The 137,061-nt window shown below is 40.4% G+C and overlaps 4 protein-coding genes across 4 annotated transcripts; 1 reads left to right on the plus strand and 3 right to left on the minus strand.

Moving 5' to 3' along the window:
• Positions 1 to 63,013: 63,013 nt before the first annotated feature.
• Positions 63,014 to 66,306, plus strand: LOC125377511. Its single transcript, XM_048391132.1, has 3 exons — positions 63,014 to 63,254; positions 63,497 to 63,896; positions 64,243 to 66,306. The coding sequence occupies exons 1-3, from the start codon at positions 63,101 to 63,103 to the stop codon at positions 64,652 to 64,654; spliced, it is 966 nt and encodes a 321-aa protein (XP_048247089.1). The 5' UTR covers positions 63,014 to 63,100; the 3' UTR covers positions 64,655 to 66,306.
• Positions 66,307 to 74,914: 8,608 nt separating this feature from the next.
• On the minus strand, positions 74,915 to 89,642 carry LOC124118576 (arylacetamide deacetylase-like). The gene is made up of 7 exons (XM_046480761.2): positions 89,541 to 89,642; positions 83,765 to 83,920; positions 80,734 to 80,841; positions 79,880 to 79,997; positions 79,306 to 79,369; positions 78,288 to 78,409; positions 74,915 to 76,522 (listed from the first exon to the last, which is right to left on the minus strand). The coding sequence occupies exons 2-7, from the start codon at positions 83,912 to 83,914 to the stop codon at positions 75,858 to 75,860; spliced, it is 1,227 nt and encodes a 408-aa protein (XP_046336717.2). The 5' UTR covers positions 83,915 to 83,920; positions 89,541 to 89,642; the 3' UTR covers positions 74,915 to 75,857.
• A 4,247-nt stretch (positions 89,643 to 93,889) lies between these two features.
• LOC124118564 lies at positions 93,890 to 95,531 on the minus strand. The gene is made up of 3 exons (XM_046480744.2): positions 95,372 to 95,531; positions 94,723 to 95,122; positions 93,890 to 94,423 (listed from the first exon to the last, which is right to left on the minus strand). Exons 1-3 carry the CDS (start codon positions 95,460 to 95,462, stop codon positions 94,012 to 94,014), a joined length of 903 nt encoding a protein of 300 aa, XP_046336700.2. The 5' UTR covers positions 95,463 to 95,531; the 3' UTR covers positions 93,890 to 94,011.
• A 13,168-nt stretch (positions 95,532 to 108,699) lies between these two features.
• LOC124118567 (myosin essential light chain, striated adductor muscle-like) lies at positions 108,700 to 120,617 on the minus strand. Its single transcript, XM_046480747.2, has 6 exons — positions 120,479 to 120,617; positions 119,630 to 119,657; positions 113,983 to 114,129; positions 112,725 to 112,892; positions 111,065 to 111,151; positions 108,700 to 109,261 (listed from the first exon to the last, which is right to left on the minus strand). Exons 1-6 carry the CDS (start codon positions 120,479 to 120,481, stop codon positions 109,212 to 109,214), a joined length of 483 nt encoding a protein of 160 aa, XP_046336703.1. The 5' UTR covers positions 120,482 to 120,617; the 3' UTR covers positions 108,700 to 109,211.
• Between the last annotated feature and the right edge of the window lie 16,444 nt (positions 120,618 to 137,061).

The raw sequence follows: 137,061 nt of genomic DNA on the forward strand, positions 1-137,061 counted from the left end.
TTATGATGTGCCATGTGCCGTAAGTGTCATGTATCCTGTGATCTGTGTCATAGAATTTTTTTTAGGCGATATTTGATGATATTAAGTGTTAATGTGTGATGTGCCCTGCAATAATATATACAAACATCTTTAATAATACAAATTTAGATGTTTCTTATTTAATGATATCATCAATCTAAAAGGGCGGGTTGATAAAGCCATACCAAGGATATCCGTCTGTCCGTCCTTCAAATGACTATTTTTTTTGTGAGTGCAGTGGAAAGGTTGATTTTGATATGTATATTTTATGAAACGATATGATTTTGTACATGTTTTGAACTTAGAATGTGTTTTTTAATTCAAAATTGTGCGACCTTTAACTTGAGAACTACTACATGGATTCTTTCCATATTTGAGGAATACTGTCTATACAAATAGGAGGGGTGCATAGCAAAGGTTGATTTTCATATGTGTATTTTATGAAACAATATGATTTTTTACTTGTTTTGAACTTAAAATGTGTTTTTTAATTCAATACTGTGCGACCTTTAATTTGAGATATTAATTGGAGAGATGTAGTGCAAAATTTTGATATGTTTATTATATGAAACAATATGAAATTGTATACATGTTTTGAACATAGAATGTTATTTTTAATTCTATGTTTGTGCTACCTTTTACTTGAGAGCTCCAACATTGATTCTTTCCAAATTCGAGGTACAGTTTCTATAAAAATGGGAGTGGTGCATTGCAAATGTTGATTTTGATATGTATATTTGATGAAACAATTGGATTTTGTACATGTTTTGGACTTTGAATGGGTTTTTAATTCAACATTGTGCGACCTTTAACTGAGATATCAGTTGGAGAGATGGATATGTTTATTTTATGAAACAATATGAAATTCTTGCATGTTTTGAACATAGAAAGTTTTTTTATTTATTCTATGTTTGTGCTACCTTTTACTTGAGAACTGCTGCATGGATTCTTTCCAAATGGGAGAAACACTTTCTATACAAATATGAGAGGTGCAGTGCAAATGTTGATTTTCATATGTGTATTTTCGGAACAAATATTATTTGTTTCATGTTTTAAACTTTGCAAAATGAATGAGTCGAGGGTACCCTTGTTCATTTTAGAGTTAAAAGCTTTTCTGCCAATGTATGATCCAAGAGCATCATGGTATTATTGTCCATGCCACCTTCCCAGTTTTAGCAGTTTTTAACAGTCTAATGATTAGACGGGTGGAGGTAGCACTGCTGTGACTTTTTCAGACATCAAATTATTATTTGAGGGAAGGCAACATTTTTTATGTCAAAATATGTCCCTTACCCTGTAATTTTATAATATTTGTGTCATTGTTTTATTCAGTTACCAAGGCAAAAGCAGTGACCATGGATAAGGTTGAAGATCATCCCTGTGATAAGTTCGTCTGATTCTTCATTTGAGGACTGAAAAGGCTCCTCAACCACCCAGACCAAGTTCTGACTTGTCATTTAACAAATAAATAAAGGTCACCTAAACCAGAATTCTATTGTCATTTTGTTGCTGTCATCATATTTTTAATGGATCAAGGCAATCAATCATAGGACATCCGATGCATGGACTGTTTTGCCTGTCTCAGTGTTGCTCTCAATGCTGAATGTATGGGGTATGGCCAAGGAAAATTAAATGTTTCAATTTGTCCCGGGCTTATTGTCTGATGGTTTTTAATTTGCAAACTCGTGGGAAAATCATATGACTATTAATGGTGTTGAAACATTTGTGAACATTTTGCACATAGTCTTGAAAGTTCTTTTGGAAAGTAAATATTCTATCACGAAATTGTGCATGTAATTAAAAACATTTTGAATTTTGTCTTGGCCGTATTTGAAACTATGTATGCCGAGGTACCCTGCCAGAAGACAGCACATGTCATTTACATGCTCTTCCTCGTATAGAGTTCAGAGTGAATTCAGCTTGCAGAATTTACTGCTTGTTACCTGATATTTTAACTAGATTGGTACAAACATTTCAAGCTGCATGGGAGGTATTGAGGAATGAAACAGGCGTAATCTAACGTTGGGCCAACGCTGTCTATCAACGTTGGGCCAACGTTGTTTTGACGGACGGCACAACGTCTGACTTCTTTCTGGGATGTGTCATGTACCCTGTGATCTGTGTCGTGTAATAGTTTTTGTGATATATGATGTGATTAATTGAATATTTGTGATGTGTGATGTGCCATGTACCATATGTGTCATGTATCCTGTGCTCTGTGTCATGTAATGTTTTCTTTTGGTGATATGTGATGTAATTATTTGTATATGCGTGATGTGCCATGTGCCATGTGACATATGTGTCATGTATGTTGTGATATGTGTCATGGAATGTTTTTGTTTTTGGGGTGGTTTTTTTTCATGCAATGTGATTAATGTTATATGTGTGATGTGTGATGTGTGATGTGCCATGTACCATATGTGTCATGTATCCAGTGATCTGTGTCATGTAATGTTTTTATTTGGTGATATGTGATGTGATTATTTGTATATGCGTGATTTGCCATCTGATATGTGTCATGTATTCTGTGATATGTGTCATGAAATTTTTATTTATTTTGCTAAGGAATGTGATTAATTTTATATGTGTGATGTGTGATGTGCCATGTACCATATGTGTCATGTATCCAGTGATCTGTATCATGTAATGTTTTTGTTTGTGATATGCGATGTGATTGATTTTATATGTGTGATGTGCCATGTACCATATGTGTCATGTATCCAGGGATCTGTGTCATGTAACGTATTTTCGTGATATGTGATAAATTGTACATTTATGATGTGCCATGTGCCGTATGTGTCATGTATCCTGTGATCTGTGTCATAGAATGTTTTTTTTATGCGATATGTGATGATATTAAGTGTTAATGTGTGATGTGCCCTGCAATAATATATACAAACATCTTTAATATATTTTTTTTTTAGATGTTTCTTATTTAATGATATCCTCAATCTAAAGGGCGTGTTGAAAAAGCCTTACCAAGGATATCCGTCTGTCATTTTTTTGTGAGAGTGCAGTGGAAAGGTTGATTTTGATATGTATATTTTATGAAACGATATGATTTTGTACATGTTTTGAACTTAGAATGTGTTTTTTAATTCAAAATTGTGCGACCTTTAACTTGAGAACTACTACATGGATTCTTTCCATATTTGAGGAATACTGTCTATACAAATAGGAGAGGTGCATAGCAAAGGTCGATTTTCATATGTGTATTTTATGAAACAATATGATTTTTTACTTGTTTTGAACTTAGAATGTGTTTTTTAATTCAATACTGTGCGACCTTTAATTTGAGATATTAATTGGAGAGATGTAGTGCAAAATTTTGATATGTTTATTATATGAAACAATATGAAATTGTATACATGTTTTGAACATAGAATGTTATTTTTAATTCTATGTTTGTGCTACCTTTTACTTGAGAGCTCCAACATGGATTCTTTCCACGTGTGTCATGTACCCTTTGATCTGTGTCATGTAATGTGTTTTTATGCGATATGTGATGTGATTAAGTGTTAATGTATGATGTGCCCTGCAATAATATATAAAAACATCTTTATTAATAATAATTTAGATGTTTCTTTTTTAATGATAACCCAAATCTAAAAGGGCAGGTTGATGAAGCCATACCAAGGATATCCGTCTGTCCGTCCTTCCAAAGACATTTTTTTTTGCGAGTGCAGTTGAAAGGTTGATTTTGATATGTTTATTTTATAAAACGAAATGATTTTTTACCTGTTTTCTACTTAGAATGTGTTTTTTTAATTCAACATTGTGCGACCTTCAACGGGAGAACTGCTACATTGATTCTTTCCAAATTTGAGAAATACTTTCTATACAAAAAGGAGAGGTGCAGTGCAAATGTTGATTTTGATATGTGTATTTTCGGAACAAATATTATTTGTTTCATGTTTTAAACTTTGTAAAATGAATGAGTCTAGATGAGCCTTGTTCATTTTAGTGTTAAAAGCTTTTCTGCCAATGTATGATCCAAGAGCATCATGGTATTATTGTCCATGCCACCTTCCCAGTTTAAGCAGTTTGTAACAGTTTAATGATTAGACGGGTGGAGGTAGCATTATTTGGGGGCTGGCAACATTTTTTATGTCAAAATATGTCCCTTACCCTGTAACTTTTTCATATATGTGTCATTCTTTTATTCAGTTACCAAGGCAAAAGCAATGACCATGGATAAGGTTGAAGATCATACCTGTGATAAGTTCGTCTGATTCTTCATTTAAGGACTGAAAAGGCTCCTCAACCACTCAGCCCAAGTTCTGACTTGTCATTTTACAAATAAATAAAGGTCACCTAAACCAGAATTCTATTGTCATTTTGTTGCTGTCATCATATTTTTTAATGGATCAAGTCAGTGGATCATAGGACATCCGATGCAAAGACTATTTTGCCTGTCTTAGTGTTGCTCTCAATGCTGAATGTATTGGGTAAGGCCAAGGAAAATTAAATGTTTCAATTTGTACCGGGATTATTATCTGATAGTTTTTAATTTGCAAACTCGTGGGAAAATCATATATCTTTTAATAGTGTTGAAACATTTGTGAACAATTTGCATATAGTCTTGAACTATTCTAAGCAACCAATACCCCGAAATGTCCTATTAGATCTCTTCTGCTGTCCTTTCGACAGAGAAGTGCCACTTAATACAGTCCTCTCAATCAATGACTTGAAATGTGCACTTTCATTTCTTCCGCCTCCAGGGTGTCTTCGTGACAGTGAATTGTCACTTGAAATATTCTTGGCAATCAATGCTTCGACATGTCCTCTTTAAACCTTTCTGCCTCCAGGGTGTCTTCGTGGCAGCGAAGTGTCATTGAATATATTCCTAGCAATCAATGCCTCGAGATGTCCTCTTGGAATTCTTCTGCCTCCAGGGTGTCTTTGTGACTGTGATGTGTCACTGAATATCTTCTTGGCATTTATTGCCTCAACATGCGTCATGTCACTGTTTTCCCTCAAGGGTGTCTTCGTGCCAGAGAAGTGCAACTTAATCATTCTTGGCAATCAATGCCTCGAAATGTGCACTTTGATCTCTTCTGCCTCCATAGTGCCTTCGTGACAGTCAATTTTCACTGAATATCTTATTAGCAGCATAACTGCATTCATAAGTCTTCTTGACCCCCTTTTGCCTCCAGTGTGTGACCGTCGTTATCCAGTGGTCAGGCATGCTTAAGGCGGAAACAAAGAGGCTGACACTGCCTCTGACAACCAAACAAACCCCAGATTTTGAGCCTAAATCTAAAGAATTTGGAAGTGTCTTTCTATAAAGTGATGCGCCTACGTGCAGATTGTTAGTGCGGGTTAGTGCAGGTTAGTGGAGTGTTAAGTCTCTGAACCTAACGTGCCAGAAGCATACCCGACCCTTAGATCGAGGTCTCCAGAGGTCTTATGTGGGTACCAGTGACCATTGGAGTTGGGAAACCTGGTCCTGGAGAGTCTCCCGGTGATGCCGTTTGCCTCAAGGATGTCGCATTAGCAGGCATATTCCTACAGAGGTCTTCTTGTCATTTTCTGCACCCAGAAGTCTTGTTGGCACTCTAATGCTTCCAGTGTTTCTTCGTGACAGTCAATTGCCACTGAACAGCTTCTTTGCAAACATTGCCTCCAGACGTCTCCTTGCAACTCGTCTGTGTCTGTTCTGTGATTTGTTACAGACTATCCTCTTGGACATCAATGCTTTTAAATGTCCTCTTAGAATTCTTCAGTCTCCAGGTTGTCTTCGTGACTGTGAAGTGCCACTCAAAATATTTTTGAGAATCAATGCCTCGAGATGTCTTCATAGAACTCTTCTGCCTCCAGGGTCTCTTCGTGTCAGAGAAGTGCCACAAAATATATTCTTGGCAATCAATGCCTCGAGTTGTCCTCTTGAAATTTTTCTGCCTCCAGCTTTCTAAGTATCAAAACTTTAATAAGTTTATTTATAATCTGAACTTATTAACATAGTAACAAAACGATTTAATAGCAGCATAATGCAGATTATGTAAAATAATCAAACTATTTGTAATGTTATGACTCCTTACTGAAATCGGAAGCACATACAGCATCGTACATATCGAAGTCTAAGTTTTAAAGCCGAAATCGGAAATAGTCATGGATTCTACGCTCGATGATTTTCGAATTATTTTCTGAAACAGGGCGGCGGGGAGAGATGTATAACATATTGATGTGACATAAATGTAGCCAAATAATGGTGTTGTTGGTCTATCATTGCAAGAAGGACAATTTAGAATGTCTTTACAAACTTTTCCTGAGAATCTCCCGTTCTCAGAAGGGATGGGTGGGTGAGTGAGTATGGTTTACGCCACTTTATTCAATACTCAAGCAATATCACGGTGTAGAACACCAGAAATTGTCTTCACACATTGTACCCATGTCGGGAATCTACCCCGGGTCTTCGGTGTGACGAGCGAACGCTTTAACCACTATGCTATCCGACAGCCCCTCTCAGAACGGATGAAACAAGATATATGTGATGTTTGTGATGTACCGCAAAAATATTTTCTACCCAAAATGCTACGTGATTTTGTACCCATGAATATATAACAATCGATCTATATGATTATATTTCTTTTTACATGTACATGTATATTACAAACAATAGTAAATGAGAAGACATTTAAAAAAACATATTATCAATTTCATGATATGACTATGATTATGACTGACTGTGATCCTTGAGTGAGGGCAATCCAATTGGCAAAACTCAAACTGAGTGTTTGGTTCTGATAGGACAGTGAAATTGATTAAACCTTAGTTGATTGTAATGTTTTGATAGGAAAATGATTCTAAATTAACAAGTTTAATACTAATATTTAAGTATATCTTTGAAACTAATGCAAACTTATTCTGGGTATACAATCAACAGAAATTATGGGGCCAAAATCACTACATTTCAACCGGATTTCGTGGAGTGATGGGATAGTAACAAGGAGATGTATCGCCTGTAGGTTTCCTTTTCACATTTTAAAACAAGAAATGTTTTTTTATTCCATGTTTGTGCTACCTTTCACTTGAGAGCTGTAACATGGATTCTTTCCAAATGTAAGAAACACATTCTATTCTAATAAAAAGGTGCAGTCCAAATGTTGATTTTGATATGTGTATTTTATGAAACAATATTATTTTGATGATTTATAATATATATATTTATATAAGTTTTGAATGTGTTTTTTTTAATTCAACATTGTGCGACCTTTAACGCGAGAACTGCTACATGGGTTCTCTTCAAATTTAAGGATCAATTTTTTATATTAATTAGAGAGATGCAGTGCAAAGGTTTATTTTGATATATGTATTTTATGAAACAATATGAAATTTTGCATGTTTTGAACTTAGAATGTTTTCTTTTTAATTTTCTGTTTGTGCTACCTTTTACTTGAGAAATGCTGCATGGATTCTTTCCAAATGGGAGAAACAATTTCCATACAAATAGAAGAGGTGCAGTGCAAATATTGATTTTGATATGTGTATTTTATGAAACAATATGATATTTTTACATGTTTTGAACTGAGAATGTTTTTGTTTTTTTAATTCAACATTGTCCGTCCTTTAACTTTAGAACTACTTCGTGGATTCTTTCCAAATTTGAGGAACACTTTCTATACAAATAGGAGTGGTGTGGTGCAAAGGTTGATTTTGATATGTGTATTTTATGAAACAATATGATTTTCTACATGTTTTGAACATAGAATGTTTTTAACTTTGCAAAATGAATTGGTTGAGGTTACCCTTGTTCATTTTAGTGTTAAAAGCGTTTCTGTCAATGTATGATCTAAGAGCATCATGGTATTACTGCCCATGCCACCTTCCCAGTTTTAGCAGTTTTTAACAGTTTAATGACTTAGACCGGAGGTACCACTGCTGAGACGTTTTTCAGACGACAAATTATTATTTGGGGGAGGGCAACAATTTTATGTCAAAATATATCCCTTACCCTGTAATTTAATAATATTCGTGTCATTGTTTTACTCAGTTACCAAGGCAAAAGGAGTGACCATGGATAAGGTTGAAGATCATCCCTGTGATAAGTTCGTCTGATTCCTCATTTGAGGACTGAAAAGGCTCCTCAATCACTCAGCCCAAGTTCTGAACAATTTGCATAGTCTTTAAAATTGTTTTGGAAAGTAAATATTATATCACGAAATTGTGCAGGTAATTAAAAACATCTTGAATTTTCTCTTGGCCGTATTTGAAACTGTGTATGCCGAGGTACAGCGCAAGGCAAAAGCAGTGACCATGGATAAGGTTGAAGATCATCCCTGTGATAAGTTCGTCTGATTCCTAATTTGAGGACTGAAAAGGCTTCTCAACCACTCAGCCCAAGTTCTGACTTGTCATTTCACAAATAAATAAAGGTCACCTAAACCAGAATTCTGTTGTCATTTTGTTGCTGTCATCATATATTTTAATGGATCAAGGCAATCAATCATAGGACATCCGATGCATGGACTGTTTTGCCTGTCTCAGTGTTGCTCTCAATGCTGAATGTATGGGGTATGGCCAAGGAAAATTAAATGTTTCAATTCGTGTCGGGCTTATTGTCTGATGGTTTTTAATTTGCAAACTCGTGGGACAATCATAAATCTTTTAATGGTGTTGAAACATTTGTGAACATTTTGCACATAGTCTTGAAAGTTCTTTTAGAAAGTAAATATTGTATCACGAAATTGGGCACGTAACTAAAAACATTTTGAATTTTGTCTTGGCCGTATTTGAAACTATGTATGCCGAGGTACCCTGCCATAAGATAGCGCATTTCATTAACATGCTCTTCCTCAGATAGAGTTCAGAGTGAATTCAGCTTGCAGAATGTACTGCTTGTTACCTAATATTTCAACTAGATTGGTACAAACGTTTTAAGCTGCCTGGGAGGTATTGAGGAATAAAACAGGCGTAATCTAACGTTGGGCCAACGTTGTTTTGACGGACGGCACAACGTCTGACTTCTTTCTGGGAGGTGTCATGTACCCTGTGAACTGTGTCGTGTAATATTTTTGGTGATATATGATGTGATTAATTGTATATTTGTCATGTGTGATGTACCATGTATCATATGTGTCATGTTTCCTGTGATCCATGTCATGTCATTATTTCTTTTGGTGATATGTGATGTGATTATTTGTATATGCGTGATGTGCCCTGTGATATATGTGTCATGTATGCTGTGATATGTGTCATGGAATGTTTTTGATGGGTAATATGTGATTATTTGTATATCCGTGATGTGCCATGTGACATATGTTTCATGTATGCTGTGATATGTGTCATCGAATGTTTTGGGTTTTTTTGGTTTTTATATGCAATGTGATTATTTCTTTACGTGTGATGTGTGATGTGTGATCTGTCATGAACCATATGTGTCATGTATCCTGTGATATGTGTCATGTAATGTTTTTGTTTGTGATATGTGATGTGATTATTTGTATATGCGTGATTTGCCACCTGACATATATGTCATGTATCCTGTGATATGTGTCATGGATTTTTTATTTATTTTCATATGCAATGTGATTAATTTTATATGTGTGATGTGTGATGGGCCATGTACCATATGTGTCATGTATCCAGTGAACTGTGTCATGTAATGTCTTTGTTTGTCATATGCGATGTGATTGATTTTATATGTATGATGTGCCATGTACGATATGTGTCATGTATCCAGTGATCTGTGTCATGTAACGTATTTTCGTGATATGGGATTAATTGTACATTTATGATGTGTCATGTGCCGTATGTGTCATGTATCCTGTGATCTCTGTCATGTATTTTTGTTTGTGATATGTGATAAATTGTATATTTATGATGTGCCATGTGCCATATGGGTCATGTACCCTTTTATCTGTGTCATGAAATGTTTTTTTATGCGATATGTGATGATATTAAGTGTTAATGTGTGATGTGCCCTGCAATAATATATACAAACATCTTTAATAATAAAAATTGAGATGTTTCTTATTTAATGATACCCTCAATCTAAAAGGGCGGGTTGATAAAGCTTTACCAAGGATATCCGTTTGTCCGTCCTTCCAAAGACATTTTTGTATGTGAGTGCAGCGGAAAGGTCGATTTTGATATGTATATTTTATGAAACGATATGATTTTTTACTTCTTTTGAACTTAGAATGTTTTTTTTAATTCAACATTGTGCGACCTTTAACTTGAGATATTAGTTGTATTGCAAAAGTTGATTTTGATATGTTTATTTTATGAAACAATATGAAATTCTTGCATGTTTTCAACATGGAAAGTTTTTTAAATTATTCTATGTTTGTGCTACCTTTTACTTGAGAGCTCCTGCATGGATTCTTTCAAAATGTAAGAAACACTTTCTATACAAATATGAGAGGTGCAGTGCCAATGTCGATTTTGATATATGTATTTTATGAAACAATAAGATTTTTTGCATGTTTTGAACGTAGTATGTTTTTTTAATTTTAGGTTTTTTGCTACCTTTTACTTGAGAACTGCTGCATGGATTCTTTCCAAATGTGAGAAATACTTTCTATACAAATATGAGAGGTGCAGTACAAATGTTGATTTTGATATATGTGTAATTCCGGAACAAATATTATTTGTTTCATGTTTTGAACTTGCAAAATGAATGAGTCGAGGTTACCCTTGTTCATTTTAGTGTTAAAAGCCTTTCTGCCAGTGTATGATCCAAGAGCATCATGGTGTAACTGTCCATGCAACCTTCCCAGTTTTAGCCGTTTTGAACAGTTTAATGACTTGGACGGGCGGAGGTAGCACTGCTGAGACGTTTTTCAGACATCAAATAATTATTTGGGGGAAGGCAACAATTTTATGTCCCAAATATGTCCCTTAACTTGAAATTTTATAATATTTGTGTCATTGGTTTATTCAGTTACCAAGCCAAAAGCAGTGACCATGGATAAGGTTGAAGATCATCCCTGTGATAAGTTCGTCTGATTCTTCATTTGAGGACTGAAAAGGCTCTCAACCACTCAGCTCAAGTTCTGACTTTTCATTTCACAAATAGATAGAGGTCACCTAAACCAGAATTCTGTTGTCATTTTGTTGCTGTCGTCATATGTTTTAATGGATCAAGGCAATCAATCATAGGACATCCGATGCATGGACTGTTTTGCCTGTCTCAGTGTTGCTCTCAATGCTGAATGTATTGGGTAAGGCCAAGGAAAATTAAATGTTTCAATTCGTGTCGGGCTTATTGTCTGATGGTTTTTAATTTGCAAATTCGTGGGAAAATCATATATCTTTTAATAGTGTTGAAACATTTGTGAACAATTCGCACAGTCTTGAAAGTTCTTTTGGAAAGTAAATATTATATCATGAAATTGTGCACGTAATTAAAACATTTTAAATTTGTCTTGGCCGTATTTGAAACTATGTATGCCGAGGTACCCTGCCAGTAGACAGCGCATTTCATTGATGTGCTCTTTCATGGATAGAGTACAGAGTGGTTTTCAGCTTGCAGAATGTACTGTTTGTTACCTGATATTTAACCAGATTGGTTCAAACATTTCAGGCTGCCTGGGAGGTATTGAGGAATAAAACAGGCGTAATCAAACGTTGGGCCAACGTTTTTTTGACCGACGGCCCAACGTCTGAGTTCTATGTGTCATGTATCCTGTGATATGTGTTATGGAATGTTGTTTTTTTATGCGATGTGGTTAATCTTATATGTGCGATTTGTCATGTGCCATCTACCATATGTGTCATGTACCCTGTGATCTGTGTCGTGTAATGTTTTTTTGGTGATGTCATTATTTGTATATGCGTGATGTACAATGTGATATATGTGTCATGTATCCTGTGATATGTGTCATGGAATGTTGTTGTTTTTCTTTATGCGATGTGATTAATTTTATATGTGTGATGTGTCATGATCCATGTACCATATGTGTCATGTATCCAGTGATCTGTGTCATGTAATGTTTATGTTGGGTGATTTGTGATGTGATTATTATTTGTACATGCGTGTACATGTTGCCTGGGCGGTATTGAGGAATAAATCAGGCGTAATCTTACGTTGGGCCACCGTTAGCTATCAACGTTGGGCCAACGTTATTTTGATCGGAGGTCCTCCGTTGGGCCAACGTTGGTGCAAAGTTTGATTATGATGTGTATATTTTCGGAAAAAATATGATTCTTTACATTTTTGTAATTTCGAATATTTTTTTTTATTTCAACTCTTTCATGGTCAGAGTTCAAAGTGAATTCAGCTTGCAGAATGAAGTGCTTGTTACCTGATGTGTTAACTAGATTGGTACAAACATTTCAGGCTGCCTGGGAGGTATTGAAGAATAAAACAGGCGTAATCTTACGGTTGGCCAACTTTGGCTATCAACGTTGGGCCAACGTTATTTTGATCGGCGATCCTCCGTTGGGCCATCGTTGGTGCAATGTTTGATTTTGATATGTATATTTACTGAAAAAAATATGATTCTTTACATTTTTTTAGTTTCGAATATTTCTTTTTATTTCAACTCTTTCATGGATAGAGTTCAGAGTGAACTCAGCTTGTAGAATGAAGTGCTTGTTACCTGATGTCTTAACTAGATTGGTACAAACATTTCAGGCTGCCTGGGCGGTATTGAGGAATAAATCAGGCGTAATCTTACGTTGGGCCAACGTTAGCTATCAACGTTGGACCAACGTTATTTTGATCGGCGGTCCTACGTTGGGCCAACGTTGGTGCAATGTTTGATTTTGATATTTTTATTATCGGAAAACAAATATAATTCTTCACATTTTTTTAACTTCGAATATTTCTTTTTATTTCAACTCTTTCACGGCTAGAGTTCAAAGTGAATTCAGTTTGCAGAAAGTAGGGCTTGTTAACTGATATTTTAACAAGATTGGTACAAACATTTCTGGCTGCCAGGGAGGTATTGAGGAATAAAACAGGCGTAATCAAACGTTGGGCAAACGTTGGCTATCAACGTTGGACCAACGTTATTTTAATCGGCGGTACTACGTTAGGCCAACGTTGGTGCAAAGTTTGATTATGATGTGTATATTTTCGGGGAAAATATTATTCTTTACATGTTTTTAACTTCGAATATTTCTTTTTATTTCAAACTCTTTCACGGCTAGATTTCAAAGTGAATTCAGTTTGCAGAAAGTAGGGCTTGTTACCTGATATTTTAACCAGATTGGTACAAACATTTCTGGCTGCCAGGAAGGTATTGAGGAATAAAACAGGCGTAATCTAACGTTGGGCCCAGTGATCTGTGTCATGGAATGTGGTTTGTGATATATGATAGGAGTAATTGTATATGTGTGATATGCCATATACGTCATGTATCCTGTGATATATGTCATGTAATGTTGTTTATTTTGTGACATGTAATGTGTGTAACTGTATATATGTGATGTGTTATATATGTCATGCATCATGTGATCTGTCATGCAATGTTGTTTGTGATATGTCATGTGAGTCATTGTATATGTGTGATGTGGCATGTGCCATATCTGTCATGTATCCTGTCATCTGTAGCATGCAATGTATGCGTATGCGTGCCATATGCGTCGTATCATATGTGCTATATTTCATTTCATATATCATTTCATTTTATATGTGAGGTGAGATATGTGTAATGCGATGTTATATGCAATGTGTCCTGTGTCTTGCGATATATATCAGGAGATATGTTCATGTGACGTTTGTAATGTGCAATATATATCATTTATCCTGTGATATGTGTTCTGTAATGTGTTATGTGATATGTGATTAATTTTAGATGCGTGATGTGTCTTGTTTCTTGTGATATGGGATATGTTTATGATATGTATCATTTTACCTGTGATATGTGTCTTGTATTCTGTGGTATGAGCCACGAAAGATTTTTTCGTAATATGAGGCGTCCGGTATTTGTCATGTGGCATATGATAAGTGTAGTGTCATTTCTGTTTTGTCATGTGTCATGTCATAGGTGATATATACGTCTCATGTGTCGTGTGTCGTATCATGTGAAATGTGAATTGTGTGATGTATCATGTGTTGTGTCACGCGAAATATATCATGGTATACATTGAATGTTATGCAATATGTTATAGTGAGTGAGTGAGTAAGTATAGTTTTACGCAGTTTTTAGCATTATTCCAACAATATCACGGCGGGGGACACCAGAAATGGGCTTCACACAGTGTGTCCATGTGGGGAATCGAACCCGGGTCTTCGGCGTGTCGAGCGAACACTTTAACCACAAGGCTAATCCATCGCCCCTTATGTTATATGTGTCATGTGATATTTGATATTTGATATTTGATATTTGTCATTCCTCGTGGATACATGTGATACGCGTTATGTGGCATGTCACGTGTGTCATGCGATAGATGACGGGTAGTATGTATGAAATGTAATATGTGATGCGTGATGTGTGATGTGTGATGTGTGACGTGTAATTTGATATTTGATATTAAATATTTTTCATATAGCTATCAACGTTGGGCCAACGTTATTTTGATCGGCGGTCCTACGTTGGGCCAACGTTGGTGCAATGTTTGATTTTGATATTTTTATTTTCGGAAAACAAATATAATTCTTCACATTTTTTTAACTTCGAATATTTCTTTTTATTTCAACTCTTTCACGGCTAGAGTTCAAAGTGAATTCAGTTTGCAGAAAGTAGGGCTTGTTAACTGATATTTTAACAAGATTGGTACAAACATTTCTGGCTGCCAGGGAGGTATTGAGGAATAAAACAGGCGTAATCAAACGTTGGGCAAACGTTGGCTATCAACGTTGGACCAACGTTATTTTAATCGGCGGTACTACGTTAGGCCAACGTTGGTGCAAAGTTTGATTATGATGTGTATATTTTCGGGGAAAATATTATTCTTTACATGTTTTTAACTTCGAATATTTCTTTTTATTTCAAACTCTTTCACGGCTAGATTTCAAAGTGAATTCAGTTTGCAGAAAGTAGGGCTTGTTACCTGATATTTTAACCAGATTGGTACAAACATTTCTGGCTGCCAGGGAGGTATTGAGGAATATAACAGGCGTAATCTAACGTTGGGCCCAGTGATCTGTGTCATGGAATGTGGTTTGTGATATATGATAGGAGTAATTGTATATGTGTGATATGCCATATACGTCATGTATCCTGTGATATATGTCATGTAATGTTGTTTATTTTGTGACATGTAATGTGTGTAACTGTATATATGTGATGTGTTATATATGTCATGCATCATGTGATCTGTCATGCAATGTTGTTTGTGATATGTCATGTGAGTCATTGTATATGTGTGATGTGGCATGTGCCATATCTGTCATGTATCCTGTGATATGTGTCATGTATTTTTTTGTGTTATGTGAGTAATTGTATATGTGTGATGTGCCATGTGCCATATCTGTCATGTATCCTGTCATCTGTAGCATGCAATGTATGCGTATGCGTGCCATATGCGTCGTATCATATGTGCTATATTTCATTTCATATATCATTTCATTTTATATGTGAGGTGAGATATGTGTAATGCGATGTTATATGCAATGTGTCCTGAGTCTTGCGATATATATCAGGAGATATGTTCATGTGACGTTTGTAATGTGCAATATATATCATTTATCCTGTGATATGTGTTCTGTAATGTGTTATGTGATATGTGATTAATTTTAGATGCGTGATGTGTCTTGTTTCATGTGATATGGGATATGTTTATGATATGTATCATTTTACCTGTGATATGTGTCTTGTATTCTGTGGTATGAGCCACGAAAGATTTTTTCGTAATATGAGGCGTCCGGTATTTGTCATGTGGCATATGATGTGTGTAGTGTCATTTCTGTTTTGTCATGTGTCATGTCATAGGTGATATATACGTCTCATGTGTCGTGTGTCGTATCATGTGAAATGTGAATTGTGTGATGTATCATGTGTTGTGTCACGCGAAATATATCATGGTATACATTGAATGTTATGCAATATGTTATAGTGAGTGAGTGAGTGAGTATAGTTTTACGCAGTTTTTAGCATTATTCCAACAATATCACGGCGGGGGACACCAGAAATGGGCTTCACACAGTGTGTCCATGTGGGGAATCGAACCCGGGTCTTCGGCGTGTCGAGCGAACACTTTAACCACAAGGCTAATCCATCGCCCCTTATGTTATATGTGTCATGTGATATTTGATATTTGATATTTGATATTTGTCATTCCTCGTGGATACATGTGATACGCGTTATGTGGCATGTCACGTGTGTCATGCGATAGATGACGGGTAGTATGTATGAAATGTAATATGTGATGCGTGATGTGTGATGTGTGATGTGTGACGTGTAATTTGATATTTGATATTAAATATTTTTCATATAGCTATCAACGTTGGGCCAACGTTATTTTGATCGGCGGTCCTACGTTGGGCCAACGTTGGTGCAATGTTTGATTTTGATATTTTTATTTTCGGAAAACAAATATAATTCTTTACATTTTTTTAACTTCGAATATTTCTTTTTATTTCAACTCTTTCACGGCTAGAGTTCAAAGTGAATTCAGTTTGCAGAAAGTAGGGCTTGTTAACTGATATTTTAACAAGATTGGTACAAACATTTCTGGCTGCCAGGGAGGTATTGAGGAATAAAACAGGCGTAATCAAACGTTGGGCAAACGTTGGCTATCAACGTTGGACCAACGTTATTTTAATCGGCGGTACTACGTTAGGCCAACGTTGGTGCAAAGTTTGATTATGATGTGTATATTTTCGGGGAAAATATTATTCTTTACATGTTTTTAACTTCGAATATTTCTTTTTATTTCAAACTCTTTCACGGCTAGATTTCAAAGTGAATTCAGTTTGCAGAAAGTAGGGCTTGTTACCTGATATTTTAACCAGATTGGTACAAACATTTCTGGCTGCCAGGGAGGTATTGAGGAATATAACAGGCGTAATCTAACGTTGGGCCCAGTGATCTGTGTCATGGAATGTGGTTTGTGATACATGATAGGAGTAATTGTATATGTGTGATATGCCATATACGTCATGTATCCTGTGATATATGTCATGTAATGTTGTTTATTTTGTGACATGTAATGTGTGTAACTGTATATATGTGATGTGTTATATATGTCATGCATCATGTGATCTGTCATGCAATGTTGTTTGTGATATGTCATGTGAGTCATTGTATATGTGTGATGTGGCATGTGCCATATCTGTCATGTATCCTGTGATATGTGTCATGTATTTTTTTGTGTTATGTGAGTAATTGTATATGTGTGATGTGCCATGTGCCATATCTGTCATGTATCCTGTCATCTGTAGCATGCAATGTATGCGTATGCGTGCCATATGCGTCGTATCATATGTGCTATATTTCATTTCATATATCATTTCATTTTATATGTGAGGTGAGATATGTGTAATGCGATGTTATATGCAATGTGTCCTGTGTCTTGCGATATATATCAGGAGATATGTTCATGTGACGTTTGTAATGTGCAATATATATCATTTATCCTGTGATATGTGTTCTGTAATGTGTTATGTGATATGTGATTAATTTTAGATGCGTGATGTGTCTTGTTTCATGTGATATGGGATATGTTTATGATATGTATCATTTTACCTGTGATATGTGTCTTGTATTCTGTGGTATGAGCCACGAAAGATTTTTTCGTAATATGAGGCGTCCGGTATTTGTCATGTGGCATATGATGTGTGTAGTGTCATTTCTGTTTTGTCATGTGTCATGTCATAGGTGATATATACGTCTCATGTGTCGTGTGTCGTATCATGTGAAATGTGAATTGTGTGATGTATCATGTGTTGTGTCACGCGAAATATATCATGGTATACATTGAATGTTATGCAATATGTTATAGTGAGTGAGTGAGTGAGTATAGTTTTACGCAGTTTTTAGCATTATTCCAACAATATCACGGCGGGGGACACCAGAAATGGGCTTCACACAGTGTGTCCATGTGGGGAATCGAACCCGGGTCTTCGGCGTGTCGAGCGAACACTTTAACCACAAGGCTAATCCATCGCCCCTTATGTTATATGTGTCATGTGATATTTGATATTTGATATTTGTCATTCCTCGTGGATACATGTGATACGCGTTATGTGGCATGTCACGTGTGTCATGCGATAGATGACGGGTAGTATGTGTGAAATGTAATATGTGATGCGTGATGTGTGATGTGTGATGTGTGACGTGTAATTTGATATTTGATATTAAATATTTTTCATACCCCATTTCATCATGGATAATGTGATATTATGTCATGTATCACGTCATGTGTGATAGATGACGGGTAATTGGCGATATAGATGTGCCAGGTGTTAAGTGATATATGACATGTGTCATGTGATATGTGTCATGAGAAGTTTGATGTGTCAAGTTGAATGTGGTATGTGCCATGTGGCATGCGATATATCATATATGTGGTATGTCTTACGATATGTGTCGTGCGTCTTATGGCATATGACATTTGATATGTGTCATGCGCCATGTGATATCCGTTATATTTGACATGTTTTATGTGGTATATGTCATGGGACATGTGATATGTCATAAATGTGATATGTGTCATGAGATAAGTGTAGTGCGTCACGTGTCATGTGATATAGGAAATGTGTCATGCACCCTGTGATATGTGTCATCTAAAATGTGTGAAGTGATATGTGATATGCGTTGCGTGATGTGTCTTATGATATGTCATTTGATATGTGATATGTGTCATCTAATATGTACGATGTGATATATTATATGTGTTGTGTTGTGTGATGTGTCATTTGATGGTATGTGGCAAATGGTATATTATGTGTGATGTGTTATTTTGCCATATATCATGCGATATTTGATATTTGGAATTTATCAAGTGCAATGAGATATGTGTTATGTGTCATGCTATCTGTATAATGTGATAAACTACAGGTTATAGGTAATATATATGTGTCATATGTTATGTGTTATGTGTTATGTGTTATGTGGTATGTGACATGTGTCATGTGATATGTGTCATGATACGTTTAATGCGTCAAGTTAAATGTGGTATATGTCGTGCATGATGTGATATGTCATACATGTGATATGTGTTATGAGATATGTGTCGTGCATCATGTGATACGTCATACATGTGATATGTGTTATGAGATACGTGTCGTGCATCATGTGATGAGTCATACATGTGGTATGTGTTATGAAATATGTGTCGTGCATCATGTGATATGTCATAAATTTGATATGTGTTATGAGATATGTGTCGTCCATCATGAAATATGTCATTAATGTGGTATGTGTTATGAGATATGTGTCGTGTATCATGTGATATGTCATAAATGTGATATGTGTTATGAGGTATGTGTCGTGCATCATGTGATATTAGTCGTGCGTGGTGTGTCAGTTGATATGTTATATGTGATGTGTGATGTGATATGTGTGATGTGTGACATGTGTGATGTGTCATGAGATATGTGTGATGTGTCATGTGATATGTGTGATATGCGGCATGTGGCAAGAGAGTAGAGTATAGTAACATGTTTTTTAACGTATCATCTTAAAATCTAATAAAAAAATATTCAAGATGAAATGCATTAAACCATTTAGCCGTTCCATACGGAACTACGAAATAGTATTTTGTATAAAATATAGTCAAAGTAAAATTACGCTTAAGTAAAAATACATAAACAATGTTACTCAATAGGCTTACTCAGTATTCGCATGATAGAGTAACCCTGAAACATCGCTACAAACATTAAAGTTGCTATCAATAACCGTTTTATGTCAACATGTTCCTACAACTTCTAAATGGCTAACAAAGAGTACTTTACAATTAAATGAGCATTAGACCGGTGTATACAAAGTAGTATATTGATGTTTAAAAGAGGAATACTGGCTTGACAGTCAACTCATCTCAGTCCAATGGACACTGAGTTATGTTCGGGGTAGTGAGTGAAATGTGTCGACCATATCCGACACTACTCGCGAAAACACCAGAGATTATGTCATAGAGTTCACAGAGTAATGGTTCATTACGTAGAGGGGAATGTCCGAGTAACTCTCCATTCCTTAAAAATAATGGAGCAGAGGCCCCGTAGGGGCCGAGGCCCATTATTTTTAAGGAATGGAGAGTTACGAGGATGTTCTCCTACTTAAAACTCATCCCTACTTTTACACTTTGACAAAATATTCTGCAGTTGAAAATATTTGAAAAATTCAAATGCTGCTTCAAGATAATGTATAGTTGACAAGCATCTCTCCATTCCTGAAAAATAATCGAGCGTTCAAACAATAGAATGACGTCACATATGTGCTTTAATTCCTGTTCACGAGGTCACGGCAAAACCTTTTTGTCTCCAGCATTAAAACTTTAAATTACGTACATACTTTGTTAATAAAGATTTTCAATAGGCGCTCAAGACCATCTGTTTCGCTATGTTATTTTGTCAGCGTTGTATGCTCATCGGTAAACACACGGAAGTAACAGCTGTAAATACGAAAACTATGCCATTTCATTTCAAAATAATGTTTAATGCAATTTAATTAGGTTTACACGTTTGAAGTAGTCGAACTTGAGAATGTAAAGCCTTTGGAAGCACGTGAGTAAAGATGAATATCGTCAAAGATACATCTATGTGATATACTAGTCAGTAACAATGGATGTTGACAAACTGCAGCAATTACTTGTAAATGAATGTACAGGGTTTCTGTCGCGAAATCGTAATATGACAGCTTCTTTTATCAGTAAACTTTCAAGTTTGTAGAGACATCGTATTTAAAAACTGCAGACATGTTACATTGCGGCGCATGCGCATGTTGTAAAGTGCATCTGGTGTTGCGGTGATGTCCGAGCTCCCTACCCTTATTCTGGTGTAGATATATTGAAATTTCCTCTGATTATGTAGGATTGATGGTAGCATTTACGTGGTTAAAAGCTCCTTACCGATATGTAGTTCGCTTTGGGACAGCACGTTTCAGATCTTGCCCCACGTGCGGGCACGTGCGTTTGTCGGCTGCATGCCGATTTAGTGTTTTCAATCGTGGGTCGTATGGTGGACGGTCAACCGTTTAGACGTGTTGACCCAGAGGTTACGTGTCCTTGCGAGTATATAAGTGATTGGCGCGAATGCTGTCATTGTCTGGCATGATCGGGAAGATCACTACAGATGAGGGAGACCACACCAAATTACCTGTTCGGAGGTCGAACAAATCCCCGATCCCTAGTGATTTTCGGAAATAAAGATCTAAATTATGTGGCAACTTTAGAATTCATGTGTAAACTGTTATAAAGGTGGGTTGGACGGGTGGATTTAATTTGGAAATGATGTAAGCTATGTTATGTAGCTACCTTGACCGATTGTGTTCGGAGGTTTGGAAGGGTGGTTTGTTTGTCCTCGTAGACTGTGTTAAGGATGCTGTAGTGATTATTTATTAAAGTGGGTTAGTTCGGGGTTTGTTCGTCTGCTTTAGGCTGCTTCTGAGTTTTATTCTTAAGGTATACGTAAGTAGGATTTTTGGCTTAATAATGTAAATTCTAGTTAGGAATAGGATTGACTGATTCGTATTCATATTTTGTTACAGTTGTTGTTTTTGTGGGGTTTTTATTTTCTGTAATAAACTGTTGAAACTTGATTATATTTTGTCGTGAATCACCTCCCTACATCCAACGAACTGACGTCGTAAAGGACAGACGGAGGGACCGTAGACACATTCTTTAGTATTTTCGGCATCAATATCTCCTTGATAAAAGAATCACAACGCAAAGTCATGAAAATATTAGGTGTATAAATGTGCCCAAAGCCTGTCCTGTTACACTGGTAAAGTGACACACCAAGCTATCACTAACAGATGAGGTGACCCTCCTAACACAAGTATCCCACCCCTACCCTAATTGGTTTTACCAATCACCACATCTGACTGATCATAAATATCCAACGGTAGGTGTTGACAAGTGCGCAGGTTTTATCACACGGCTGTTTTACAACATGTATTTTTTGGTGAAATCACAGTGTCTATTATATTATATTTAATAAAAGCATAACTTACGTTTGGTGATATTTGTATTTACACGGTTGTGTTTCTTCAAAACAAAGAAATGATTTTTCAGTGAAGGAACACGCGCTGGTTCATGGGAAAAATGTTTTCATGACGCTAAACATTGAATTATATTAGACATCGGTTGAGTTTTATGTCTTGACTGCAAAAATATCAGCCTTGTGCAAAGGAAAATTGGTCACCACGTGTTTTTTCGACAGCATGTTGCTGCGCTTTTCATGCCTTAGGATGTCTCCGTGGAAACAACACGATCAACTGTGTAAATCTACAATGCTTAGAGTTTCTGAACAACAGATTTTTAAAGAATGAACATTGGACGTGGTATAGATAAGGGTAGAAAAATCTTTACCTCGTTGTTTGTCCATTGAACTGTCTCCATGTGGTTCGGGCTTGCAATTGCTGTGGGTTGTTTTCCAATATGTGGGTGGGGGTTGTGTTTGTAAAAAAGTCATATATGCAATATACACCAGACGCACATTTCTCAATCACCGACTTCATGGAATGCTCTCTGTGAACATGTTTTGGTGGACGTCCATTTTGGGGAATCACGTCGACTATTCTTGTCTACTCTTCCTCTCTTCGTTCCGTTTTCTTTATCATCAGTGTATGTTTCAAACAGTTCATTTTCAAATTATATTCCATCACGTTGTCCAAGCCGTCTGTGTATTGCTTTGAAAATGTCAATGCGAGTATCCTCCACACTTTGGATATCGTAGGCCGTCTTCCTTGCTGTGAGAACTGGTCAGTGCTTCTATGACCCTGCACGGGCTGCCCATTGTTTGTTGATTGCCTGGACGCTGGGTCAGTCAGCAGTGACAATACTTGTGTAAATTCGCCTTCACATTTGTTTACATTTAGGACACTTGATTTTAAGCAAAACGCTCAATAATGTTCATGATTCACTCACATATACCCATTCCGGGTTGCTTCAAGGTCACATTACATTATTTTTGCACAACATCATCTCATAATTAACGCGATTGTGACGGAGCATTCTTTTCAGCGACATGCTATTCAGGCGCATGCGCAACCTGCTATGATCTACACTAACACCCAATGTGAATACGTACCAATATACATGTTGCACTTAATGTGTTGAATCTGATTCATTTAGGCAATTTCTTAAATGTCTAAATATTTTAGTCATTTTACAAATTAAGTGACAAATCTGCTCATGTCCATTGACACGCTGACTGATTTTACACATTGCCTGAAACATAATGTGCTGTGTTGACAACCGAGCTTTGCACATGTTGCACCTTATATAGCTACGATGTATACTGGCATCCTGGGTGTACGTGTGCCACCGTATAAAGCTCCGTTGTATACTGATATCCTGGATGTACATGTAACACTTTACATAGCTATGATGTATACTGACATCTTGTGTGAACATGTGTAACTTTATATAGCGACGTTGTATACTGACATCGTGGGTGTACATGTGTTACTTTATATAGCTACTTTGCACACTGACATCCTGGATGTTCATGTACCACTATATAAAGCTACGTTGTATACTGACACCCAGGGTGTACACCTTTCACTATATATAGCTAAATTATATACTGTCATCCTGGGTGTACATGTACCACTATATATAGCTACGTTGTATACTAACATCCTGGGTGTGCATGTGTCACTATATATAGCTACGTTGTATACTGACATCTTGGGTGTGCATGTGTCACTATATATAGTTAAGTTGTATACTGACATAACGGGTGTACATGTGTCACTATATATAGTTAAGTTGTATACTGACATAACGGGTGTACATGTGTCACTATATATAGTTAAGTTGTATACTGACATAACGGGTGTACATGTGTCACTATGTATAGCTACGCTGTATACTGACATAACGGGTGTACATGTGGCACTTTATATAGCCTTATTGTGTATTGAATTCCTGGGTGTACATGTCTCACTATATAAAGCTATGGTTCATATTATATCTACGATGTATACTGACATCCTGTGTGTACATCTACCACAATATATAGCGACGTTGTATACTGACATCGTGTGTATACATATGTCACTATATATAGCTATGTTGTATACTGACATCCTGTGTGTATATTTCTCAATATATATAGTTTCGTTCAATACTGACATCCTGGCTGTATATATTTCACTATTCATACCTACGTTGCATACTGATATCCTGTGTGTACATGTGTCACTACATATAACTACGTTGTATACTGACATCTTGGGTGCACATGCATCACTATATATATCTTCAATATATTCTGACACCCTGGGTGTACAAGTGTCACTATGTATAACTACGTTGTATACTGACATCTTGTGTGAACATGTGTCACTATATACAGCTTTGTTGTATACTGACATCCTGTGTATACAAACGTACACAACGTACTAAATATAGCTGCCTTGTATACTGAAATCCCCTATGTATTTGTACCAATATATATAGCTATGTTGTATACTGACATCCTGGGTACATGTGTCACTATGTATAAATACGTGGTAAACTGACATCCTGGGTACATGTGTCACTATGTATAACTACGTTGTATACTGACATCCCGTGTGCACATGTGTCACTTTATATAGCTACGTTGTACACTGATATCCTGTGTGTACATGTGTCACCTTATATAGGTGCATTGAATATTTAAATCTTGTGTGTACATGTGTCACTATATATAGGTACGTTGTATACTGACATCCTGGGTACATGTGTCACTATGTATAACTACGTTCTAAACTGACATCCTAGCTGTACATGTTTCACTATAGAGCGACGTTGTACACTGACATCTTTGGTGTACATGTTTCACTATACATACCTACGTTGTACATCGACATCCTGTGTGTACATGTGTCACTTTATATAGATACATCTTATACTGACATCCTGTGTGTACATGTACAACTATATATAGCTACGTTGTATACTGACATCGTAGTTGTACATGTGTCATTATATATAGCTATATTGTATATTTATATCATGTGTGTACATGTGTCACTATTTACAGATTCGTTGTATACCGACATCCTGTGTGTACATGTCTCACCATATAACTACGTTCTATTAAATGCTATTAAAATGTTATGTGCACACGTGTCACTATATTTAGCTACGTTGTATACTGAAATTCCCTGTGTATTTGTACCACTATATATAGCTACGTTATATACTGACATCCTGGGTACATGTGTCACTATGTATAACTACGTTGCAAACTGACATCCTGTGTATACATATGTACATGTACTGATATCCTGGGTGTACATGTGTCACTATATATAGCTACGTTATATACTGACATCCGGGGTGTACTGTGTCACTATAATGAGTGAATGAATTATCTTTATATCCTCCATTAATTTCGGAGAGTGATATACATTTGGAATCATGTTAACACAGCATATTAACACGAACATTATGCAGAGACATCCTGGGTGTATATGTGTCACTATGTATACCAACGTTGCATACTGACACCTTGGGTGTACATGTGTCACTATATATAGCCATGTTGTACACTGACATACTAGGTGTACACGTACCACTATTTATACATGTACCTTCACTGTATACAGGGTTAGCATGTATCACTATTTATATCTACGTTGTACGCTGACATCTGATGTGTACAAGTAACACTACATATAACTTCGTTTTATACTGACATCCTGGGTGTACATGTTTCACTGTATATAGCTACGTAATATACTGACATCCGGGGTGTACTGTGTCACTATTTATAGCTATATTGTATACTGAGATCATGCCTGTACATGTACTGCTATATAGCTATGTTGTTTACTGATATCCTGGTTGTGCAGGTGTCACCAGGTATAACTATTTCATATACTGACATCCTTGGCGTGCACGTGTCACTTTGTATAGCTACGTTGTATACTGACAACTTAGGTGCACATGGTTCACTATGTATAGCTACGCTGTTTACTGCAATCTGGCTGAGCAGGTGTTACAATATATAGCTACGTTGTATACTGACATCTTGTGTGTACATGTGTCACCATATATACCTACGTTGTATACTGACATCCTAGATGTACATGTACCACTATATATAGCTACGTTGTATACTGACATCTTGTGTTTACATGTGTCACCATATATACCTACGTTGTATACTGACATCCTGTGTATACAAGTGTCACTACATATAGCTACGTTGCAAACTGACATCCTGGGTGTACATGTGTCACTATATATAGCTACGTTGTATACTGACATCTTGGGTGTACATGTGTCACTATATATAGCTACGTTATACACTGATATCCTGGATGTGTATGTAGCACTATACATAGCTACGTTTTATAATGACATCCTTGGCGTGCATGTGTCCATATATATAGTTACGTTATATACTGACATCCAGGGTGTACAAGTATCACGATATATAGCTACGTTGGATACTGACATCCTGTGTGTACATGTGTCACTATGTATAGCTACGTTGGATACTGACATATTGGGTGTACATGTGTCACCATATATAGCTACGTTATATACTGGCATCCAGGGTGTACAAGTTTCACGATATATAGCTACGTTGGATACTGACATATTGGGTGTACAAGTATCACTAGATATAGCTACGTTGTATTCTGACATCCTGGATTTACAGGTTACACTATATATAGCTACGTTATATACTGACATCCAGGGTGTACAAGTGTCAATGCTGGATTACCTCCCCTGGAGTATGTTGTGTACAATCACATGCTGTCAGTGATTAATAAAAAAATCTAATTATCTGCTCACGCAAGGGGGCATAGAAAGTTACCAAATATCATGGGAATATCTCTAGAAGCCTGGCGAGCTAGAATCGGCACATTTATCCCCCCAAGAGGACTCCGACAAGTAGAAACAATTCCACCTTACAACCCCACAACACAATTGACGCCGGGTATGAATAGGCTTATCGCCTTCTTCTCTGTACCACACTCCTACTTTGTGTATGGAGTGTAGGTGAAGTTACAGCAAGTACAATCGAAGCAGCACTGCCTACACTTATTCCCCCTGCCCAGATATGTTCCGATGATAGATTTTGTCACAACTATATGAGCAGAGCCACATTGGTTACATATCGAAAACTGAACAATGCATTTTACAGGAACGTCTCACCACCCATATCACTATTACACTTAGCCGGAGATGTAGAACCCAACCCAGGCCCCACAAACACAGAGTCAGATGCTTTAAAAGATGCAATTATTAAACAGATTAAGGAATCTGAGGATAGACTGGCTTGAGACATTAACTCTCTCAAAGATGAAATCCACTCAATAAGAGAGGAGGTTAGCGGGTTATGGAGAGAGGTGGACAATACTAAAGAAACACAAGCTATCCTACAAGCCTGTTAGAGTTTGATGCTCTAGCTGATAGAATGTATGATATTGAAAGTTTTTGTCAGTCTATAGATGAACTAGAAACTAAAGTTGAACATCAAGAATGACAAAGCAGATGGAACAATATTATATTTTATGATGTACCTGAGGGTGTATCTGAATCATACAGGGTGTGCAAAGAAAAAGTTATTGAAATAATTAACACGACCAGAGACAAGAAGGACAAGTCCCTACAACTAAAGAAGCAGATACCGGTATACCATAAGGAGAATCAGATAGAGGAAACAGACAGAGTGGTGATATATCTGTCCCCGAGACAGAAATGAGCCAGGAAACAGAGAGGAGCAATACAACAGAGAGCTCAGTGCATATAGACTTAGGCAGAAACAATTATTCTGATTGGCACAGGGATCGTGCATATGATGACAAGAGATAGTCGGGAAATGAAACGAAGAAACAGTCTGATCGTAAATTAAGAGACAGAAACAGGCCCGTAGACAGGAACAGTAGATACAGATAGGGGTGCGGCCAGGGCCTTCGTGATTGTACGATACTTCGTTCAACACTTTTCACTAAAACTCACGCACAGGTGGAGTTTTAATTCTGGAATGTGTCAGGACCCTTTTCCAAAATTGATTACTCTGACTTTATTGACTTTATTAAACCATGTGATATCATTGGTTTAACTGAAACATGGATGAAAGATTATGATTTGTATTCATTATTTTCAGAATTTATGATATATGTAAAAGAAGCTGAAAAGATATCGGCAACGGGCAGATGTTCTGGAGGTGTTATAGTACTTGTTAAAAAGAATCCATCTGTTTATGTCTAGGATATAGAGGTGTTTGATAGCGGAATTTTACTCTTATTGGACAAACAGCTCTTTGGACTTAAAAAAGATATTTTATACTCTTGTGTTTAGATACATCCAGAGGGATCAAATTGGTATTCTAATCTGTCAAGACAGTATACGAATGGTGTAATATATCTACAAGAGAAGCTGCTTGAGGTTCTACTGAAATTTAATGATGCATATATGTTTATTGGTGGCGATTTTAACGCCAGGACGGGAACAGAGGCTGATTTATTGAGGATGATATTATTGAGTATGTTGAAGGTAATGACGGTTGTTTATGTTTATGTTTATTGCTAGATAAATTCTCACTGAAAAGATATTCAGTGGATAAGTGTGTCAATAATTTTGGCAGATGTTTGTTAAATCTATGTGCTGTATTAAATGTTCATATAATGAACGGAAGATGTGATGATGATCAGGGAGTTGGTGACTATACGTTCATTTGACATAATGGGCCAGCTGAATAGATTACGTTTTATGCTCCCAAGGGCTTTTTCCAAATTGCTAAAAGTTTGCTATCCTTTCGCAAGCAGAATCATCACACATCACCACACCTTCCACTTAATTTATCTTTACGAGCGCTTTATCACAGTGAACGCCATGATGATAGTAATGCCAAGTTTAAGTAGGACAGCACAAAGAAAAACTCCTTTTGCGGTAATTTACAATCAGATAGGGCTCGAAATTTGTTGGAGGAATCCATAGATGTAGCCTTTACAAACATAGATGAAAGTATTAATTGTTTATCCCGAGCTTTGTGTAAGGCAGCAGAAGGAATGCGGAAACTTGTTTGTGGTACTCCAAAAACTAGCAAACCTTGGTATGATTAGTTGTAACCCGGATCTTCTCGGGTTTGAAACTTCGTATGAATGACGTTAGCTATGGTGTCTCTAAACTTTGCTGAAGACCAGTTGCAGCCCGGATCTTCTCGGGTTTGAAACTTCGTATGAATGACGTTAGCTGTGGTGTCTCTAAACTTTGCTGAAGACCAGTTGTAGCCCGGATCTTCTCGGGTTTGGAACTTCGTATGAATGACGTTAGCTATGGTGTCTCTAAACTTTGCTGAAGACCAGTTGTAGCCCGGATCTTCTCGGGTTTAAACCTTCGTATGAATGACGTTAGCTATGGTGTCTCTAAACTTTGCTGAAGACCAGTTGTAGCCCGGATCTTCTCGGGTTTAAAACTTCGTATGAATGACGTTAGCTATGGTGTCTCTAAACTTTGCTGAAGACCAGTTGTAGCCCGGATCTTCTCGGGTTTGAAACTTCGTATGAATGACGTTAGCTATGGTGTCTCTAAACTTTGCCGAAAACAAGTTGTAACCCGGATCTTAACGGGTTTGAAACTTCGTATAAATGACGTTAGCTATGGTGTCTCTAAACTTTGCCGAAGACCAATTGTAGCCCGGATCTTCTCGGGTTTGAAACTTTGTATGAATGACGTTAGCTATGGTGTCTCTAAATGCTGAAAACCAGTTGTAGCCCGGATCTTCTCGGGTTTGAAACTTCGTATGAATGACGTTAGCTATGGTGTCTCTAAACTTTGCTGAAGACCAGTTGTAGCCCGGATCTTCTCGGGTTTGAAACTTCGTATGAATGACGTTAGCTATGGTGTCTCTAAACTTTGCTGAAGACCAATTGTAACCCGGATCTTCTCGAACATCTAACTGTGTTGACCCGAGCCGCGTCCAGATGGAGTTTAGGACCTGGAAAAAATTGTATTTGTTGTGTGGCAAGTTTACAATCGGCTGATTGTTTGCTTGTTTCCAAACGGTGTTTTTTTATCTCCCATACCTGGGCTGTTACCTGAACTAATTATGTGAGTAATAATATAACATAACAAATCAAAAGCATCCAAGAAAATTTAACTTGCTTACATACAAATAATCATGACAATTACTTTGAAGTAAATATTACAACAACACTAACCAATGTATTCTTTTCAACTAACGTACCTATATTTATTTACAGATACTATATACTGATCGAATGCAGTCATCACATTTATATGTATTCTACTGCACTGAATAAAAAGGCTCTACGTCTCACTTAAAGTTAATCAGACTTGTATGTCGCTGTGGTGAGTTTATAAATGTGACGTATTATACTCTTGAAGCAGCACGAGAACTGATATAAATTAGAAGTCACCTGAACGCCAGTTAACGCAGAATTATCCTTAAAAATATCCACTCAAAGATTCCAGGACCGTGGGGAGTCAAAATATACTGAATGTCCATGGAAAACGATCAGTACCCAGTGTGAATGATGACATGTAAGTGAACACTCAATGGCTTTAGAAATCTGCAGCCCTGATCTCCACTGGTGGGGTACTTGAGTCCATCTAAACCAGAGATGCCCTCGGGTGCCTATCTGATCACTTATTCTCTCACTGGTATCAAAACTGCTGCACTCGATACCATAGCGTCAGGCGTGAACACCTGGTGTCAAATGCTGATTCTGGGAGTTCCATTCATATAATTTGCAGCATTATTGTCTTTAATGTTTAGCGGATAATAGAGACATGTAAGGTGAGATGAGGTTAAATGGGGTTAAACCTCCCGTCCAAGAATTTTGCACTATATAGCGACGTGCATGCACACGTGTGTGTGTGCGTGCGTCGTGCGTGCGTGTGTGCGTGCGTGCGTGCGTGCGTGCGTGTGTGTGGCTGCTTGTACTAGTCCGGACTGATGCCGATTTTATACTGCCAGCCCACTGATATACCATGCCGCAGTTTAACATGAACACCAGTCCTTGTTTTAACCCCTTAATGCCGAGCGTCAGGCAGGGTAACGACAAGTACCATCTTTTAAGGTCTTTTGGTACGACACGACCGGGGATGAGACGATCCACAACAAAACCACGCTGGCGGTCTAATATGAATCCATATGGATTTATTCAGGTTATTTAAGTTCTAAATTTGGGGTTTTAAATTATATTGACCCTGGTTAGGTTTTAAGTTGTGTAACTAAGCTGTAGGACTAATACTTGAGTTCGACACAACCAGGGATTCGAGACATCGGGGCTTTGACTGTACCTCATTAATTTCTTTGTTTTACCCTAATAAGTCAACTTTTATCAAAGGCAAAAACTGTTGAAACAATCCCAACACTATTGATGGTACTGTTACACAACCACTCACACATGTCCTTCAATACTGGGTTCACTCGGTGAAAGTATGACTTAATTAATCCCCTTTTTGAAGATGAGGATCGACTTTGGTCTGTAAACCCCACTGATAACATCATTGCAGCTAATGGAGCTGATCAATCAGGACATTATCTCTCGGACATCGGAGTTGATCAAACATACACGTATTTGATTTATTCTAATCGTGACAATCCTATTGTCAACCGGATCATTATCATCACATTTAGTATAGCTAATAACAATCTCTCACATGGCATTGTTTGTGCTAAAATTGAAACTAAATTGCACTGTAGTCAGTAATATCTCAATCTCATTAAAATCATCTTAGTTCTGTACTGGTTATAAACACCAACATATTATGGGAATCAGGAAAACCCATTACTTTTCTTCTATATGTAATATGAAGTTCTCATTGGTATGTCATTCTAATATAGCTAGGGGGCACGGGTGGCCCAGTCGTCTAAGGCGCCGCGATTCGCTGTGCAGAGTTGCGTCCCTTGGGCACGCCAGGAACCTATGATTGTGGGTTCGAATCCAGGTTCACCCGATTATGTTTCTAGGTTTGTCAGCACCATACCCGTGCTCGTGGGTTTCACTGAAGTGGTAAACGTCTGAGACCTGCATCACTTCGGGCTTTCCTCCCACATTAAGCTGACACGCCGCGATATAACTGGAACACTGTTAAAAGCGGCGTTAAACACAACTCACTCACTCACTCACTCTAATATCTCTACTATAATATTTCCAAAATATGACCGTGAAGTAATATCATGTCGAGATACAACTTGGTTTATTTTCGTTGCAAATTATCGGCACGTGATTGACATGGGCCATTGTCAACCCAATATTGGCCCCAATACAGGCCTCACATCTGTGACGTCATTCTATTGTTTGAAGACTCCATTATTTTTCAGGAATCGAGAGTTGTTATTCAACTGTACATTATCTTGAACATTTGAATAAATTTCCACAAGGATTAAGATGGAACTATTTTTACATTTATTGACAAGTGAATAATTTCATTTTTTTACCAAATACTTATGTCGTCAGCGGGGTTCGAACCCGCATTTTATTATTAGAGAACATGTAATTGTCAACCTCAGCTACGGCGGCACATGACTGTATGGTGTGAAATTAATTATTAAATATTTTCATAATTTTGCATAATGCTGAAAAGCTCAAAATAATATGTATATATTTTGTGCTAGAGCAGTTTAAAACAATCATACAACAATGTTCATATTTATAGCAATGAGATAAACCTTTGACGAGAAAAGACAACTAAGGTAATATAAATATCCCTTTTTCGGGCTCTTTATTTCCTGTTATTCCCGTCAGCATGTATTGACAATGTGCAAGCGATTGATAAATACTAGTTTAGGACTCAACGAAATTATGAAGAGCCGTGTACCATGCATTGTAAATGTCAGATCGCGACAGAGCTTGGCGCACGTGTAACAGCCGCAGAGAACGCGTCCCTCGTGCATAACGCAAGGGCCACCCATGCAGTATAAATACAGACAACAAAGAATTCTGGTTTATTTTTCAAATATTTTCAACAAGAGAATATTTTGTCAAAGTGTAAAAGTAGGGATGAGTTTTAAGTAGGGGAATATCCTCGTAACTCTCCATTCCTTAAGAATAATAGGTGTCGGCTCCTCTGGGGCCGACCCGTGAAGATTCCGGGGTAGAACAGGTCTTCAGCAATCCATGCTTGCCGTAAAACGGGATCGGGTGGTCAGGCTCGCTGACTTGGTTGATGCATGTCATCGATCCCAAATGCGTGGATTGATGCTCATGATATCAATCACTGGATTGTCTGGTCCAGACTCGATTATTTACAGACCACCGTCATATAGCTGGAATATTGCTGAGTGCGGCGTTAAACAACAAACAAAACCAAAACCAAATCCTGTGGGGCCTCTGGCCCATTATTTTAAACGAATGGACAGTGACTCGGACATTTCCCTCTACGAACGTGTCGGTCAAACAGGGTGCCAGCAATAGTTACATTATATGTGTAGCTGTTTGGCGATGTTACTCATGAATCCCACATGATTGTTGTTCTCTTTTTACATTTCATAACACGTAAAATGATGAGTGGAATCACACGAGGATGGTGTGTATTGCTTGTCTGCATGTTTTCACTTTTATTTTCTTTACGTCCACAGCAACGTGTGATCAGTTTGAAAAATTATACAGTTAAAGGATCACCTGTACTCTTTATACTTTAAATAATAAAAAATAACTGCACCACAGAAAAGATGTTTATCACTTGCTTGATAACGGTGTTAGAACCTGCACCGAAACGTCGCTCTTAATTGTAATAAAGAAGTTGTTCATCCATAAATTCTTATCCTTACTTATTTCAAATCAACTTGAATATCTGTATCGTTTAAGTGTTTGAATAAAGATAATGTAACAGGTTTTTAGGTTTTGCATCAATGGTGGCATGATTCAGAGAAATGACCATTGCAAAAAAAGATGCCAAAGGTGTCTGAATATCTTGATAACCCGTCCAGGGTTATTTGTTTATTCTGGCCTGTGAGGCGGCTGATATGTAACTTTTCTGTCAGAACCTGATGACCACATTCAACTTAAATAAACATTATTTGCATGTTTTATTCTTTCAAGTTATTGTTTTGTATTCGACATTTCTTCTTGTGTATTTCAAAATAATTATTCATTTAATTCGTTAATTATATTAACTATGTGTCTTTGAAACGAATCGAATAAAATAACAGTTGTCGATGTGTGTTTTAGAAGTAATTCTTCTTAATTATGAAGTGATATTGTTCAATCACTGAGTGAGTACATTCTGTCAGCAGTATTTCAGGTGTGTCACAATGGTTTGAACTGACCCAGTGGCGTCCAGGTACTCCCATGTCTGAGAGCACGTTCCACAGAGATACGATGATACGCAAACCTCAGGCTCTTTCGACAAGTATGGTACTTGGTGCATATTCCGAACCGGCTACCGTTTCTCAAAGAGGTCGAGGGGCGGTCGGGTAGCCTTGTGGTTAAAGCGTTAGCTCGTCATGCCGAAGACCCGGGTTCGATTCCCGACATGCGTACAATGTGTGGAGCCCATTTCTGGTGTCCCCCGCCATGATATTGCTGGAATATTGCTAAAAACGGCGTAAAACCATACTCACTCACTCACTCATTCACTCAAAGAGGTCGATACGGTTTCGAAATAGGTGTCATGACAGTGCTATTCTAGTCAATGGCGTCACCTCTTCGATTGCAAATTTGTGTCCTTAGTTTCCTGGATCCGCTGGCTGCTGGAAATGCAGGATCACCGCTCTCCAGTCAATCAACACTAAACCGTGCCAGACGGATTTACCAACGTGCCACAGTCTACTGATTGACCAAATACCGCTTTTTTGCATTGTACGCACAATTAAAAACATTTCCGCGGATTATGGAGACTAGGTATTCTCTTACGTTGACTTTTTATATTTTCAAACATTTTTCATTTTGGTTTGGCATGGACATAATACCACGCGTGAATATGATAATCTATCACACGGCACAGCATCGAGTGTTCTGCCCACATCATCGAAAGGATTGGCAGCATTGTCCATCAACACCAGCGTCAGATAACAGCACTGCAAACAAACCAGCTTGATTTTCCAAATGTGCAGATTGTACTTTAATTTCTGGATTTTTAGCTCACCTTGGCAAAGTTTCTTCAACGCATCGTGCAAGACCGAGGGTCGTCTTTCTTGTTTTCCAAGAGCACTACGAATAGTGACAACGCTATACATTAATGATTTTCCACATAAGCTATCTATTCCAAACTGTGATAGTGGTTCAACAATCCGTTTTGGCCTTGTATTCAAAATTAAGTTTTCCACAGCTTGAGACTGTCGCAGTAATTAAGTCCAAATATGTACCACTTAACATTTGGTGCTGGAAATAATAGTGCATGACGTTAATACTACTATACACTATCACATTGCCATAGCTGCGTGGGTGATACTTTCCATGTTAGAACTGGCATACATGAGGTCGTAAGAGTCGTATTGCCAGCACTCATACTAAATATTTCTTGATTGGCGTCTTACTCTATTGCAATTTCCCTGCATCATAAATTTGAATTGTGTTCAAAGTACATGCGCCATTGTAGTTCACGTGTTGTCTGGGTATGCTGTGCGTGTATCCAACTGGTCTGTTCATACTAACAACGTTTGAACTCAAGACGGCAGGTCAGCACATGGTGATAGTGTCTTGGTGTACCTGGAGCACCTAGCCTAACCAAAGCTAGGCTGAGGGTGAGAGCCTATTTTTCGTCTCTGCACCTAGGCTTACATACCCGAGACCATCTGACACAGATTATGTCATATACAACAGTAATAATGAGAAGTGACATAGTTGCACAGGCCGTTCGGGATGGCTGACAGTCAATGGGGATTAAAAATTAGCATCTTATTAGTAATGACAGTTAAGTAATTCTAGACATATACTTGTCATGGCTACAATTGCTTCGATCAATGCTCATGATATCAATCACTGGATTGTCTGGTCCAGACTCGATTATTTACAGACCCCCGTCATAAAGCTGGAATATTGCTGAGTGCGGGGTTAAACAACAAACAAACAAACTGTGACAATATTGAATCTATGGTATTTGCCTTACTGTTTTACTATATTGATTTATATAATGTGTTGTTGTCACTATATGGATTAGCCATTGCCAGTGATGCGTTTCATTTTAACCCACTCCTTCACTTAATCTGTTGAATATACCAGGTGAGCTACAGTCATGGTTTTACAGTTCTACTCTTTCGTGAAGGCGTTGGAAACACATACCATATTCTACCGGATGATAAAGAGCTGGCACACATTCAGAAACTGGCACGGCATACACATCGTTTAAGAATGTCCGTCACTGCTGATGTTGAGATTTGCATGGGTCATTTCAAAAGGTTTCTGAAAGTAGGAGGAATGTATGTTTCACTTGAGAGTAAGAGACGGTGGCGATGGGCTCAGTGCCTGTATAGCGTATTTGTGTCTTCGTTCATCCTGGGGTTTCTTACTGGATACAGCTTAATATTCACGGAGGAAAAAGGCTTGACTGGAAGTTTTACAGTATCATTGACTCTCTGGCTGAGTTTTGCATGGAGCGCTTACCAAGTACCAGCTATTGCCATTGCATACTCGAAATACATTGATGCCTTTGTGAACGAGTTGTCATCTTTCTACATGATCTATGGCAGTGCAGTTAATTTGAAAAGGACAGCAGTCGTATTCAAGAGATTATTTATCATAACAATTGTAGCTCTGTTCCCTGGTAACTGTCTCATACCGGCTGTGTCCCCGCCATCAAGCACCAGCATGGGGAACAGATTATATTATCCATTTTACAAACTCGACGGTTTTAGTTATGTCGTAGGCATTTCATTTTCCACCTTATTTCACGCTTACAGAAACTTTGGACTATCTGCACCATATCTATTTTTTATTGCTCTTGCTAGATTTCTTGGTAAGGAATTTTCTCATGTCAACCAGCTGGTGAAAGAAATGGTTGAGTCCAAGACGGTGAACGAACAATGTGAATCATTACGGAAACGTCACATCCTTCTCTGTGGAGTACTGGAGACTGGTAACAAGATTGTTACCCATGTCATATTCGCCTGCTTCACAACACAGATTCCTGTTCTGTGTTTTGTACTATTTGGACTGATCAGAGGAACGTTGACTCTAGACGATACCATGTCGTCTGTTATCGTGAGTGGTGTTGGAATCGTGTGTTTGGTCTCGACTTTATTAATCGGGGCCTATATAAGTTCAACGGTAAGTACGCCTATTTTATCTATATACAAACATATATAAAGTCTGCGTCATAACATGAATGCTTCTGGATCGGTTATTGTTAAATGCATGATATAATAAAATAATGGTTATTATACACAAAATTACGAATAATATATAGTTTTGAAGAGTGTGAATTCAGCATTATTAGATACAATTGGGTATTTGATACTCGTTGAAACCGACCATAGTACCATAAGTGATTGTCACAGACACATACACTATCGATACACAACCCTCCATAAGAATATTATCTCTACGTTGACAAAGGCGGTAAACAATTTCATACTGTATTTGTTTTGTTTTTAAGTATTTGTAACCGATGAGGTAATGTTATCAACGCTACAAATAGACAAAACACAGTACATCTACAATTTCTTACAGTATTCGCTTTTAATGTATTCACATGCAGTGACGCCATCTGTCTTTGTGGCGAACAAACGACACAAACGAACGAATGCAGAGTGAGTGGGTGAGTGTGATTTTATGCCGTTTTTACGCCGTTATTGAGCAATATCCTAGCGATATCACGGCGGGCGACACCAGAAATGGGTTTCACCCATTGTACCCATCTCTCGTAGAGGAATATTGAGGATTCATGTTATGTCACACACTGACTTTACTTTGACAAATATTTGTGTATCCTTCTTTCATTCACGTTTTTATTAACAACCACCGACGGTTAAGTACAATTTGTAGGTAACAGATACATATAAATGACCATTATCGGCTTTCGACATAAAATACTTTTGGAATGTCAATGAGATCTGCGTGAATTATTTCATACAGTCTTACAGTCCCTCTCACATGTTCAGATGTCGAATATTAATAAAATATCGCTTTTTTTGCACATGGCTTAATATGAAACCCTGTACCATTATTTCAGGCTCACGGTTGTGTTGACGACCTGCTTCGTTGTGATCTTACGACACTGTCCGACACAACGTTGCATTCTGTAAGTAATATTTAATGTTGTCCACCTTAATGATATATTCCCTTTTTCCAATATAAAAACAACGATATAAATTATATTGAATATTGTTGGTGAAATCAATAATTTACTTGCAGGTCAGTCTTTTTACGACCCGCCTCATAAGACCTGTCATTGGATTCACAGTCCATGGCCTGTTTACCGTGGACTCATCGGCGATATTAACGGTGAGGACACCATTAGCACCCGAAAGACAGTATTTATGATTTATTTATTTATTTATTTTTTAACTTATTTATTATCAAAATCGAGCATTTACCACATTCAAGGTAGAATCGGAGTTTGAAGGATAATTAATTTGCGTAAAAGGTGATTAGTCGTGACAACACTTTAGCACTTAAGAAAACGTCAACAGAGCCTGTTTCTGTGATATTAAAATATATGGATATATTCTATACCTTCCTTTCCACTTAGTAAACAATGGGTTAAAAGTATATGGTCTTCTTTTCTTTTCTTCACGGTTAACGTCGTAAGAGAGTATTCTCATTATGTTTGCTTATGTTTCAAGGTATGTCAGAATCATACCCGTGCTCGTAGGCTTCACAGAAGTGGCAAATGTTTTAGACCTGCTTCACTACGGGTTTCGACATCAAACTAACACACCATGATATGATAGCGTTGCTAAAAGCGGCGTTAAAACAAACTCACTCGCTTATTCTTTATGTCTTCTAGGATAGCTGTATTTGTGTCATTCCTCAGTATGTGTAAAACAATAGAATTAGGAGACACTATTGCTACACGTATTACCAAATCATTAATAAGGTACAATGTTAACTGTCAACAGGTAGCAAATTTGTGTGTGTTTATTTTTACAGGTGTTGGGCACATTGCTCACATACGCCATCATCGTTCTGCAGCTCAATCCTGACGACACAACAACAGGCCTGGTGGAGGGAGTACATTCTGGGAATCAAACAGTGTCATAACATTAAATACAGACTTGATCCTATGACAGGTCTGGTGGAGGGAGCACATTATGGGAATCAAACAGTGCCATAACATGACATACAGACTTGATCCTATGATAGGCCTGGTGGAGGGAGTACATTCTGGGAATCAAACAGTGCCATAACATAACATACAGACTTGATCCTATGACAGGCCTGGTGGAGGGAGTACATTCTGGGAATCAAACAGTGCCATAACATAACATACAGACTTGATCCTATGACAGGCCTGGTGGAGGGAGTACATTCTGGGAATCAAACAGTGTCATAACAAACCATACAGACTTGATCCTATGACAGGCCTGGTGGAGGGAGTACATTCTGGGAATCAAACAGTGTCATAACATAACATACAGACTTGATCCTATGACAGGCCTGGTGGAGGGAGTACATTCTGGGAATCAAACAGTGCCATAACATAACACACAGACTTGATTTTATGACAGGCCTGGTGGAGGGAGTACATCCTGGGAATCAAACAGTGTCATAACATAACATACAGACTTGATCCTATGACAGGCCTGGTAGAGGGAGTACATTCTGGGAATCAAACAGTGCCATAACAAACCATACAGACTTGATCCTATGACAGGCCTGGTGGAGGGAGTACATTCTGGGAATCAAACAGTGCCATAACATAACACACAGACTTGATCCTATGACAGGCCTGGTGGAGGGAGTACATTCTGGGAATCAAACAGTGCCATAACATAACACACAGACTTGATCCTATGACAGGCCTGGTGGAGGGAGTACATTCTGGGAATCAAACAGTGCCATAACATAACACACAGACTTGATTTTATGACAGGCCCGGAGGAGGGACTACATTCTGAAATCAAACAGTGCCATAACATAACATATAGACTCGATCCTGTGACTGGCCTGGAGGAGGGAGTACATTCTGGGAATCAAACAGTGCCATAACATAACATACAGACTTGATCCTATGACAGGCCTGGTAGAGGGAGTACATTCTGGGAATCAAACAGTGCCATAACATAACATACAGACTTGATCCTATGACAGGCCTGGTGAAGGGAGAACATTCTCGGAATCAAACAGTGCCATAACATACAGACTTGATCCTATGACAGGCCTGGTGGAGGGAGTACATTCTGGGAATCAAACAGTGCCATAACATAACACACAGACTTGATCCTATGACAAGCCTGGTGGAGTGAGTACATTCTGGGAATCAAACAGTGCCATAACATACAGACTTGATCCTATGACAGGCCTGGTGAAGGGAGTACATTCTGGGAATCAAACAGTGCCATAACATTACATACAGACTTGATCCTATGATAGGCCTGGTGGAGGGAGTACATTCTGGGAATCAAACAGTGCCATAACATAACATACAGACTTGATCCTATGACAGGCCTGGTGGAGGGAGTACATTCTGGGAATCAAACAGTGCCATAACATAACATACAGACTTGATCCTATGACAGGCCTGGTGGAGGGAGTACATTCTGGGAATCAAACAGTGCCATACCATAACATACAGACTTGATCCTATGACAGGCCTGGTGGAGGGAGTACATTCTGGGAATCAAACAGTGTCATAACAAACCATACAGACTTGATCCTATGACAGGCCTGGTGGAGGGAGTACATTCTGGGAATCAAACAGTGTCATAACATAACATACAGACTTGATCCTATGACAGGCCTGGTGGAGGGAGTACATTCTGGGAATCAAACAGTGCCATAACATAACACACAGACTTGATTTTATGACAGGCCTGGTGGAGGGAGTACATCCTGGGAATCAAACAGTGTCATAACATAACATACAGACTTGATCCTATGACAGGCCTGGTAGAGGGAGTACATTCTGGGAATCAAACAGTGCCATAACAAACCATACAGACTTGATCCTATGACAGGCCTGGTGGAGGGAGTACATTCTGGGAATCAAACAGTGCCATAACATAACACACAGACTTGATCCTATGACAGGTCTGGTGGAGGGAGCACATTCTGGGAATCAAACAGTGCCATAACAAACCATACAGACTCGATCCTGTGACTGGCCTGGAGGAGGGAGTACATTCTGGGAATCAAACAGTGCCATAACATAACATACAGACTTGATCCTATGACAGGCCTGGTAGAGGGAGTACATTCTGGGAATCAAACAGTGCCATAACATAACATACAGACTTGATCCTATGACAGGCCTGGTGAAGGGAGAACATTCTCGGAATCAAACAGTGCCATAACATAACACACAGACTTGATCCTATGACAAGCCTGGTGGAGTGAGTACATTCTGGGAATCAAACAGTGCCATAACATACAGACTTGATCCTATGACAGGCCTGGTGAAGGGAGTACATTCTAGGAATCAAACAGTGCCATAACATTACATACAGACTTGATCCTATGACAGGCCTGGTGGAGGGAGAACATTCTGGGAATCAAACAGTGCCATAACATAACATACAGACTTGATCCTATGACAGGCCTGGTGAAGGGAGTACATTCTAGGAATCAAACAGTGCCATAACATAACATACAGACTTGATCCTATGACAGGCCTGGTAGAGGGAGTACATTCTGGGAATCAAACAGTGCCATAACATAACATACAGACTTGATCCTATGACAGGCCTGGTGAAGGGAGAACATTCTCGGAATCAAACAGTGCCATAACATAACACACAGACTTGATCCTATGACAAGCCTGGTGGAGTGAGTACATTCTGGGAATCAAACAGTGCCATAACATACAGACTTGATCCTATGACAGGCCTGGTGAAGGGAGTACATTCTAGGAATCAAACAGTGCCATAACATTACATACAGACTTGATCCTATGATAGGCCTGGTGGAGGGAGTACATTCTGGGAATCAAACAGTGCCATAACATAACATACAGACTTGATCCTATGACAGGCCTGGTGGAGGGAGTACATTCTGGGAATCAAACAGTGCCATAACATAACATACAGACTTGATCCTATGATAGGCCTGGTGGAGGGAGTACATTCTGGGAATCAAACAGTGCCATACCATAACATACAGACTTGATCCTATGACAGGCCTGGTGGAGGGAGTACATTCTGGGAATCAAACAGTGTCATAACAAACCATACAGACTTGATCCTATGACAGGCCTGGTGGAGGGAGTACATTCTGGGAATCAAACAGTGTCATAACATAACATACAGACTTGATCCTATGACAGGCCTGGTGGAGGGAGTACATTCTGGGAATCAAACAGTGCCATAACATAACACACAGACTTGATTTTATGACAGGCCTGGTGGAGGGAGTACATCCTGGGAATCAAACAGTGTCATAACATAACATACAGACTTGATCCTATGACAGGCCTGGTAGAGGGAGTACATTCTGGGAATCAAACAGTGCCATAACAAACCATACAGACTTGATCCTATGACAGGCCTGGTGGAGGGAGTACATTCTGGGAATCAAACAGTGCCATAACATAACACACAGACTTGATCCTATGACAGGCCTGGTGGAGGGAGTACATTCTGGGAATCAAACAGTGCCATAACATAACACACAGACTTGATCCTATGACAGGCCTGGTGGAGGGAGTACATTCTGGGAATCAAACAGTGCCATAACATAACACACAGACTTGATTTTATGACAGGCCCGGAGGAGGGACTACATTCTGGGAATCAAACAGTGCCATAACATAACATATAGACTCGATCCTGTGACTGGCCTGGAGGAGGGAGTACATTCTGGGAATCAAACAGTGCCATAACATAACATACAGACTTGATCCTATGACAGGCCTGGTAGAGGGAGTACATTCTGGGAATCAAACAGTGCCATAACATAACATACAGACTTGATCCTATGACAGGCCTGGTGAAGGGAGAACATTCTGGGAATCAAACAGTGCCATAACATAACACACAGACTTGATCCTATGACAAGCCTGGTGGAGTGAGTACATTCTGGGAATCAAACAGTGCCATAACATACAGACTTGATCCTATGACAGGCCTGGTGAAGGGAGTACATTCTGGGAATCAAACAGTGCCATAACATTACATACAGACTCGATCCTATGACAGGTCTGGTGGAGGGAGTACATTCTGGGAATCAAACAGTGCCATAACATAACATACAGACTTGATCCTATGACAGGCCTGGTGAAGGGAGTACATTCTGGGAATCAAACAGTGCCATAACATAACATACAGACTTGATCCTATGACAGGCCTGGTGAAGGGAGAACATTCTGGGAATCAAACAGTGCCATAACATAACACACAGACTTGATCCTATGACAAGCCTGGTGGAGTGAGTACATTCTGGGAATCCAACAGTGCCATAACATACAGACTTGATCCTATGACAGGCCTGGTGAAGGGAGTACATTCTGGGAATCAAACAGTGCCATAACATAACACACAGACTTGATCCTATGACAGATCTGGTGGAGTGAGTACATTCTGGGAATCAAACAGTGCCATAACATAACATACAGACTTGATCCTATGACAGGCCTGGTGGAGGGAGTACATTCTGGGAATCAAACAGTGTCATAACAAACCATACAGACTTGATCCTATGACAGGCCTGGTGGAGGGAGTACATTCTGGGAATCAAACAGTGTCATAACATAACATACAGACTTGATCCTATGACAGGCCTGGTGGAGGGAGTACATTCTGGGAATCAAACAGTGCCATAACATAACACACAGACTTGATTTTATGACAGGCCTGGTGGAGGGAGTACATCCTGGGAATCAAACAGTGTCATAACATAACATACAGACTTGATCCTATGACAGGCCTGGTAGAGGGAGTACATTCTGGGAATCAAACAGTGCCATAACAAACCATACAGACTTGATCCTATGACAGGCCTGGTGGAGGGAGTACATTCTGGGAATCAAACAGTGCCATAACATAACACACAGACTTGATCCTATGACAGGCCTGGTGGAGGGAGTACATTCTGGGAATCAAACAGTGTCATAACAAACCATACAGACTTGATCCTATGACAGGCCTGGTGGAGGGAGTACATTCTGGGAATCAAACAGTGTCATAACATAACATACAGACTTGATCCTATGACAGGCCTGGTGGAGGGAGTACATTCTGGGAATCAAACAGTGCCATAACATAACACACAGACTTGATTTTATGACAGGCCTGGTGGAGGGAGTACATCCTGGGAATCAAACAGTGTCATAACATAACATACAGACTTGATCCTATGACAGGCCTGGTAGAGGGAGTACATTCTGGGAATCAAACAGTGCCATAACAAACCATACAGACTTGATCCTATGACAGGCCTGGTGGAGGGAGTACATTCTGGGAATCAAACAGTGCCATAACATAACACACAGACTTGATCCTATGACAGGCCTGGTGGAGGGAGTACATTCTGGGAATCAAACAGTGCCATAACATAACACACAGACTTGATCCTATGACAGGCCTGGTGGAGGGAGTACATTCTGGGAATCAAACAGTGCCATAACATAACACACAGACTTGATTTTATGACAGGCCCGGAGGAGGGACTACATTCTGAAATCAAACAGTGCCATAACATAACATATAGACTCGATCCTGTGACTGGCCTGGAGGAGGGAGTACATTCTGGGAATCAAACAGTGCCATAACATAACATACAGACTTGATCCTATGACAGGCCTGGTAGAGGGAGTACATTCTGGGAATCAAACAGTGCCATAACATAACATACAGACTTGATCCTATGACAGGCCTGGTGAAGGGAGAACATTCTCGGAATCAAACAGTGCCATAACATACAGACTTGATCCTATGACAGGCCTGGTGGAGGGAGTACATTCTGGGAATCAAACAGTGCCATAACATAACACACAGACTTGATCCTATGACAAGCCTGGTGGAGTGAGTACATTCTGGGAATCAAACAGTGCCATAACATACAGACTTGATCCTATGACAGGCCTGGTGAAGGGAGTACATTCTGGGAATCAAACAGTGCCATAACATTACATACAGACTTGATCCTATGATAGGCCTGGTGGAGGGAGTACATTCTGGGAATCAAACAGTGCCATAACATAACATACAGACTTGATCCTATGACAGGCCTGGTGGAGGGAGTACATTCTGGGAATCAAACAGTGCCATAACATAACATACAGACTTGATCCTATGATAGGCCTGGTGGAGGGAGTACATTCTGGGAATCAAACAGTGCCATACCATAACATACAGACTTGATCCTATGACAGGCCTGGTGGAGGGAGTACATTCTGGGAATCAAACAGTGTCATAACAAACCATACAGACTTGATCCTATGACAGGCCTGGTGGAGGGAGTACATTCTGGGAATCAAACAGTGTCATAACATAACATACAGACTTGATCCTATGACAGGCCTGGTGGAGGGAGTACATTCTGGGAATCAAACAGTGCCATAACATAACACACAGACTTGATTTTATGACAGGCCTGGTGGAGGGAGTACATCCTGGGAATCAAACAGTGTCATAACATAACATACAGACTTGATCCTATGACAGGCCTGGTAGAGGGAGTACATTCTGGGAATCAAACAGTGCCATAACAAACCATACAGACTTGATCCTATGACAGGCCTGGTGGAGGGAGTACATTCTGGGAATCAAACAGTGCCATAACATAACACACAGACTTGATCCTATGACAGGTCTGGTGGAGGGAGCACATTCTGGGAATCAAACAGTGCCATAACAAACCATACAGACTCGATCCTGTGACTGGCCTGGAGGAGGGAGTACATTCTGGGAATCAAACAGTGCCATAACATAACATACAGACTTGATCCTATGACAGGCCTGGTAGAGGGAGTACATTCTGGGAATCAAACAGTGCCATAACATAACATACAGACTTGATCCTATGACAGGCCTGGTGAAGGGAGAACATTCTCGGAATCAAACAGTGCCATAACATAACACACAGACTTGATCCTATGACAAGCCTGGTGGAGTGAGTACATTCTGGGAATCAAACAGTGCCATAACATACAGACTTGATCCTATGACAGGCCTGGTGAAGGGAGTACATTCTAGGAATCAAACAGTGCCATAACATTACATACAGACTTGATCCTATGACAGGCCTGGTGGAGGGAGAACATTCTGGGAATCAAACAGTGCCATAACATAACATACAGACTTGATCCTATGACAGGCCTGGTGAAGGGAGTACATTCTAGGAATCAAACAGTGCCATAACATAACATACAGACTTGATCCTATGACAGGCCTGGTAGAGGGAGTACATTCTGGGAATCAAACAGTGCCATAACATAACATACAGACTTGATCCTATGACAGGCCTGGTGAAGGGAGAACATTCTCGGAATCAAACAGTGCCATAACATAACACACAGACTTGATCCTATGACAAGCCTGGTGGAGTGAGTACATTCTGGGAATCAAACAGTGCCATAACATACAGACTTGATCCTATGACAGGCCTGGTGAAGGGAGTACATTCTAGGAATCAAACAGTGCCATAACATTACATACAGACTTGATCCTATGATAGGCCTGGTGGAGGGAGTACATTCTGGGAATCAAACAGTGCCATAACATAACATACAGACTTGATCCTATGACAGGCCTGGTGGAGGGAGTACATTCTGGGAATCAAACAGTGCCATAACATAACATACAGACTTGATCCTATGATAGGCCTGGTGGAGGGAGTACATTCTGGGAATCAAACAGTGCCATACCATAACATACAGACTTGATCCTATGACAGGCCTGGTGGAGGGAGTACATTCTGGGAATCAAACAGTGTCATAACAAACCATACAGACTTGATCCTATGACAGGCCTGGTGGAGGGAGTACATTCTGGGAATCAAACAGTGTCATAACATAACATACAGACTTGATCCTATGACAGGCCTGGTGGAGGGAGTACATTCTGGGAATCAAACAGTGCCATAACATAACACACAGACTTGATTTTATGACAGGCCTGGTGGAGGGAGTACATCCTGGGAATCAAACAGTGTCATAACATAACATACAGACTTGATCCTATGACAGGCCTGGTAGAGGGAGTACATTCTGGGAATCAAACAGTGCCATAACAAACCATACAGACTTGATCCTATGACAGGCCTGGTGGAGGGAGTACATTCTGGGAATCAAACAGTGCCATAACATAACACACAGACTTGATCCTATGACAGGCCTGGTGGAGGGAGTACATTCTGGGAATCAAACAGTGCCATAACATAACACACAGACTTGATCCTATGACAGGCCTGGTGGAGGGAGTACATTCTGGGAATCAAACAGTGCCATAACATAACACACAGACTTGATTTTATGACAGGCCCGGAGGAGGGACTACATTCTGGGAATCAAACAGTGCCATAACATAACATATAGACTCGATCCTGTGACTGGCCTGGAGGAGGGAGTACATTCTGGGAATCAAACAGTGCCATAACATAACATACAGACTTGATCCTATGACAGGCCTGGTAGAGGGAGTACATTCTGGGAATCAAACAGTGCCATAACATAACATACAGACTTGATCCTATGACAGGCCTGGTGAAGGGAGAACATTCTGGGAATCAAACAGTGCCATAACATAACACACAGACTTGATCCTATGACAAGCCTGGTGGAGTGAGTACATTCTGGGAATCAAACAGTGCCATAACATACAGACTTGATCCTATGACAGGCCTGGTGAAGGGAGTACATTCTGGGAATCAAACAGTGCCATAACATTACATACAGACTCGATCCTATGACAGGTCTGGTGGAGGGAGTACATTCTGGGAATCAAACAGTGCCATAACATAACATACAGACTTGATCCTATGACAGGCCTGGTGAAGGGAGTACATTCTGGGAATCAAACAGTGCCATAACATAACATACAGACTTGATCCTATGACAGGCCTGGTGAAGGGAGAACATTCTGGGAATCAAACAGTGCCATAACATAACACACAGACTTGATCCTATGACAAGCCTGGTGGAGTGAGTACATTCTGGGAATCCAACAGTGCCATAACATACAGACTTGATCCTATGACAGGCCTGGTGAAGGGAGTACATTCTGGGAATCAAACAGTGCCATAACATAACACACAGACTTGATCCTATGACAGATCTGGTGGAGTGAGTACATTCTGGGAATCAAACAGTGCCATTACATACAGACTTGATCCTATGACAGGCCTGGTGAAGGGAGTACATTCTGGGAATCAAACAGTGCCATAACATAACATACAGACTTGATCCTATGACAGGCCTGGTGGAGGGAGTACATTCTGGGAATCAAACAGTGCCATAACATTACATAGAGACTCGATCCTATGACAGGTCTGGTGGAGGGAGTACATTCTGGGAATCAAACAGTGTCATAACATTAAATACAGACTTGATCCTATGACAGGTCTGGTGGAGGGAGTACATTCTGGGAATCAAACAGTGTCATAACATTAAATACAGACTTGATCCTATGACAGGTCTGGTGGAGGGAGCACATTCTGGGAATCAAACAGTGCCATAACATAACACACAGACTTGATCCTGTGACAGGCCTGGTGGAGGGAGAACATTCTGGGAATCAAACAGTGCCATAACATAACATACAGACTTGATCCTATGACAGGTCTGGTGGAGGGAGTACATTCTGGGTATCAAACAGTGCCATAACATGACATACAGACTTGATCCTGTGACAGGCCTGGTGGAGGGAGTACATTCTGGGAATCAAACAGTGCCATAACATAACATACAGACTCGATCCTATGACAGGTCTGGTGGAGGGAGTACATTCTGGGATTCAAACAGTGCCATAACATACAGACTTGATCCTATGACAGGCCTGGTGAAGGGAGTACATTCTGGGAATCAAACAGTGCCATAACATAACATACAGACTTGATCCTATGACAGGCCTGGTGGAGGGAGTACATTCTGGGAATCAAACAGTGCCATAACATTACATACAGACTCGATCCTATGACAGGTCTGGTGGAGGGAGTACATTCTGGGAATCAAACAGTGCCATAACATAACATATAGACCTGACCTTATGACAGGCCTGGTGGAGTGAGTACATTCTGGGAATCAAACAGTGCCATAACATAACACACAGACTTGATCCTATGACAGATCTGGTGGAGGGAGTACATTCTGGGAATCAAACAGTGCCATAACATAACATACAGACTTGGACTTGGAGCGTGATTCGGTTAGGACTGTAACATGTGCCAACATAATCAATAACGTGTTTCACTATTACAAGAATATTATTCTGAACACTTACAATTTGGGAAAACAAATCTCTTACGCTTTTGATGATGAATTCATGAGAAAATATGTTGTATTGTTTCCGTTGACAACGTCGCAGTGATGCCATGCTCTTGACGTCAGCTTTACGCCTGTCGAAACAGCAGCCTCTCCTGCAGGCCCATTCATGTTTTAATTGACCATTTCTAGTTCAGCCTTTTCCTGTCAACTTGAAGTGCAACGGCATGCCATCAATTGCACGCTCACACTGATGTTTCTGTTGAATTGTACACAAGGCAGCGGCTGCTGGTGACACTGGGATCGCCTCCTGCAGAACACGCCACTCACCGTGTCAGAGCTTTATTCTGGATGAAAGTGACATTATACGAAGAAAGTTGAGGTCACCCCGCTTGTCATCCGGTCTTGTAGAGAGTGTTTGTCACTGTAACACTGGGATCGTCTCCTGCAGAACACAACACTCACCGTGTCAGTGGCAGCGAAATATTCACGAGGAAAATGGCACCACACGAGGAACCAACTTTGAAGCACATGGCTGCTAAAGGACACATCGAATCTACATTTAGTCCCTTGACAACCTGGATGCAGATGTTTGGGTATTACATACCTTAGGATAGACAGGGCGTTACAATAGACCTCGAGAGTGTCTAAATCGTCATTGGCATATTTTGCCTGTAGGAAATGTTGGACGATTTTACGAAAGGAATTTCAACGGGTTTTATTGCTGTTACGTCGTACATCTTATTTGGGAACAATGGCGCGCTTGTTGCGTCTCGTGACATTGATAAACAGTTACTCATCATTATAAAGTATCAACGGAAAATGGGTTTGCCTCTAACCGGAAAGCACTAAGAATTTCTTATATTTGTGACAGTGTTCTGCTGTTTGCAAAAATTTGGTTTCGGTGTTCAATAACTGTACTGTTAAGTGCAAGAATACTTGGTTGTAACCCTATTGTAGTAATTCTCATATTATGACTTGAGGGAATTATTGTCCATACTATACCTTTCCATTCAGATTTCAATCTTCTTTAACCGCCTGACTTGTCCTCCTTCAATATATATATATAACTTTTGACACATCACAATTCTAACAGTAAGTTGATAAAAGTGTAAACAGAGTGTTTCTTTTCAAAATTTATCGCTTGGTCATAATGTGCATGATGAATGGTAAATGATCCAAGGATACGCTGATTTACGGTTTCCTTAATGTGGTAGTCTCTGGCTCACCAGGGTCGAAAAGTCCAAGTGAACTTACATCATGACGCGTTGTCCGTCGCTTATCCGCCCGCCGCCATCCTTTCTAAACATTTGACTTCTGCTCTAAATGGACGAGTCTGACTTCAGTTTTGTTTGTTTGTTTGTTTGTTTAACGCCGCACTCAGGAGTATTCCAGCTATATGACGGCGGTCTGTAAATAATCGAGTCTGGACCAGACAATCCAGTGATTGACAGCATGAGCATCGATCCACGCATTTGGGATCGATGACATGTACATTCCAAGTCAGCGAGCCTGACCACCCGATCCCGTTAGTCGCCTTTTACGACAAGCATAGTCACCTTTTACGGCAAGTATGGGTTGCTGAAGACATATTCTACCCCAGATCTTCACGGCTGTCTGACTTCAGTGGGATGTTTAGTACAATAATGAGACTAACGATTATAGCGTTCAAATCAACTTTTTCATTTTTGTGTTAAAAAAGTGAAATTTGTTTGGGGGAAAACTCGCTGAGGATCTTAAGCCCAGAGACCAGAAATCTTGATGATATAATTATATTATATGCCGGAGCACAGAAGGATTCTGATTTGATCATTTGAGTAAAATAAAACTTCAATGAGAAAATTTGTAAAATTCAAAATTTGAACATTACATTTAGCACAAGGCCTAAAAAGCTGAATTATTTGCATTGAATTAGGAAGACATTTATTTATGTTTTCACAATTGAAATTCTTGCAAAAATTATGTCAGATGTTTAAGCATCATCTTCTCAGAAAGTGAAAGTGGACACTCCTGAAACTTTGTGAGTAAGTGAGTATGGTTTTACGCCGCTTTTAGCAATATTCCAGCAATATCAAGGCGGGGGACACCAGAAATGGGCTTCACACATTGCACCCATGTCGGGAATCGAACCCGTGTCTTCGGCATGCGTGCGCTCAATTGGTATCGTGCATATCATTATACAAGTTCATGTACGTATTTACATACAAAACATCTTCCTGCGGGCATAAATTTTTACACACATTTTGCCAAGGGTAGGAATGAGGCTGTCATCTTGAAACAGACTTGGTAGGTCGCACTGGTCACGGAATCCTGGGAAGAGGCTGGGCAAACATTGGTTTCTGATGTCATCATAAAAAGTATAGGAGGAAATGACCTTCATCTTCGTCATGAGAGTCGTGAAAGAGTTTACAGTATCGTTGTTCTGCAGGGGTCGGCGGGTTAGCGTATCTTGCAGCTTCTATTTCTAGTCTCAAAGATCACCATCGGAGCGACGCAAGGATAGATCTTTGGTTGCGGGTAGCTGTTGGTAACTTTCTGTACACAGTTCCGATTTAAACTGGCGGTAAGTTCTCAGTTTAGGTAACACATGTACACCCGAGGCATGATTAGTTTTGATAGGAAAAGAGTTGTACCCTAAGTTCAAGTAGAATTGCATTAACAGATTTTTCTGTGTCGTTAATTACATTGGATAAGCCATAGTCGTTAAACATTCGCTGAATCTTCTTTTCCCACGATTTTCCACAGGAGAGTGACCATTGGTGCACTTTAAACAACAGACGGTGACGAGACGTGCGCTGAAGCCGACACCACAGTCGCGCCGTTTCTGTGTGTAGTCGTAATTGGGGGTCCAGCCAGCCCATATCCCCCCGGGCTGCTAGGTTTGCTGTGTGACCGGGCACTCCAAGAAACAGACGGCATGTTTTATTCTGTATGGCGCAAACTCCTCACAGAGCAAAAAAATAGAGTCTGTACACCTTATAAATGTTTTTTGCTTCTTCTGATAATCAGAAGTTTATCACGTATTCAGCACTTCTGTTTTCAGAATTATATGGTGTTTTTGCATTTTATAAAGAACGAAAATGTACATCTTGTAGTTACATAATCGTCATGAAGTAACATGTCATTAAAATAAATTGTCATTTGGGATTGGTCGTTTTCCACAGTCCCATTTCCAAATCTCTTACAATGCTTCCTGCTTCGTTGTTTGTGTGTTATTGATCCATGTATGGACAAATAAAATGTTCATCAAAAATGATGTACATTGTAGGCTTCAGTAGAAGAGAACATTAGCTTTGGCTCCCAGAAACAGGTCCGTGGACTAGTGGTAGAGCGTCCGCCCGGAGAGCGGAAGGTCCTGGGTTCGATTCGCGGCCGCGTCATAGCAAAAGACGTTAACAGATGGTACTTGTTGTTACCCTGTCTGGCGCTCGGCATTAAGGGGCTAAAACAAGGACTGGTCGGCTCGGAGTCAGTATACTGTGTCTGAGTGGGGTATTCATGTTAAACTGCGGCATGGTATCTCAGTGAGCTAAGACTAGTACAAGCAGCCACACAAACACACACACGTACATGCAGGTCGCTATATAAGTGCAATAATCTTGGACGCGACGTTAAACCCCATGTCACCGCACCTCACCTCAAATGGTACGGAATGTTACAAGAATGTTGAATGGAAACCTCTCGTTGATTCATGAACAAATATTGTTTAATGTGTTTATTTCCAACCAGTGTTCAAACGATATCTGTGTCATTATCTTCTGTTCCGGAACACTGTCACGGGCCTTGGGCCATCGATCGCCGAGTTTCCGTATTCACTGGCGCGGAAACTGACGTCTCTCGTAACACGCGAGTGTTCCGTTGAAGCGCCCTGAAAATCTTCGGTTTCACATTCGTAATATTAGCTCTCACTCTCTTCAGAATCTATCGTCCAGATATCTTTTTCTGTTGCTACTATGAAGGCGGCCCAATTTGTGAGTACAACATATAAGGGTAATTCTGATTATTTTTGTTATGAACATCCACACACAGATGCACGTCAATGTGAGTGAGTGAGCGAGCGAGTTGGGTTTAACGCCGCTTTTAACAGTATTCCAGTTATATCGCGGCGTGTCAGCTTAATGTGGGAGGAAAGCCCGAAGTGATGCAAGTCTCAGACGCTTACCACTTCGGTGAAAACCCACGAGCATGGGTATGGTGCTGACAAACCTGGAAACATAATCGGGGCGAACCGAGATTCTAACAATCAATTATAGGTTCTGGCGTGTCAAATGGACGCAACTCTGCACAACAAATTGCGGCGCCTTAGACGACTGGGCCCTTTATACAGTGGTGTGGATGATGACGTATCAGCCCACAGTGACTGATGCAGGGTTGAGACGTTCGCGCCCTTAGTGAACCCATGAGCACGTGTAATGTGAAGATAAAAGGTGAGGTGAAATGGGGTTTAGCGACTGCATGCACGTGTATGTATGTGTGTGGCTGCTTGTACTAGTCCGGACTGATGCCGATTTATAGTGCTAGCTCACTGAGATACCATGCCGCAGTTTAACATGAATACCCCACTCAGACACAGTATACAGACTCCGAGCCGACCAGTCCTTGTTTTAGCCCCTTAATGCCGAGCGCCAGACAGGGTAACAACAAGTACCATCTTTTAACGTCTTTTTGTATGACGCGGTCGGGGATCGAACCCCGGACCTTCCGCTCTCCGGGTGGACGCTCGACCACGGGTGAAGACAAAAGAACAACCTGAAAAGACAACATTGTACCTCGATAAGTTGTAGTGGATTGTATTTATATAACTGCTAAACACGAACTCGACTATAACTTTCCCAAAAACATGTTTTATTCCTCCAGAAGGGATATATTACGTTGCTATTCTGTGAATTCAGTTTGACTCTATTAATTAGTATTACATCATTCAAGTGTCGATGGCATAATGTCTTATAAACGACCGTTAGGAACATATAGGCATTTTGAGTGACTTAAGCTTCAGTAAGGGTTTGGTGTTATTACAGCGCTTATTTTCAGGACAGTCATCGATTGGGTTTCTGTTTGTCAATAAGCGTATGCCACCTTGAAAACAGTATTCTAAGATGCTTCACTAAAAGATCAACTTCTTTGTTTACTGTGGCAACGGTACAAGGATCTTAACCGAAACGTCGCCTTTATAGTAAATAAAGAAGTTGTTATCCATAAATTATGTCTACTTTGTCATCCGTCAACTTCAAAGTAATGCCTCTCAAACAATTCAAGATCAAAGGCGCCAACAGTACTCTATCCTGCGATAAGTACACTGTGAGAGCTAGGGCATAATGTCATGTCATGTCGTTCTTCATATTAACACCCCCACCCCACTCCCCATTCCCCACCGTCGTCTACAGGTTACACACAACCCAATGTTCTCCCATAGACTTCTATAGTAACGTTATATTCTTTCTTAAAATAATTAAGCATTCAACAGCTATTACCTGTACGTGTGTGCACAGTTTGGCCTAAGAACAGCAATAAAAACTGAAACAATTACCACGGTAATCAGCATTCCTTGAAACGTTACTCGTCACCAACTCGTGTTATTCCGAGACAAGCCGAAAAGCGACTCGTACCCCTCTCATGGCCATTGTTGCGACCGGGTTCCGTCTTAGCGCAAACAGGCATACTTAAACCAATTGTCAACTCGTTGCGTAATGGTTCACATAAATTTCCCCATATATTATATATATTTCAGATGCAGTTTAAAGCACATCGGGACATGCGCAATTATACAGCATGCTCCAACTGTGTCGTGAGTATATTTTTAGATGCAAGACATATGTAAATTCAAAAATTGTTTCTGAGGAATTCTTTGATGAAGAACTTGAAATCATACACGCATTCTGATTGGTTTGTCGAATTTTCGCACATAACATTCATCGATAGGGGGACGAGTCTTTTTGGAGGTTACGGAAAGGGGCGAGTGGTGACGAATGCGTCTGTTACTCAGTTGCTCTGTTGCATTTACTGCAACATACTGCAGTAAAACAACACGATTATTGTTGCTCTGACTCGGCCATGCTCGTCCGAAGGCGACGCCTTTTCACCAGAGATCCCCACCCTCTTATCAGTCGACTCGTGTAAAATGCATCTGGTGGTTGCGATGTCCTGTATCTGGCGCAACCAGCTCGGTGATTTAACACCATGATTAGGTCCATATATATTGTAGTACAATCTCGTGTAGTAAACTTTGTTTCATCATTCTGGCAATCGGATTGCAGCACACTACACAAAGGTCCCATATGCAAGTGTATCGTGTTTTTTTATGTTTCAGGAGGACTTGTTTCCAAGTCTTTGGACGCGTGAAGATCCGGGATAGAATAGGTCTTCAGCAACCCATGTCGTAAGTGGCGACTAACGGGATCGGGTGGTCAGGCTCGTTGACTTGGTTGTAGTGAGTGAGTGAGTATGGTTTTACCATACTTTTAGCAATATTCCAACAATATCACGGCGGGGGACACCAGAATGGGCTTCACGCATTGTACCCATGTCGTGAATCGAACCCGGGTCTTCGGCGTGACGAGCGAACGCTTTAACCACTAGGCTACCAGACCGCCCCCTTGGTTGAAGCATGTCATCGATCCCAATGGATCGATGGATCGATGCTCCTGATGCCAATCACTGGATTGTCAGGTCCAGACTCGTTTTTTACAGACCGCCGTCATAAAGCTGGAACATTGCTGCGTGCGGCGTTAAACAACCAACCAAATCCAAGTCTTTGAACTAACAGCTTCATTCGGGTTATTCCTTAAAACTGCAAAATAATAACTTCTTAGGGACAGATTTGGAAGTTTACTCACAGGTATATATGCTGTATACCTGATTTATTTTGATGTTATATTCATGTAGTTTTAAGGAATGTTTACAGCTGAACTCCCAAAACGCTGATTTCAACTGTTTTAGAATAGTGTCAACGCGCATGTGTTGGGGAATTAGCTCTTGCGGGAAAGAAGGACAATATCGACATCACTGTCCCGGAACGCTTTATACACAACACGATGAGCGGATCTTCCAGCTCAGGCGTACAAGAGGTGAGCGGAGCTCCAGCTCACCCCAGGGCGTTTCCTACGAGCGGCACATCCTGCTCGAGGTCGTCCCTATGCCAGCACTCGGAATACCAAGCCTGACTAACACCCCAGTAACAGTGTAATGGTAGCACATATATAGTAATGAATAACAATGGACAGACAAAGAGACAATGACATTGCTTTGGACATTGGACATATGGGCGTGATTAACCAACACAGTTCATGGGATGATCAATTAGGGCAATAAATGCCATACTATAAAAAGCAGTAGTTAAAGGGAAGTGATATGGTAGTCCAGGATGACTGAGAGTCAATATACAATGAAATGTTGGTGAGGATTAACAACGGGGATTAGCGCCTAAAACGTAATGACAATTAAGTTATGGAGACATGGCTACAGGGTAATTTGCCCTTGGAGTCAAATGTACTGCAGACAATGGTAGTCATAAATCAGTCGCTATGATAATAGCAATACGTTATTGTCCTAATGAATGTGAGATTTCGAGAATCTAGACGTTATGTACCGGGTACTATCGGTAGGGGATGGTATATTCACACACTCTGCGACCAGCACGGACGTCAAGGTCACTGATAGATTTCTGATATGTTTCGAGCTGTTTCATTACACGATTACTTCTATAGGGTGGAGGCTATCGGTTTCCTGTAAGTGTTCAAATTATACAAAGACAGGAATGGGAATGGGAATGGCGATAAAAGCATTGCGTGACCAGGCCTTTAATCCATTTGATGTTGGTGTTATCAGTATTCGTGAGCCTACATTTTCTCAACAGGCATGCAATGTCCTAGTGTTACTTCTATCCCGTATAATATTGTTTTACATTCACATAAAAGTGATACTACTATATCCGTTTTATTGTTTGGTTCATAATATAAGAAAGATTGGTTGGTTGGTTGGTTGGTTGGTTGTTTTACGCTGCACTCAGCAATATTCAAGCTATATGACGACAGTCTGTAATCCAGTGATTGATATCATGAACATCGATCCACGCAATTTGGATCGATGTCATGCTTCAACCAAGTCAGCGAGCCTGGCCATCCGATCCCGTTTGTCGCCTCTTACGACAAGCAAGGGTTGCTGAAGACCTATTCCACCCCGGATCTTCACGGGTTAAATACAAGAAAGAGGGCAGATGGACAACCATTTACAAAAAATCGTTTCTTTGAACAAGAACTGTAGATCGCCGAGGCATTACCATGTTCAAAGATACATATCAATATGTTTGCAGTAACCATATGAAATGATCACACTCCCTCCACTATACAGGATTACTGACTATGCGGGGAAGCTGATGTTACAACGAGCAACATTGAACAGAACAGCGTTTATCACTGACACTGCTGACATCATATGAGCAGAATACACTGTGGTATCGGTTTTTATTCTTGTCGATATGGTGTAAGAATCCTTAGACAAAGTCCCATCAACGCGGGCGTTTGTCGCAAAATGAAAACTCACATGACATGGATTCTAGTTCCAGTCCATCGTATTCAACGTCTGCATGGAGTCTCAAGAAAGAACAAATTTGTCGCTGGTGGAATCAACAACGTGGATGTGTTTTAAGCATGGTATGCCTATTTGGTTGATGTGTACAGGGTAAAACAATTGCTATAAGAACAAAGCACCTGTGGAAAAGGAAGAAACAATGAAGTTAACGCAACTTTCACCGGAAAAGCAAAAAGTGAATTTACCATTTTACAAATTGAATACCGTGACTTTATATGCAGTGCTAACAAATGACACAGTCATATGTCTGTTGGTTATTTTAAACTGTCGGGTCAGTACATTGATAGTGTTAAACCGGAGTCTTTTAAAAAATAACTGATGGATTGTTAGTCTAAGACTGCCATGTTAAACCGTTGATGACCAAAAAAAAGAAAAAGCGTGATTTCATAAAAAAAAACATGAACATGCCAAAATGTCAATTTACAAATCATTAGCGTGTGTGTCCACCTCTGGTTGCGATGCAAGCAACACATCTTCGTTTCATGGAATGGACCAGGCGTCGCACAAAGTCCTTTGGGATATATGTCCATATCTGTTGGAGCATGTTTCGAAGTTCATGGAGTGTCTGTGGAACACGTGGTTGACGTCGAAGGCGCCGAACCATCTCATCCCACATGTGCTCGATTGGTGAGAGATCAGGGGAGCGAGCCGGCCAGGGGATGACATTCTCGTTGTTTTGTTGAAGAGAATCCTGAACAAGTCGAGCAATATGAGGCCGGGCGTTGTCATGTTGAAACGTAATGCCTGGGCCATGACGACGCAAAAACGGTAGAACAACAGGGCCGATGATCTCGTCGCGGTAGCGCTGTCCATTGAGATTTCCGTCTACCACTATCAAACGGGTCCTCTGTCTTGCTGTAATGACACCCCATACCATAACGCTGCCGCCCCAGAACCGATCTTCTTCCATGACACAATGGTTGACGCAACGTTCACCTCGACGTCGGTACACTCGAATCCGTCCATCGCTGTAGCTGAGGTGAAAACGAGACACGTCAGTGAATAGAACTTGTCCCCACTGCATGGCTGTCCAGCGTAAATGCTGTCTGCACCACTGTAGACGTGCTAGACGGTGGTTTCCTGTCAAAATGGGACGTCTGGCGGGTCTTTTGGCGACAATTCCTGCACATCTGAGACAATTATTGGTTACACGTGGCCTGCCACTCCGAGGAGGGTCTCTAACTGCATTTGCCTGTTGCCAACTTTGACATAAACACCAAATGGTGTTTCTGTGGACGTTAAGTTGTCTTGCAACATCACGTTGACTCGATCCTGCTTCAAGCATACCAATGGCTCGCGGACGCTCATTTTCGGACAGGCGTGGCATTTCGTATTGTTGAATAATTGCGTAATTTTGTTATATATATATATTCACAGAAGGTATTTGAGACAAGTAGGATTAAGATCACGCCTTTGCAATCTCAGAAAAGAACTAGGTTAAATTTTGTCAAAACAATTGATTTTTCAACTTTATATACCACAATCTACACATGACAAACTCTATTCTTTGACCCACGGGCTTTCGTTACAAACCAGGGTGATAGTTACAAACCTATCTTCAGAGGTTCAGCTCAGTTTGTCAAAAATGAAAGCAAATGCCATCTGAAGTTTACCGAGAAAACACTATATGAAATGTCACTTCCTCAATGATGTAAAATTTTAGGAAATGACAGTTAGGCAAGAATTGGGCATCCCTATGGGCACCGATTGTGTTCCCCTTCTTGCTGATCTTTTTATTTATGTATATGAATCGGAATGTCTGCTCGGACTGGCAAAGTCAAAACAAGGTAATCTGACCAAGAAGTTTTAACTTCAGCCTATACAGGAATGTGATCTGATTTCATTGAATAACCATCCAATAGCCCTTCCACTGATTTACCCACCTGAACTAGACATACGAGAGACCAGTGAGACCACCTCTTCTGTTTCATATTTAGATCTATGCACAAAGATTCAGAGTAACAAAACAGTGTCCACTTATGTCCAGCAATATTCCTGTAATTCCAGCCTTTGGTTTTTACATTTCACTTTGAGGTGCAATAAAGCATGCTCTTTCTACCAAGTTTTCAAAGAGTATCATACGATACTTGCACAGTTAGTAGTTTGATCAAGGGGTCAACATTCAAGGCCTCGGTAAATCTTTCGAAACGTTTTATGGTAGACATGTGGAGGACATTTCCACATAAGACGCACCCGGGACAAAAAATCCCTACTTCTGACTTTTACCATATGTTCCCGTGTTTGTTTAGGTGCCTTTGCATGTCTTTGTAATGGGTGCCACCGATGGGGCAGGATACGCTCACTTTATCGCGAATACCTGGCATCATCAGTTGCTAGTGATTCATAACTACATTCCAATTATATGGTAGTAATAATACTCTGCTTTTGGCAGGTTTCTTATGAATATGGCTAGGTTCTTGTCGCTTCTATATTTTATACATACGGTTGGTTGGTTTGTTGTTTAACGCCGCATTCAGCAATATTCCAGCTATATGACGGCGGTCTGTAAATAATCGAGTCTGGACCAGACAAACCAGTGATTGATATCATGAGCATCGATCCACGCAATTGCGATCGATGACATGTATCAACCAAGTCAGCTTGTCGTAAAAGGTGACTAACGGGATCAGGTAGTCAGGCTCGCTGACTTGGTTGATGCATGTCATCGATCCCTATTGCGTGGATCGGTGCTCATGTTGTCAATCACTGTGATTGTTTGGTCCGGACTCGATTATTTACAGACCGCCGTCATATAGATGTAATATGTGGCGTTAAGCAACAAACAAACAAACAAACAAAACAAACATAAACTAAGGATTATCATCTTGGCGCAGTTGAGATTCGGAATTATGATCGGAGGATTCAGGCAAACCTAAGTTCAACGCATCAGAACTCCCTGTGATATTGTTTTAGAGAAGTGAAGATGTAATAAAAACACGACAATGTATGACAGTACATCATATAATTGACTTCGGGTAGCTTAGTAGTAAAAGCGTTCACTCGTCACGCCGAAGACCCGGGTTCGAATCCCGACGTGGGTACAATGTGTGAAGCCCATTTCTGGTGTCCCCCGCCGTGATATTGCTGGAATATTGCTAAAAGCGGCGTAAAACCAAACTCACTCACTCACTCACATAATTCGGGGAGAAACCATTTCCTGAGGGGAGGATAAATTTGAGGTCACTGGATTTGAGTGAGTTCATACAGGATAAGTATACTGTATACTATTTTTACCATTTCCAGAACGCCATACAAAACACAATATTGATCGCACTTAACAATGCATTGCTGATGTTGTAGACGTGGCACTGGCATTAGTTATGTTTTGTTTGTTTGTTTGTTTGTTGGTTGGTTGGTTGGTTGGTTAACGCTCAGCAATATTCCAGCTATATGACGGCGGTCGGTGTAGACACCCAAGGCCCGAGCTCCTGGAATATGATAAGACATGAAAGGAAAAGTGACTATTTGGAAGTTGAAGTCTTCCCTATTTTCGTATTGTCTCGTGGAGAGATTTTTACACATTGTTCTAAATGAAAAACAGATGAGTCGAAGGTAATTGACCATTCTTGAATGATATCAGATCATCAATATACCAAAACCCAAAACCTCTTTTTCATACTTCTATGTTTGTTGCATCTGATATCATTTTAACAAACAAAACAATTACTCCTTTGTTACAAAAAAAAGAGTGTGTGGCATGATGACGACTCACGAGTGCTTTACATTTGGAGATAATAATCATTCTACCAAGGTTAAATGTCTTGGACAATTTCGATTCCCGTGTTTTGATTGTACCAATCCGAGCAGAAATTCCGTTTCATATGCATAAAGAAACCCATTAGCAAGGCGGGAACACAATTGGTGCCCATGGGGATGACTACTTCCAATAATGTCGAAGTATATATTTGTAAGGAAATGTTTTTATAGAAGGAAATTCGGGGCATGTAAAGACAGTGTGGAAAAATATCCGGTGAAACTTTGATTTCTCTGAATCAAAGATTCAAATATAGCATTACCCAAGTTTAGATGAAGCTCTCAAATGCTTAGTCAAGCAGGACGACATACAGGAATGCCAATAAGTAGTGCATAAAACTGATATCCACAATGTGTAAGTTACGTTGTATAAAACAAATATTATTATTTCCTTCAGTATTACTGCCCCAAATCTGATACTATCCTTTGCGAATATATCAATGAATACTTCTTTGTAAATGCCAGTAGTGTCGATTTATAACATTAATGTCTACAGGCACATGTTTGACACTACGCAAGTAGCTATTCTATAACAGAACGTAACAGTTAAGCAAGCGCATGAACCACAATGTACTGTATACTACGGAAATCAGCACAACCATGTGGTTGGTTGGTTGGTTGGATGGATGGATGGAGTGATGGATGGATGGATGGATGGATGGATGGGTGGATGAATGGATTGATGGATGGGTTGATGGATGGATTGATTGATTGATGACCTGACCTGACCTGACCTGGCCTGGCCTGACCTGACAGAAGACAAGGCATTATAGACTGCATGAGTATGTTAGTTCCTTGTCACGGGAAAGGACTGATACAAATGCCTCTATTATGCTCTCTTAAGTATAACTTGATAAGCTTCACTCAAATTACAGCTGCGTTTATCTTCAAGTTAGAATTATTGTTAGAAAGAGCCAGTAAAAGCCGTATTTAATAGTCTCGTTCATGCATTGTGAAACTGGATAGGTATGCGTGACTTACACTGAATATAAATTGCTCAATGACACGAATGCACCGACACACAGGCATCATATATTGTGTATAGTCAAGGGGGGCTCGTTGGAGCTGAAGGCACTCGTCTGAAAATGGCATTTTAGAAGTTTTACCCAAGAATTTATCAACTTTACATATAGAAAGTTGTAACCTTCAATGTATTATGATTGTTTCACACCGTCACATGCATTGCAGGATGAGGACACATTGTTCACAGCTGATGATCCTACTGTTGCAACTCATTCCAAGTCTGTATAGAGAAACTGATGCTTCAATCCAAACAGAAAGGCTTTCCAATGGAAGAGGGGACAGACTCGATATGGCTACTGCTCAGTATGCATTTTTGATTGACGTAGCGAAGGACATGAACCATGCAGAAGAAATGCTAGCGGGAATAACTAACATGGCCATCGGAGAGAAAGCAGGGAAAGAACATAGTGAAAATAATGAATATTTCCAAGGGAAAGCAAAAGGTGAATTAGACCTTGTAAATAGTTATCGGCCAGAAAGTACATATCTATACCATGTAAACTACGGTCTGGATCATGTTATTAAAACTGTTATCAAAAGGTTATTCCTAAAAGGCAAATAATGTTTATGATTAAGAAGCCTATCAAAAGGTACATATATATTCGACTTTGACATACATCAGTTGCATAATGCATATATGTTGTGTATACATACATGTATGTTTAACCCTGACTTGGTATTTCAGGGTTTTCAAAGCGAAAATATGTTGGCACCATCACCAGTTCTGGTAATCAGGGAACATCAGGAATATGTGCAAGTCGTCAACATCCGGGGATTATATATGCCATTATTGATGGCCCTGAAGACAGAGCTGATGTCTATGACAGCAACATATATGCTTACGATGCAAATAATGCTTCGCTCGTCACCAAGATAAGTCTGGATGTTGTCAATGTTGACTGGGAGGATATTGCTTGTGGTCCTTGTGATACGAGTGGTTTGGGACATTGTATTTATGTATCTGATACTGGACATACAGGAGAAGGTCCTGTTAATCTGATCTACAAGGTACTGGAACCAGAGGAAGTGATACAGGGTCGTAAACTGTCTCTCGGGGAGGACGAAATCGAGGTCATCGGCTTTGAGTAAGTAGGCACATTTTCAACACAGATAGTATATGCTGATGTAAAGTGAAGCAACATAAAGCAAGAATATTACCTTGACAATGCCAACGACATCTAAAAGTTGTATAATAATTTATCAGATTAATTTATCAGATATAATAGATTAAGAAATAAGTGTTTTCAGTGTGAATAATGACATTTCTACATATAAACTTTCTCATCAAAAGAAGGATTAGAATGCTACATTTTAAATGGAAAAACTATTTTCCTGTCACAGCAAAGTTCAAATGAATTAAAATATCTTGTATAGTATAATAATATTACAGTAGACACGTTAGTAAGTGAATATATTTACATGTGTTAACAGAACAATTTTAGAAAACAGCGGAACACTACTGGTTTCACCAAGGGGTCAACTGTATATCATGGATTCTCTTCACGAACCTGGCGGTTTGTATGAGATCGTTGATGGAGAAACAAAATACCTCTTTGATGTAGCCGTACCAAAGAAGAGCATTTACATAGCACCGAATGGCGGAGATATATCTCCTGATGGTAAAGCATTACTCTTAAAGACCCAAGAGGATGTCTTCTATTGGTATGTTGAAAAGGAGGAAGACATGAAGTCGGTACTAACGGATGCCAACCAGTCTATAATACTCCCTTACTTAGAAGAAAGACAAGGCGATTCTATTGCCTGGAGTCTAGATGGCGCGTCCTTCTTCACTGTATCTGAAGGTGAAAACGAACCCTTGTTTCGATATGATAGACTTACCTAACACCCGAGGATTTTGAAAAAAATGGAGCAGTGGGCAACACAACATTACCATGTTCGTTATAGTTAGGAGAGGCTTAAATAACATGGAAACTGATTTGTGTCATGCGCTTGAAAGTGTTATACTTAGTTTCAGGAACTGCCCAAGCCTAAATTGAATAAATGGACGTCTAAGGAATTTATATGTTAATATATATATGACCATTGAAACAGGATTTACATGAACTAGAAACAGATATGTCTGATTTTTGTAGAAAATTGAGATTACTAAATCATTTTGATATTGATGCCAATAACGAAGATACTTCATTAGCTAGAAACAAAAGCACCTTCACTCCAAAATCTTGTAGAAACAAAGTGTTAGACAATGTTATTAACCGCCTCAAAGATTTACCCTTTACTGTAAACCCTCAAAGAGGTAAATCAAACATAACAAAAAATGAACGACCGGCCCCAAACAGATTATCAAACAACGAGTCAATTGTTATTAAAGAAGCTGATAAGGGAGGCGCTATAATAATTATGGACAGTAATTATTACCAAGAACTCTCACTGGATATGTCAAAAGATGAATCTTATTACAGAAAGCTTTCAGACAGTTCGGAGAAAGTCTGTATTACTTAATCATAAAATATTAGTATATTCACATTCTCAATGCCTTACTAAAAACGAAGAGGATTATTTAATTAATTTTGAATCGAAAGAAAGTAAATTTTATGGCCTCCCTAAAGTTCAAAAGAGCGCACAGATCCAAGAAAAATGTCGAACATTGAATTCTGCTTATGTCAAAATAGCCCCCGAAAATGATTTAAAATTACGGCCAATAATTGTGGGACCCAAATGTCCCACACACAGAATCAGTTACCTTATGAATAAAGTGTTGAAACCAATAACTAAACATGTCAAGAGCTACATAAATGAAACCACTGATTTTCTGAACCAACTTCCCGCCTCAGTCGAAAATGGTACAAAGTTGGTCGGTTTTTATGTAGTTAGTTTATATTCAAACATTCCCCATGATCTCGGCACAGAAGCTATTGCATACTGGATAAATAAACAAAGTTCGGAAATCCGAGAGGACATTACCTCGGAATTCATTATCGATTGTATTAAATTTATTCTAAACAATAATACTTTTAATTTTGATGGTTCTCATTACAAACAAGTTAAAGGCACAGCAATGGGGACAAAAATGGCCCCTACTTACGCAACCCTTGTACTTGGTTATTTGGAGCAAAAGCTGTACTCAAAAACTGAAGAAGATTCGGTATTGAATTTGGACAGGGATTTCAAGATAAATGGAAAAGATTTTAAGATGATTGTTTTGTTCGGTGGAATCGGAATGAAAACGATCTACAGTGTTTGATAGATACTAGTATTTTACAGACACTCCAGCCAAGTTTAATCTTTACTTTAGAGATGAGCGATAACAATATATCGTTTCTAGATGTAATGGTTACAATTTCAAACAATAACATTAAAACAGATGTATATTACAAACCAACTGATTCCAAGCAATACCTCAATTACAATTCCTGTCACCCCCGTCATACTAAAAACAGTGTCCCTTACTCATTAGCACTTAGAATCTGCGCGATAGTATCTAATTCAGATCGTGCACAATATAGACTCGATGAACTGAGGGAGTCACTTTTAGTAAGAAACTACCCTAGAAAAATAGTGGAAGACGCAATAAACAAGGCTAAATCACAAAAAAAAACTTTTAAAACCTAGAGATAAACCTAACGAGAGTGTTCTCCCTTTTGTTACAATTTTTAATCCCCAAAACCCGGAATTATTTGGAAGTGTTCGGGAAACACTGTATTCCTTAAATAAGTGTAAAGAACTAAAACAAAAAATATCACAAAATGAACTTATTAAAAGTAAAAGACAGAGCCAAAATCTGAAACAGATTCTTACTAGGGCTTCTTTCTCAAATGGAAAACAAGAATGTAAAACAGTACAAAAGCTTTACAGACCAAATTGTGCTACTTGCCCTCATGTTTTACAATGTTGTTCTTTTACATTCAAACACGGAAAAACTGTCCGTGAAAATATGAATTGTGCTTCAAAAAACTTCATTTATGCCATACAATGTGCTGGATGCAAGGCCGAATACATTGGACAGACAGTATTTTTCTGGTTGAATAAGACTCTTAATTGCCTTGAACTGTTTTCTGTAGGAAATGCCATTCTTGGAAAAAAAAACAAATTAATAGATTTTTCACGAAATTGTTATAAGTTGTTTCAGTAAAAACGTGCTGTAATGATATACTTAAAAATAGCATATAATTTGAACACATATATTACATATATTTAAAAGTATAATGAAATATGGTTAAGATGTTTACAAAAGTGCTTGCCAATATATTGACCGGTCGTGTAGTTAGCTAACCTTTCAATAGCTTACCTTTAAGAGCCATGTTTTTAAAGCACCTTGTCACCTTGTGTATTATAGATATATTTTTGTTAAATCTCTTACAGCTTAATACGACAGTTCCATTCAAAATGTCACATACAGTAAACTACGGTTATAACGAACACGCTTATAACGAACTGACGGATATAACGAACTTACTTTTTTGTCCCGACTATTTGCTGTAGTTATACTGTATATTTGCTTATAACGAACTATGGTTATAACGAACTAAAATTAGTAGTCCCTTTGAGTTCGTTATAACCGTACTTTACTGTACTAGTATTCAGTAACGAGCGAATATTGTTTGTAACACGTCATATTTGATCTACTTGCAGATAAATTTGCCGAGACGTTGCATGCTGTTTGTTACTTTTATTTGTATTTAAACCCTGAAATGCATGACATTTGTTAGAAAGCTCGTCGCCAAAATGAGAAGGAGGCAGTGCGTTCGAGCCGGTTCATCACCAACAGAATTCGGCCAGTCAGATCGGCGACCATGTGGCCTGATGAGGCTTCTGCTCTCATTTACTGTAGAAAAAAAAACGTGTTTATCAAACTCCGTATGTAAGAGAGGTAATCGCATGGTAGTCAAACGCATGGTGAGGAGGCCGGCTTCGGCTGTCAGCGAGGTGAGACGCGTGGATAGTCTCTCTCGCTGTTTGGCTCATACAGGGCTAGGCTTTGTTACATTACTATCTTTCGTAATTAAACAATTGGTTGGTTGGTTGTTTTACGCCACACTCAACAATATTCCAGCTATATGACGGCGGTCTATAAATATTCGAGTCTGGATCAGACAATCCAGTGACTGAGAACATGAGCATCGATCCACGCAATTGGAATCGATGACAAGCTTCAACCAAGTCAGCGAGCCTGACTACCCGATCCCGTTTTATCGCCTCTTACGACAAGCATAGTCACCTTTTACGGCAAGCATGGGTTGGGGAAGACATATTTTACCCGCATCTCCGTCGGAATTAAAACGATTAATAATATTACCAAAGTAACTTTAGATTACGATGAGCTTGACATATTGGCTTATTCTGCCATATATTTTTGTTTAGCGTTTCACTGACGTCTCGCCCCGCGTGGAAAGTTTCAGTTTTCTCTGGTTGTGTTATGGCAAATATCGTTTTGTCGTCGATATCGATAATGATATAGACGGGTAGGGGGATGATGGTATCCTAAATACAATTTCCCGAAAAGTACATTAGTTTCTAATGTACTATTGAAACCTGTAGTTATATTTTCACCAGGTGACCAAAATATAGGAAAAAGTGACTTGGTGATTCACTCAAGTAGATCTATTGAACAGTTAAATGTCCTTGACGTCAGTTTGTGACATCCGTGTCAGGGGTATTGTCCGGAAGAGCCTGAGAGTCATTTACAATGTTGACCAAGCTGTGAGACTGTAACCGATCTCGTCAGCGACTGAAGTAGCTAAAAGCCTTGTCCAGATCAGATACCATCTCCGTGAAGATCGGTCCAGGCGGAAGAGAAATATACGATGCCAAAGATGAAGGGAAAATGAAAGATGACAATGAGTCCTCAGTGGAAGTACTCTTCTGAAGCCTGTCGGCAACACAGATGAGGACTGTAGCCGGATCAGCCGAATCATATCTACCAGTTGAAGAGGCAGGCAACGCATGGCTATAGAGAAGATCTTTTTGGGTATGGTTTCAGGATCCGAAACTGGTGTGGTTGTCGACATCGGGGGAGGATGCGAATCCAAAGTAGGAGCCATATTATCCAATGGCTTAACAGGCTTAGAAAGGCAAGCTGAGGTTAACGTCTGTAAGATCGACTGCAGCTGTGTAGTGACATCGGTCTGTAAAGTCGCCGAAGACTGGAGCAGTCGTCATAGAAGTATGATGAACTGGAGGAGGCGATGGAGAACACGGATGACCATCTTCCCGAGGCAAGAGAGTTAACTGACTTTAAAAGTCCAGTTTCCACCCTTGGCGAACTAGGCTGGTATGATGGAGTTACATTTTTGCTGGACTAACGAGTCTATGCATAGTCCAATCAAAATCGCGCAACGAAATCGAAATCCGGTTCGTCAACTGTCAAGCAGATTTCGGTCGATTGCAGGATTTGCAAAACATGTGCACCGCTTACTCCTTGTCAACAGATATTTTCTAAATCTTTTCATGTTTTTAATCAAGGTGCTCACGTGATTTGATGCATTTTCACGTTTTTATAGTCAGTTAACTCACTTGCCTCGGGAAGATGACGGATGACGTGAGAGGACAGAAGTGTCGCGTGCGTCGTTAGGGGATGGGCATCTGCCGACAGTAGCAGAGCAGCGAGGGTTGTCTCCTCAAGAGAAGGTTGGATGAGAGTGGTATTCCGGGTGAACAGGAGCGTAAGAGTATCCTTGCCTTGGGGAAAAAGTGTCCATGGACTGAGGGTATCATGTGAGCGTAAACAGAAAACGAAGTCGGACTCCAAGATAGTCCACGGCCGTTGTTATGGTAGTCGTAGGAACGATCGACGATCCTTAGATGAGTATCGTACGTTAGAGGTTTGATGAAGCTTATGAGACATATGGAGCGACGAAATATCCCGATCCTGTGAAGAGAGACGCTTTCTAGATGTTCGCCGATCCTTCGAGGTTTGCCGATCCGGAGAGGTTCGATGAGCCTTCGAGGTTTGACGCACCTTGGAGGTGTATTGGTCTGAGGATGAATCGCGATTCTTCGAATTATGCCGAGCATGGAAGGTTCGCCAATCCTTGGTTCACCACTCCTCTGACGATAAATGATACGAGTTCGGAACCAGAACTGGAGAAGGTAGTTTTGTTGTCGATGGCCGTTTCGTGGATCGAACCTTCCATCGGAGGAGAGAGGGTTGGTTGGTTGGTTTGTTGTTTAACGCCGCACTCAGCAATATTCCAGCTATATGACGGCGGTCTGTAAATAATCGAGTCTGGACCAGACAATCCAGTGATTAAAATCATGAGCACCGGGAGGAGAGAGGGAGACTCATGAGAGTCGTCATTGTCAGGCGAGGTTTAAGAGAAAAACGAACGATCTCGGGAAGATCTATCATATGATGAGTGACGAGTAGGGGATCGTGACCGGCGAGGAATAGACGCTGATCTGCTGGAGTAATCGGAGGTACAGTAGACTACGGTTATAACGAACACGCTTATAACGAACTCACGGATATAACGAATTTACTTTTTTGGTCCCGACTATTTGCTGTAGTTATGCTGTATATATGCTTATAACGAACTTTGGTTATAACGAACTAAAATTAGTGGTCCCTTAGAGTTCGTTATAACCGTACTTTACTGTATAATTTACTTGTCTATCAAGGGATCCACTGAAGTCATTGCCTTGAAAGTACCCTCCGCCGACGGTATATGCGAGTTCTCCTGCATGTCAAGCAAGCGGGAGGTCATACTACTTGACCGTCCATGATTAGACTGCAAGAGAAAACAGCGAGGAGCTTGAAAATTATCTCCATGTAAGAATGAACAAGGTATCATTCTGTGTAGCACGTCACCACACCTAGAAAGGAAAAGAGTTGGCTGGGGTATTCACATAGCTAGATTGTATAGGTCAATGGATTCAGTATACTGTGTCTGAATGGGGTATTGAGTGTTAAACTGCGGCATGGTATCTCAGTGAGCTTGCACTATAAATGGGCATCAGTCCAGACTAGTACAAGCAGACACACACACACACACGTGTATGCACGTCGCTATATAAGTGCAGTAGTCTTGGACGCGACGTTAAACCCCATTTCACCTCACCTCACAAAGATTATATTGAGTGGCACTTCATTTTCACAAGTGTGAATTGGCTTGAATTTTCCTCTGTGTGTGATGCACATAACACTCTTGACTGATCAATGATGATATTGATCTCTCCAATGAAAATATTACCAAACAGATAGGAATTGGCATGTCGTCTGTGAATGCATCAAATAAACATCCAGCCTTTATCGCCAATTAATCAGGAATGTGAAAAGGCCAACAGGGCAAGGAAAAAGGCTCACAATAAGGTATGCCATACCTCACTGTCATGTGATTTGGCTGTGTTCCGGAAAAAAACCGTGCGGAGAATCAACGCATCGTCAGGAGTACCAAACGTTCAAGTTGGCGGTCGTTCATCTCTACAATGAATAGGTTTACCCTGTTAAAGTCCATTTTGTCCAGATTAAAGATGATTAGTGGCACAAATAACAGATCTCATATTCCTGTTATGGGAATTACTGGTAACATAGTGACGAATAGTCAGAAAGCTAACAGGTTGGTAGAACAGTTTGAAAATGTAAGCAGTTCTGAAAACTTTGTTGAAGGATTTCAAGATGTAAAGGAATTATACGAAACACAGTCTATGTTATTTTACATTGGCAATGGCTGATGTTATTTCACATATAAAAGCACCATTCACACATGATGAGCTTCAAGGGTCAATTTCTAAAGCTCACGGCTCCTCTTCTTGAGCATATAGCTTGTGTCACGAGATGTTTAAGACTATGCCTGATTCTGCTCTTGGAGTTATTCTCAAGGCGTCCTAGATCTGTCCCAAAGGCTCTGAGACACGTTTTAATCATACCTGTACCAAAACCATTTAAATACCCCTCACCGACTGCAACGTACAGGCCTTACCTCTAATTTATGTAAAATTATGGAACGAATAGTTACCAACCAAGCTTGACTAATTATCTTGAAAAAAGATTCATTCAGGGTTTCGAAAAGGCCGCCCTTGCACTGATCAGCTTGTAAGACTACAGACCGAAGCTCAGAAAGCAGTTCCAGAGTACATGTTGTGTGTATTCCTTGATATTGAGAAGGTTCACGATATCATTTGGCGACAAGGGTTGCTTTTCAAATTACAAATGCTTGGTATAAAAGGTAACATGTTTAGATGGATACAGTAATTTATGTCTGAAAGGGTCATTCAGGTGCATATTGAGACAGAACTTTCTGGCGTGCACATCATAGATAATGGTACTCCACAAGGAAGTGTTATTAGCCCAGGTTTGTTTTGATCAACGACTTTTTCACTAATATTTCTGTTAATTTCGATGCTGCACACTTTACTGATGACGATTCGTTTCGGAGACGATCTGGTAACTTTCATTTATCAATTAAAAAAGTTAATGCCCGGTGTTTAAAATTGGGTTTCCAAATATCCCACTCAAAATCAGTAGCAAAGATGATCACTCGTCGTAAAACTTCTTGATTTTTAAGGTTGAGTTATTTCTTGGGGACCACAACCTAGATGTTGTATCAGAATGTATTTTGGGCAGGGACTTAGATGGTTAAATCATATATCTTTGCAGCCGTTCTAACAGTGTTAATAATCTATTGAACTGTGTGTCAAAAACTCATTCTCAATCTACCGTGATAGTTTTATAAAACACTTATCCTATCAAGACTTGCCTATGGCTGCCAAGTTATCATGTCTGCTTCTAAAGGCCACCTCATTAAACTTCATCGCATTTAGTCTAGAGCTCAAAGAATTTGCACTGGAGCATTTGTAACAACTCCAGTCAAAGCTCCTTATGTTGACTGCTCCGACATGTCCTTGTTCCTTAGACGTCCACAGATATCACTTAAATACTTTCTGAAGATGAAGGCTATGAGCAGATATTATTCAGTAACTGATATACTTAATGACTGTGTCGAGTATGTCATGTGTGTCTGGTTTCATGGCAAAACTCCTTTTGGCTTGAACATTCAGAAATTGGCAGCACAGCATGGAGGTCGTCACTTGAATCCAGTGGATCCATCCACACCTTCTAAAACGGCTTCTTTGCTTCCCCTTAAGCCAGAATTGTGTTATGAACTCTATTCCATTGTTGAGAAGAATATGAGTCCAAACAAAGTGAGAGCAATTTCAGAGGATTTTATGCAAGAACGCTATGCAGACTGTTCACACATTTATACTGACGCCTCCAAGGATTTTCCCTGGTTCGTACTGCTGGAGCTTTCTGGGTCCCTGATTATGCTATCTCCGACGTGTTCAGGCTTCTTAATCACATTTCGGCATTTGCAGCAGAACAAACAATGTCATGGGTGGTTACATATGACTATTAATATACTGATTAATTGGTGAGGTGAGGTGTGGTGAAATGGGATTTAACGTCGCGTCCAAGATTATTGCACTTATATAGCGACGTGCATGCACGTGTGTGTGTGTGTGTGTGTGTGTGTGTGTGTGTGTGTGTGTGTGTGTGTGTGTGTGTGTGTGTGTGTGACTTTGAGTGTATGTATCGGTGTCTCTGTATTAGTACGTGTGTCTCTCTGTGTGTATCTCCGTGTGTGTATGTGTCTATGTGTAAGTGTGTGTATGTGTTTGTGACCCTGAGTGTCTGTATCGATGTCTCTGTCTATGTATGTGTCTGTGTGTATGTTTTAGTGTCTGTGTGTGTATGTGTCTGTGTATGTGACTTTGAGTGTATGTATCGGTGTCTCTGTATTAGTGCGTGTGTCTCTGTGTGTGTCTCTGTGTGTGAGTGTCTCTGGGTGTGTATCTCCGTGTGTGTATGTGTCTCTGTGTGTGTATCTCCATGGATGTATGTGTCTGTGTGTGAGTGTGTGTGACCCTGAGTGTAGGTATCGGTGTCTGTCTCTATGTGTATGTGCGTGTCTCCGTCTCTCCTTGTGTGTGTGTATGCGCGCGCGCGCGTGTGTGTGTGTGTGTGTGTGTGTGTGTGTGTGTGTGTGTGTGTGTGTGTGTGTGTGTGTGTTTGTGTGTGTGTTTGTGTGGCTGCTTGTACTAGTCCGGACTGATACCGATTTATAGTGCTAGCACACTGAGATACCATGCCGCAGTTTAACATGAATACCCCACCCAGACACAGTATACTGACTCCGAGCCGACCAGTCCTTGTTTTAGTCCCTTAATGCCGAGCGCCAAAAAGGGTAACAACAAGTACCATCTTTTAACGTCTTTTAGTATGATGCGGGCAAACGCTCTAACACTAGACCACGGAGACGGTCCCTAATTCATTGGTAGTCATTTAAGGCTAATGAGTCTGGAGTTAATGGGTGCAGAAATTCTGAAACTTGGCATTTTTTTAATACTAAATATATCTCATGTGATATTGTATGGGTTCCAGGTTATGTCGGTTACCAGATTTCAGGATGGGGGAAGGTTGATACATCTGAATTCAGGCCTTGCCAAAGAGATTTCGATTATACAATTGGGAAGTCGATTTCCATAAAATGGTGTTGGTTCTTGTGGATGACATTTGAGCAGACTATGCTCATCAGTTTGACAAAATTTTAACATTCGCCGTCATAAGAGACGTGATGAAGTCGTTTTGACTCGACATGGTGTTGGTCACTGTGCATTAAACAGAAGTGTTGTCAATAAGGAGGCATCCCCTCTGTGTGACCAGTGCAGTGATCATACGCCTGGAACAGTTCAACATTACCTGTAAGAATGACCTCGTTATGACAACATAAAACAAAAGGTTAGAAGTGCGGTGCTCGAGGAAAGTAAAACATTTTCCCTTGATGCAATACTCGGCCCCAACATGCTGTATGGGACAATTCAAAGGGCAATATTACAGATGTGACCATACCAAACTTTAGTTATAACGAACTCAAAGGGACCACCAATTTTAGTTCGTTATAACAATAGTTCGTTATAAGCATATATATATATATATATATATATATATATATATATATATATATATATATATATATAACATATAAACAGTAAATGGACAGGACGAAAAATACTTATATCCGTTATATCCGCCATTTCGTTATAAGCGTGTTCGTTATAAACGTAGTTTACTGTACATCAGGCAAGTATGAGACAATCTAATAATATGTCATCTGGTGGAAATAAACAATAACACCAAACATATGTATCTATTATATTAAATCGTTTTAATTTTCGTTTCTGTAACATTTGATGCTGTTTTATTGAACAGGCATAAAACAAATTCTAAACAGATTTGTGGTTGCTTGATGTTTGAATCCATTTCATTAAGCAGAGTGAGTGAGTGAGTGAGTAAGGTTTTACGCCGCTTTTAGCAATATTCCAGCAATATCACGGCGGGGGACACCAGAAATGGTCTTCACACATTGTTCCCATGGCGGGAATCGAACCCGGGTCTTCGGCGTCACGAGCGAACTCTTTTAATCACTAGGCTACCCGACCGCCCCTTCATTAAGGAGAGGATCCTGTTTTTCCATCAGAGTAATCGTGTACAATTTTAATACACGGTAAATTAATTCCTTTGGTGCAGTACATCTACTAATATATTTGATTGTAAATTAGCATTGGATGTGTTAGGCGCAAATATACCTTATTGCTGGTCCAAGTATCCCTAAAGCTATACCACCACCACTGGTGAGTGAGTGAGGATTTAAACGCCGATTTGAACAGTATGCCTCTAATTTCCGGGCGTGTCAGCTTAATGTAGAAAGGAAGCCCAAAGTGATGCAGGTCTCAGACGTTTACCACTTTCGTGAAACCCACGGACACGGGTGTCGTGCTGAGAAACCTAGAAACATAATTGGGGGAATCCGGGATTCGAAATCACACTTATTGGTTTCTGGCGTGCACAAGGGACGCAACTGTGCACAGTGAATTGGGCCCCACGTGGGGTAAGATGTAAAACAAGGAATGGAGTGAAACCAGCGTTGTTCATAATGGTTTAACATGCCTGTGTTGATTAAACATTTTGGGAACATTATATTATAATTAAATTCGCTGCGTTCATTGTAATCCCTGCCTTCTGATTAGCAAAAGTGGTCACGTGTTATTGCATTCATTTCCCAAATGAATGTCAACAGTTAAGTAACATATCATTTGAACTGTTTTTTTGCATACTTTACAAACATGTCTATTGTATTATCGGTGTCTGCATACTTCGGTATGCCACTGCCCCATAGCATGAAGCCATGAAGGGACCCCGGGGAGTTGTAGACAACCACGTCCACACCGGCGTCCTTCATCCTCTGAGAATACATCAGACCATCATCCCTCAGAACATCAAACTCAGCTGTTACCACAAACGCTGGAGCCACTCCACTAAGATCCGGAGCCATCAAAGGAGCAAAATAAGGATTCAAAATAATCTTCTCAATTTGACTGGAGATGTCATCATCGCCATGATCTATATCCGTCTGTTTTGAGCTATCGCCGTGATATTTCGTTGGCAACAGCTCGTAGTCCACGTACGAGGCATAGACGGACTGCTTTAGCTTCCTGGAAGTGTGGTTGTTTGTAGTGAAAGCTTTTCGCATGCTTGATGTGTTGATGTCCAGGTAGTTGCACCAATAACCTGCCATGTGCTCGCCTTGCAGAAAGTAGAGTGCTGCATCATCATTGGAAACGTACGATGGTGTCTTGAAGCTGAAGGCTTGGAGCGCTGGGTAGATGAGCCATTGGAACCTGAGTTTAGGAATGTCTTTTAATTCAGAGAGCTTCAGAGCCACTGCAGCTGCAAGGTTGCCACCGGCACTGTCCCCTGTGTAATTAATGAGAGAAAATGTACCTACAGAACATCCATAGATGGGATTTTAAGACAACCGTTCACGCTGTCAGTGCGAACACACTACCACATGTTTTCCATTATGTACCAATACGTTTCAGTCTTGGTCGCACATTCTGAACGATGCTTATCGTTGGTTAAAACATGCTCATTCAAAGTCAAAGATAGTTATTGCATTTAAGGCCTCCGGTCCATATACAAAAGAGTTACATATAAGTAATTTTGCATATTCGGATACATACTAATGTTTAATAATTCCTTTCTGAGAGAAATTGCATTTTAACATAAATAACCAGTTTTAACTCGAACAGAGACATAAAAGCAGGTACAGGACAATTTGACAGATAACGATTTGACATAAACTTGTTTCTTAGATCACTATAATAACGACATACAAAAGTAAAATGAATTTCATTTTCTATAGCTGTATGACATAATGGGCATAACATATTCCTCTTCCTTCATTTAGTATGAGATCTAAGACATCGAGACAATCGTATCGTTGACATGCCCCTACTTCTGATCCATAGAACGGGATTGGTTGGATTTGGGCATCAAATAATATTTAAAGTATAATAAAATAATATAATAATTATAATAATATGATTAAATATAATAAAAATACTTGCATTACATCAATTAAAGCCTTCACGTGATGTTACATCCGAAACATTTTTCTTAAAGTTCATTGAATGGGAAAACATTACAACAAGATATGTATATAGACTCTGAGCATTAACACATTTATCACCGAAAACACATCTTTCATTCATTGCCACCTGACCCCCTCTTCTAAAAATGACAATGTTTGTTTTATCGTTATGAAATGATAATTTCTTTGGTGTAACATCCTAAAATTGTTAGTTGTTTTTTGTGCTCCAACAGCAGAATCTGATACTTAAAGGACATCATCGGCAAAAAGAAGCATCAAATTGCTAATACATCTGGGAACATTTGAATTCATGTTTACCGTTAGCAATAATTTCATGCCATAATTTACGAATAAAATATGAGAACAATATCGGTCTCAAGATACATCCTTGCCTAAGCCAACAGGACAGTCAAAGAAATCGTTTACATCGTCACCACGTTGTACACATGATTTGATATTTGAATACATAGCTTTTAATATAGAGCACATATTGTCCTGTAGACCCGTAGTTCTTGACAGTGCCATAGTTTATAACGATCAACGAAGTCAAACGGTTTTTTTTTAAATCGACAAAGGCTACATAAACTTTGTGTTTACGTGATATACAAATTTGGATTATTGCATATAATGTGAATATATGATTGAGTTTGAGTATTTTTTCTAAAACCAGCTGGAGTTTCGGGAATCATGTCCTATCTCTCATAATCCTGGAATTAAGTACTGATGTAAAAATCTTCCCAAGAATACTCATTTAGGATATTCCACTATAGTCGTCTGGGTTGTTAAATATTTTTCGTATATATTGACGTCATCTCAAATTTGGAACATTATATCAGTTCAACCACAATATGGTCAGGACCAGCAGCTTTTCCACTTTTAGATGTATTATAGAGTCCAGAATTTCACCTATGATTTGGGTGCTTCTGAAATAAGTTTGTCGACATCAGTATAACATTAAGAGGAAACATCCAGAATATCGTCACATCACTGTCAGTGTTGAAGCCAGTATAATTTGAAAAAAAACCTTCACATCATTCCAAATCACAAGAGTGACATACATGTCATGTGTTTGTATAATAGGTACTTCACCTGCAATAGCAACCTTCTGTGTGTCTACCCCATACGTCTCTGCATGTGAGAACACGTGAAGGGCAGCTTTCAAACAGGTTTCAAACGGAACTGGGAACGGATTCTCCGGAGCGAGTGGATACCTGGAAGATTGAATATTTTAGACAGGCTCATTGATGTTGTTGTAGACCACAGTCCTGGTATTCATAACGAGGCTACTGCTGTTTCCCTTTAGGGAACCCAGACAGGTCATGAGTTGTCGGAGGCATGAAGTAGTTTTAACGACACATAGTAAGATATGTGGTTTGCATTTGATGAGGTGAGGTGAGGTGAAATGGGGTTCAACGTCGCGTCCAAGATTATTGCACTTATATAGCGACTTGCATGCACGTGTGTGTGTTTGTGTGGCTGCTTGTACTAGTCCGGACTATTGCCGATTTATAGTGCTAGCTCACTGAGAAACCATGCCGCTGTTTAACATGAATACACCACTCAAACACTGACTCCGAGCCGACCAGTCCTTGTTTTATCCCCTTAATGCCGAGCGTCAGACAGGGTAACAACAAGTACCATCTTTAAACGTCTTTTGGTATGACGCGGTCGGGGATCGAACCCCGGACCTTCCGCTCCCCGGGCGGACGCTCTACCACTAGACCACGGAGGCGGTCTGCATCTGATGAAGACTCGCGGTGAATCCAGGTTAGAATAGATCCCCAGCAGCCCCAAACCTTGTTGTTTAGCGTATCATCTTGGGATGTTGCTCGTAATAGCAATCTTTGATTTGTCTGGTCTCGTTTTGATTATTTACTTGCCGCCGTCATAAAGGGAGAATAGTGCTGCGTGTGGCCTAAACAATACGGGGGACACTTTCAAAAGGGAATGTGCCTTGGCAGTGCAAAGGTTCATCGGGCTGGACAGACAATGATGTTGCCGACCGTTCGTTCATTCAGCAATATTGGGTGTTGCTGTTGACCGAGAGGGACAATAAATACTGATTGAATCTACAAACAACTGCATCTTCTGTTAAGGTTTTACTCACTCAATGGAAATAAACGTATATCCGGATTTAACTGCTAATTCTGATACAACATCGTCGTAGTTATCTGGAAGGGAAAACCGCAATCAATAAAAATGAAACTGTCTCTCTTTTTTCTAAATTTGCGTCCTCTTCCTTTGGTACCACTATTCTCACATGTTGCAATAAGCAACGGATCTATTTGAACGAATGTACATGTATTAATTACGCGACTATGCTTGTCGTAAGAGGCGACTAAAGGGATCAGGTGGTCAGACTCGCTGACTTGGTTGATGCATGTCATTGTATCTCAGTTGCGTAGATTGATGCTCATTATGTCAATCACTGGATTGTCTGGTCCAGATTCGATGATTTACAGAGCGCCGTAATATAGCTGGAATATTGCTGAGTGCGGCGTTGAATATCAAACAAACAAACATACATGAATATGGAATTTGTCTTTGTAGTACATTGGGGAATGCAAGTCTTCGGGACCAACAGAATGGTATTGTGTTGCTTGGGGAAAATAGAGTTATACATCTTGAACAATAGATCGGATATGGATATGCTAAATACAAGTGGCTATTTGTTGGCATACCCACGCTCAGGACGGTCCATCCCCCACCATGTATATATATCACAGTCGGCGATGGGTCCAGGGCTCTCGTTGGCCGATACACTCTTATCGGCATGTCCTCAAAGGTGTAATCTTTAACCTGAAAAATATACACAGACATATATACTGTACTCCTAAATATAAAGAAACGCATAGGTGATATTGACATCCATGTGGTGTCAGATTACTTCCCACACAACAAATCTGGTTATGCATTTCTCTGACTGCGAGGTATTTTTTTACGGCAGCAATACATTGAATACTTAAGTGAAATTTCAACAATATCAGAACTAAAAGTAAAACGTCAACTTCAGACTTCGATTATCCGCCGAAACAGATTCCGAGGGGCATAAAAGCAAAATAGCGATGATAATTATTTGTTTGGATTACTGAAAATCATTGATGACACCAGGTGTTCGCGAAAAGGTAAGCATGCCCTTCCCTACAGGTAGCACCATCCACGCAATTTGCATAAAACGTAAGCGTTTGTTTGTTGATTGACGCCTTACAGCAGTACCCCTGCCATGCGACGACCGTCTGTAAACAAACCAGACAATCCCATCTGCTTTGTTCAAGTGGAGCTATATTCTGTTTTTCACGAGTTAGAAAATGTTTAAGAAATATTTTCGTTTTGCAACACAGTGGATGGCAGTTTTATCAAGATTGTCATTGTATCAAGATAAGCGTTACTGACCACAGAGTGTGATGAGATTATCAGTGACCAGTGACATTCTGGTACGATAACTCATCACAACAACTCTCGTACGTGGGGGCCTATCATGCTGAAGGATCCGCACATCGCAGCAGGACCTCATGTGCAGTTAGATGTGAAATACCTTCAATTCATCTGTATCGGGAGGTGGTTTGTTGTCAGAGGCCAGAGTTGAAAACCATCTCATCACACTAACTGACGTCGCAATTCCGAGACTCTCTGTCCCTCCACTCTTAAAAGAATATATAAATAAATAAATAAATGTAAATGTTCGTGACATGTTTCACACCAACATGTGGACAATGGTGAACACAAGTGGAAACATACGTGTGTATAGGTATGGGTCAATACTGAACACAATTGGAAACTTACATGTGTACGGGCTAATGGTGAACACAGTTAGAAACTTACATGTGTATATGTACGGGGCAATGGTGAACACAATTGGAAACTTACATTTGTACGGGACAATGGTGAACACAGTTGGAAACTTACATGTGTATATGTACGGGACAATGGTGAACACAGTTTGAAACTTACATGTGTACGGGACAATGGTGAACACAATGGGAAACTTACATGTGTATATGTACGGGAAAATGGTGAACACAGTTGGAAACTTACATTTTTACGGGACAATGGTGAACACAATTGGAAACTTACATGTGTACGGGACAATGGCGAACACAATTGGAAACTTACATGTGTACGGGACAATGGCGAACACAATTGGAAACTTACATGTGTACGGGACAATGACGAACACAATTGGAAACTTACATGTGTACGGGACAATGGTGAACACAATTGGAAACTTACATGTGTATATGTACGGGACAATGGTGAACACAATGGGAAACTTACATGTGTATATGTACGGGACAATGGTGAACACAGTTGGAAACTTACATTTTAACGGGACAATGGTGAACACAATTGGAAACTTACATGTGTACGGGACAATGACGAACACAATTGGAAACTTACATGTGTACGGGACAATGGTGAACAAAAGGGACAACAAAGATGCCCGCAACCATAAGAAATCTCCACTAAAAGCAGACTCCATTGTACGATTCCGAGGATAACATAAACATGTGTTTATGAATCACTACCAAACAGTGATGATTCCAGGTGTTCGCGAAAAGTGAGCGTATCCCGCCCTACCGGTGGCACACGTCACAAACACATGCAAAAGCAAGTCAATTGTCAATTGAAGCAATATGGGAACATATGGTATAATTCAAAGAAAAAAAAGGGAGTGCATCAGACATTTTTGTCACTATATTTGGTCATGTCCTTTACTGAGGCCTTGAATCCCGTAACCCTGGACAAATAACGTTTTACCAGGAGTCGTATGACGCTCTTTGAAATCTTGGAAGAAAGAGGATGTTCGATTGTACCTTAAAAGTTGAGACATGCAGACTTCAAAGTAGAGTCCATGTTAAACGCCACAGAGACACAGACAGACAAACACACACACACACACACACACACACACACACACACACACACACACACACACACACACACACACACACACACACACACACACACACACACAGATTCACACAGATTCACATTCACACAGATACACACACATGCGCGCATGCAGACAGGCATTCAGAGACACACACACAAGGAGAGACGGAGACACGCACATACACATAGAGACAGACACCGATACCTACACTCAGGGTCACACACACTCACACACAGACACATACATCCATGGAGATACACACACAGAGACACATACACACACGGAGATACACACCCAGAGACACTCACACACAGAGACACACACAGAGACACACGCACTAATACAGAGACACCGATACATACACTCAAAGTCACATACACAGACACATACACACAGAGACACTAAAACATACACACAGACACATACATAGACAGAGACTTCGATACAGACACTCAGGGTCACAAACACATACACACACTTACACAGAGACACATACACACACGGAGATACACACAGAGAGACACACGCACTAATACAGAGACACCGATACATACACTCAGAGTCACACATACAGACACATACACACTCACACACAGACACAAACACACACGGACATACACACACAGAGACACGTACACACACACATACAGAGACAGAAACCGATATATACACTCAGTCACCCACACAGATTTGCACACACACACAGACACACACACACAGACACATACACACACGGAGGATTGAAAGGGACTTGGATGTCAACTTTGATTCTTTTTAATGTACTTTGGTATTTCTTGGTGCCAGCACAACAGCATTTAATAAAACCTTGCAACTACAACTGATTCTCTCTTCACGGCAACACTAAGAGAAATGCCATTGTCCATTGACATAACGTCTATTGTGCTGTGTGATGTCGCAGATACATCACATAGATTCCTAGACTACTTGCTGTTCAAAATACCAGACTTATTGACAATGGTGTACCTGTCATTTTCGCTAATCTCTTGCACGACACCAGCGATGTTGCGGGAATATGTACCTCCACTAGGGTCAGCTGGAATGGGGATTGTAACACAACCACCAACTTTCACGGGACCCAAAAATTTCGTTATATCCGTCAGTTCGGTATAAGCGTTTTCGTTATAAGCGTAGTTTACTGTATACCATAGCCATTTTTTTCGTACATAAACTTATGAAACACAGCTGCAACTGGTGGATCTTGTCCGCTTGGATTGATCCAAATCCTCATTTGTCTGACAGGTGAATGTACTGCTACCAAATTACCAGTCTTTAGTCACTCCAAACGCCTGGCGTAAAACCACACTCACTCACTCACTCACTCACTCACTCACTCACTCCAATATTCCAACTGTATGACTGCTGACTATATAATCGAGTCTGGACCAAACAATCCAGTGATTGACATCAAGAGCATCGATCCATGAAAATGGGATATGATGACATGCTTAAACCAAGTCACCGATCTGGATCACCCGATACATTAGGTCGCCTCTTACAACAATAATGGATTTCTGGGGACCTATATTCTTACCTGGAATCCCCACAAGTTGTGATATTACCGAGATACTGTTCCACGAAACACACCATTTAAAGAACTCACACTGAAGCCCTTAATGCAGTTACAGAATTGGGCCAAAATACATCAACATACCACTAAACCAATAACTCTTGCAAACGTGGCCATAACTCTCGCTTGATAGGTGTCGACGACGCCCTCCTTTATCGGTATGTACGTGACATAGGACAGACCTGCAAAGGCGACTGCAACGCCCAGGACGAACGGCAGAGTACAGCAAAACATGGTAGCCTGTAACATAAATGAGTTGAAAACATGTCAAAAATGTACCGGAGACAGCCAAACGTTTGGCTCTGTGGCAACGCATTCGTGTGGGTGGTACTTAATAATGAGTCTCCGCTGATGAACTGTCAGTGGGCCTATGTCTATTAGACAGGCACCAAACTGATCAGATTACGTAAACGGGTGCTTCCAATTACTTACTTTATTCGTTATTATTACAGTTACCTAAAAATACCGATGACGTTTCTCAAATCGTTCTCGGTACTATTGATGCACGTTTGCTGAAATCCGACGTACGTTTGTGAAACGCCTTCGTTATATTTGCGGAATTACCGTATCGTGCAGCTTTGGTGTCACACATCTGAGGTAGTTCGTTTTGATCAGTAGTGTATTTGGAGGTAAATCCGACACACCAGAAGTGGTTATCCAGTAAAGCAGTGCGAAAGGCAAACGCCCGAACACCAAATTTTGTTCAATCACACACAAACCTGGCTAATGTCTTAGTGTTTTATGTTGTGACTTAGTTTTTTATTTCATTTATTTGTCTGTCAGAAACACCTTCCATAACATAAATCAGTCACGCGCAAGCACAACTAATGCCCTGGTGTCCCCCGCCGTGATATTGCTGGAATATTGCTAAAAGCGGGGTTAAACCATACCCACTCACTCACTCACTCACGTCCTGATGTCCCCCGCCGTGATATTGCTGGAATATTGCTAAAAGCGGTGTAAAACCATACTCACTCATTCACTCACTCATTCACAACTAATGCCACCATCATCACGCGTTGCGACACCCTTGTTACGTGTTTTCTGTTGCCCTGACCATGATGCGGTTCCACGTGCAGTACCGTTGCTTAGCTATCACAAAAACCGGAAGAGGAATTTTATTCCCCACTTTTATAATAACAAGGGCACTTTAGGAGAAATACGAATCTGGCCTCTCAAGAAATGTTATTTTATCTGACTTATAACATAACAACTCATTTACGCCACCAAAATACTTCAATGTGAATCACACAGCATAATTCCAATAGTTAACACGTGGTAGCTCTAATCAACATTCCTGACTTGAGTATACTATAGCTGTAACATCGTTGACTACGCTATGATGTATGTTGCACACCTGCTTCTTTGGCGTAAAATGGGGGCCCCAAAATTATACTTAAGAAAAAAAGGTATGCACCCAGGCATCTAAGATATCATTGTTCATTACGATGAACACGGCTATCCATGTCCATTCCATCTACCGTCACGATGGGTAAGTATAGATCTACAGATGTTTAATATATGCTTTGGCTGCTAAGGACACCTGATAATAAATTCCATGATCGATTTATGGGAGCACAAAATATATCACTAGATAATCATAGGAATAGCTGACGTCAGTTATATGACGAGCTGTTCCTTGGGTTACTAAGATACATCAAGGTTTTGATTACCAGTGTTTGAGGGATTCATTTGGCCTCGGACCAAAATTTTGTTCCTTCTTTGCTATCTACAGTGACATGACAGTCCACCATAATTATTATCAGTCGTAGGCCGTTCTCCTGTTTCATGCTGACCAACCTGCCACTTGTCACTTAAAACGCAAAGTATCGGCCTGTCAACTGTGCTCACCGGAAGTGTCGATCCGAAACACACAGAGCGGCCTTCAACTTGGGGTCAAGTCATAAGATGCTGGAATCAGTATCTTTCACCTCATTTAAGCTATCATAAGTCACTTTAAAAAATGGCACAGGTTGAACAGCCCATTCAAAAAGGGCACTATATTCTCCTATTTTCCTTCCGGTACATGCTAAACATTAGGGAGGGGAGGGTGGTGGGGTAATTGTGGTCTGAGGCCATTTAACATATTACAAAATGAGAAATATCATCGGGTTAGAAAGGTCAAGGACGCAGGAAGCGTTTACGTAGTCACGTAAACGGATGACGTAGCGTTCCAGAATAACCACGTCAAAGACCCACTCGTGAAAAGCCCTCCCCAAGACATATGGATTCGCACCACACATCCTCGACACAGGATCCAGACAGTAACTCTCGTAGCTCGTAGCATCCCCAGCTACAGATGCGTATCCGTCGATGTCTATCCATGTACGGCTTCCGTGTGAGGAGCCAAGCCAGAAGAGCAATCTCGACGACAGAGTGTCTACGTCTACGTGTACACGTGTCTACAGGCGTCGAGGTGAACGTGACGTCACGCCATGTGTTCTTGAAGGCGATCGAGTTGAGGTGGTAGGGACATCGCTGACTTCATGTACAAAGGGTGTGTGTGTCTCTGTTCTACCTTAGTCGTGCTATAACTGTGACATCACTGACTTCGTGTACACAGGTTGGTGGTGTATCTATTCTACCTTAGTCGTGCTATAACTGTGACATCGCTGTCTTCGTGTACGAAGTGTGGAGGTGATTCTATTCTACCTTAGTCGTGCTATAACTGTGACATCGCTGACTTCATGTACGTAGTGTTGAGGTGTATCTATTCTACCTTAGTCGTGCTATAACTGTGTCATCGCAGACTTCATGTACGTAGTGTATCTATTCTACCTTAGTCGTGCTATAACTGTGTCATCGCAGACGTCGTGTACACGGTGCAGAGGTGTATCTATTCTACCTTAGTCGTGCTATAACTGTGACATCGCAGACTTCATGTATACAGGGTGGGGGTGTATCTATTCTACCTTAGTCGTGCTATAACTGTGACATCGCTGTCTTCGTGTACGAAGTGTGGAGGTGATTCTATTCTACCTTAGTCGTGCTATAACTGTGACATCGCTGTCTTCGTGTACGTAGTGTGGAGGTGATTCCATTCTACCTAAGTCGTGCTATAACTGTGACATCGCAGACTTCATGTACACGGTGCAGAGGTGTATCTATTCTACCTTAGTCGTGCTATAACTGTGACATTGCTGACTTCGTGTACGTAGTGTGGAGGTGTATCTATTCTACCTTAGTCGTGCTATAACTGTGACATCGCAGACTTCGTGTACGTAGTGTGGAGGTGTATCTATTCTACCTTAGTCGTGCTATAACTGTGACATCACTGACTTCGTGTACACAGGTTGGTGGTGTATTTATTCTACCTTAGTCGTGCTATAACTGTGACATCGCTGACTTCATGTACCTTGTGTTGAGGTGTATCTATTCTACCTTAGTCGTGCTATAACTGTGACATCGCTGACTTCATGTACGTAGTGTTGAGGTGTATCTATTCTACCTTAGTCGTGCTATAACTGTGACATCGCTGACTTCATGTATACAGGGTGGGGGTGCATCTATTCTACCTTAGTCGTGCTATAACTGTGACATCGCAGACTTCATGTACGTAGTGTTGAGGTGTATCTATTCTACCTTAGTCGTGCTATAACTGGGACATCGCAGACTTTGCGTACGTAGTGTGGGTGTGTCTATTCTACCTTAGTCGTGCTATAACTGTGACATCGCTGAATTCGTGTACGTAGTGTCGAAGTGTATCTATTCTACCTTAGTCGTGCTATAACTGTGTCATCGCAGACTTCATGTACGTAGTGTATCTATTCTACCTTAGTCGTGCTATAACTGTGACATCGCTGACTTCATGTACGTAGTGTGGGAGTGTGTCTATTCTACCTTAGTCATGCTATAACTGTAACATCGCTGACCTCATGTATACAGGGTGGGGGTGTATCTTTTCTACCTTAGTCGTGCTATAACTGTGACATCGCAGACTTCGTGTCATAGTGTGGGTGTGTGTCTATTCTACCTTAGTCGTGCTATAACTGTGACATCTCTGACTTCGTGTACGTAGTGTCGAAGTGTATCTATTCTACCTTAGTCGTGCTATAACTGTGACATCGCTGACTTCATGTACGTCGTGTGGGAGTGTGTCTATTCTACCTTAGTCGTGCTATAACTGTAACATCGCTGACCTCCTGTATACAGGGTGGGGGTGTATCTATTCTACCTTAGTCGTGCTATAACTGTGACATCGCAGACTTCGTGTACGTACTGTGGAGGTGTTTCTATTCTACTTTAGTCGTGCTATAACTGTGACATCGCAGACTTCGTGTACGAAGTGTGGAGGTGTATCTATTCTACCTTAGTCGTGCTATAACTGGGACATCGCAGACTTTGCGTACGTAGTGTGGGTGTGTCTATTCTACCTTAGTCGTGCTATAACTGTGACATCGCTGAATTCGTGTACGAAGTGTCGAAGTGTATCTATTCTACCTTAGTCGTGCTATAACTGTGTCATCGCAGACTTCATGTACGTAGTGTATCTATTCTACCTTAGTCGTGCTATAACTGTGACATCGCTGACTTCATGTACGTAGTGTGGGAGTGTGTCTATTCTACCTTAGTCATGCTATAACTGTAACATCGCTGACCTCATGTATACAGGGTGGGGGTGTATCTATTCTACCTTAGTCGTGCTATAACTGTGACATCGCAGACTTCGTGTCATAGTGTGGGTGTGTGTCTATTCTACCTTAGTCGTGCTATAACTGTGACATCTCTGACTTCGTGTACGTAGTGTCGAAGTGTATCTATTCTACCTTAGTCGTGCTATAACTGTGACATCGCTGACTTCATGTACGTCGTGTGGGAGTGTGTCTATTCTACCTTAGTCGTGCTATAACTGTAACATCGCTGACCTCCTGTATACAGGGTGGGGGTATATCTATTCTACCTTAGTCGTGCTATAACTGTGACATCGCAGACTTCGTGTACGTACTGTGGAGGTGTTTCTATTCTACTTTAGTCGTGCTATAACTGTGACATCGCAGACTTCGTGTACGAAGTGTGGAGGTGTATCTATTCTACCTTAGTCGTGCTATAACTGTGACATCGCTGACTTTGTGTACGTACTGTGGAGGTGATTCTATTCTACCTTAGTCGTGCTATAACTGTGACATCGACGATTACGTAGTGTGGAGGTGTATCATTCCCACCTTCCCCGTGTCATAAGTGTGATATCGGAGTTTAGGCAATGCTTCAGAGCCGTTGAATGTATGTCAATCTCCTATCAGATAACATTGCTGATCCCATAATTCTATCGATTTAATAAAATGATTGCTTGCCCGTGATATGAAATATCAGAAATATTATTACATTAAGACACTACAAAATAATACACGACAGTATACTGTGTGGTGTGGTGTGGTGTGGTGTGATATAGTAAGTAACACACGTTCATATCGTTGAGATCATGTGAAGTGAGGTTTGACGTGGCGTTCAAGACTGTTGCACTGCATGCACACGTATGTGTGGCTAGTCCGGACAAATAATTTCAGAGCTAGCCCACTGAGATACCATGCCGCAGTTTGACATGGATATCCCACTCACACACAGTAAACTGACTCCGAGCCGATCAGTCCTTAAATGCCGAGCGCCAGACCGCTGTCGTGTAGCAAACCACCCGCCTTCCGCTCTCGGGGCGGACGCTCTACCACTAGACTGATAATGTCATAAGCGACGGAATCAGACCAGCACACCCCCAACAAACTCGACTTTTGTTTGTGGCATGTTATAAGTCCTGTTACCCTAGATTATGACTCTATTTTACCTAATATTTAGGTAATTACATATTTGTAGAACGTCTGTACAGCAACTAGGAACTTAACGCCTGTGAACAGAGACAAATGATTACCTGTTGCTTCAGGTGACAAACAGCCGAAGTTGGTAGACTTTGATCATCACGCTGTTACTCTGTGGCCCGCTTGCACAAGTAAATGAAATAGCTTTATCACGCAGCATAGGGAGATTAGGACTCGTTATCACGGAGTATGTAGAACAGGACGAAACAAGATCATATAGTTATTAAATCATATAACTCTCCTGACATGAAATCTAGGATAGGGCATATGCAATATGGCCGATGCATATCGATGTGTATGGGTCGTACACTTCACAGGGAGCTGAGAATGTAGTTTGACGATACGCTGATCATCATCGTTGTTGTTAACTTTGTTAAATGTTAACTGTGACAGTTATGGGTTCAACAAATTTGATGATAAGTTAATACTATAAAAGTACTGACGGATCTTGCAAACGGGTCCGGTTCAGTTGTAGTAACCATTCAATGATTGTGACAGCCGTGATATGGTTAACTTTGTTTCAGTATTGCCCCGACCATCTTTACAGTTCATGTAAACATTGATCCAAGAAACAAGAGTATGCGTGAACTTGTGTTCTGAGAAGGGGTGTATCAATCTTCCCGAGGCAAGGGAGTTAACTGACTTTAAAAGTCCAGTTTCCACCCTTTCCGAACTAGGCTGGAATTACAGGGCTCGATCGTAGCGCCACCAGTGGCTATTACCATTTATGTCCCTTCTATGCCTCTCCTATGGACCAATCAGAATCCACCTCTCGTATCACTTGCGTTTGCTTCACACAAAATGGCGGCGACAAGTCAAGACGATCTGATCGATAATCAAGATCTATATTGCGATAAAACGGGTCTTACATCTCGAAGTGCATCAAATCACGTGAGCACCTTGATACAAAACATGAAAAGATTAGGAAAATATCTGTTTAGAACGGGTTGGCAGTGCACATGCTTTGCAATCGACCGAAATCTGCACGACAGTTTACGAACCGGATTTCGATTTCGGTGCACGATTTTGATTGGACTATGCATAGACTCGTTAGTTCAGCCAAAATGTAACTCCATAAAACCTGCCTACATGTAGTTCGGCAAGGGTGGAAACTGGACTTCAATAGTCAATTAATTCTCTTTCCTCGGGAGGATGGGGTGTATCCAGCCGCCGTACCAGAATCCGCTGACCGTTTGTTCTTGCCCAGTGCTCCCCGACTGAAGGGAATATAAACCCAATTCACTCACACGCTGATTTACTAATCATTAGAAACATATCGCTAAATGTTGACAATACTATAACAGGTTTACCTTCTTGGAGCTTCAAGGTGTCTCAGTCGTCTAGAGCGCCGCATTAGCGGTTGGGTAGCCTAGTGGTTAAAACCTTCGCTCGTCTGAAGCCCAGTTATTTGGTCAGAGCATTGACAGTGCTTTGAAGCAGTGGTGTCTCCATAATGGATTTGTCTCTTGATGGATTTGTAAGTTAAACCAAATTTTGTAAGTTAGTAGAGAATTCCCCGAAAGATGACCGACGATCAGGAAGAATCTCCGAGGTGTTGAGGAACTAGTCAGTGAACTTGAGGTTTCAGTAGTGTTTCATCAACATCTTGTTATGTCGAAGGACTGTCCGCAAGATGAATGTACTGAGAGAAAAAGCCTAAGTCTACAAACATAATTAGTAACAGCGTGAAGATCTGGGTTAGAAAAGGTCTTCAGCAACCCATACTTGTCGTATCCCGCATCCCATTACGGGTCACGTCAGAACGACCTTTCGCGAACTTTGACCGACCACTGAATTGACCAACAAAAAGTCGACATCAGCCTATTAAAAAGCAGCTTTCTCGAGCATTACGGCACTCGTTTCAACCTGGCGACTTCCATTTCAGACTACGATGGAAAGATATGTTGTCACAGTTCTAGATTAATATTTTGAAAACTGAACAGACGAACATTCCCGAATGTCTAATAATTGGTTGAGATTGTATGGCAGTGCTTCCCACGTTATGTGCAACGCCTCCTCCGTTCAAATGTTTATCCCATGGAAGCAACAGAAAGACGATAATTTTGACGGAATCAGTCGAACGGGCCTTAACTGTCGTTCGGAAAGCCCCGTGTTAACATTTTCGAGATTTCATGATTAGAAAACACATTCCGACTGTCACTCTCATGATCTTGTAAGCGACGCTTTGATTGGTCGGATGAAAGGTCGTTCTGACGTGACCCGTAATGGGATGTCCTAAGATCTTAATTCAGCGGTAGCGAGAAATAAGTTCTGATTTTAATGAGATTGAGTTCTCAAACACAGCCCACTCCCCATCCCCACCCCAACCACCCAAATCAACCCCACCCCCACATCCAACCCCACATTCCACCAAACCCCTATCATACAACTCATACAACAATTTCCACGAACAACGTGTGTCACCAGGGGGATTCGAACCGCAAAGTACACACCAAACGCTAACGACTGTGGTCTTCTGCCATGGCGACCCAGAAGACATTTTATGAAATGAGCAACTAAATATTTGCTTACTTATAGTTTATCCGTGTATGGACGGTGAAATTATGCAGTACGTGTTATGTTATTCTCTGCAATGTATGTACGTGTGCTTTGGTAGCTTTTCGTTCAAAGAAACGAACAGATAGAAACGAACTGAGCAAATCGTGATAAGGGCGATGTTTGCTCATGATAAGCCCATCAACATGGGCAAGTAATATGTAAGTGATTGATAAATGTGCCCAAATTGGTTCTCTATAATTCAAAATAAATGTGGCATTTAAATCAACTCTAGATAAGAAATTTAATATATATGTATACGTACATAATCACATACAGCAGTAGGGCTTTCTCAGATGTAGATAACGACGACATGGATATATACCGTCCTATCATACAATCTGCACACTGTCAATACACAAGAAGGACGATGACAAGGATATGTACTACCGACCAAACATAAGGGAACTAATAATTTGAGTGGGTAATATATTCAAATCTGCCCCTGTTATCAACAAAGAATTTTGAACACTAACAGCACCGTTAAAAACAGGCTCCAAGCGGCCCGCCTGAAAACAAGTCGTCCTGTGGAGGGCGTGACCCTAACACCTTACCATAGACGGCAAAGATTGGTGTGGGCAAATCAACACCAGGGACTGCGAGGGGTATGCAGGGGCAACACTTTTTCACCATGATCTGTGTGGGGCCAGTAGTGTGATGGTGTGGGGCGGTATCTCACATGACAGGCAAACTCATTTCGTTATTGTGAATGGACATTTGACTGGCTAGCGATATGTTGACGAAATTGTGTATCCCATCGTTGTTCTGTTCGCTCGAATTATCTTCGGAAATTTTGAACTTCAAAATGACAATGCCAGACCACGACGTGCTCCGGTTGTCAACGATTATCTCCGACAAGAAGGCATACGGACATTTGACTGTCCTGCTAAGTTCCCTGTCATGTTCCCTGTGGGATGTTCGATGAATAAGGTAAGTAGTCGGAAGCAGCAGTTTACGTTATCTAGGTCTAATCTTGTCAAATATACACAGGACCACTGACAGTACATTAGCGGAGACTCATTATTAAGTACCACCCACACGAATGCGCTGCCACTGAGCCAAACGTTTGGACAACATGGCTGTCTTCGGTACATTCTGGACATGTTTTCAACTCATTTATGTTACAGGCGACCATGTTTTGCTGTACTCTGCCGTTCCTCCTGGGCGTTGCAGTCACCTTTGCAGGTCTGTCCTATGTCACGTGCATACCGACACAGGTGGGTGTTGTCCACTGTCGCACCTTTTGTATAAGTTCTTGGTTTAGTGGTATATTTGCTGATGTATTTTGGCTCAATTCTGTGACCGCTTCTAGGACTTCAGTGTGCGTTCTTCAAATGGTGTGTTTCTTCGAACAGCATCTCAGTTATGTGCCAACTTGTGGGGATTCCGGATGGATGGATGGATGGATGGATGGATGGATGGATGGGCAAACCACATGTCTGACTATATGTCTAAAGCTACTTTCTGTCTCAGACAACTCATCATTCGCCACAAACGCCCAATCTGGGGTAGAGCGAAACAGCGGTAACATTTTAAACTACGAGGACTGTGGTCTATAACATCAACGAGCCTTTCTGAAATATTCAACCTTGTTTTCCCATGGCTACGGCCTCATATGGTTAAATCAAACAGTTGGCGATGTTAAACTTTTTGAAGCAATTTCGTGAAAAATCTATAAATATGGGTTTTTTTCAAGAATTGCATTCCACTCCGGAAAACAGTTCAAGGTATGACTTGAATAGAACTTTTAAGAGACTTATTCAACCAGACAAATTCTTGTATGTATAAACATGAAAAACCCTTAGACGTTCATTTATTCAATTTAGGCTTGGATCGTTAAAAACAAAGTATAACACTTTCAAAAGCATGACATACAGCAATTTTCATGTTATTAAAGCCTCTATAAACAATAAAGAACATGGTAATGTTGTGTGGCCCACTGCTTCGTTTTTTCCCTCCCCTCGGGTGTCAGGTAAGTCTGTCATATCGAAACAAGGGTTCGTTTTCACCTTCAGATACAGTAAAGTAGGACTGGCCATCTAGACTCCAGGCAATAGACTGGCCATTTAGTTCTGGTAAGTAAGGGAGCTTCTCAGCCTGCTTGGCATCCGTTAGCACCGACTCCATGTCTTCTTCCTCTTCAACATACCAATAGAAGACATCCTCTTTGGACTTTAAGAGGACTGCTTTACCATCAGGAGATACATCTCCACCACACAGCCCTCCATACCACCTCCCCTTTGGTAAGGCTACATGAAAGAGGAATTTAGTTTCTCCATCAACGATCTTATACATTCCGTCAGTGTCTTCAATTCCATCCATGATATATAGTCGACCATTTGGTGAAACCAGTAGTGTTTCACTGTTCTCTAAACTTGTTCTGTAAACATAAATATATTCACTTACTCAAATGTCTGAGTACACACTGGCAAATAAATAGTTCTTCCATTTAAAATGTAGCATTCTAATCCTTCTTTTGATGAAACAGTTTCGATGTGGAAATGTCATTATTCACACTGAAAACACTTATTTCTTAATCTATTATATCTGATAAATTAATCTGATAAATTATTATACAACTTTTAGATATCGTTGGCTTTGGCAAGGTAGCATTGTGGCGTTATGTTGCTTTACTATACATCAGCATATACTTACTGTGTTGAAAATGTGCCTACTTACTCAAAGCCGATGACCTCGATTTCGTCCTCCCCGAGAGACAGTTTACGACCCTGTATCACTTCCTCTGGTTCCTGCACCTTGTAGATCAGATTAACAGGACCTTCTCCTGTATGTCCAGTATCAGATACATAAATACAATGTCCCAAACCACTCGTATCACAAGGACCACAAGCAATATCCTCCCAGTCAACATTGACAACATCCAGACTTATCATGGTGACGAGTGAAGCATTATTTGCATCGAAAGCATATATGTTGCTGTCATAGCCATCAGCTCTGTCTTTAGGGCCATCAATAATGGCATACATAATCCCCGGATGTTGACGACTTGCACATATTCCTGATGTTCCCACTTCACCAAAACTGGTGATGGTGCCAACATATTTTCGCTTTGAAAACCCTGAAATACCAAGTCAGGGTTAAACATAACATCCGCATGTATGTATACACAACATATATGCATTATGCAACTGATGTATGTCAAAGTCGAATATATATGTACCTTTTGATAGGTTTCTTAATCATAAACATTATTTGCCTTTTAGGAATAACGTTTTGATAACAGTTTTAATAACATGATACAAACCGTAGTTTATATGGTATAGATATGTACTTTCTAGCCGAAAACCGTTTACAAGATCTAATTCACCTTTTGCTTTCCCTTGGAAATATTCAGTATTTTCATAATGTTCTTTCCCTGCTTTCTCTCCGATGGCCATGTTAGTTATTCCCGCTAGCATTTCTTCCAAATATTTCAAGTCCTTCCCCACATCTTCCAAATATGCATACTGAGCAAAGTAAATGTCGATACTGTCACTTATTCCATTGGAAAGCCTTTCTGTTTGGTTTGAAGCATCAGTTACTCTATACAGACTTGGAATGAGTTGCAACAGTAGGATCATCAGCTGTGAACAATGTGTTCCCATCTTGTAATGCATGTGACCGTGTGAAACAATCTTAATACATTGAAGGTTACAACTTTCTATATGTAAAGTTGATAATTATTCGGGTAAAACATCTACAAGAGTATGCCATTTATAGGTGAGCCCCTTTAGCCCCAACGAGCCCCCCTTGACTTTACACAACATATAATGACTGTGTATCGTACCAATTTATATTCAGTGTAAGTCACGCAACCCTATCCAATTTCACAATATAATGAAAGAGACTATTAAAGACGGCATTTTGTGGTTCATTCACACAATTTTTTCTGGCTTGAAGATAAACACGGTTGTAATTTGAGTGAAGCTTATCAAAGAAGTATTTATCGATATATTTACGACGCATAGTGTCAGATTTGGGGCTATGATACTGAAGGAAATAAGACTTATTGTTGTATACAACTTAACTTACACAATGGGAAACTCATTCTTATATATCGTCCTGCTTGACTATGGAACTACATCTAAACTGAGCTAATGCGACACGAATCATGTGTAACTGTTTGTTAGGTTAACTGTGTGTTATATATTAACATGAAAAACCCTTAGACTTCCATTTACTCAATTTAGGCTTGGATCGTTAAAACAAAGTATAGCACTTTCAAGAGCATGACACACAGCAATTTTCATGTTATTAAATCCTCTATAAACTATTATAAAAATGGTATTGTGGTTTTGCACACTGCTTCTTTTTGTCCCACTCCTCGGGTGTCAGGTAAGTCTGTCATATCAAAACAAGGGTTCGTTTTTACCTTCAGATACAGTAAAGTAGGCCTGGCCATCTAGACTCCAGGCAATAGACTGGCCATCTAGACCCCAGGCAATAGATTGGCAATCTAGACTCAAGACAGTAGACTGGCAATCTAGACTCCAGGCAATAGACTGGCCATCTAGACTCCAGGCAATAGACTGGCCATCTGGACTCCAGGCAATAGACTGGCCATCTAGACTCCAGGCAATAGACTGGCCATCTAGACTCCAGGCAATAGACTGGCCATCTAGACTCCAGGCAATAGACTGGCCATCTAGACCCCAGGCAATAGACTGGCGATCTAGACTCCAGGCAATAGACTGGCCATCTGGACTCCAGGCAATAGACTTGCCATTTAGACTCCAGGCAATAGACTGGCCATCTAGACTCCAGGCAATAGACTGGCCATCTGGACTCCAGGCAATAGACTGGCCATCCGGTCTCCAGGCAATAGACTGGCCATCTTGACTCCAGGCAATAGACTGGCCATCTAGACTCCAGGCAATAGACTGGCCATCTGGACTCCAGGCAATAGACTTGCCATTTAGACTCCAGGCAATAGACTGGCCATCTAGACTCCAGGCAATAGACTGGCCATCTGGACTCCAGGCAATAGACTGGCCATCTAGACTCCAGGCAATAGACTGGCCATCCGGTCTCCAGGCAATAGACTGGCCATCTGGACTCCAGGCAATAGACTGGCCATCTAGACTCCAGGCATTAGACTGGCCATTTGGTTCTTTTACGTAAGGGAGTATCACTGCCTGCTTGGCATACTGGTATATACAGATATGGGACAATGCGTTTTCTTGAATCCATCAACGATGCTGTCGACTTTTGCATGTACATGCCGTTTAAGGTTTGAAGTATTGCTGATATGAAATTAGTTGGTTTTACTTTTTTAAAACCTTTTGAAGCTTTTCCGTGTCTAAATATTATCCTGTCTGATCCATGGAGCTTATTACGTTGTTCATTGTATTTATCGGGGACATCTGTTCATTTACACTGTGTAGTGAGTGAGTGAGTTTGATTTTACGCCGCTTTTAGCAATATTCCAGCAATATCACGGCGGGGGACACCAGAAATGGGCTTCACACATTGTACCCATGTCGGGAATCGAACCCGGGTCTTCTGCGTGACGAGCGAACGCTTTAACCACTAGGCTACCCGACCGCCCCTACACTGTGTAAGGTTAATAGCATATGCTAATACAGAAGCGCAGTATTCACTTCGAAGGGCTGGTCGGATTTCTTTGACGTCCCCCTAGTTCCTCGCACCGCTCTGTTTGGTCTTTGAAGAGCTATTATTTCCCAGAGGTGAGGTGAGGTGAATTGGGGCCTCACGTCGCGTCCGAAATTATTGTACTTATATAGCAACGTGCATGCACAAATGTATATATATGCTTGCTTGTACTAGTCCGGACTGATGCTGATTGTATGACGATCGAACCCCGGACCTTCCGCACTCAGGGCGGACGCACAAGACCACGGAGGCGGTCTTATTATGCCAACAAACAACATGTGACCAATAACCAGTCAGATCACCTGTACAAAATGACCAAAACAAAATCATTGTGTAAAAAAACAACCTTCAGTAGTGCGTATGTGAGCCATGTTATGTGATAATAGCCTGACACCGTCGTCTCATGCTCACAATTTGTGTCTGGATGGTTGCCAAGGGAAGATAGGTTCACTCTTCAGTAAACAGCATTGCTGAGTCCCTGTAGCGTTGCCGGAAGCACTGGGCTTCGTGAAAGGGTACTCTACAACTCGTTCTACGTGTGTTTGATAGGGTTTAGGTCTGGTGGCCGGGCTGGCCACTCCACGTGGACAATGGTCACCTGCTCTAAGTAGGCATCTCTGATCCTGGCACGACGAAACCATCGGTTATCTTAATTACTGAATATGTTGTTGTTGTTGTTGTTGTTTGTTGTTGTTTAACGCCGCACTCCGCAATATTCCAGCTATATGACGGCGGTCTGTAACTAAGCGAGTCTGGACCAGACAATCCAGTAATTGATATCATGAGCATTAATCCACGCAAATAGGATCGATGACATGCATCAACCAAGTCAGCGAGTCTGATCCCGTTAGTCGCCTCGTACGACAAGCATAGTCGCCTTTTACGGCAAGCATGGATTGCTGAAGACCTATTCTATCATGGATCTTCATTGGTTGACTAAATATGACACATCGCTCGTCAACGTGATGTGCGATGCAATCCCATGCCATGACCAGTGTCTCTTTTAATATAGCGCCATTCTAAAGTTACAAATTGACTCGTCATGTCATTCAAAATGTGTCTTGAAAGATGTGTGAAGTGGCCATTCATTATATTAGAGAGAGTGGAGGTTCCTTTTTTATCATAAATCATCAACGGTTTATTGTTTCCCCCTTTTCCACTGGCGCTTTCGTCTTCCAGCAATTATTCTACTACTTTCTTCCACATCAACCAAATATGCATACCGTGCCTTTAATACATCCACGTTGTTGATTCCACCAGAAACAAATTTGTTCTTTCTTGAGACTCCATGCAGATGTTGAATACGATGGAGTGGAACTAGAATCAATGTCATGTGAGTTTTCATTTTGCAACAAACGCCTGCATTGATGGGACTTTGTCTGAGGGTTCTTACACCATATCGACAAGAACTTTCCTGTAACTACGGTCACAATAAATACCACAGAGTATTCTGCTCAAAGGATGTCTGCACTGTATGTGATAAACGCTGGTCTGTTCAATGTTCCTCATTGTACGCCAGCATTGAGCTCCCTGTTTATGTCCTTAGGAATCATGATTCAAGGAGTGTGAAACTTCATTTTGATCATGTTTAATGTTTTGTTAACATGAAGGCAAGGATTCTTTTACATTTACAAACAGGGATAAACTACTGTGATAATTGGAGTAAATAGTGGAAGAAATGAAGCGTGCTTGAACATTTATGTTTTCACACAAAGGTATGATTTCATATGATTACTGCAAACAGATTTATATGTATCTTTGAACGTGGTAATGCCTCGGCGGTTATCTACAGTTGTTCTACAAAGAAACGATTATTTGTAAATGGTTATCTATCTGCCCTCTTTCTTGTACTGTTTATAGGCGAGAAATTTAACCTTGGTAGCATGATGAGTATCTCCAAATGTAAAGCACTCATGAGTCGTCATCATGCCATACACTCTTTTTGTAACAAAGGAGTCATTGTTTTGTTTGTTTAAATGTTATCAGATGCAACAAACATAGAAGTATGAAAAAGAGGTTTTGGGTTTCAGGTATATTGATGATCTGATATCATTCAAGAATGGTCAATTACCCTGCACTCATCTGTTTTACATTTAGATCTATGTGTAAAAATCTCTGCACAAGACAATAAGTCAACAGGGAAGACTTCAACGTCCAAATAGTCAGCTTTCATTTCATGTCTTACCATATTCCAGGAGCTCGGGCCTTTGGTGTCTACACAGACCGCCGCCATATAGCTGGAATATTGCTGAGCGTTAACCAACACACAAACAAACAAACAAAACATAACTAATGCCAGTGGAACGTCAACAACATCAGCAATGCATTGTTAAGTGCAATCAATATTGTGTTTTGTATGGCGTTCTGGAAATGGTAAAAATGTTATACAGTAGGCTTATTCTGTATGAACTCTCTCAAATCCAATGACCTCAAATTGATCCTCCCCTAAGGAAATAGTTTCTCCCCGAATTAAGTCTTCTGGTTCCTGCACCTTGTATCACATTCATAGCAGTCCAGGCCCTTATGGGGCCATTATGAGTTATTGTGCAGATGTGTCTACAAGCATCAAATTTGGCACAGGTGTAGACCAGAACATACTTAATCCATTTTTGAAGGGCGCCAAAGCCAGGGCTCATTGGGGCAGCCATGTTGGCAAAATCCAAGATGTCCGCCAGTCCCTTTTTGATTTTGTCCTAACTTCATGACCAAGAGTCACAGGATTATGAATTGAGGCGTCTTTTGTAGGTTTTTTACCTCACGGATTCCAAATGTGAGCTTGGTTTTGACATAGAAGTGCGTTTAGGCCAATATGGTTGAAAACATGTTATATTCAAATCAAATTGAGTGGATCGATGCTCATGACTGCCGTCATATAGCTGGAATATTGTGCGGCGTAAAACAACCAACCAACCAACCAATCTTTCGTATTATCAACCAAACAATAAAACGGATATAGTATGGTCAGATTAGCCAATCATATCACTTTGATGTGTTTGTAAACCATTACTATTCAGGATAGTAATAACACTAGGACATTGCACGCCATTTGAGCAAATGTATGCTACAGTGATAAGTCCCACGAATACTAATTACACCAACAACATAAGGTCGTGTCATGCAATGTAATTATCGCCATTCCCATTGGCTTGTCTTTGTATAATTTGAACACTTATAGGAAACCGATATCCACCCCCCTTTAGAAGTAATCACATAATGAAACAGCTCGAAACATATCAGAAATCTATCAGTGACCTTGACGTCTGTGCTGGTCGCAGAGTGTGTGAATATACCCTCCCCTACCGATAGTACTCGGGACATAACGTCTAATTCTCGAAAACCCACATTCATAAGGACAATAACGTATTGCTATTCTAAAACAGTTGAAATCAGCGTCCTGGGCGTTCAGCTCTAAACAGTCATTCACACGACATAAGTAAAACATCAATATAAATCGGGAATAGAAACTCTAAAGAGTAAAGCCATCTGAGCGACCCTCTGCAAATTCCGCTAATTCAGCTTTGCAAAGATGATTATTGATATCAATAGTTCGTTGGAAAGGTTTTTTAATTACCGTTGGAACCATGTAACTCACTGCGTCATTTTTGAAGGTCAAACTATACATGTCCGTTTGTAATCCCGACGGAACTCAGATCCGGCGCCATTTCCGCTGAAAACGTCGTCGATCATCCGTCAATGGTAAAATAGCAATAGCGTCCACATCCGAATATCAACATCTATAGGTCGGTAGCAAGCACAACTTGCGGTTCTGGTATACTCCCGTTTAATAAGGCAGATGGCCTGTTTTGAAAGAGGACTTTGGACAGCAGCATTTTTTGCTACAGATATCCTTATCTTCAACCCCAATCCTTATCCTCAATCCCAATCCACATCTGTTTACATCATCAGAAAGCTCTCAGGAATGCGGCGGTTAAGGGAGTGAAAACAGATTTAACTTATCTGGTCAACTGAAGTTTATATTTCAAAACTGGTTTAAAAAAATACCGCACATGTGTACATCATAAGAAAGCCCTTAATTTTAATTGCGAACGTTTTGGTATAAACAGCTTCACTGTCTTCCTCAAATATATATTTTATTCATTTTTGAGTACTTCCAGCGAAACCCTATCATTCCAATGTATTGGTGGGTCTACCTGTAATGGTAGGAAGAGGAGCCATGATAGCCATGAGGTGTATTCACCACTTCATCACCATACTCTTCGATGATGGTTTCACAAACTTCACGAACATATACTGATATTGTGTTGTGTGCTACTGAATGAGAAGGCAATCGGGGTGGGCTAGGCAACATCAAGGATGGACTGTGCTCCAATTGCGTTACATCACGTTTACAGACGAATTAAGGATTTAATTCCGCTTCACATATGGCAGAAAACGTTAGTAGCGACGTAGTGGCGAGCGGTATGCCAGGGCAACAATCCTTGACCGTGATCTGTGTAGGGGCGGTAGTGTCATGGTGTGGTGCGGTTTCACACATGACAGGACTACTTGTTTGGTTATTGTGAATGGACATTTGACTGGATAGCGATATGTTGACGAATATGGTAGCGATATTTGGTATCCCGTCATTGTTCCATTCACTAGAATTATTGAACTTCAAGAAGATAATGCTAGACCACATCGTGCTCAGATCGTCACGGATTATCTCCGAGAAGGCATATGTACCGTCTTATCACGCAATCGAACCGTGAAGATCCGGGTAGAGAATAGGTCTTCAGCAGCCCATGCTTGCCCTAAGAGGCGACTATGCTTGTTGTAAAAGGCGACTAACGGGATCCCTGCCGTGCTTGGTGCATGTCATCGTATCCCAATTGCGTAGATCGATGCTCACGATGTCAATCGCGGCTTGTCCGGTCAAGACTCGATTTTTTACGGACCGTCGTCAAATAGCTGGAATAGTGTTGAGTTCGGCGTTAAACAACAAACAAGCATCATTATCACACAATCAGCACACTTGCATGCAGGTACAGGGCGGTAACAGAAAACGAAATATATAACCTCCTATCACAGAGTCACAAACTCGTCTGGACTCTGAACTTCTTCATTCGAAGCTTCACGTTGCATATAAGATGGGTCACCGACTGTTACAAAAATAAAACCAATAGAAAGATGAATGTCATTGACGTGACGTGAAGATTCCGGGGTAGAATAGGTCTTCAGCAACCCATGCTTGCCGTAAAAGGTGACTATGCTTGTCGTAACGGGATCAGGTGGTCAGGCTCGCTGACTTGGTTGATGGATGTCATCGATCCCAATTGCGTGGATCGATGCTCATGATATTAATCACTGGATTGTCTGGTCCAGACTCGATTATTTACAGACCGCCGCCATATAGCTGTAATATTGCTGAGTGATGCGTTAAACAACAAACAAACCAACCAAACATGGACGTGAGTCGACATGCGGCTAGATGAAAAACATGCTTAAAGCTTAATAGAACATGGAAACTTTTCTTAAACTTATGCGAAAATGATTTTGAACGTACAAAGAATCAATTAACATGTATGGAAGTGAATGACACTCGTTAAATGTGTAATAACTGAAGTTTTACACATCCGCAGGTGTTGGCTTGACGTCACTGGGACACGAAAACCTCGAGAACAGAGTCACCTCCTCTTGACTATGGTGAACCCAGGATAACATGAGCAAATGAATGAAGCGAACGGAAAAGGTTACACAAATGAACATCCAGGTTTGTTCACCCTCGCGTTACAGCACTGAATAAAATCAACAGCATGTCTATCTCTAAAACCACACTCGCTCGCTCGCTCACTCACTCACTCACTCACTCACTCACTCACTCAGACAACAATGTTTCAGTTGCACCACACCGCTGTCGGCACTTTACATCACTAGCGTAGCTTAGATAACAATGTTTCAGTTGCACCACACCGCTGTCGGCACTTTACATCACTAGCGTAGCTTAGATAACAATGTTTCAGTTGAACCACACCGCTGTCGGCACTTTACATCACTAGCGTAGCTTAGATAACAATGTTTCAGTTGAACCACACCTCTGTCTACGCATTACATCACTAGCGTAGCGAAGACAACAATGTTTCAGTTGAACCACACCTCTGTCTACGCATTACATCACTAGCTTCGCAAAGACAACAATGTTTCAGTTGAACCACACCTCTGTCTACGCATTACATCACTAGCGTAGCGAAGACAACAATGTTTCAGTTGCACCACACCGCTGTCGGCACATTACATCACTAGCTTCGCGAAGAAAACAATGTTTCAGTTGAACCACACCACTGTCGGCACATTTCACATTTAGCGTAGACAACAATTGTCCGCAATGAGTGACAAATGACCGACTGTAACAAAAACAAAACCAAAAGAAAGGTGAAGGTCATTGACGTGAGTCGACCATATGGCTAGATGAAAAACACGCTTAGGGCTTCACTTAAACTTATGCGGAAATATTAAAGAATCAACTACATCAATTACATAAAACATGTATGAAAGTGATTGTCACTCGTAAAACATTACAGACGTTTTAGACTTCCGCAGATGTTGGCTTGACGTCATTGGGATACGAAAACCTCGAGACCAGAGTCACCTTGACCATGAGCAAATGAATGAAGCGAACGGAAAAGGTTACACAAACATGTTGACATGTTTGTTCATCCTCGCATCAGAGCAAGAAACAAAATCAACAACATGTCTATCTCCGAAACCACACTCACTCACTCACTCACTCAGCCTGTAGTTGTAGTTGTACGAAACTATTATACAACTTTGCTCTGGGAGTTTCAGATTTCTTAAATACGAAACTAATTCTCACTCTTTTTCTGTCTGTGGAGGAAAAGGGGCGTGACCGACGTTCGCCGCTAACTTGGAGTTGTAAAGGCGACAAAGAGCAACATTTAGATTAACAGAACTCTACACAGAACTGTTTTCGCCGATTATGTTGGACTTCAAATTGTGTAGGTCGGAAAGAAACAGTGTGCATGTCAGGCACACTAGCCACGTGGCTAAACACGCCAAAGGGCTTTACGCGATGGAGGGGCACTCCTAGACATTTGGCGGTCGGGTAGCCTAGTGGTTAAAGCGTTCGCTCGTCACGCTGAAGACCCGGGTTCGATTCCCAACATGGGTACAATGCGTGAAGCCCATTTCTGGTGTCCCCCGCCGTGATATTGCTGGAATATTGCTAAAAGCGGCGTAAAACCATACTCACTCACTCACTCCTAGACATTTATACAGAGACAAGTAACAAAAGATTTCTTGTAGCAAACTGCCTTGCAGACATTAAGAAATCTGTAATTTCAGTTAAAATTTCGATAGACTGGCATCGACAGTTTGGTCTGAGGAAATAAGTATATTAAACATCAAAGCGAGATTCACACAAACATGTCCGGTTTACCCAATGTCAGACCACGGGCAGCGATGTCAACAAATTCTACGTGCACGTAATTCCCTATCTAAACGCCATTCTGCACAATCAACAATATTACTCTACAGACCTACTGCGAGCGGTGTCTAACAGTGCGTATGTACTGAAGACCGCAGTTTTTCTCCTATGCAAACTGGGGGCACGGGTGGCCCACTCGTCAAAAGCGCCGCAATTTGCGGTGCTAATTGAGTTGCGTCCCTTGGGTCCACTAGAACTTATGATTGTTAGTTCGAATCCCGGTTCGCCCCGATTATGTTTCTCGGTTTGTCAGCACCATACCCGTACTCGAAGGTTTCAAGCAAAGTGGCAAACGTCTGCATCACTTCGGGCTTTCCTCCCACATTAAGCTGACACGCCATGATATGACTGGAATAACGTTCAACGCGGCGTTAAACCCAACTCACTCACTCACTCTTCAACCATGTCAGAGCTGATATTTCGAATGTGAAAGACGAATACTTGTCTCTATTTGCCCACTCTCACTGCGACTGTGAAACTTTGAGGATTTTCAGTGCGCTTCACCGGAACACTCGCGTGTTTCGAGAGACGGCAGTTTCAACAGTTACCAAGGCCGTACGTACACTGGCGTCAGCTACACTACAAGGGGAAAGTGATAGTGGATATAGACAATATAAGAATGTATTGGGGGTACTTTGGTCATGTAGGTCAAGAAGGAGGCTTGTACTTTAGCAATGACGGTTATGGAGACAACGGCAACTCGGCGATCGAAGGGCTATCCGCATGCCACCAACTACAAGCCGGATAGTGAGTGTGTGAGTGAGTTAGTTGGGTTTAACGCCGCTTTTAACAGTATTACAATTATATCGCGGCGTGTCAGCTTAATGTGGAAGGAAAGCCCGATCTGATTCAGGTCTCAGACGTTTACCACTTCGGTGAAACCCACGAGCACGGGTATGGTGCTGACAAACCTAGAAACATAATCGGAGCGAATCGGGATTCGAACCCACAATCATAGGTACAAGCCGGATAGTTCAAGGCCGAAGGCCCACGACGATGAACCGGAACAGCAGATAATGCCACTATCGTTTGACCACTGGGTGGAAATATACACATGAAACAATATTTGATCACGAATCAACGATATGGTGCCATTATATTATTCTGATAACATTTCCCACCATTTGAAATTGGCAAGAAAGGGTTCGAAAATTCTGAAGTCATTCACCAAGAAATTGGAACTTTCAGAAAGACCACGATTTGCATGTAATCGTGTTGCTCATGTAAATACCATTAAATCCTTTTTGGGGTTATTAAAACCACACAGACGAGAGGTCAAGTATTACAATGACACACAAGTTGCCATTATCAACAGAGGACATAATAGTAAACCGCTTGGCCCAGTGCTGTTTCAGGAATGTGATCAGACCCAGGAGTAGACGTAGAGTCCTGAGAAAGATTCTTCACTGCATTTTCAAGAACGTTTTATACAGACGCAAAGTTTGACCTTCAATGTTGTAGTAATGACAAGAGCATCTTTAAATCAACGCTGAACTGAGCCTGTACCGTGTGGCCTGTAGGATTTGATCCATGTACTATGAGGTATGATATATCACTACGTAAGTGCAATAATCGTGAAATCCAATTTCACCCAATGTCATTATTCCACTATTCACTATCAATATTCCACAAATATCACGGCGGGGACCGGGTTTAACAAATCGATCCCAGGTCTTCGACGAGGAAAGGTTTTAACCATTTGTCTACCCAACCGCCCCTCCAGATTTTCCGAGTGAGAGTGAGTATGGTTTTATGCCGCTTTTAGCAATATTCCAGCCATACCACAGCAGGAATAACCATAAACGGGCTTCACACATTGTACCCATGTGGGAAATAGAACCCAGATCTTTGGCGTGACGAGCGGACGCTTTAACCACTGGACTACCCAACCGCTCCTCCAGATGTTTTTGGTTTGGTTTAGTTTGTTGTTTAACGCCGCACTCAGCAATATTCCAGCTATATGACGGCGGTCTGCAAAATAATCGAGTCTGGACCAGCCAATCCAGTGATTGACAACATGAGCATCGACGCACGCAATTTGGACCGATGACATGCATCAACCAAGTCACCGAGCCTGACCACCCGATCCCGTAAGTCGCCTTTAACGACAAGCATAGTCGCCTTTTACGACAAGCATAGTCGCCTTTTACGACAAGCATAGTCGCCCCTCCAGATGTACTGGGTCCAATCATGATGCAGAGTATCAGAGGAAGCAATTTAGGGGGAGTCAAATACCAGGATCTGTTGCCGAAGAGCAGCTACAAACATGGCATATAATCGACAATCGATTTCGGTTTTCAAAATGATTTTTCACTTAGTAAACAAATATAAATGTGTTTTGTCATAAAACAAAAAAAGATAGGATTTATAAAAGACTGTTTCATATGGAACATATGGTGAGCGGTGTTAAACTTTTTCGACGTGTACATGTATATCAACGGTGGCCCATACCCGCCACTGGTGAGATCATTTTTCACTGTATGCCTCTATATTTTATCTGGCGGCCGCCAGATACTTCCACTGGTGAGATAAAATATAGAGGTTTACAAAGAAAAATGATCTCACCAGTGGCGGGTATGGGCCACCGTTTATATCTACCATTGAGGTCATGTTCTCTTTTTAAGAATACGTTGTGACGATTAGATTGATCTGAACTGTAAATCCTCTAACGTTGTGGACACTCTGTCCCCTCACCAAGGCGAAACTTAAAACTTCCAAAGTTATGACCCTTGATCCGTCATCAGCATTGGATGGTTTTCACGTGAGTGGTAAACGTCTACGACCAGCGTTACTGTCAGCTTACTCTCACACTCAGCAGGCATGATGTGATTTATCTGACTGTTTGTTTGTTGTTTAACGCTCAGCAATATTACTGCTATATGACCGAGGTCTGTAAATAAACGAATCTGGACCAGACAATCCAGTAATTGACATCATGAGCATCGATCTACGCAATTGGGATACCATGACATGCATCAACCACGTCAGGGGTCCCGTTAGTCGCCTCTTCCGAAAAGCATAGCGCCTCTTGCGGCAAGCATGGGCTGCTGAAGACCTATTCTCTACCCAGCCAGCCTGACCATCCGATCCCGTTTGGTATAACTGAAATACTGTTCTTTGCTGCGGTAAACCAACTCCTCCAACCACTGTAAGAGCAGTCTGGGGAGACAACACAATTGAAACGGATCGGCAGATTTTGACTCTCCTTGTGGCTGACCCGTTAGTCATGTTAGTCATGTTAGTCACGGTTTGCCTGGTCCAGTCGCAACTACTCACAAGCCACAGTGATATAGCTGGAATATTGCTGACAGCGGTGTTAAACGATATCACCTAACTCACTCACCCGACACAATATTGCGGCAAATGTCTGTGACAATTGTTAGTGAGTGAGTGAGTTTTTTTTTTACGCCGCTTTTACGATATTCGAGCAATATCACGGCTGGGAACACCAGAAATGGGCTTCACGCATTGTGCCCATGTCCGGAATCGAACCCGGGTCTTCGGCGTGACGGGCGAACGCTTTAACCACTAGGCTACCCGACCGCCCGATCACTGTTAGCATGCCCGCAATTTAAGTGTTGAGACACGACAAACGCTGTTGATTTCTTGAGTGAAAAATCTTTAATTGGGGAACTTATTTCACTATACACACCGTCGAGGTTACAGGCAGGATACCCACATAGAAGTTCATTTTGTGTCTACATTGTTGATGAATTCACTGTTTATGTGAAAGAATCAGATCGTTCCCATGAAAAACGGGCACCGAAACCGGTTTCTCATGGAAAACATATACCGGAACCGGTTTCTGAAAAAAATATTGCACAAATGAATAGAAAAATTGTCACACGGCAAATATTCCCTACGAGGTAGGTATTACGAAATCATCGTGAACGGTGCTTCTCCATGAAAAGGCGGCGAAATTCAAATACTGTGCACTAGATGTTCGTTGGTCTATGACTAATTCGTTCGCTAGGTGTCGCTTCAGGTCCCGAGATGGGCAACTTCCGGCAGCAGCTTCTCAAAGGACCTTCACCTTGGATAATCTATACAAACGATACAATTGGTTGATGATTGACTCTGTTTGGCGCATCATATTAGTTTTGTGTTGAACTCTTTATTTGTCCTTGTCTGGGTAAGGTCCAGCCATCACTTTGGTAATGAAATCTGAAAGAACAATTGAAACCGCCATCACTACATGACGTCCCTGGTCGAGGTTTATCTTTGCTTGTTGTTTAACGCCGCACTCAGCAATATTCCAGCTATATGACGGCGGTCTGTAAACAAATCGAGTCTGGACCTGACAATCCAGTGATTGATATCATGAACATAGATCCACGCAATTTGGATACGATAACATGCATCAATGAAGTCAGAGCCTGACCACCCGATCCCGTCAGTCGCCTCTTACGACAAGCAAAGTCGCCTTTTACGGCACGCATGGGTTGCTGGAGACCTATTCTACCCCGGACCTTCACGGGTCGAGGTTTATCAGTGGCCTTTAACATGGAGTGAGTGAGTAATTGAGTTTGGTTTTACGCCGTTTTTAGCAATATTCCAGCAATATCACGGCGGGGGACACCAGAAATGGGCTTCACACATTGTACCCATGTCGGGAATCGAACCCGGGTCTTCGGCGTGACGAGCGAACGCTTTAACCACAAGGCTACCCGACCGCCCCCTTTAACATTGATGCATGTAGTGCATCATATTTCCTTTAAGGCAAATCGGGGGCACTGCATTTACTTTATTACTTCCACACAACACTCGACCTAACAAAACAACTGGCGAATGCTGAATACGTGGATGCATTACTGATTTTCAGTGGTTCATTCATATAATATTCATAGCTATTTTGCCCTTTTCCATCAATAGAATCTGTTTCTAAGGATAAACTAAATTGGTTATTCTTTTGCATTGACAATTTATATTTAAGTATACATGTGTACTAACTGACTAACATTAGCATTTATATCTCTAGTATAGGGTATTACGTCTGAACCTGTCATTAAATAGTTCACTTAACAGTAGACCGTGAAATGAATTGTAAATACAGTAGGCCGTGGATGGAATCTTTCAAATAGTAGGCCATGAATGGAATCGTTCAAATAGTAGGCCGTGGAGGAAATCGTTCAAATAGTAGGCCGTCGATGGAATTGTTAGAATAGTAGACCGTGGGTGGTGGAATCGTTCAAATAGTAGGCCATGGTTGGAATCGTTAAAATAGTAGGCCGTGGATGGTGAAATCATTGAAATAGTAGGCAATGGTTGGAATCGTTCAAATAGTAGGCCGAGGAAGGAATCATTCAAATAGTGGGCCATGGATGGAATCGTTCAAATAAGAGGCCGTGGATGGAATCGTTCAAATAGGAGGCCGTGGATTGAATTGTTCAAATTGTAAGCAATGGATGGAATCTTCAAATAGGAGGCCGTGGATGGATTCGGAACCGTTCAAATAGTAGGCCGTGGATGGAATCATTAAAATAGTAGATCGTGGATGTAATCAGTAAAATAGTAGGCACTGGATGGAATCGTTAAAATAGGAGGCCGTGGATTAAGAGTTAAAATAGTAGGCCGTGGATGGAATCGTTAAAATAGGAGGCCGTGGATTAAGAGTTAAAATAGTAGGCCGTGGATGGAATCGTTAAAACAACTAGCTGTTGGTGGAATGAATAGCAAGCCGTTGCATGATTCGTTAAAATAGAAGGTCTGGGCAGGAATCGTAAAAATAATAGGTACTAAAATTAATCGTTAATTCATAACAAAACTAGAGGCAATTGAAGAGTATCTGATTAATATAAATAAAACACAAATTACAAAGATCCTACGTTAATAGAAAAGCGTAGTTCATCATCACTGCATAACAAGTTTTGAATGAACTGTTAATTACCGATTGGGGTCAAGGGCGGTTGCTGTTGTATTTGTTTGAGGCCTTTAGTGATAAAATCTCAGAGACTAGTATTTTCTTACCTTCATATTTGACATTTCCTTCAAGATCTTCTCTCAAGTCCACACACTGAATGATATCGTCAACCTGAGCGTCCTTCAGTCTGTCACCTGCACACAGAAACACACTAACACGTGAGACACTGCAAGGAAAATCCCATTTCAGAAACCATTCACGCCGAGATAGGCATAAATATCGCACAAAGTGGCGTTAAACCCAACTCACTCACAAACCATTCACCGTCTAAACTTCCAACTATCTTTAACAACTTGTACTGTTACTTACAATGTGTCTCAATGCATCTGTACGAAATGTCCGCCACCAAAACGCGGTGAACGTGCATAAAGAGTTGTATATAACGGCATTTCAGCAAGACGTGGGAGGAAAGCTATATGTCGTTGGAGGAAGGACGTAGGTCAAGGACGCTTAATACGTGAAACTAATTAGATGACGTGAGGTTAAATGGGGTTTAACGTCGCGTCCAAGATAATTGCACTTATGTAGCCACGTGTGTGTGTGTGTGTGTGTGTGTGTGTGTGTGTGTGTGTGTGTGTGTGTGTGTGTGTGTGTGTGTGTGTGTGTGTGTGTGTGTGTGTGTGTGTGTGTGTGTGTGTGTGTGTGTCGGCTTATACAAGTCCGGACCAATGCGGATTTTATAGTGCCAGCTCACTGAGATACACGTACCAGGCCCAGTTTAACATGAATACCCCACTCAGACACAGAATACTGACTCCGAGCCGACCAGTCCTTGTATTAGCCCCTTTATGCCGAGCGACAGAAAGGGGAACATTAAGTTCTATTGGGGATCGAAACCCGGAACTTCCGCTCTCGGGGCAGACGCTCTACCACAAGACCACGGAGGCGGTTTGTTACAAATGAGCCAAGTACTAGTACGATTATGATTATTATCTTTGGTTTGTCAGTATTATACATGAAACTAAAAAGCCAAGTATAATGCATCTTCCCGATGCAAGGGCGTTAACTGACTAAAAACGTCCAGTTTCCACCCTTGCCAAATAGGCTGGAAATTCCAGGCTCGATCGTAGCGCCACCTGTGGCTATGGCGAGTTATGCCCCTTCTATGTCCCTCCTTTTTGCTTCAAACAAATTGGCGGCGTCATGTCAAGTCGAACGGATCGATAATCAAGATCTATATTGTAATAGAATGGGTCTTACCCCGCATAGTAAATCAAATCACTTGCGCAACTTGATTAAAAACATGACATAAATTTCAAAATATCTGTCGACGGACTATTGGCAGTACACATGCTTTACAAATGCTGCAGTCGACCGAAATCTGCACGTTGAAATCTATGTCGTTCGTTACGCGATTTTGATTGGACTATGCATAGACTCGTTAGTCCAGCCAAAATGTTACTACCTTAACCCAGCCTAGTTCGGCAAGGGTGGATACTGGACTTTTATAGTCAGTTAACGCCCTTGCCTAGGGAAGATGTGTATAATACTACCAAAGATCAGAATCAGAATCACGATCAACGGATCCTGACTTGCTCTGTAATTTTCGGATATGTTGGTTGCAGGGTCTCCAAGAGACTATCACCAACTTGTCTACCAGTGATATCATATTAGCAGGCCGTGAGGTAGTTGCAATATTGCTGTTAACGGCGTAAAACAACATCACTCACTCACTCACTCACTCAAGTTGTATTCAAGACGCCGTACCCAGTGACATCAACACGTGTCTCAACTCAGCGGATGAAATGAAACCTTGTCCTTCCCTGTCGAAAGTTTTGAAGGCCTCCATAAAGTCAGCAAACGTTCCGGTGTCCTGTATTTTCGCGCATGCTTCGTAAATTGTGAGGAATTCTTCTAATTGATAGGATTTTTCACCTGAAACAAAAATTACGTTTTAGTCCATAGTGGTGTTTAATCACAAACAAAAACACAATCAAAGAGTGCTGGTAAAAGTCAAAACCAGGATATTCCAGGAGTTCAGATTGAATGTGTTTTTGTAGACGTAACAGTTAGAACGGCGAAGTGACAAGGGAGACGTGAGTGACCAGGGGTCCAGGTAAGTTTTATACGTGTCGCTGAATATCAAAAGGGACTGATCATCTGACATTCTGCCTCTGGCTTTTCCAAGCAAATCAAATTAATGGATGTCCCAAAAACGTGTTATGAAAAAAGAGTTAAGGCTTCTTTCAGTGTGAAGTGTGTCTTGCAGCCATTGATCGAAAAATGGCGTCCCTCCCTCCCGAAGGCTCTATTGTATCCTACTGAACTAATAGATGCACACTTAAAAGTATAATCAATTAAAAGTAAGGGATTTCCCTGTTTTCTGTTAATTGAGTCGAATGTGGTTTATGGAGGAGGCGGTGAGGTGTTCAAAAAACGCTCGTAACGAAGACGACCAAACTTCGATTCTCAATATGGGAATATTTGCTAAGTCTATATTAATAATATGTACATTGGCTATATTTCTAAATTTACTACTATATAGTTCAAACACTAAAAATAACATACAATGTATCGTTGGATTTATATTATAATATTCAACACCGATACGGTTGTTTGTACAACTCCCCTCGCCCTGTTTTAAAATCTTTGACAACATCATGGCAGATGTTTGCGAAGAATGTCATCTCCTTCTGAAACCAGTGTTGCCGACTCAGTGAGATAACCGACCCGTGAACATCCGGGTTAGAATAGGTCTTCAGCAACCCATGCTTGTCGTAAAAGGCGACTATGCTTGTCGTAAGAGGCGACTAACGGGAACGGGTGGTCATGCTCGCTGACTTGGTTGATGCATGTCATCGCATCCCTATTGCGTGTATCGATGCTCATCTATCACTGGACTATCTGGTCCAGACTCGTTTATTTACAGACAATCGTCATATAGCTGGAATACTGCTGAGTTCGGCGTTAAACAACAAACAAACAAACAAACAAACACACATTCGGCCAGTGTTCGTATACCCACCGAACTTATCGACACCGCCGTTGCCTTTGATGGTGGTTTGTGTGGGATTGAGCCCGAGACAGTACAACATATCGCCGGTTTTGGCTGCGTCTACATCGCCGTCTCTACCGTCCCAGAAATCAAACAAGTCAAACACCTCTGTACAATCTGCAAAACAAAGTTACGTAAGTTATATAGATAAGCAAAACAATCATCCATCTGGCCCTTGTGTCATGTAGGTTGTTGATAAAGCGACCCTATCCAAATCTGTCATTGAAAACCGATGACCACAGTACATAAGTACATAAGAATACACAAGAATACAATTGTATGATACAATTTTACACGAGCCACTCTGCAAGAGTAAGGGTCGGTGGGGTAGCCTAGTGGTTAAAGCGTTCGCTCGTCACGCCGATGGCCCGGGTTCGATTCCCACATGGGTATAATGCTTGAACCCCATTTCTGGTTCCCCCGCCTTGATTGCTGGAATATTGCTAAAAGCGGCGTAAAACCATACTCACTCACTCACTGTACGAGTAATGAGAGACTTGTGTATATACATGTGAAATGGTATACATACCACATGCAATACAAGGGTAACGTATGTGAAATATATGTCAAATGTTATTACCTGTATAGAGAATAAACCTGTTTTGAGAATATTAACACAGGTTTTCGCACATTTAAACATTACGTATTATTGGTGTGATGTGCAATCATGAAACTCGCACAAACATTATATAGACCTGGACATGGCTTGTCAATTTTCTGTTGTTTCAAGACAAACACTTTATTTATAAGAGCAGGAGCAGACGTGGGTATAATGTGTAAAGCCGTGTGCCCGCCGTGATATTGCGGGGATATCGCTGAAAGTGTCGTACAACCCATCTCCCTCATTCGAACTGACTATTAAAAACAATTATTGAATGAATTCATTTACTCCTGGTACATGTGTCTAAACTCAAAACGACATTTTGATATTGCGATTTTCTTGCGATTATCAATTGTCCTAGGTACATTAAGACAATTTCATGCCATTCGTAGAAAGTATCCAACTGAAAGTGCTGAAATTACACACTCCGTAATTGGCTTCTATAACAAACCTATTTGGGGGCGTGGCCTAAAGTTACCGGTGCGCGACAAATGTTTTCATTGCCTGATCTTTTGAACTAAAGAATAATAATCCTCATATTTCAAAAAGTTTGAAAAAAAAATTCAATTCGACGAGAATTATTTTAATTGATTGATTACTAATTGAGAAATATCTCTTTACAAAGTAGACACAATTTATGGATAATAACTTCTTTAATACTGTAAAGGCGACGTTTCTGTATAGATCCTTATACCGTTGGCAAGTCTTTCTTGACAACGGTATAAGGATCAAACGTCGCCTTTACAGTATTAAAGAAGTTGTTATCCATAAATTGTGTCTACTTTGTCATCCGTCAGCTTCTTAGTAATGCCTGTCAAACAATTAAAATATTTCTTTGCAAACAGCCATGCTAGTCTTACGTTTATGGATATATAAGTCATACTCATTGCTATCATTGCCCTGCTACCATCATCTTGTTAAGCGAAACAGAACTATCATGTAACGCAAACACAAACATCTAAACACAAAGAAGCCTTTTCTTGGCAGTACTGTAGCTCGCGCCGATCTATGTATAAATAATCCACACCGATATGGACAGGTATTTGCTTCAGCCGGGGCGCATGTGCAACTGTCTAATCTCGAATATCGCCTAAAGTTCAAAGGTTGGGAGGTTGGAGCGCATATGGTGGCTGACCTATTTCAAGAGGAATACTTTTGGTACGACGCTGCCGGAGATCGAACCCTCGACATCCGTTCTCTGGGCAGACGCTCTGCTCATCAGACCACGGAGACGGTCTGAATACTTAATGAGGTGAATGGGTTCGAATCCCCGACATCCGCTCTCTGGGCAGACGCTCTGCCCACCAGACCACGGTCTGGATGCATAATGAGGTGAATGGGTCCGAATCACAAACAACGAATAACAATTTGGGCAAATGTGACATAATGCACGATTCGAGCACGACTCAAGGATTCTGGTACAAATTTAGCATACACAACAAATTGCGGTGCCTTAGAAAGGAAATTTTGCAAGAAGGAAAAGTAGCCTGCAAACCTGCAAATCTGGGCGAAAAGATCTGACATACGAATGTAATCATTAGTTTATCCATAACGCAAAGGATAACTGACCTATTTCAAGACGACTACAACGTTTCTCTGTCTGAAGATGAAAGAAGGGGTGAAACGTGTGTGATTAATGGAGAGAATGGGTATTAGTTAAAAATTGCGTGAACTATGAAGTCTTGATTCCCGAGCGTATTTACACGTGACTTTGTTTATGAAGTCACACGAAATTGCGATACTTGTAAATCGGTATCGCCTTCTTTGCTATTAACTATGGCGATTATATAATTCCTTAGAATTTGGGACCCATGAAGATCCGGGATGGAATAGGTCTTCAGCAACCCATGCTTGCCGTAAAAGACGACTATGCTTGTCGTAAGAGGCGACTAACGGGATCGGGTGGTCATGCTCGCTGACTTAGTTGATGCATGTCATCGTATCCCAATTGCTTGGATCGATGCTCATAATGTCAATCACTGGATTGTCTTGTCCAGACTCGAGTATTTACAGACCGCCATCATATAGCGGGAATATTGCTGAGTGCGGCGTTAAACAACAAACCAACCAACCAACTTAGAAGTTGGTATTTAGCGCGATTTACATTAACGTGTCACGTTTTATTTCGAGCCATTACGTACATGGGAGAGAGTGAGTTGGGTTTACCGCCGCTTTGAATAGTATTCTGGTATTATCACGTAGTGTCCGACCTATGTGGGATTAAAGCCAGGAGTGATGCAGGTCTCAGACGTTTATCACTTCGGTGAAACCCACGAGCACGGGTATGGTGCTGACAAACCTAGAAACATATTCGGGGCGAACAGGGATTCGAACCCACGATCATAGGTTTCTGGCGTGGAAGAACTAGCTCTTCTTTAATGTAATGAATGAACGTTAATTCTACACATCCACTTTCTCGGTAAATCATAAACTTCTAGAAGTCAAATAACCATGTTCTGAGATTATCTCCAGGAATGGATTTCCTTCAGATAGTTAGGATTGTGAGGCATAGACTAGGTTAAATATTGCCTGTAATTAAATTCCAGATATGCTGCGTACCACCATTACCCAAATCTTTTTGAGTAGTTTGCGTATATATACGCATGACAAAAATCGAAAACACAATAGTACAAAAAATACTGTACGTAATTACGCAAGGGGTCTGTTCAACTTGCTTTCTTGTATTTCTTAAATGATCTTTACTTACTACGTATATCATGGCGCTTCATCTCAATCTGGGAGAAACCCCGAATGCGTTATGCATTCATATTGCCAAGCAACGTTTACCACATTGGTGAAAAACCACGAGCACGGGTATGATGCTGACAAACCAAGAATCTTAACCAGGGTGAGTCTAGGACAATACGGAATTCAAACACGGTCAAAGGATTCTTAAACGCATTTGTCATCCACAAGGAATCGCGGCTTTTCGACGATTATGCAAGTGCAATTGGTTCTCTGTTTCCAAAAGCAGCGCCCCCTGTGTTAGGCAAACAAATACTAATCTACCGAGGTCTAACCCAATATCATGAATATGTGTTTAGTTTGAACATTTGGATAAGCGTGCCTGACGATGTATACATTTTCTTATAAACTGTCTAAAAAATACCCGTCCCATCGTAAAGCCCGTTTAACCAAATGCCTGCTTAAGTTGAGGATAGGGCAGTGTAGTTGTCTCGTGTTTTTTTATGTAAAAGCGTTTGCTCGTCACCTCGTTAACATTAATATGTTCTAATTTTCTCTTCCTATAAACACAATGAGTGCATCTATACATAGACCACAAGCAACAGATGTACGATCACACTCCATAGACAGCTGTTTTCAAAGAGATGCACGTTGGTATACGTGCTCGACCAACGCCCAGTCTCTCAGAAAATATATAATTTTGACAAAAACAAACAACTCTAGTTAAATTTAAAAAGGAGCCCCAGTGAGATGGGAGATTCAGAAGCTGTGGAAAATCTGAACTTGCCTCATTTAGGGTTATGTGTTATGGCAAGGGCTGGGCGAAAGGGCTAATAATATGATTCAGGGACTTGGGGGCAGACAAGCAAACGTGCATACATAGAATCCTTCTTTTATCATCATGGGATAAAAAAGTTACGGAAATCTGCAATTCGTGTGGCGAGTGGGTGGTGTAAAGAGTATTTGTCAAAAATGGCTCAGTTCCACAACACAAGTTTTGACTAATTTCCATTCGAAAACAACGATCTAAGAGCTATTAGTTAATCCTTCCCTTCACACATGCGAGATGGGCGCGTGAGCAGCTCGTGGCTCCGAGCAGACGATATCCGGTTTCAAATGAAATCGTCTCTCGCCGTTTATTTTTGGCTGACGTCGACATTTTCTCACACTGTGTCTTAACGCGGCTGACAAGAAAGCGTTATATATGTCCTATTCATTCATGTGGAAGCATGTAAGCACTCTCGGGGGTCCTTCGGTTCACACAAATTACTCCTGTTTACAAACACAGCAGTTTCCAGCGCGATTCACCATGGCCGCGCTACATACACGGGGCATGGTCCCCATTGCTCAATCAAATAATTATTTTGGTAAAACTTTATTTGTCTAAATTAACATGTAGCTAAAATTACATTAGACACCCGTTAATGTTAAAATGAAATTCTAAGCAATCCGGATGCTTCCATATGCATGCAACCGTCCTAAAAGTTCACTGCACAACCATCACCTGCTAGTAATTCAGTCTACCTCCAAGATCGGCCCATGGTCGGCTACCTGCCAATACTTTGACCTTTATAATGGTTCCATTAGCGTCGTTTCAACCCTTTTTTAATTAACCTCGTTTTCTTTAAATCTTTTTTTAAAATGATTTTTGGGCTTGTGTTTCTCAATATACGTAATGGCCGCATACCTCATTATGTGAAGACGGAAATATTTGACCTTCAAGAGTCTAAATATGGAATCGGTACCCTCGTCGAACCGTTATTTGGTAACATCCTCTACAGAGGTCGATCCGCTGTTCTGTAGTCTAAGGATTAGGGATTCGATTATTGATCGAACGACTGAACGACTGACATAATCATGTCGATAAATATATTTTTGTCTTCAGTGTAATCATATTATACATTGTAGTGTTTGCTGGGTATGGATCGTTATGTTTGCTGTTACATGTAATTATAATTTATTTTTATTTAATTTATTTTTTCGTGTATTTTGTAATGCATTTGGACTTTCTTCAACCTGGTTATAACCCTATCTATTTTGGTTATCCCCAAACGGTGTTATTCTACCGTTATTCGGACAATGGCGCCTTTTGAGTTCATATTTATCAGTTTAATTTGTTTTTGGGCCAATACTAGGTCGAGTATCCATAAAATAGAACTTACTTCTTAAACATATCCTAAGTTTTGTTTTCTAAAGCACATGTTGCCTAGCTTTGCCTTACCTGTCACCAGAGGCTACCACAATACTGCACAATACCTCCACCCACGTGGTACATGGTATCCACTTATACAAGATCTAGTACTCCACAAACACATGTACAGGGGCACTCACCGTCAATCTCGTCCCGAGATAAAGAAGACTGAAAGAAAAAATATCACATTTATACATTCGAACATTTATTTCTACAAAAACTATAGAATGTAACATGTTATGACCTTACAGGGGAAGTCGAATATTTCATAGAATTGTTAAAGATTTGAAAAGCGAAAAAAACGTTTATAAAAAGAAATGTTTGATATTTTTATACATTATATTATTGCGAAATATTTTGCAAAGTACCGATGGTTTAAAATCCATACCACGGTTGGAGGCAGGCGTGTCATTGAGAAGGGCAAACAATCCACATGGCCAGTTCAATGGCGGCTATGGTAAAGTGGTGTTATACGCACCGTGGTCAATTTACAGTTTACCGTTAATTTCACATGATAGAGATTCTGACAGCCAAGCATGTGACTTATCGCTTAGCCTGATGGTAATGCAATTACCAGCTTACGGTGTTGTAACGAGGCTTAACGGAATGTAATTTTATTGCTCGATAGGTGTCTGTTTCTCTTCTGCATAACGACTGATACAACAGGTGCTATAGCAGTGGGACATTAATTAAAAATATTGCTTTAAGAACAATTAATTCGGAAGTACAAATTACCAACATAATCAATGTTTTCAGGCATGATATTTTCAACGGGGACAGAAGTACTGAACATTACTTCTATAATAGTTGAAAAATATTTGTATTATTTCAAAAATAATCTTTTTTATACATTTTAAACGAATTATGACATTCGTAAGATTTAACATTGATTTCGTGAGTCATAGACAGTAACATTGATCAATATAGACCGCGTATACTTACAGCAAATAAAATACAACATTAATAATTTTGACGGATTTTCTACTTACCATCCTGTATGTTCTTTCGCTGCTGCCGTAAAGATGGTTGATCGAGAAAGGACTACCCACGGAATGCTAAAAATGCCGTGTGGTGCTTCGTCAAGCATCGACTGTATTTATAGGACGAGCCCATTTTTACAATAGGGGCGTGGCAAGCAGCAGGGTGATGGCCTGAGGTCGTACGTCTGTTCTTGTTAAGCCATTCTAAGACTTCTCTGTTATGGCAATGTTTGGTTATTGTTGACATCTTGTTTGTCAACATGAATGAGAAGGGACGATTGAGATTTAACAGTTTGTGGTCCCTTTCTATACAACTTGGTCTACCTATCGTTTACGCCATTTAAACGGAAGTGACGCAAAAAGGTAACAATATATCTAAGCTCAAGGCATGAGTTTCGAAAACAGTAATAATAATTCTCAGGATAATAAATAACATGCATTTTATACCTCTTTCGACTATATTTGCTTTAAAAATGAAAACTGTAACTTATAGTTTTATATAAAATTATATTGCGCAAATCTTTAATCCAAGCCATTTGCTTTCCATTCAATATGGCGGACAGTAGCGGTGCCGTTGCTAGGGCCTACGTTTACAGCAGCTTTGGACATATTTGGAGAGTAAGGGACGAGTCAGACCTGTATTGTTAGACATGTGCCAAACTTGGTATGAGAGCAATCTGATACTAGGCAGCTGGCTGGAGTAAACGAGGGGATACCGTAGGTAACCGTGGCAACAGAAGGGGCAAGAGATTCACTGTAATCGCCGATGTCGGCATTGTTGCTTGTGTTAGGAATCTTCAACTTCTGACTTTGAAGGAGCCGGCGAACGCCGCCATTTTAATCTGTCGGAGCAGACGATATTGTTTGTGGAGGCGGAAATGAGAGAATATGGCTAGGTGTTTTTTATCCCCCTGTAGAAGATGAAGGTCGTTTTGTATAAGTTATATTTACTTGTGGAGGTATTTGCAACTTTACTGATGTTTGGTTAGTCTAGCTTCTGTCATGTAAGTGTGTTTGTAAAGAAATTTATGGTTAATTCAACGCCCATGTGAAATCTATCATCAACCAAAAAGAGGGGAACGTCTACTCGTTACAATGGGATTATGGCAGCTCCGCGAGATAACTGAAGATGATGAAGAGGAACATATACAGAAACAGTGAGATTGTCAGTCGGGATCATTATTATAGAGCCCTGCATTTGTCAACAAAATCATCATCATCATCTTGATAATTGGGGTAGCCTTGTGGTTTGAGCCACATTCATCCCCCACATTCATCATTGTTACATCATCATCATCATCATCATCATCATCATCCCCACATTCATCATTGTTACATCATCATCATCATCCCCCACATTCATCATTGTTACATCATCATCATCATCATCATCCCCACATTCATCATTGTTACATCATCATCATCATCATCATCATCATCATCATCATCATCATCATCATCATCCCCCACATTCATCATTGTTACATCATCATTATCATCATCATCAGTCATCATCCCCCACATTCATCATTGTTACATCATCATCATCATCATCATCATCATCATCATCCCCCACATTCATCATTGTTACATCATCATCATCATCATCATCATCATCCTCATCCCCCACATTCATCATTGTTACATCATCATCATCATCATCATCCCCACATTCATCATTGTTACATCATCATCATCATCATCATCATCATCATCATCATCATCATCATCCCCCACATTCATCATTGTTACATCATCATTATCATCATCATCAGTCATCATCCCCCACATTCATCATTGTTACATCATCATTGTTACATCATCATCATCATCATCCCCCACATTCATCATTGTTACATCATCATCATCATCATCCCCCACATTCATCATTGTTACATCATCATCATCATCATCCCCCACATTCATCATTGTTACATCATCATCATCATCATCCCCACATTCATCATTGTTACATCATCATCATCATCATCATCATCATCATCATCATCATCATCATCATCATCCCCCACATTCATCATTGTTACATCATCATTATCATCATCATCAGTCATCATCCCCCACATTCATCATTGTTACATCATCATTGTTACATCATCATCATCATCATCCCCCACATTCATCATGTTACATCATCATCATCATCATCCCCCACATTCATCATGTTACATCATCATTGTTACATCATTATCATCATCATCATCATCATCATCATCATCATCCCCCACATTCATCATGTTACATCATCATCATCCCCCACATTCATCATGTTACATCATCATCATCCCCCACATTCATCATGTTACATCATCATCATCCCCCACATTCATCATCATCATCATCATCATCCCCCACATTCATCATGTTACATCATCATCATCCCCCACATTCATCATGTTACATCATCATCATCATCATCCCCCACATTCATCATGTTACATCATCATCATCCCCCACATTCATCATGTTACATCATCATCATCATCATCATCATCATCATCATCCCCCACATTCATCATTGTAAGATCATCATCATCATCATCATCATCATCCCCCACATTCATCATGTTACATCATCATCATCATCATCCCCCACATTCATCATGTTACATCATCATCATCCCCCACATTCATCATGTTACATCATCATCATCCCCCACATTCATCATGTTACATCATCATCATCCCCCACATTCATCATGTTACATCATCATCATCATCATCCCCCACATTCATCATGTTACATCATCATCATCATCATCCCCCACATTCATCATGTTACATCATCATCATCATCATCCCCCACATTCATCATGTTACATCATCATCATCATCATCATCAGTCATCATCCCCCACATTCATCATGTTACATCATCATCATCCCCCACATTCATCATGTTACATCATCATCATCATCATCCCCCACATTCATCATGTTACATCATCATCATCATCATCCCCCACATTCATCATGTTACATCATCATCATCATCATCATCAGTCATCATCCCCCACATTCATCATGTTACATCATCATCATCCCCCACATTCATCATGTTACATCATCATCATCATCATCCCCCACATTCATCATGTTACATCATCATCATCATCATCCCCCACATTCATCATGTTACATCATCATCATCATCATCCCCCACATTCATCATGTTACATCATCATCATCATCATCCCCCACATTCATCATTGTTACATCATCATCATCATCATCCCCCACATTCATCATGTTACATCATCATCATCATCATCCCCCACATTCATCATGTTACATCATCATCATCATCATCCCCCACATTCATCATGTTACATCATCATCATCATCATCCCCCACATTCATCATTGTTACATCATCATCATCATCATCCCCCACATTCATCATGTTACATCATCATCATCATCATCATCATCATCATCCCCCACATTCATCATGTTACATCATCATCATCCCCCACATTCATCATGTTACATCATCATCATCATCATCCCCCACATTCATCATGTTACATCATCATCATCATCATCCCCCACATTCATCATGTTACATCATCATCATCCCCCACATTCATCATGTTACATCATCATCATCATCATCCCCCACATTCATCATGTTACATCATCATCATCATCATCCCCCACATTCATCATGTTACATCATCATCATCATCATCCCCCACATTCATCATGTTACATCATCATCATCATCATCCCCCACATTCATCATGTTACATCATCATCATCATCATCCCCCACATTCATCATTGTTACATCATCATCATCCCCCACATTCATCATGTTACATCATCATCATCATCATCCCCCACATTCATCATGTTACATCATCATCATCATCATCCCCCACATTCATCATGTTACATCATCATCATCATCATCCCCCACATTCATCATGTTACATCATCATCATCATCATCCCCCACATTCATCATTGTTACATCATCATCATCCCCAACATTCATCATTGTTACATCATCATCATCCCCCACATTCATCATGTTACATCATCATCATCATCATCCCCCACATTCATCATGTTACATCATCATCATCATCATCCCCCACATTCATCATTGTTACATCATCATTGTTACATCATCATCATCCCCAACATTCATCATTGTTACATCATCATCATCATCATCATCCCCCACATTCATCATTGTTACATCATCATCATCATCATCATCCCCCACATTCATCATTGTTACATCATCATCATCATCCCCCACATTCATCATTGTTACATCATCATCATCATCCCCCACATTCATCATTGTAAGATCATCATCATCATCATCATCATCATCATCATCATCATCATCATCCCCACATTCATCATGTTACATCATCATCATCCCCAACATTCATCATTGTTACATCATCATCATCATCATCCCCACATTCATCATGTTACATCATCATCATCATCCCCCACATTCATCATTGTTACATCATCATCATCATCATCATCATCATCATCATCCCCCACATTCATCATTGTAAGATCATCATCATCATCATCATCATCATCCCCCACATTCATCATGTTACATCATCAGCATCCCCCTCATTCATCATTGTTACATCATTGTCACCATCTTCATCGCCACATTCATTCGTTCGATTACTGTTATCACTCGTTCCTGTTCGTAATGGCTCGGATATAATCGTTTCAAAACACGAATCATATGATTGGCAGTAACGCCGAAACGAGGAAACTTCAAAAGTGAATGGTATTGTTTAATTATTTCTTACAAATGGGCATGTTAGCATCTTTATTTCCTTATCACAGGTTAAACAAAAATGTAAACTGCTGTGTCTAGCGTTACTCAGGGCCTTCATCCCACAATAAGCTTTCATGAATAAAGGAGAACCTTTGTTCTAGAGGCAACCGAAGTTAAACTAGATGTACCGCTGAATAAAACAGAGAAAAACTGTCCTTACCGCTCACCCTGTCAGCTAAAGCAAGTCCTTTCAAACACCAAACATTCGCCTTCCAGACAGGAATGTCGTCAAAACATACATGCGTACTACCATGTTGTGTCTTAAAGAACTTTATGAATGGCATGCCAATGTCACGTGATGTGTCTCGAGCAATTACCGTCGTCTGTCAGTAGATCAAATTACCGTCTGGCACTGGTATGCTGTTAACACGTCTCGTGCAGCACGTGCGTGTCACATCACGTCTGCGCGTGCCTTGTTTACATTATTGGCTAAGTAGATAACGAGCTGTATGTTCATGGTATTCTGTTTGTGCCATCACCTGGTCTGTTTCGCGCTGTTGTGTCGTGTGGTTTAGTATGTAACTGAAGTGTTTGTTTAGGAACATGCGTTAAGATCATTTTGCTTGGTAACAGCAGGTTGTTAACAGCACTGGTGCAGTATTTAACACTGATGTGTTTGAGGGTGATGTTGTAACGTGAAAACATTAAGCATTGGACAATCGTCTGTTACGGCAAATGTCGCAGCGACGTGTCAACTATATAACGAACAAGAGAAATTATAGATATATTACATAAAACTACTGCAACTACTACTACTACTACTACTACTACTACTACTACTACTACTGACACAAGAAGCCGTGTTATTAACCATGCTCATGCTTACTACTATCACCTACTACCACCATCACCACCACCACCACTACTACTACTGCTACTACTACCACTACCACTACCACCACAACAACTACTACTACTACTACTACTACCACCACCATCACCACCACTACTACTTCTACTACTACCACCACCACCACCATCACCACCACTACTACTACTGCTACTCACTCAACAAGCCGTGTTGACACCCATGCTCATGTTATCGGCCACTACCACTACCACTACCACCACCACCACAACAACTACTACTACTACTACTACCACCACCATCACCACCACTACTACTTCTACTACTACCACCACCACCACCATCACCACCACTACTACTACTGCTACTCACTCAACAAGCCGTGTTGACACCCATGCTCATGTTATCGGCCACTACCACTACCACTACCACCACCACCACAACTACTACTACTACTACTACTACTACTACTACCACCACCATCACCACCACTACTACTACTACTACCACCACCATCACCACCACTACTACTACTACTACTCACTCAACAAGCCGTGTTGACAACCATGCTCATGCTATCGGCCACTACCCCTACCACTACCACCACCACCACTACTACTACTACTACTACCACAACCACTACCTATACCACCACCACCACCACTACTACTACTACTACTACTACCACCACCATCACCACCACCACCACTACTACTACTGCTACTACTACTACTACCATTACTACTACTACTCACTCATCAAGCCGTGTTGACAACCATGCTCATGCTATCGGCCACCACTTCTACATGTACTAACGGGATCGTGTGGTCAGTCTCGCTGACTTGGTTGATGCATGTCATCGTATCACAATTGCTTGGATCCATGCTCATGATATCAATCACTGGATTGGCTGGTCCAGACTCGTATATTTACTGACCTCCGTCATATAGCGGGAATATTGCTGAGTGTGACGTTAAACAAACATACAAAATACGACTACTACTACTATCACCACTACTACCACCACTATTACTACTACTGCTAGTAAAACTACTTATACTAATACTACTACTACTGTTACTGCTACTACTACTACTGTTACTGCTACTGCACGCCAGAAACCTCTGATATTTTGTGGGTTCGAATCCCTGTTCGCCCCGATTGTTTCTAGATATGTCAGCACCATACCTGTGCCCGTGGGTTTTACCAAAGTGGTAAACGCCTGAGACCTGAAATTGCTTCTGGTTTTTCTTCCACTTGAAGCTGACACGCCATGATATACGAGGGGCGTTCAATAAGTTTTGCAACTTCAATATAAGACCAAGTCGCAGAATATCTTTTGCACTTTTATTTTTATTTTTAAATATAATCTCCATTCACCTCAATACACTTATTCCACTTGTCCTTCAAGCTTTTAATACCACTTTTATAGAAATCCGCAGATTGGCCCTCTAACCACGCCTCTGTGGCAGCCTTTATGCCCTCGCCATCCTGTCCTTCCACGTAGGACAGATTTCATTTGCCGGAACAGGAAATAGTCACTGGGCTGTACAGTTAAATCACCCACCCTACAGCCCAGACTTAGCCCCCAGTGACTATTTCCTGTTCCGGCAAATGAAACTACGGTTATAACGAACTCAAAGGGACTACTAATTTTAGTTCGTTATAACCGTAGTTCGTTATAAGCATATATACAGCATTACTACAGCAAATAGTCGGGACCAAAAAAGTAAGCTCGTTCTATCCGTCAGTTCGTTATAAGCGTGTTCGTTATAACCGTAGTTTACTGTACTTCAAACTATTGATATTTCACAACACCATGAAGCGTTTTTGTTATATGCGCATTTATTCAATTGTATAAATATTGATGTATGCAGATACGATATATTATTTTTTATACGCGCACCAAGTAACCCTTTATTCTGCGTTCATGCACTGATGAGGTCAGAGTGTCATGAGTGAGTGAGTGAGTTGGGTTTAACGCCGCTTTTAACAGTATTCCAGTTATATCACGGCGTGCCAGCTTAATGTGGGAGGAAAGCCCGAAGTGGTGAAGGTTTACCACTTCGGTGAAACCCACGATCACGGGTATGGTGCTGACAAACCTAGAAACATAATCGGGGCGAACCGGGATTCGAACCCACAATCATAGGTTTCTGGCGCGCCCAAGGGACGCAACTCTGCACAGCGAATGCGGCGCCTTAGACGACTGGGCCACCCGTGCCCCTTCAGAGTGTCATGACATCAGTAATGCAATGCACATGCCCAACTAACAGCACCGCGAGGGCGTAAATCGGCAGATTACAATTTTACCTGTGCAGCGTACAAACAACGCTAGCCTTGCTCCTAGGCTGTACATAACGATAGTCCATGGGTGTATTGTAATTCTATCCTGGTAGTAGGACAGATTAGATAAACCGGCAGTCTAAGGACTACGTATACATTATTTTATAGGGAATACTTGTTCTTATTATTCATATAATCTAGAAATTATAAGTTAAACCAATAATTAATGCCTTAGAGACTTGGGTAAATCTAGCCTTGCCCCAAGGCAGTACTGAACGATAAGGCCATGGATGTATAGTAATTCTGCACATATAATATGCAAGTCGAGAGGAAGCGGACAGTCTAACGATGACATTCTTACATAATGGCAACTTGTTATATATACAGTATATAATCTAGAAATTATGATTTAAACTAATAAGTATTGCCTTGGAGACGTGTGCAAGTCTAATGCAACGCGTGATAGCAATTATAAGTTTCCGTCTGTTTCAGTGAAGATTAAGACTAACATTTATTTCCAGAAATAAAATCTTATTCAAAAATATATATCTACAAAATATAAAATACAATCCAAATGGAGCCAAGAACAATACTTAATTTCGGGCTAGACTTGCCAAATCATTCTAGACCTGAGTTGTGTTATCTTTTTAATTAATTCTCAAGGGTCTGGAAGCCAGACGAGTGAAAGATTCTGTACAAGTGACATTGTTCTAAATATTGTAGAAGTCCTAAAACACTATGCTTCAAAATAATTATCTTCATATTTCAATAATAAGTTTTGTACTTTTATCAATATGTATTATTGAAATATGATCATTACAGTTATGAAATAATTATAGGGCAGCGTTAGGGACCACATGACCTGGGTCACTGATGATACTTGGTTTCCCCAAGTTATGACCTCTCCAAGAAACATCCATTTTGACCATGCGATACCCATGTGGCATTTCAGTCGCCACTTATTGTTTTTGTTGTTGTTTCTGTCACCGCTGTGAGACACGCAATGTTTACCTCTGGAAACTACCATTTGTATTCGGGGTGTACAGCATGTCCAGCATGCTTTTTAAAAACATTAAAAAAAAATGTATTCTTTTAACGACTCTTTCCCCCATGTTGTATCTGACTTTTATCTGATGGGAATGTCTGACTTTTGTGATGGGAATGGTTGACTTTTGTGATGGGAATGGTTGACTTGTGTGATAGGAATGGTTGACTTTTGTGATGTGTAATGTTGACTTTTGTGATGCGAATGGTTGACTTTTGTGATGGAAATGGTTGACTTGTGTGATGGGAATGTCTGACTTGTGTGATGGGAATGGTTGACTTTGTGATAGGAATGTCTGACTTTTGTAATGGGAACGACTGACTTTTGTGATGGGCATGGTTGACTTTTGTGATGGGAATCGTTGACTTGAGTAATGGGACTGGTTGACTTTTGTGATTGGAATGGTTGACTTTTGTGATGTGAATGGTTGACTATTGTGATGGGAATGTCTGACTTATGTGATGTGAATAGTTGACTGGTGTGATGGGAATGTCTGACTTTAGTGATGGGAATGGTTGACTTTTGTGAAGAGAATGGTTGACTATTGTGATGGGAATGTCTGACTTGTGTGATGGGAATAGTTGACTTTGTGATGGGAATGTCTGACTTGTGTGATGTGAATGGTTGACTAGTGTGATGGGAATGTCTGACTTTAGTGATGGGAATTATTGACTTTTGTGATGGGCATGGTTGACTTTTGTGATGGGAATCGTTGACTTGTGTGATGGGACTAGTTGACTTTTGTGATGGGAATGGTTGACTTCTGTGATGTGAATGGTTGACTATTGTGATGGGAATGTCTGACTTGTGTGATGGGAATGGTTGGCTTTGTGATGGGAATGGTTGACTTGTGTGATGTGAATGGTTGACTAGTGTGATGGGAATGTCTGACTTTAGTGATGGGAATGGTTGACTTTTGTGATGGGAATGTCTGACTTGTGTGATGTGAATGGTTGACTAGTGTGATGGGAATGTCTGACTTTAGTGATGGGAATGGTTGACTTTTGTGATGGGAATGGTTGACTATTGTGATGGGAATGTCTGGCTTTTGTAATAGGAATGGTTGACTTTGTGATGGGAATGTCTGACTGGTGTGATGGGAATGTCTGACTTTTGTGATGAGAATGTCTGACTTTTGTGATGGGAATGGTTGACTTGTTGATTGGAATGTATGACTTGTGTGATGAGAATGATTGACATTTGTGACGGGAATGGTTGAGTTTTGCGATGGGAATGTCTGACTTGTGTGATTGGAATGGTTGACTGGTGTGATCGGAATGTCTGACTTGTGGGATGGGAATGGTTGACTTTTGTGATGGGAATTCCGGCTTGTGTGATTTTGATATCTTACTTAAGTGATCGGAATAACTAACATAGGTTTATAACTGTGAACGGGTCACAGATAAACATATTGCAACATTTAGAAGGCTATAATTAACTCATTTTATGTTATGTTTTAACAAACTCAGGACAAGGCAAGAAAAGGTCCAAGCCCTCCCTCTGTTTCGGTTACAATAATTCAATCAAATCTGCCCAACAAAATGCTATTATTAAACTATTATAATGCCGTCATGGCGCTGGGATATTGCTGAATAAAAAATAAACAAATAAAAGTTACTCGAATTACAAACCCAATTTTTGTAGTTTTTTTATATATCACTTTCACATTAGCCAGCTGTGACCTCAGACGTTTTACTCTCTTTCAAAGAGCTGCATCAGCTGCTAATTTTAAGGGTATGTCTGAAATCTGAGTGAGTGAGTGAGTATGGTTTTACGCCGCTTTTAGCAATAGTCAAGCAATATCCCGGCGGGGGACACCAGAAATGGGCTTCACACATTGTACCCATGTCGCGAATCGAACCCTAGTCTTTGCGGGACGAGCGAACGCTTTAACCACTTGGCTACCCGACCGCCCCTCTGAAGTCTAGATCTGAAGGCGTGTGTCACTGTTATATGAAACGGATACTGAAGCATATATGTTCAAGTTATCAGATAATAAATATCATAATATCAAGATTAGGGAGGGGTTTTGGGTTTGTTCATTAGTTATCGCACGGTCACATGTATGTGGGAAACAGGTTTCAGTCTGCAGAGACGAATGATAAAGATCACTAAGTAATTGTTAGTATCATGAAATACCACCATTCACTGACGTAAGAAGACCCGTTCTCGGGACCCATGCACTTGCTAAGTCACGGCATTCCTCGCGAGATTTATCAACTGATGACGTAACCAACATGCGTACATTAAACAGCTGTTATCAAAGCGAGGCTCTTGCCAGCATGCACATCGCGCCGGCAGTCCGTGGACCTGCACACTGATACGTTTAATCCGAGACCAAATACTCCGAGACCAATTTACTCTGAATATACGTCTCTCATGATAAAAAAACGTATGTTCTGGTAACGTACTCTGTAGGTAGGTATATGGTAATCACAGACCATGTATCTGTAGGTAGGTATATGGTAATCACAGACCATGTATCTGTAGGTAGGTATATGGTAATCACAGACCATGTATTCTGTAGGTATGTATATGGTAATCACAGACCATTACCCTGTAGGTAGGTAGGTAGGTAGGTTTTTAGATACGTACGTACGTATGTATAATAGACCATATACCCTGTATGTGGATCTCTGGTAATCTATATATAACCTGGTCTCTGTCGCGAACAGCTGCACAATTGCTGATGCGGCGTTAAGCAATAATCACTCACTGCGGTTATCGGTACATTCAGCCAATTTTTACCTGCATAAAATTCAGTTACGAAAACAGTTAAAGGACGGGGGGTGTGGGTGGTGTTGTTGCAGAGGTGCGCGCCCCCATTTTAAAACATTCTAATCAGTTATACATTTGGAAGTTATTTATTATAAGTGTTTATATAAACTATGACCCATCAATTGTGTGGACTCAAATTGATGGTGAATTCTTTTTTTATATTTTGCAATTGTATGTTAACTTGATCTGTTCGTAACTTGACCTGTACCCGCCGATGCTAATCCAGGCAAGGGTTTCATTAAATCCAAAGGCCCCTGCCCCGGATAATCAACTGGTCTGTCCAGTAATACAGGGCGTTCACTCGTGATTTGCAAAGTTCATCAATATTCATCAATATTCACCAATATTGTTCATCCTTTACATGCTGGCTTCATCATCCATCATTATGCATAAAAAATTTCATTAATCTTGTTTCCGAAACAAATATTCCAGCTGCACTGGGCATGCGCGTTTCCCGTGAAACCAACACTAGCCAAAAATGTGGTAAAATGTGTAGAAAATATGTTCACTGAGTATGAAGATTTTCAAACTAAAGAAAAACTCCTGCATTACTATGATTTAATTGTTCATATAAATGAAATAATGCAAACATGATTTATATATCTGATCTGCGCAGCCCAACACGTGTGTTTAACAACTGCGCAGCCTGCTATGTTGGCACCTAGGGGGATAAGGGAAGGCACAGGTTCGTCGGTAAACCGGATCTCGTTCCGAGAAATTCCGAGGATAATAACATTGTTTTGGCATGACCTGATTTGCCAAAAAGGTCATCTGGACGACTGGAAGGCTGGACGGAAGATCCCGTTATGTTTCTTTGTGACTTGTTTATTGTATTACGTCAATATGTTATACATTACCAACCAACACACGTCTTAGCATATTCTGGATCTACGAAAAAATTGTTAATTTAAAGTGTTAAAATATTTTTAAAATCATCTGTAGTGGTAAATCTATCTTTGAGAGTAACATCAAATTCCATCGTGTGTCTCAGCGGCCCTGGTGGAAGCTTCCAGGTCGGTGGAAATAAGTTAACCTGTGCAGGCTGCAATACCCGACTGAACCGTCTTGTAAACTTGCCACAAGTATGGAACCCTCTTGAGGCCACCACGTTATATTTGACGTAGTTATCCCTCGCCACGTCCTTCCGTCCGTCCGCTTCTCAAAGGGAACAAATGTTCTCAAAAACTATTTAAGTCAGAGAAATGAAATTTTACACACTGATTGTAATGGTCATGATCTCAAATGAGTTCGAACATTGCTGTCGTAAATTCATTATTTACAGAGTTATGGCCCTTGCTCTATGCTTTTCAACATTGTGCATGGTGTGTGAAATGGGGAAGTTTTCTCATAAACTACTGAAGGTACATGAATGAAAGCTTGCATATTCACCTGAGAGATACTTGTCAAGAACGAGTTCGAAAACTGGTCCCGTCAATTATTTTTACAGAGTTACGGCCCGTGATCCATGTTAATTTACTTGTTGCATAGGATGTGAAAAGGGGGCAAATTTTCTCAGAAACCTCTGAAGTGACATGAATGAAAGCGTGCAAGCTCGTCTAAGAGATACAAGTCAAGACTCAGTTCCGTGAACTATATTTTTACAGAGTTATAGCCCTTTCTCCGTGCGTTTCAACATTATACATGGTGTGTTACTTGGGGACAAGCTTTCTCACAAACTACTGAAGTAACATGAATGAAAGCTTGCATGTTCATTTAAGAGATACTTGTCAAGAAAATAGGTCCCCTCAATTACGGTCCTTGATCCATGATATTTTACTTGGTGCATAGTGTGTGCAATGGGGACTTGTTTTCTAAGAAACTACCTCAGGACTGCGTTATTTGTTCCTGAGAAGCGGCCTTTTGTGCGAATTAATTTCAGATTTAATCATTTTTTATGATGACATAAGGCGGCCCAAGTGCCCATCTCTGCTTAAGGTTTTATTGGAATATATTCACTTCTATATGAACAAACAACATTTTAAAATATAACCAAAACCTTATGATCGTAGGTTGGAATCCATGATCATTATCAGTATGTCAGCGTTACACCAGTGGACCGCCTCCGTGGTCTAGCGGTAGAGCGTCTACCTTCCGGAAGCTATATGACGGCGGTAGTAGTAGTAGTAGTAGTAGTAGTAGTAGTAGTAGTAGTAGTAGCAGTAGTATACGAGAGCCTCATATATGTGCATACGTTGGCATCATATTAATGTGTATCATCATCCGTGGTCTTGTGGATAGATACTCTGCCTGGATAGCGGAAGGTCCGGAGTTCGATCCCCGGCCGCGTGATACCAAAAGACGTCAAAAGATGGTACTTGTTGTTACCCTGTCTGGCGCTCGGCATTAAGGGGCTAAAACAAGGACTGGTCGGCTCGGAGTATACTGTGCCTCAGTGGGGTATTCATGTTAAACTGCGGTATGGTATCTCAGTGGGCTAGCACTAAAAATCGGCATCAGTCCGGACTAGTACAAGCAGCCACACACGCGCACACACGTACATGCACGTCGCTATATAGGTGCAATATTCTTGGACGCGACGTTCAACCCCATTTCACCTCACCTCGTACACCAGTGCTCGTATTCTTCCCCTGAGTGGATCACTGAGTTAGTCAATCATTATCACCATCATCATGCTACCACTTTAGACCTGTTGCAGACAATCCGGTTTTATTCTTTTTATTCTCAGAGCCAATAAAGCGTGTAGTACTATATGAAGGTCATGAAGGGCGTTAGATTTTTCAACAGGCTTGGATATGTGCGGAGAAAGATATTTTATCCTGTTTGTTTATGTGGCAATTCAATTACCAAATCCCAAATTGTACCCATGTGAGAGAACGAACCACTTTAACCACAATTACCCCAACAATACTCCAGGAAGTGGAGTTATGGCTCGTCACGGCTTCCATCCTTTTTACAATGCAACACCTGCAAACAATATCCCCACCACGCGAAGGCAGTCTGCTCGCGGCAGCGCTGGGGCTGTCTGTCTGTTTGAGCTATAATCTGTTTCTGGAAAAGTAATCATGCTTGTAAATTGTATTTGTCTATTAAGTGTTTTGTTACGTTATGCATCGACTGTGTCATGGGGCTTCACGCTGTTATAAAAAGGTCTATAATTTTACAATCCGACATTTGAAGCGTTTATTTGAGCAACGTTGATCGTGGAGCGTAGCTGTATGGGTGCCAGTATTCGGCAAGCTTGCCTCCTGAAAGTTTTATAATCAAGGTTTTGTCCCGGGTTTGAGAACTTGATTATACCTTAATAAGAAGAAGAGGAACGATTACAGTCAAGCAGTTTACTGTCAGTGGTGTTGTGTTTTATAATACAGAATACAAGAGACATAATAGCAATACATGGTACATAGAATGATAATAGTATGAATACATGAAACATATAGAATAATAATAGAACGATCGAATAAGCAACGGTTATAATACTTGAGGGGGAAAGCTGGTAAGGTAGGGGATATAGCTATAGGTAGAGCTAAGCACACTTTCATGTCTAGAGAGAGCATTACATCATGACACCAACATTATGACCTGTGACTGCCTTTGTAAGCAACGTTACTATAAATACGCTTGGCTTATTACGTCCGAAGTGAGACGCGCTATTAAATCAATGTAGATAGACATGTACGCAATAAACGATAATAACAAAAACCTCAAACCAAGTATAATAAAACATGTAGTTGTAGGATATGAACGATATTGATAATCAAATAGTAGCATTTGCATGGAATTGACTTATCACGATGTTAGATTTGATTTCTAAGTTCATCAATGCTTTGTCATCGTGTTTATCAAAATATGAAAGAGTAACAGTTTCTGTAACGGCCGAACATTAGATATACAGACTAACTGTCCGTGTCTTTATCGTTCAACATACCGCCCGATTAACGTTACTTTCATGACACTTATTTGATGCATATTGTATTCTGATACCGTGTATATTCGGATATTGATAATGGAAAATCATATTCAATTAATAGGGAAGTACTGCTCATTAACGGACACATGTGGTGATAAACACATTTCATAAAACATACAAAGTATAGTAAACATCTATTCATAATACATTCAAGTTCTGGTTAACAAATATCTAAAACACACACGTTATTGTGTATGATATTTCATACGTACATAGGTAATAATGAACGCTTCATTATTTATACATACAAGGGACCCGTGCACATGCACAGTGCAAATATGTCTCCACAATCTTACATTAGTTTGTTAGAGTTAACCATCTATAGAAACACAGACTATCTAGAATATATCGCACACATATATATAATATAGGACCAAATGTATCAAATAATAAAATGTTTCTTACCTTAGTAAGAAGAAGAGGAACGATTACAATCAAGCAGTTTACTGTCAGTGGTGTTGTGTACTGATCATTTGAGATGCTTGACTTTTATTATAGTAATCGCCTCGTATATTTTGAGTTTGAGTGATTCCCTAGTCAATGAATTGTGCATTGTCTTCATCTAATTGTTGACCGATGATACGTCACGAGGTAATGATGCTGTATTATTACATAATATTAACTTCTACGCCGGTGCGACTGCGGCCTCTGGACAATAGAATTCACTTAGGGCGATGGGTTCGATGGATACGTCCATCTTACATCACTGTAGCCTGCTATGTAGCTGTCAGTGTTCGGTGTGACACGTGAACGTCTACAAGATTAAATTGCTTGTTGATATGTTGTAGGTAATGAAACCTTTATGAATATTTTAATTCCATTTTAATTTAGTTAATAATCATATTAGAAAACGCTAATATTTACATAACATATTGGAACAATATTGAGTGTATTTTACACTGGTATGG

Source organism: Haliotis rufescens, unplaced genomic scaffold, assembly GCF_023055435.1.
Source record: "Haliotis rufescens isolate VD_foot unplaced genomic scaffold, xgHalRufe1.0.p SCAF_9, whole genome shotgun sequence".
Taxonomy (NCBI): domain Eukaryota; kingdom Metazoa; phylum Mollusca; class Gastropoda; order Lepetellida; family Haliotidae; genus Haliotis; species Haliotis rufescens.

What these genes read in the sequence shown, in the direction of transcription:
- LOC125377511 (XM_048391132.1), top strand. Translation starts at nt 63,101, where the DNA reads ATGGCTACTGCTCAGTATGCATTTTTGATTGACGTAGCGAAGGACATG. An exon ending in TTTCCAAGGGAAAGCAAAAG is followed by an intron (nt 63,255 to 63,496) that starts GTGAATTAGACC and finishes TTGGTATTTCAG; the next exon opens with GGTTTTCAAAGCGAAAATAT. An exon ending in ATCGAGGTCATCGGCTTTGA is followed by an intron (nt 63,897 to 64,242) that starts GTAAGTAGGCAC and finishes ATGTGTTAACAG; the next exon opens with AACAATTTTAGAAAACAGCG.
- LOC124118576 (XM_046480761.2), bottom strand. Translation starts at nt 83,914, where the DNA reads ATGTTTTGCTGTACTCTGCCGTTCGTCCTGGGCGTTGCAGTCGCCTTT. An exon ending in CAAGAGTTATTGGTTTAGTG is followed by an intron (nt 80,842 to 83,764) that starts GTATGTTGATGT and finishes TATTCTTTTAAG; the next exon opens with AGTGGAGGGACAGAGAGTCT. An exon ending in ACAGAAGGTTGCTATTGCAG is followed by an intron (nt 76,523 to 78,287) that starts GTGAAGTACCTA and finishes TTAATTACACAG; the next exon opens with GGGACAGTGCCGGTGGCAAC.
- LOC124118564 (XM_046480744.2), bottom strand. Translation starts at nt 95,462, where the DNA reads ATGCTAGCGGGAATAACTAACATGGCCATCGGAGAGAAAGCAGGGAAA. An exon ending in TTTCCAAGGGAAAGCAAAAG is followed by an intron (nt 95,123 to 95,371) that starts GTGAATTAGATC and finishes TTGGTATTTCAG; the next exon opens with GGTTTTCAAAGCGAAAATAT. An exon ending in ATCGAGGTCATCGGCTTTGA is followed by an intron (nt 94,424 to 94,722) that starts GTAAGTAGGCAC and finishes TTATGTTTACAG; the next exon opens with AACAAGTTTAGAGAACAGTG.
- LOC124118567 (XM_046480747.2), bottom strand. An exon ending in ACACGTGTTGATGTCACTGG is followed by an intron (nt 111,152 to 112,724) that starts GTACGGCGTCTT and finishes TTCTGTGTGCAG; the next exon opens with GTGACAGACTGAAGGACGCT. An exon ending in AGGAAATGTCAAATATGAAG is followed by an intron (nt 109,262 to 111,064) that starts GTAAGAAAATAC and finishes TTGTTCTTTCAG; the next exon opens with ATTTCATTACCAAAGTGATG.